This window comes from Metopolophium dirhodum, chromosome 1, assembly GCF_019925205.1.
Source record: "Metopolophium dirhodum isolate CAU chromosome 1, ASM1992520v1, whole genome shotgun sequence".
Taxonomy (NCBI): Eukaryota; Metazoa; Arthropoda; class Insecta; order Hemiptera; family Aphididae; genus Metopolophium; species Metopolophium dirhodum.
This window is the reverse complement of record NC_083560.1, coordinates 115,573,133-115,680,335: the sequence shown is the minus strand read 5'-3', so window position 1 is coordinate 115,680,335 and position 107,203 is coordinate 115,573,133. Positions and strand designations below refer to the sequence as shown.

Genomic DNA, 107,203 nt, shown 5'->3' with positions numbered 1-107,203 from the left:
TGTACAACTAATACTAATCATATTCATACATTATAATATGTTACCGACTACCGTTAAAGTATGAAGTCCGTTGATATAAAATTTAACGCACTGCATTAGTAAAAGGATTTACATAAAAATGTAATTAATATTATATCTATAAATTGTCTAGAATAACTAATTATTCCATAAAATCACCGATTTTGAATAATTTAAGTATATAAAGATATACTATATTACTATATTACTATATATACTATATCACGCGTTATTTACATTTTTCAATCATTTTATAATAATAAAAAGGTATTCAAATATGGACATTTTATAAATTAACTTAATTGTAAACAATTTATATTATATATACATTTTTGCCGACATCTATAATATTGTTTATTATAATCTATTGTATAGTATTGTAGGTACATAATATAACTGACCATTTACGGAAATTTATAAAATAACTTGTTCAACTATAAATTATAATATGGTTTATAATTACCTTAATTAAGTCAGTGTATATAAGACTGTAAAGTAGGTAGTACTTAGTAGGTACCAGGATATTAAAACGGGATGGGGGGGGGGGGGAGGGGAGGTACCTAGATATTTCATGAAATAACACTATTTCGTAATTAGTACCTTAATGCTAACATAATATGGATTGACATATGTGATGTTTTTCAATATTATGATTATTATATCTATGTATTTATTGTTCAAATTTTAAAGGACGTGTATCACTTATTATAATAATTTTCATCACAACATTTTTTTATTTTTTTTGTTTATTTTTAAGCGATGAAACCGGCAACGAAATACGTTTTTATATTTCATTGACCAGTTACGGATACAATTTTTTGAAATTTCTCAGAGTCGTTAAATACAAATCTGCAAATCAATTCATTACTATATATCGGTCCTCAAAAAACTAGTACAGTACACATTTTGTACATTCAGTATGTACAGCGAACTTTAACTCCCACTCCCCAGTAAATTTTGTATTTCGGTACTCCACGGTTAATATGGTCAAACTCCTGGAAAACTCGTCTGGTATCTCTCTAAAAAAAAAATGTATTTGTACTTTACAATACATACATATTTTATCATAAGGCTTACGCCTGAATCCAATAGGGTGTCTCAGATCACTCAAGTTAACCCCGGTTTGGACATGCGCACATTATATGTCTCAGGAACTCGGTTATCCAGGCCGTTGTGAGTGCAAAGAGGGTGAGGATGGGGTTGATTTGAGGCACATAAGCCGGGTAAAGGTTAACTAGCTTAACCCGAGTGATTTGCTCATACGGTCTCGTGCCAGAATCTGTGGACTCTATCGCACATAGTTATAACATAATTGTATACAGTGTCTACCTGACATAGGTAACATAAGTAGGTACTAGGTGAAACGGATACTCAAATCGTATCCCATTGACAATATTATTATAAATCTTGGATAAATGTTTGTCTCTATTTCGAAGTTATAGGTTTTTTACCAAAATAGACCTATATTTTGTCAATCGTACTGACTATCCTAGTCATCAGATATTCGGATGAAACTTCTCTGAACTCGTCATAAAGTTTACTCGAAAACAATTTTTCCACTTTTAGATTCTGAACGGAGCGATGAATGTATATTGATTTTACAATGATGTGTGTTTTTTTTTATTGTTTTTTTTAGTGTCTGTCATCACCGTTTGGGGTAGTAAAACTGCTTCGATTTTCTTCAACAGTATCTTGTTTGATGGGAGAGTGAATATAGTTGATGCATACGGGAGGTCAAAATTTAAAATTCTCAATAGTTTTTAAAAGTGCATGGAAAAACAAAATAAAAATTAAGGAAAAACGAGAATTTTCACGCAAAATCGGTTTTTGACAAAATTAATTTTGGTTTTTGGTGTAACTCTAAAACAAATGACCGCAGATACATGAAATATATGTTATATATATATATATAAATATATAAATATGTTCACTGAATGTTTATATTAGTATTTTCCATGCATAATACAATTTTCAAAATATTTTGACTTGTTTTGAGCGGTTTACGGACATTTTAAGTTTCCAATTTTTATTTTTTTTTTCTCTATAAATGTTAATTAAAATTTATTCGTTGGTTAAAAAAGCCACCAATACGGTCAGTCAGTCTATGCTATATCACCAAGTATTTGATGATATTATTGTGATTAAAGTAACTTATTAAGGATTAGTACAAGAAGGCAGTGGTGTATATAGAGGGGAGGCCCCCTAGGCCAGAGCCTATTATAGTGAAATTGCAGGTTCAATTAAAGCATAGCATGTATATCTACATTGTTTACAGTTTTTTACCATAATTAATTTAGCCAGTTGATTAAAACGGGTTTTTGAGGAATCAAAAAAATACATTTGGTATTTATAATTTGTTTGAATACACAAATGAAAAAAACCACACATCACTGTCGAATCAAATACATTTATCGCTCCGCTCAGAAAATATAAGAGATTCGTATTTAAGTAAATTGTATGACGAATTAAAATATATTTTCAGATTTGTTATTGAATAAAATAGGTTAGTTAATGCGATTGACAAAAAATAGATAATTTTGACGAAAAAAAAAACCAAAATATTTCATTTTCATGTAGTACCTATGTTATTAACATGTGCGTGAAAGGGATTCGATACCGTCTTTTTTTAAGGAGTTTAATACATGGAATGTTCTATGTGTTTGCGTGTGGATTGCGTACATTTTTGCGCAGTAAGTGATCATTAGTGTGTGGTGTACAAATAGCAGATCGATCCCGCACGTACACGCACATGCCAATATCGCACTACACGAATATTAATTATTTTGCTTTTTGGCAAAAAGTATCACCTTTTTCCGATCGTATTCACTAACCTATATTTATTCAATAACATTTATGATTACATATTTTAAACAAATTTGTCATGATATTTACTCGCAAACAAATTTTTACATTTCTTTACTATTTTTTTTTCGTTTTAATATTATTGCAATTTAAAACTCTTAACATTCAAAATGTAATTACCTAATACTGAAATGTTTTAAGAGTTGAATTTTAAAGAAGTAGAAAAGTTGTTTTAAATAAACTGCTTGTTGAATTCAAATATGATCTAAGAACTTTTATCAGATGATTAGGATAGTTGGTACAAATGGCATAATACACGTCTATTTTGGTATAAAACACTTATGGGATCGAATCCCCTTAATGTAATTTGTCATTTCCGCTGTATAAGTTGTAAGTTTATGGTTACTGCCGCAGTGAAGCCCTGGTTCATAGCCATGCGGGTCGCAAACCGATGACCCGGAAAACACCATATTGTCGAAGGAGGTCGTTGGATTTGTTTTATTAAAAAATATTTGAAAGGGAATTAAATAAAACAAATAAAATGGTTAATTTCGGATAACTAGGGGTGGTTTATTATTGTTTCTAGAGAAAGCCAACTGGCGTTGAACTCCAACAAAAATAAAAATTAATACAAAAAACAACGTAATAAATAACATATATATATATATATATACAGGTACATAAAATAAGCTCAAATAGGGCCGTCGATCCTGTGAACTCGATTGGACAATATTACCAAAAAAGTGTGTACACACTACACACATGTCATATATTGTACCAATGCTGGCCAAGGCGTATGAATAAACAATAACATATTGTAACCAGTGCAGCTCGTCTTGGCACTCGACAACCGTTATACAATTGAAAAAAGGGGTGCCTCGAAAACTATATTATTATATTGATAATAATTGGCACAGCATTTGACGAATGGTTGAAATTCGTCGACGTTGTTACCGAGTTTACCCACGCACATATATCAAAAACAATACCCGGGTTGTACATATTAGTGTGGGGGGACTAAATACACAAAGTATTCATAAAAACGTTTTTTTACGACAGTTAAAAAAATTAAAAATATATAAGTATATTTCATTAAAAATCCAATCCTTCTCGTCCATCGACATCATCTTTCTGGAGGAACGGGACGGGGTTTGGTATTAACACTTCAAAAAGTTTTTAACGTATCGAATAAAACTAGGCTTATGAAAAAATTATTATAAATATATTATAATTGTATCATAGAATCAACCACACATAATATTATAGTGTAATAATATTATTCTATTTTTCCATTTGTATAATATGCTCGGTGGTAGGCACAGTTGTCATTTATTATCAACCCACGTTTCGAAAACCCTGGCCTGTTCAATAAAAACGATAACATATTAGATAGATTTTAAGCAGCCAAGTCGAAATCACAGAAGCTTATACGAATCACGCACACGATAGTTATGTGCGATTAATGTTATATATATATATTATGTATGATATCCGTAAAAAAGCGGATGCACCGAGCTGTGCAGCTATAGCTATGAAACGAGAGTAAATTTAATAACCGGACGTATTCGGCATACATAATGCGTCGTATACCCACCGAAATTCTGCGTACGATAAATCCAATTAATCCGCGAATGTATTGCACTCGTTTAAATTGTTGATGATTAAGTTGATCAACCCGATCAGACCCGAACAGATTATCGGTGGCATAAAAAAATACGATAATTTGTGTACGATAAAGCGAGAACATTTACTGTCGACAAAAATTTATTTTGTCCGGTTCACCAAGGATTATGTTATAAATAAATAATACGGTGTAGTAGCGGGCTCACCTATGTACCCACAGACATACAAGCTGATTATTTTATCATGAAACACTCATTATTTAAAAAAAGTATTAATGTTTTTGAAAATATTTTTGTACATAATTTCATGTTGTCAAAAAACAACGTTTTTATTAAAAAATCATATTTTTAAATATTTTTTTTAAGTTTTTTACTGTTTTGAAAGACAACATAGAGTTTCATTTAATTTCATATTCCAAAGCAGAATATTTTTCTAAGTATTTTGATTCATAAAAATTGAATTTATGACGAGTAGTTTATGAGTAATAACTTATATTCTGCTTAAATACTTATTACTAATAAGTATTTAAATTTTAGACAAGCGGAGTAGTGGACATATATTTTGGGGGGAATTCCCGTTCCACTCCACTCCACCCATCTAATTAATGTTGTCATTCAAAAAAGTAAAAAACTTAAAAACTATAAGGATAAAAAATATTCAAAAATATAATTTTTTAATAAAAACTTTGTATTTTTAATAACTTGAAACTGTGTATAAAAATATTTCCAAAAATATTAATACTTTTTGAAATAATAATTGTTTCATGATAAAAGAATCACCCTGTATTTGGAAATTATTTTTCTATTCTAACTAATTAAATACTACCTATAGGTATGTATTATGTTATACATTTTATATAATATATAACAAAGTAAGCTATAACTTATAACTACAATGGTATAATTTATTAGAAGCAGAAAATTAATTTCAAATATTTATTCATCTATACATATTGTTATTACTAAGACAATTTTCACTAATTTTAAAATGTTGATACATTAATATTAATTATTATAATTGTCAAATCATCATAGCCATATTTATAAATAATTATCCTTAGAAAATAAAGTTAAATTAATTAAAAAACTATTCATTCAAAATTTAAAAAAAACTCATCTTCTTAAAAATATATATGAAAAAATGGTAACTCTAAAAACACTCTTTAAATGTTATAAAAAATTTTAATATTTAAAAATATGGTCTAAAAAAATTTTTCAAATCACATAGTCAGAATTAGAATAAATTAATTTTTTAATCAAAAAAGGTCGGCAAATTTGATAGATGTGTTAAATTTGAATACAAAAAACGATTCTAGGCGGATTCGGTCTGTCGACTTATAATGCAAATATATATCATATCGTTAGGTAAACCGTAATAGCACGTATTTATATTTTTGGACAAATTGAGGTTATTATATATTATTATGTATAATCTCCTTGTGCTTTCTTTTGTTCTTATACACATTAACCATAAAACCATTCCTTTCCCTCCAAAACTAAAATGAGTGATATCACGTATCGTAAAATGTGCAGTAATACATAAATAGTTTAAAGGATCTCCTAAAAAATTATGGAAATGTAGATACGCGCTATTACGGTTTACCTAACGATATATTTTTTGATATAAAAATTTATTAAAGTAATTGATTTTATTATTAATATTACGGTAAGTTGACTACCACTAATATTTTTTTGTTAAAATTGTACACATTTATATAATTTATTACTATTACCTATTAATTGTTGAGTCAATATCACGTTACCGTGGAACGGTGTGAATAGTTTATAGTATAATTAATAAGCTATAGCTTGGATATAGTGAAATTGAAATTGTTTTGTTTTATTTTGTAAATTCAAACAATTAATATTGGATAAATAATGAAATTGTTGTTAGGATCACAGGGTGGTCAGTAAATGGTAAATGATAATTATTATTATTACCAGTAGGTAAATATTTATATTTTGTTTTTGGACTTAAGGCATTTTTTATGTTTGATATAGGTATAGGTAATTATATTTACCTAATTAAATAAAAATAAAATCCTATGTTACATATTTTATAGCTGGTTTTAAACGTCTAAACACGAATGTGTTCAATCTAGTAGAATTGTAGAAAGTCGAAATTAGACCATATAGTCCAACACTTTTTAGTCCACAATCCTCATACAACCTTACTTAAAAGTTAAATAGATTCGTAGGAATTAAATGACAATACATGTAACAAACAAAAACGAATGTGGTTAGGTTATTGGTATCAACCATATTATCTATATAGGATTATAGGAATCATGTTGGGGGTGGGTAAGCGGGTTACAGTTCATTACGCCCAACGACACCATTATTTTTAGAGATCGCCTCTAGTCTGAAACTACTATAGGGTAAGATCTGGGGACTATAATTGTGCGTAATACGAGATATTGAACTTGAGAGTGCAGTACCCGTGAAATTAGAAAAACAACCTATAGCAGGTAGAAAGATTAGTTAGGTATTTGTTTTTCTTTCATTGTATAACCAATTCATAGAATTTGATTCAATTATTGTTTTAGAATCAAAAATCTGTTATTTAAACATGTACCTAGTCACAGTTTGGAGTTATATATAATTAAATATTTTTAATTTCATCCATAAAGCATTGATGGTTATCGATCGTCGACATAATAGACATGAAAAATTGAATTTGCTGATTTACTGCCTTAAACAGTCAGACTGATAGTATGTTTCGTATAAAAAGTGTGTAGTATAAAAATATAAAATTTAGCCTGTAATAAAATTCGATTAATTAAAGGTATAAACTACCATGCTTAGAAACTGCTGAAATCCTTATAAGTTATAGCTAATCAGTGGGATGATATTATCCTGCAGTGCCTCATACTTTATATAATAAAATTATCAAAAAATTAAAAAATATATATATTATTACCTGCTGTAAGTATACTTTAAATAATATATGATCACAATTTTTATGCATAGTATAATAATTTATCTACACACATTATTTACATGAATGGGTTTCTTTTTATATTTGCAGATAAAATCATTTTCCATGATCGGTCATGCGGCCAATTTTATTTTATCAATGTGTGCATCCAGAATGTTTACGCAAGTCTTGTTGTAAGCCGTTAAACTTAACGAATAAACAATTTTGGGTCGAAAAAAAAATTGCGTTACTATTATATTATACTATTTTATTTCTAGATGTAGGTCCAGCTTATTTTCTACAGGCATTGTTAAGTTGATTCATGATTGTATTGAATATAACCAATATTAGTACAGGCACCAATGCACTTACAGATTTGACAAGGAATTACAAATTTCAAACCCTATACTATAATATTATATTATCAATTTAATTTCAATATTATGTTCTATAAATATTATGATTTCTATTGATGTGTTATTTTGATTTATTATTTTTTAAGCACCTGAATTTTAAAAAGGTAAGTGGATATCGCTCTGCTGTACATTAGGTCACAAGTGAGTCACTGTAATGGATGGTGTTAAATTTGAATTTAATGATATAATATCATTGTACAACAAAAAACGATTCTGAGCGAAAACAATCAGTCAGCCTATGATATTACCAAGTATATTTAATGATATTATTGTGAATAAGTAATTTATATATAACCTATTTACGTGGAGCCTTGTTTTAAATTTTCAATTTTTAGCTATAAAAGTTAAACATTTTATAAATTTTTAACTATAAAATAATTATTAAATTTGAAATTTGAAAATTTTGTCAAAATTTGAATTTAATATGCTTATAAAAAAAAATGTGCTTATGTATTTTTAATATTTTTCAACTTCCATTGTAACAATATAGCAGGAGCCTTGAATTAATATTTTACGCTTTTTTACCCAACAAATAAAATTGTATTGATATTTATAGAAAAAAAAACTAAAAAAATTTAAAACTGACAATGTCCGTAAACAGCTCAAAAAGAGTCAAAATATTTTCAAAATTGTACGGTGTGTAGAAAATGAAAATATAAACATTCAGTAAAATTTTCATATATCTACAGTTATTCGTTTTTGAATTACAACAAAATAGCAAAATCGTTACATGAGAAATCGAGTAACGTAAGTAAAATCTGTTGATTTTGCGTAAAAATTCCCGTTTTTCCTTAATTTTTCTTTTGTTTTTCACGTCGCTTTTGAAAACTACTGGGAAATTTTTACTTTTGACCCCCCCCCCCCCCCCAAAGTACCAACTAGATTTTCTTTCTTATCAGAAAAGTTACTGTTGAAGAAAATCCAAGCACTTTTACTGTCCTAAAAGGTGATGACAGACACAAAAAAAATTTTTAAAAAAACACACATCATTGTAAAATCAATACATTCATTGCTTCGCTCAGAATGTAAAATTTTCACTGACTGCAGGGTTTTAAACAAATTCTTTTCCATTAGGTTTCAATTTAATATGTTCGCGTTCACCATGAGCTGTGGTACGCTTATTAATTTTACAAGATTTTCACGACAGTAAAGTATAACGTTTGTAATATTGCCAGTATTGTATGCCTCTTGCTTTTCACAATTTATATTTTACGTGTTCTTCCGCCGTCTTTTTTGTGATGTTGTAATTTAATTATTTTCATCACACGTCAAGAACGCACGATTGTAATGTTTTACCAGTTTTTTTTTTATAGAAAATGAGAAAGAGAATAGGTCACGCTTTGAATTGAACGCCAAATATTGTTTTCATCTATTCCAAAATAGGTAATAATAATTGTTATAATTTTAAGTTAATCTATAATGATATTCAATCAATAAATTATTGCACATTTGTGCCTAATAAAACGTCCCAATCATAATATTGTTATTTAATGCCCACGGTTTTGTCTACTTTATGTTGGCCACCTTTAGTTCATATATGATATAACTACGTCGGTTGGGGTGCGTGTAATTTAATATACAGGATGATTCACCAAGCAAGCTCACCCTATTTTTTTTTCAAAAATGAAGTTATACGAAATCTGGTTTCAAAAGAATGTTTAAATACACTTAAAGACCATATTTTCAAATTCTTGTAATTATAATACAATTTAAGGAGTGTCCTGTGGACAAACAAACAAAATATGTATAATGATTAAATCATATCTTAATACTCGTGAAAATTATACACATAATTATAATATAACCTATTGAATTTTGATATTACTTTAAAGTTTAAAGGGTTGGTAATACAACAAGTACTGGCTTACAAATTTACTGAAGTAAATAAATTCTCAGAACAAACTCAAACTAACAAATGTACCTAGATTTGTGAAACATTTTGATTTAGATGAGCAACTGCAAATTGCGGAGAAGATTTAACATTATTAGTAGTTTATATATTTCTTAAACTACTCGTGCAAATTGTCTTTAATATTTTTGAACTGCTATTATAAAGAATAGAATTTATTCAAAATTCTAATTTAAGATAACACTCGTAAAAAAAATATTCTGAAACTACGATCAAAATTTTTTTTGTGTATACTGACCTAAATAAAAAAACAGAAATTGTAAAATCAATACATTCATCACTCTTCTCAGAATCTAAAATGTTGGTGAGCATGCTTGATGGATCACCCTGTATATAGTGTCTTATATAGTCATCGGGCCCATCGATTACGTGTTAATAATATTGTCATATTGAGTCACGTGGTTTGTGCTGTTTGGCGATTGAAACAGTGATCATAGTTTTTGTGCACATCGGATACCAATAATAAGCGTTCCGACGAGAGATCAAACGCAGTAAAACCGATGGCAGTTTCATCATTTCATGAATGATTGATAATATAGAATGCAAAAATAAAAATATATTGCAAAAATAAAAAGGTTCCCGATAAAGTGTAGTTATACCATTTATTTTACAGCACTAAAAGTTACGTGTTATTATTACTATTATGCATTTGTTTAGTTATACATAGGTAATATATATATTTAGAACGGTCAACCCTGCAGTAAGTTTTAGTCGTAAATTAGTTTTAATTTTGTTGGTAATACGCTGTCCACCATATTATTATGATGTATGTTACATAACTATGATAAATTGTTATTTCGTAATTTTGCTGAGTCCTTACTCCCTACTCACCCCTTATACGATAATCTAGTCGAGCGCAGTCTTTTGTCTTTACCCGCCCGAAGTGACAAAGTGGGAATTCGTCGCAAACATAATGCAACTTTAATCTAGTTTTATTAGTGCTTAATTTTTTTGTATTCCTAGCTGAGCGATAAATATATCTATTGATTTTACAAAGTGTGTGTGTGTGTGTGTTTGTGTGTCTGTGTGTATTTTGTTTTATATGTCCGTCGAGGCGTTATCACCTAATGGAAAAGTAAACATGCTTCCATTTTAAACTAACCTATATTCTAAATTATGTAAGGGGTGTATTTGTATACACATGCCTTAAAAAAATTTAAAAATTGAATTGATTCTTTCTGAACTTGACAATGTGTCTATACCACATTCCCACAACCAATGTATCGCTTCAGTGTATTTTCCGTTTTGAGTGATAATTCAGTTGTTACAATTTAAAGCAATTTTAAGATCGATTCGGCGTAAATTAAACTTAAAAATAACAAATTACACGTACACCAAACCAATTATTTCCTTTTACAAGAAAATAACTGTGATTTTGAGATAGGTTGTACACAGGGACGGCCTGGGAGAAAAATTCAGACCAAGAAAATGTATTACCCTGGCCACATCTTACATTTCTATATCCATGCCGTAACTAGGTGGGTTGCTCTGAGGGAGCTTATTATATGTTATACCCCCCTCCCCAAACCCACAATATTGTTTATAATTATTTATTTATCTTACCTTTTAGTTTATAACCATAATATGTAAGAGGACCACAAAATAAACATTAATTGGTATGGACATCTTAGTGTGACTCTACAACCTTTTAGTTTCAAATGCCTAGATACGCCTATCTATAATATGTATATTCTCTTAAAAACATTTTTAAAGAAAAGTTCAGTTAACAATTCATTAAATGCAATACTATGCTTGAAGCTTTTATAACAGTTCATAATTTATACTCTTAAGAAGACATAATATCCACATTAATTATCGTCACCGTCTTATAAATGTACGTTCAGCAGTTCACGTTGTTACTTTAAAAATTAGAGTGAATCAACCTATTATGAAACTTAATGGTAGGAATATTATCTGTGTTCGTATGTCGGTTTTCATGCAATAATTCAGAATTAAATAAGTTTTGAGCAGTTTAAAATTGCGCTCTTTTATATACCCAAAAGTTTCTAGAAAATGAATCATCGTATAAGAAACCAACGTGTGAACAAAGATTATGTTCTTACCATTAAGTTTCACTAGACCTAGGTCCATTCACTCTAAATTTTAAACTCACAAAGCTAAACGTGAACTGTCGAGCATAAATTTGCTGTTAATTGTTACGCCCTTGTAAGACGCAGGCTCTTACCAATAATTATAGACATTTATTTTGAGCTTATAATAATTTAAAATTTGAATCAAGTTTCATTGAATATTATTGTAAAAATTGATGTATAAAGTTGGGTCGGGCTAAAAATAGTGTAATAAATATATTAAGTTATGTGTAAATAAATATTCTAGTATTTTTATTTTTTATAAACAATTGAATCTTTATTCTTGCCTACGTTCTATTTATTTTGCAAAATATAAGCAATAATAACTTATGATAACTACAACGTTATGCACTTATACATTAGTATATACAGCCTGTAACTCGTGAGTTATAATAGGTAAGTTGTAACTCGTAATAGGTACCTGCAGTTACCTATACTGATCTTGTACTCAATTTTTACACATTAAAATCCGCCAAAAAAATATTCTTTTCAGATAAAATATAAAACCCGAAAATCGTCATATCGGCATTTAAAAAGTAAAAAAATTTATAACGATGAAAAAATAATATTTACATAAGAACATTGAGTATAATAATTCGAGTGTTATTGTAATATAATAGTGCGTATAAACAATATATACTCAATGCTATAATAGGTTGGTGCCATTTTTTTTTCCAAAATTTCTGTTTAGAGATAAAAAGAAATTGCTTTGTATGTTTAATATTATAATTAATAACCTCTATTAAAAAAAAAAATATGGAAACAAACTACATTACGCGGTAGGTATATAGATTTTCAGTATAACCCTCGTCCTATTGTGCTTCTTTTTACGACCACTATACTATAATAATACACAAACCTAATACTTTACGTGCTGCGTATAGGCATATAAGTCATAAGCATAACCAATAAGCCCTGTCCTCGAATAGACCCTATAGTAAAGTACAATAAAAATACATATAATATTATACAATAATATTATAATACAGTACGCATCCTTTGCGCAGGTGAATGTTCGTCAGGCGACGGGTAACATGACAACAAACACGCGCTAGGTACGACGAGTGGCGTCTTATGCATTTATTATTTCTTTCAATCCTTTTCGTAAATAATTTCTAACAACGTTCGTTTTAGTCGTTTGTACGCGTCTGGACTTTATAGTTACGCGCCGGTGACCTGTCTGCAAACACCCGAAATGGCGGATTACGAGTCTGGTAATGATACACAACGACTATTATACACTATTTTATTTTTATTACATTATAATATTATTATGCACTACATAGGCTAATGTATCACTCACCGCACTCCCCGAAATATTATTAAACAGTATTGTTATTATTATTATTATTATTATTATTATTATTATTATTACTATTATCGTAGTTATAGTGAAGGCACTCACTATAAATAGAATAATTACTATAAGAAAAGAAACACGTGGACTCTCTTCTGCTGTATAGTAGATTCCAATTATTATACACCTCGTGAATCGCGAGTCGTCGTTGAGTATGGTCACTGTAATAATAATTAATAATTTCATTTTTCCTACCCACTCATATATTTTTATAAAACTTCTAAACAACACTAATAAAACAAACATTCAATTCGAACACACACATAAACGCAGTGTCATCACTCGCAGCTTTACTCTAAATACCTATAATGATATAATATTATAATTCTAAATTAAAAACAATCATGATAACGATATACGCTACTGCCTACGTATAATGATATTATATATTTTTTATATGAGCTATAGCTAACTAATATTTTAAGAAAGAAAGTATAATATAATAATTTACAGTTACACCAAATAATACAATGTAAAATAATCTATAAAATTAATGTAAAACATCAAAATGCTAAAAAATAATTTAATTAAATTCACTTTTTAAAGTATTTGTATTTGCATTTAAATAATTTTTTTACTGAGTATTCAAATACGTATTTTAAATACTTTTCAAATAAGAATATGTACTTGAATACTTTTTAAAAGTATCTTTTACAAGACAGACGCGTTTAAATTGTATAATACGCATCAGAGATTTCTTTAACACTATTCGATCATTTTTAGCGAACTGCCGATGGTACTCAGCAGTTTTTTTTTACTGTTTTCCAATCACAGTAGAATAGGAACGTACAAAAACATCAAAGTATAATACCAGATAACGCTAGCTGGTCATCAGTTTCCGACATAGGATTTAAAGACTTTTCAAATATTTTCAAACACGCCATGAGCCCAAAAATTGGCAAAAAAAAGTAAAATAATTCATCGTTAATTCAGAATTTATTATTTTAAAAAATGGATAAGTCAGCTTACTATTAAGTAGGTTTCGAGTGTACTACGTCATTGAACTTGTCATTATAATGCATGTGTGAAACTTGAATTGGTACAGAGTATTTCTAAAGATATTTTTAATTAATTAAGCTAAATATTCCCGTTCCATAATTTCGTAATTTGTTTTTCCCAATTAATTGAAGGTACCTGCACGTTTTATTATCATAAACAGACTTAATCCTAAAATGTTTTGTTTTTTATCTAACATTTTTGTCAAAACCAAAATATTATATTTAAAAACTCATTAATAATGTTAAAGAAAAATCATTGATAACCCTTCACAAAATATAATGTATTTGAATAAAGAATTAAAATATTAATGTGCATCCGTCGGCTCTATTGAATTGTATGATAATATTATACAAATGATGTCGGTAATTGCGGGTAACATAGTATTAAGAAAACTCATTTTATTGTCGTAGATTATCTTCCACTCTTCTATATAGGAACCTATGTTTATTTGTTTATATTTAAGTTGTGTTTTAATCGTGTTAATTATAATAGACAGTGACGAAGGTGAAGCCGGACTAGGAAATGTTACAAGAGTAATCATGAGGCCGGTTGGTCATAGCGGCAAAGCAAAAAAAGGCCACTTGTGTTTCGATGCTTCGTTTGAAACCGGTAAATAATATAATAATTTAATAACAATATTACATTTAAGCTAAATAATATGATAACAAAGTATAAGAAAACACAATTAAACAAATGCTGAAATGCTTGTTTACCTCAACGTAAGTCTACGTCAAATCCGAATAAGAAACAGTCAACCCGATTCGGCCATACGCAAAGCTGCGGTTCCTCTAAATATATTACCAACTAAAATTGTACAATTATGATTATTGTAGGTTGATATAATATTATAATTAGAGCTGGGTAGATAACACTTTTATCCGATATCCGATATTCCTATTTATATTGCCGAAAAAAAACCGATAACCGATCCGATATTTTATTTCTATTAACCAATATAAAAAAAAACTTGAAAACCAGATATATTTTTCAAAAACCGATAGGATTGACCAAAGATTGAACATTTAAAACAAGGTTACACGTAAGTAGGTTATTCTGTAACCAAAAAATGTAAAAAATATAAAAACACAATTTTTTTATTGTTATTTTTTTTCAAATTTGGACAAAATTAGATATTTAGATTTAACCAGTTATATTTATGATTGGGTGGCCTTAAGTTAGGAAAAATCACAACATGTTTTAGCATGTGATTATGTGAATATCACCAAGTGCGAAGTTGCGGTTATAAACTAAAATATAGGTACAAGCGACAGGCACATAAAAGTATAGCACATGTTTAGTTATAGTTTACATTATAAAGTAATTTTTATTACATATTATTATTTATTTATTACACATAGTTTACATTCTAAAGTCGATAAAATAGTAGTACTGTAATCTGTAGTAGACTAATATAGGTATAGCTAATAGCAATATGGGATAAAACCATTAACCGTACAACCGTATAATCTCGCCAGTCGTTGATGGAAATAGGAAATATTATTTAAAATGTAAAATAGGCAACGAAAATAAGTGTCAAAGTTGCCTTACTGAAATTCATGGCTGCCAAGTTAACTTTTTTTGAAACTCATTAAGTCATTAAGTCGTTAAGTTAATATATAAAAAACAGATAAGTGGATGTCGCTCTGCTGTACGGTAGCCGGTAGGTTTCAAGATTAAATTGATTGCAGTTTAAATTATATACATAACAATTACTTGAGAATTGAGATATATTCTAACTAACAAATTTACAATGGTAATTTTATATAAATTAATTAAAATATTTAAAAATGTATAAGCTAAATTGTGTTTACAAAAAAAAATTATATATATTATATAAAGGGCAGCTGGCCGTTAGTATATACTGAGGGTCTCTAAAATTATGATTTTACCAGGCTGTTTTTTTCTCCCGGTCCGCCACTGAACAATACGGTTTCCGGTTAAGTTGAATTATTATTATTTGTTTATTATCATATTTGTATAAAATAATATACTTTAGAAATTTCAAGTACCCACAAATAAATTTTAAATAGCACAAAACTAAAATCGTTCTTCTGCGTTTAAATATCTAATTTTATCCAAATTTTAACAAAACATAACAATAAAAAAATTGTGTTTTATATTGTTTTAGTTTTTTTGGTTATAGAGAATACCAAACCTACTTTCATGTAACTTGTTTTAAATGTTCAATCCTTAGCTATAAAATTTCAATATTTTATACATTTTTAACTACATGTACAATCATTTTCAACTTTTAAATTACATTTTGTCAAAATTCGAACTTTAAATGCTTATTAAAAAAATTGTGCCTATGTATGCATATCATGTGTGCTCATCGATTTTTGATATTTTATTGTAATTTAAAAACAAATAATTATAGACACATGCAATTTTCACCAAATGTTTATACTAGCATTTTCTACATGTGGTAAAAATGTTTAAATATTTTGACTTTTTTGAGTTATTTATGACCATGAGTAATTTTTGAATTTTGTAAATTATTGTCGATAAAAAAGTATATATGTATATATTTAATATATTTAAGACTTTTATTATTTTTTAATAAAGGTACTACTTATTATTGACGAATTATATTAAATACAAATTGTCTTAACAAATATTGATAGGTATTCAAACACTGGTTTTGAAGTGTTCAATAACTAGCATGCTGTGTTCGATCAGTAGGATTTCACTTTTTTTAATTAACTCTTATGTTTAATATTATTTATATTAGTTTAAAAATAAATAGTTGTACCTATCTTCAAATCTTAACTGTGTAAATATGATACTGAAAACCAATTTATGATTACATTTTGATCGCAAACAAATTCTTGAGGTGCTAGTTTTTCAAATTTTCCGCAATTCTATAAAATTTGAAAATTTAATTTAATATTTTAGTTTCCACCTTAATTATAACACTTTTTCACTAATCTAATACCTGATACCTATTTAGAGGGGGGGAGGCTAATAGGGTGTATTATATAGAAGAAAACTTCCTGCAGGCGCATCGAACTCAGATTTTTTATTTTATTTTAAATAATGGTATAATATAATTTATAAAAAAACGCTTAAAATTGTATTAGTTTTGAAGACATATTATAAAGTCTGAGATTAAAATAGCGAAAACGGAGTTTGAGGTAGCCTGTAGAATATTACCCTCTATAATTTAAAAAAAATATATCAAATTTGGTTGATTCTACAGACCAGGATCATTATTCCCGTAGACTGTAGACTGTACAAAATTACATTTGCACCTTAACTGTTCAATCACTGGTCAGTAAGTTCACCCCAGCTCTCCACCTGGAGGGAACAGCGATGCACAATTTGAATACCTCTGTGTCCTAACCCATTAAATGTTTAATAAGTGGTTAACACATCAACTGTGCATGAATTGTACGAACGATTTTCGAGAAACAGACATAACAGTAGATACTTTAAATATTTTTATCCATCCATTTGTGGTTTGTATGCGGAAATTATTCGATTTACTTCGTCGCGCATAAACGTCGGCCGCTTCCGCAAAATCCCTGTCGTGATTTATTTAAAGATAAATTAATTAAGTGTTATAATTTGTAATTACTATGGAGTATATTTATATATACTTGAAAAAAACCTTTTTAAATCCTTTTAAGATAAACATTTAAAAAGACATAAATATCCACTAAAACGGACACTTAAATTACAAAAATAGCCCTGGAAGAATTTGTAATGCGCATTTACAAGATAATATAATATTGCGCTGTTTTGCGATCTATGTGCCACAAACAAATAAAATATCAGAATCGAATATTAAACTTCGAGGGAACGATGTTTGGTATTACCTGTTTATGTCTTCAATAATATTTATTTTTTTTATACATTACCTATGCAAATAATTCACGATTATAATATACTAATTTATATGGTATACTGTAAAATTGTTAATTTTCTTTTACTTCTAGTCATCTAAATTGTTGAACTCTAAAATGTTTTAATTTTCATCATACATACGTCATATTGATTATTATCAGAAATAAAATAATAAGTTTATTTTTATACATTTTCGAGACGTGGGCTAATTGGCACTCTAAAGGTGTATTATTATGTAACAAGTTACAAAGATCAGCTTAGTGACTTGAAAATTTTAATTAAAGGGAGGGGGGGGGTATCATTGGAATCATTACAGTGTCCTAAATTACAATTTCGAATAAATGGCAACCCTAGAATTCTGACTTCTAAGTACAAATTTAAAATAGAAGAATATCCGTTAATATTATATCATAACATAATATTATGAAACGCAATACGCACTGTTATTCACACAGTATACTAAACGACAAAAGAAACAATAACAGAAGCAAAAATGTTATAATACATTAATTTAACTGTTTTTAACAGTAAAACGTTTTTTAATTATTATTTAAACATTTTAATATCGATTTGTTTTTGACATATTGTAATAAATATATATTTTTTGTTATTGTGTTTTAATTTTTTAATTTTTACTATTGGTACCTTCTAAAATTTGTATTGATATAATGTTTTTTTATGTCCAATTGTCCCAACGTCAAAACAACTAAGTTTAATAATTGTAGGTACTGAAAATGATGAAAATGGTGAAACGGATGTTGTTAAATATGTTCCCCGTTTGTAATGAGCACACAATTTTTTTTACTGTAAACCATAATATTGTGCACCATGTGCCCATCGTTTAATGTGAACTAATCGTAAATAAGAAATATAAATATTCAACCAATAAACAACGCGACATTAATAAATTATATGGTATCGTGTGTAATACAGGTTAGGTTAGCTAGCTGTTTAACAATACCAGCAATACCGTAATTATTTCAAGTTTAACGAACGGCATATTATTATACAAAACCGTCAAATATCTGTTAGGGGAAATATGAATTATATTACACATATGAATACACAATCGATAAAATGGTCTGAAGTCTAATTATATTCTTGCAAAATGTACAACGAGCTATTATAAGCATAGTAGGCAGGTACACCATACAGAGTGAATACAGCGAACACAAAATTTACACATCTCGTAATTTCAAAAAGTCTACTTACGCGTTTTAATATTTGTTTTGTGAACAAATAAGCAGGACAATAAAATCAAAACAATATAGTAACATTCCTATGATATACTATAAAATTGTTTACTTTCTTTTACTTAGTTTCTATTTTTCTACATATTGTTGTCTTTAGTCTACTAAAACTTACTGACTATAAGACTTAATGCTAAATTCAGTTACGTATTACATCAATGTTTGCTTAACCTAGTTAATAGTTTGATTCTATAATAATGTTTATGTATTGCAACAGGTAACAACATATACAATAATATGTACCCAGACTTCGTGTATACATTATTATATATATTATGTATATATTAATCTTTACATAAATAATGTTATGCTTGATACAACAATACATTTAATATATACATTTAATAATATATGCTACCTAATTGTTGTCTTTACTGTCTTGGCAAACGCATTATGAACAAGCAAACGAGTTATTACAATTAGCTATTGATATTCAATAACGCATATATTGTATACCATTTTAGAATAATATAAATTAAATGATTACTACACAGTAGCAACAGATTTGTTTCGTAGGTTTTCTTATTTTAGTTAATGTGTAGGAATTCTAGTAAACACATTAATTTATTCGTTTTGCACAGACAAAATCCCTACTAAAAGTTTTTTGGATATACCTATGTATAATATTGTCTCATGATTAAGTACAAGGGATACTGTAGGAATTCGGGTACAATTTTGGTGCGTTGAAATGTTGAATACTTCTCTTTGTAATACATGCCACTGGCAGGCCAAAAAGTTAATAAATAAATTATGAAATTATGAAACATGCACAATAACAACAATGCCAACTATTCCTATAGTCATCCTACATTTTTGCCTTAGTCTTTGATCGGAAAAATAGTAAATTGTTTTTAATTAAATAAATATTTTTTACTAGTCCAATCTATAGTAAAATTGTTAGTTGTTAGTATTTTTTTTTTAATCTCGTCTCACCAACTTATCTTTAGTCAGATATATAATATGTGAATACGAAATATGTTTTGTAAATGTGTTCACTATTGTACCTAATAATCGTTATTCTCTCGTAATTAACGGACGACAAGAAACAACTGTTTTAATTAAAGTATATACACTTAGGCACGATAGAGTGGGGTAACTCTTTGAGAAGCTAAGCTTACCCAAACATTTTTCATAGCACCCCAAATATATGGAAATAAGTCAGGAAAAATGCTTTCTTCAATGAGGAAAAATATTTAAATAGTATGCTGCAATTCCGCTCAAATTTGAGTTAAATTAAAAAAGTAATTTTTAATTTTAAAATTCTCATAATTTGCTTCAAAATTAAAATATAAAAAACCTAAGAACATGCCCTGGATAATATTCTTATCTTAAAGTTTGATGATAGGAAAATGTCGATTAATTTAGAATATTAGATATTAAATATGGCAGAATAAAATGGATTTTTCTTAACGTAAAATTTGCCACGTTTTGGGTTAGTACGATAGGTACAACACATGTAGGTGAAACATCCTCAATACAAATTTGGGCTTTACGATAGTTAATAAACCTCGCCTTGTTTTTTTTATACAAAGTTGATAGTCAAGAAACATACTACTATGGGTTTTTTTGCCTTTTCAAAAAGACAAATTGAAAAGGCACATATTTTTCATAAAAAAATGTTAAAAATGTTTAGACAAAACGTCTAATAGAGGTAACATGTGTGTGCGGTGTAGAATGATAACATCACCAGATGCACACTGTTGTTCTTTAACATAATATTTAATACTAAAATAATAAATAATAATTTAAGTAGTAGGTCCTCATTGTTTTTTTTTTTTTAACACATTAAATTATAAGAAAATATAAGACACAATACAAAATGTGAACCTACGAAAAATAAATATATAAAGCGTTACCATAAAGCTTACATTCAAAAAAGTAATCTTGCTACAAAGTTACAAATAACGTAGCTACTATATTACAAGTTGCAATAGTTACATGAAAGGACGCGGCACGTTTGGCCCAAAATCAACCTTTCTTGTTTCATCAAAATACCCGTTTAGACTAAAGCCATTTTAGACGTTTTAGGTAATTTAATATATAATTATTTTTTAGTAAAATTGTTGTTAAGTCATCGCAAAAGTTTTAAAAAAATGCATATTATATAATACATTATAACAGTTATAATAGAAATTATAAATTATAATTGTCTACTAAAAACTACTAAAGAAAAATAATCACACAATATTTAAAATAATATTTTATATAAAATATTTGATGATTTATTATATTGTGTAGTGATATTTTTAATAATTTTTAGTAGACAATAATAATTTTTAATTTCTATTATAACTGTAATAATGTATATTATGATTGAATAGGTGGGTATGCATATATACATATATGCATCTTTTAAAAACTTTTGGAATGACTACAAAAATGTTAGCAAAATATAATGATAATTTATATTATTTAAAAACAATGGTCAACTTAATTTTAAAAAGACTATAATGGCTTTGGTCGAAACAAGAAAGGTTGATTTTGGATGAAACTGGTCCCACCCTCATGAAAAGTAATTTTGTCACAGTAACTATTGTAATTTGAGTTATGCGCCAATTTCAAACACTGCGAGGTTGGACTATCATTGTCTTGTTGACCTGCCCATATTTTGAGAAGCTCACCGAAAATTTCTCGGTAGCTTACTGGGCTAATCCAGCCTACTCATCCGTCGTAATATTGCATTTGGATATAATATTGCCTTACGTATGTTGCAGGAAATTTGGGGAGGATTGATTTGGTGTGTGAATACGAATACGATCTGTTCATACGACCGGACACCTGCAACCCACGACATAGACTGTGGTTCAATTTCGTCGTGGAAAACACGAGACAAGATCAAGTGCGTAATCCTCAGAAGCGGTTTAACCCCCTAGATATAGAATTATATTACATTGGACAATAAATCATGGACATATTATGTTCTTCAAAGAGGCAACTTGGCTAAGAACGAGTACCTATGCTGCAGTAGACTGTTTCTCAAATGAGGCTGTTCTCAATATTTGCTGATATTTTAACAATTAATTAAAAAAATATAGAGTGTTGGAATTATACAATTTAAAAGACAGAAAATTTTTATCAAACTAAAAATGTAATTTGTTAATTAATATAGCATGTTTATACGCATGTAAATAATATGCATATTTATTATAAGCCACTTACAAAATATATTAAGTTAGTAGAGGGACGTAGGGGACATCTCCACACACATTAATAAAGTAAAAATATGAGTGCAAACCGCTACTACCCCTGAAAAATAATTGGTTCCAGTTGCGCCCATGGCTACATTCCATTGGAAATCAATTGATTTAACGTTCGTGTACGGTTTCAGAACGTTATATTCAACATCGTCAACATCAGCAATAAAAACAACCTTTTCAAAAACGGGATGACTCCCATAGTGAGGAGTACGAGCCGAAACACGTGGTATGTACCAACATGTACGACAAGCGTCCGCACTCGGAGGGTGAGCACGTTTTATCTACGATCGACTATATTGACAGAGTGATTCACCAAGCTCACCCTCATTTTTTCCTTCAATACTAAATGTATTTAAATTCTAATTTTTGTAAATGTATAATGTATAAGCACATATAAGGACCATTATTTTCAAATACTTACTCGGATTTGTATACAATTTATGGAGTGTCTTGCAGTGATACAGATTTCTTTTTTTCAAATGTGAACCGCTCTTTTTGTGGGCAACTAATAAGGATATAATTTTTTTTAATTTTCACGTGCCTACTCAAATTATAAATCTAATTTCTAATGATTGTTTTTTGAGTTATTAAGCTTTAAGTATTAATGGTGATAGTCCATGATAATAGGTTTAGGAGATATTGGAGCTATCGTGGTAATCTGATAATTATACTTATTTTAATGGGCTTTAATAGATTCATTAATACATGTAAAACTTGTTTTGAGTATAATCAGTACTAAGCCAACTACCTACTACATAATATTATAATGTTTTATATTTTATTTAAAAAATAAGCTTGTTTTGCTTCGGGATAAATTGTATAAAAAAATCTAAGTATGAATTTGAGAATACGATGCTTAACTTAATTTGAGTGTACAAAAATTTCCAAAAATTTAAATTTGAATAAATTAATTAGAAAAGTGGGGCGTGAGGTTACTCTGTGAATGATCTTGTAGATCGATCGTGCGAGTATTATTTAGTAATAATATTAGATATCAATAGTGTAATCACGGTTAAATAACGCGGCACACTGCCTCAAAATCGTAACAAAGTCGCGATGTAATGAAATAATGGATCGACGACGATGCCGCCCACGCGAATTGCGTTCAGTGCAGTAGGGCACAAAACGTCGATACATGTCATTATTTTCACTGTTTTTGTCGTTATGCATACTATATTTGTATATACTAAGATATTATGATATGCATACACCGTCACATATACAGGTCTTCGGTACAGTTGTATTTTGTTATTCACCGATGTCTATAAATATGCGCATCGGTTGATCGCAGAGGCATTTTAAAGTTTAAATTGTTATATACCTAGGTAATATCTAGTTTATTAAAATAACAATTTATTTATCTCATGTTTTAGAAAAATTACATTTTATTAGTAGCAACAAGTAAAAAAATATGGGCCCCTGCTCAGAGGCAGAACTTTTAGGGCCCTAATAATTCAAAACTTCAGGAGGTGCCCGAGTACACCCAACCAACCCCCCCCCCCCCTGAGTGCATCAATAATTGATCGTGGTAGTTGAATCGCCTTTATCTGAGAGACGAGACCATTATATAAATACCGACACCAAAACGTATCTGTACATTCAACTGATCCGGTGTTCCTAATTTAGCCTATATTTTTTTTTTATTATAAATCAATATAGAACGGATAGATAGTGATAGTGTACCTACTACCTACCAGTAACAGATCAGAGCGACATTCATCACATCGCATTCATTCACGCAATACATTTAAAAAATATTATATAACTACATAAGTATCATAATCCATCACTTGTGCATATTGTTAAGTTGCCATTTAAAGATGGTGTAATCTATAGTATATATTAAGAACATCACTTAAATTTTATATACACTTTATCTATTAAAAATGCCTAAGCATTATTTTGATTTAAATTCTTGTATTCAAAAAAAATATGGAAATATGAATGAGAGTTGTCAGCTCTAGGGAGGGGGTCATTGACCTCTTGGTCCCATTGTTGCACCCATACCATGTACGTGTTTAATAATATATAATATTATATTATACATAGGTAAACCGACACTCTGTCTAAATGTAACGATAAATTGTGTAAAGGAATCATTTGAATCAAGTTCTTTTCGTAAGGAAGGTATTATATTGTGATTTGTACATTTGGGAAAGATTCCAATTCACTATCGCCAAAGTTATTGCCATCGCACATTTTTTTTTTTACTGTGCTGCCTTATTTTAACTTTAAAGTAGATGTGTAGTGTAATTTAAAATTGCATGAATGTGAGCAAATCGAAATTTTGATTCAAATGTATTATAATGTATACATTTGTATCAGATTTGGTATTAAAAAACTATTTTTACTCGGAAATTTTTGTAGTTTTGATAAATATTTTTTTATTTATTTTTGGATAACAAAAAAAAAACCCAAATTGATTTTGTTGAAAACAGGGTTTTTGCAAAATTTCCGGTTTCTCTAATTTGTATCAACTTTTTCGAATTTGTAAACTTAAATACTTCCAAAAATGTCTGTCGCAATGTTCATATATATCCTACATTCACTTCATGAAACGAAAAAAAGTGTGATTACAGAGTGATTCACAAAGCATGCTCACCCCCCATTTTTCCTTTAATAACGAAATTATTCAAATTCTAATTTTTAGAACTTTTAATAAATTATAACATCTCCACGGGACATCCTTTCAGTAACTAAAAAAATCTCAAGAATCATTTAATATAGTCTTTAAGTATAAAATTCAAAATTACACAAGTCAGATTTTGAATTACTGCATTATTGATGAAAAAGGGAATTGGCATGCTTGGCGAATCACCCTGTATAGTGGTCTCGTACAAATATTTAGTGTTACCCAATACCGTAGCTGTATTATTGGAACGCTGTATAATATAATGCACGTACGCCGTTTGCAATATAATTTAGTTGTCTTGGATTGTAATTTTAGTTTCTAATTTAATTTATTTCCACCCTACGAGACACGATTAAATCAACAATTGTTGTATACACGTTATAATAATAATAAACGGAATAAACGTCGTGTGCGACGACCGTGGCCGGTTGTGAAGGTTGGGGAGGGGGAGGGGGTTCGACTATATCTGAAATCCCGTCCGTTTATATATAATATTATTATGATAATACCCTCAGTTTTTATTAGTTCAACGTTTTAGTCGAAAATTTATGAACATATTTATCCACGGTGGTACGATATTATTATATACCTAACATACAGGTATACGACTCGTACACGATATATTATTACATTATGTTTTGCGTACGATTTATACTGCAATTTTCCGCGTGGGCGTCGTACGTATATATATTCCAATTAGAATTTCACGTCCGTTTGTTCGATACTACGGCGCACTATTTTATAATATAATATTATAAAACTGTGTTTATCGCTTAACAGCCGTCGCAAAGCTTGCAGGTGGGATTACGGGGCGGTGATGGCGGTAAGTTCTAATCATTTTTTTAGTGACGCGCGCTGCGGTTTAACCTCGCGGGCGAATAATATGATATTATTATGCTTATTATTGTTATTATTACTAATTTGTATTATTATTATTATTATTATTATTATTATTACTATTATCATTATTATTATTATTATTATTATTATTATTATTATTATTATTATTATTATTATTATTATTATTATTATCATCATGACGTGGTACCGCCGTGCTTCGGGCTTAACCGCCATTGGCGTCACTGTTGCGTTACACGTAGATCTTTGAGTTTAACGAGCGAATGAGTCCTGTGTCAGTCGTGTAATGGCTGGGGGAACTGTAAGAGCTATGTTGTTGGGGGGAGGGGGGGGGAAGCTTCGTCCACCACGCTTCAATTATTCGCATCCCTGTGAATTATTAATTAACAAACCATATTATTATACATAGGTATAATAGGTATATGCACATATTATACTATAATATTATATAGTTTAATTATAAATTAAACTGATAATGCGGCTTCCAATTTAATATAATAATAATACTACTTACTTATACAGTCATACGAGTTGATATACAGTGTGCTGAATTAGAAGGTGCATGTTTTATACATATTATTATACAACCAAGTATCAATGTATCATAGACATTTTGGGCTTATATTTACTAATTAGTAATTGCCCATATCGTAGTCATCGTAGGTCGATAGTTTTTGTACGAATCGCCTGTATACGAGTTGCTTTCCGAGCTACCTAAAATAGCTAGCTATGGTAAAATAATATTAAATGTGTTTACGGAAAATTTAATAAAAACAAACAAATTATACATATAAGGTATTATTCAAAAACGATTGCAATTAAGGAATGAAATTATCGATAATTGCACTAGAATCTATAGTTAGTAGATCATAACGAAATTTATTTTTCATATATTAGCCAAAAATTGCATGGCAATTTTATGTTGTTATTATGCTCTTATATTGACTTTTTTAAAGTCATAAAAAGAATACAAAATGATTCAATTATACAGTTAACAGTGATTCTGACATCACACATTTGACACATGAGTTTATTGTTTGAGGTTTTGATTTTTTGATTCCAATAAACGATTGATTATCCAGTGATGACATAAGTCAGGGTAGTCCAACTTTTTGTAGTCAGCTGGCAGAAAGAAAATAAAATATTATTTAATTTAATTTTATAACAAACATCATAGTTCATAATTTATATTATTTCAGATGTCAACATCCTTTTTTCTCAACGAATACTGCAATGATTCAATAATCCGCTCACCAAACGATGCGTAATTGCTTACGCTTCTGACATCGCTCAATCACTTTGCGTTAAATTGCCTATTTCGTTGAAAATTACGTTTAAATGAAAAAAAATTCACCATTGGTCAACGTCTCTAGTCGATGCGCATCTTACAAACACATTTTTACTAATATATAACAATCGAAAACGACTACAGTGAAAATAATCCTTCTTCAAATTAATTTTCAGATATTCAATATTAAAATATAATAAACAAAAAAAAACGAAAAACCAGAAGTGAGAGATGACTGTATTTTGACTTCTAACATTATGTATACAAAGAAGTACTGTAAATTAAAAACTCTTTTTCTTTAGGGTTTTTTAACTTCAAACGTTGTATACACCAAGTTCTGTGCATACAAAAAATACATTTTATATATTTTTTATATTTTTATTAATTTTATCATTTATCACCCCTCTGTAATTGTACGCATTACTGCGCATGACCAACTGGTATTATATAATACACAAGTTGTCACATTACAGATTAGTATTAATTTATAATTATTATGTGTTAGATTTCTTAAATATTATATTTAAAATTTAGAATTTTAGTAACTATTATTCTGGTTATTAGCATTGTTTTTCAAAAGAAAATTGTTATCAATCGAACATCCTGTGGTGGTTAATCTAATGCACGATATTACTATTATTAGTCGCCACCTCAGTGACGCAGCCAGGGGAGATGTTTACACCCCCCCCCCCCCCCCCCCCATCACCCATTTAATAATCCTGGCTACTCCACTGCACCGCCGTATTGTTGTTTTGTTTCAATCACACTCATAAGCACTATACAATTATTAAATATATTATTTACTACATATTAAGCCTTATGAGGACGGCTAAAAAAAATGAATCAGGGGGGGGAGGTCGCATGTGGTCCATGGGATGAACCACCCCGACATAAGTAATCTAATATTCGAAACGCATTGTATTTATAAGCTAGCTGCAGACAACTATCTTTCAACGTGTTCATAATATAGTTATAGGTATAGTCTTATAAAGGTAGTCTTTTCGTTAAGTTATAACTGAATAATTGACTGCAGTCTTTTAGTAATATTATTATTTGTCGTAAAACATAATATTGTTATATTATATTTTTAAGTTAATGAATTAAATAATCTATAGTCGTATAACATTTATAGGTATACAGAGTTATTAAACAAATTTAAACCCCCTCCCCTCCTCCCTCTACACATACACACACACACACACTATAAAAACAACAGTGACATCATACAAATATATGGTCAAATGTTCTATAAACGTAATAAGAATGAAATAAATAATTTTCTAACCACCCCTTGTAAATAATACACGATTGCGCCCAATCTGTGGAATATATAATGTTATTAATTTAATAATTAGTTTATACAATTCTAAACTTCTAACCATTTACTATGAACGCGAGGAGTGTCTCTACTATAGGTATGGACTAGTTGCAGAATATATTATTTGAACAAATTCTAACCAAATCTACAAATTAAAAATTATGAATGTAAACGTACTTACGTTGGTACATATAATGCATACATATAGTAATATAGGCATTAGGCACGTATGAATTAACTGTCTTAAGATTTTTGTTGCTTATTTCAGGTCTCGCATACCGGTATACAGGGTGCACTACCACCGATCGTTGTACCATGACAACAAATATGTTCTCAGCATATTGTTTTCGTTCGACAAGGACGACGACAGCTATCAATTTTCGTACTCGTATCCGTATTCGTACACTCGGCAACAAAACTATTTGTCACTGATTGAAAAGAAGAAGCTGCCTTACTTCAAACGTGAACTACTTGGACAATCAATCGTAATACATTTTTAAAGTTTGATTTAAATTGTAAATATTACAATAGATATGTGGGTGGGTGTTTGTGTGTGTGTATAATCCAGTTATACATATTTTTATAAACAATAGTTGTAATCATTATTCTCCATGTCACATCACGTCTATCAGCGGAATATTATTATAAGCACGGGACTTAATCAAAATGTGGAAAATGCATTGAAAATTATATTAAAACGTGATATATTGTAATACACGTAGGTAGGTATACCTAGTTTATTAACTAAAAGCAATATTATTATGTTCAGTACTAGTTATTTGATATCGATAATGTCATTATTTTAGTCACTATGGTTGTATAATGTATAGCTAGTGCCTTAAACGCATAATTTTAAATGTAATATAATTATCCTATCTAAAAGGCAAGTTCGACTATTATATTATATGCAACTCCTCTTACACCGCTACAAATGTCAAAATTAATTTTAACCAAAAGTCGCAACATTTTTTTCAATACTTTGAAAATATATTTATTCAAAATTATACAAAATATTCCTACAAAAAAAAATATACCAAGCTTGAACTTAAACTATCTTATTTGCTGTTGGAATTATTCTTAATGATTAGTTTTTATTTGTTTATATTTGTTTTAATTTTATAGTAATAGTTGATACTTGATAGTTTCTAGTAAACTCGTATATTTATAAATTAGTTAATTTTCTAGTTGTATGTAATATGCAAATTCGAAGAACATAAAAATTTTTTTTTAAAAAAATCTTTATACTTACATTTTTTCCGACGCATTTGTTATTGTTATTATTATTATTATTACATCATACCCATGAACCATAAGAACTATAAACATTTATATATATATTTATTCTTCCATTGACTACCATTGTCAATACTAGTATTTTATAATCAATGGTCATACTTTCAAATTCAAAGCACACTAACGAAAAAACAAAGACATTGTCGACATTAAACAAATAGGAATTTGTTTTTAGAATACGTGTTCTAGAGACACTATAAACAGTTAATATAATTTAGAACGCATTTTTCAAATATCAAATTTGGCACGGTTTTAACAAAATGATCACACTGTGACGCGCTTGTATCATATTCTGCAATGCGCTATGCATGTGTACAACGGTATGAATATTTTGATGATGGTGCGCATTACAGTTATCGAACAGTAAAATAATACATTTACCGAATGAGTGGAAAATATTCATATTGCAGAATTCGATGCAAAATTACGGTATAAATAATCTATATGCACAGCCATTTCGACGGTGTTAGACGTAAAATTGCGCCGTCAACCGTAAAAAAATAATGCCACACAACACGTCAACGCGAGCGTAAAAATGTTCAATCGACCACGTATTAGGTATATGGTATTATATTATAGTGACTTTTGTATTCAATGTTCTGTACATTAGCCTTAAATGGTGTCGACAATGTATGTTTATTCCGCATTGGCGTAATCTGGGGAATGACAAAGGGGTGTCAAGAGGGACACAGTTATAGTGGTAGAAAAGTTATCGATTCCCCCCTACCCCTTGTCTTAAGCTCTAATTTATTGAATACATTACAAAATAATATTATTCTTTTAAATCTTTACGCTTGGATACTGTTTTGTGTGAGTTTTATGTCCGTCTCGCGAAAAGTTAGCGCTCAACGGCGATATGGGCTGAAGTGCCCAAATATTGACGGAATCAGGGGTTCTCCGTAATGTACGTATGTATTATTGTTATCAGCTGTTGAGTAAAGACTGTACGTAACTTTAAAAAAGTACGCCAATTATTTTTATAACCTCTAATGGAAATTTGCCACTTGTAGCGCTCACTTTTCTTAAGTCCGACTATAATTACTAATTTTCCATTGAACTATGTATACCTATTGTAAAAGCATTTGAAGGTTTGCTAATTTTAATATGGATATAGTAGGTACTAACTTATATATTTTCACTAATATTACAAGTCTACAAAACTTCATGGACTGCTTTATAACGTTTACGTCATGCGCATAAATATAGATTTTTTATTGGAAATGTATTGTATGTATTTATTTGAGGAGATGACAGGTGTCACTTCTTTCACCATTATGATGACATATTTTTAGATGTAATAGATAATAAATATTTATCACACTTCCCTCACCCTGGATAAAAAAAAAAACTGTGTGGGTCAAAGGACCCCTGGAAGAAACTATGCTTCCAAAGAGGAGACTGTACGGCATAATGTGTACTTATTTTTAACAAAATATCACCACATTTTTTATATTTTCACTCAGGAGAGGGAGAGTGGGGCATATTTGAATGAAAATTACATATTTATTTTTAAATTAATTTGAACTATAATGATCCTGTTAGATTCTCATATTATTTTAACATCATATACTGCAATTGTTTAAACTCCATATTATTAAATAATAATTGATTAAAAAGTGTTAAACACAAGAAACTTTTTATTCATTTGTGCCTCATAGTAGGAGTACTTTTGAATCCACGTGGGGCACGTTGAATGAGTCTTTATATTAAAAAAAACTAACACACATACAATTATTATAGGTACTTTGGTGATATTTTAATAAACTCAATCAGTATATTATAATAAATAAAGAATACAAATTTTTAATTTTGGCATGTGCTGCTAAATACTTATTAAATGTTTTTTTTTTTTTTTAATCTCCTAATAATTAATAAATGGCTAAAAAAATAATAAATTAAAATTAAAAAACATATTTTTATTTTACGTTATAAATATCGATAACAGATAAACATTATAACATATTGGGTACAGTATGATAAACCGTCTGTATTTTCCTTCAATCTTATTTCTCACTATAACGAGTATGAAAAAACTATTTTAAATTAACAAAATAGGAAATATAATAGTATATTTGTGACAATATTTTTAAGTCAAATGATAAAACCCAGAAATTAAAGATGCAAAATAAATAAATTAAATAAATTGTTTGACGTTATCTTACTTACATTTCATGAATATCGAAGAAGTTTGTAAAATAATTTTTATATCACGTTTTTGGTATTCTCTAGTTAGCTCTGTCTCTCTCTATTTTTTTTTCGTTCAGCCTCAGGCGCCCAGTAAGAAGCATAGCTTTAAAAAATACATCTCATTTCATATAAATATTTATGTAATATTAAATATAGTTTTTGTCAATTTCGTGACTTTGAATGGATTTAAATATTGAACTATCTCAAAAAACCTTAGATTTTCAGAGCAAGCATTTTAAATATTAGCCTACGTAATATTATTATTTTCTACTGAGCTCACCAAGTACGACAAATATAACAGAAGTGATTTGTTTACCCATAATGTTATTATGCACGTACTTTTTCATTATATAAATATTAAAAACAAACTAGCTATAGAAAATCTCTACATATATAGGTTGTCTGTATATCTTTAAACGGCTTTATTAGCATTGATAAAGATTTTGAAATATCAATAAGCTTAACCTTCTGAGTACCTATATAAACATAAGTGATATCAAAATAACTGTATAATAAATTATTAGCTATTTCAAATTATTCTTACATTAAAGTATTAAATACTTAAGAGGATGCTACCCATGGATTTATTGTCTCCGTTTTACACACGTACGACATGACAAATTTTCGTTCAATCAAAAGTGTGCAGTTAGTTTTGATATTAGTTTGATTTGGCCTATGATCAATTTTTTAGATAATAACATTATCTGTGCTTAAGCGTTGGCTTTTATTTGCTATTTTAATTTTCAAACGAGATATGAGCATTTTTAATATTTCACATACCCATATCTTGCTTGAAAATAGAAATTTTAAAAATCGCCAACGCTTAAGCACAGATAATGTTCTTACCTAAAAGTGTTATAATAGGTCAATTCGCTCTAGTATCAAAACTAACAGCACACTATTGAAACTAGTGAACGACAATTTGCTATGTCATGCGTGTGTAAGACGGATACAACAAATGTATGGGTAGCGTCCTCTTAACAAGACGTATATTGGTATAACATTAAAACTAGGAAATATTTACTTTCGATGATTTAACTTAATTAATTTGCTAGCTATAATTATCTTAATGTACCTATGTATATAATCATTTTGTAATTATTATAATAATGATGTTATTTGCAATATTGGATTTAGTGGGGTAGCTAGGGGTGCAATGCAACGGGACCTCAATGCTGAGTTGGTTTAAGGTGCCTCGTGGCGTTGATAACCTACATTTTCTAACTTTTTAAAGTGATAATTTATAAAGATTAATAAAAAATATTATAAGAAATTACCCACTCCCGATTATTTTTAACTGTTGTGTACTCAGTTTTATCTCTAAATCTGATTCAATTTAATAAGGAACACATGAGCCATGATGTACCTACCTAGTTGAAATAATTTATTTTTTAAATCAATCTTAACTTTGATCAAATACCAAAAAAAACCAATGCATTTATGTCTTATATATTAAATGACTTATAAATAATATTTTATTAAATATTAGTAGTGGCATCCTGGCCTTCTGAAACTGAGATCTGGCACTAGAAATGCCTACTTATAGGAAAATATGATCTGGCTCCGGTGCATCTAGGTTTTATCGGAGAAACCGGAACAACGGACACGCTGTGGTGGTGAACCCGATTTGCCTATCCATAACGCCGTGTTATTTATTTTACTACTAAAATGCAATCGAAAAAAACATGTTTGATATTATAAAATAATAAAATAATAGTAGTGATGGGTCAAACTGTTCGAAATTCAAACTCCATATGAAAAAAATTTGAACCGAACTATCAAGTAAAATATTTACTGTTCGAGTTAAAAATATTTGTTGAACCTGACTTTTTGGCCACAATAGTTCAAAGATTAAATATTTTTTACAATTCTTCAAAAGTTATTTTTAAAAAAAATCGAATAAGTGCAGTGGGGTGGAATCATTGTTTGCTATTTTGATTTTATCATATTTATTGTAACGAGAAAAATCCATGTTTCTGATGCTGAGTAAAAGTAAAATGATGTAGCCTATTGAATAAATTTAAACAAAATCAAATTCTTATATTTGTTAAACATACGCTTAAAAAAAAAAAAAAACAAAGTATTAGAAATTAAAATCCAACCATATTATATGTATCATATTTAATTATAATATAACTGACCCAAAATGTAAAGCTACATTTCAAATTGAACTCCTTTTTTCGTTCGTAATTAATAATAATAGTATAACACTATATACAGTTTTCAATGTTTTTTATTTTCATTCATTTTTTGTACTTTAGCAAAACAAAAGATTAGACTTAGTTACTATCACTAATCCAAAGAATATGAATCCAACCGAAAAAGTACATGTCGTTGTGATATTAGGAAGAGTGCACGGATCCGAGACGCCCAGTTCCTATGTCTGTCAAGGTAAAACGTTTACAAAATAAGCACGTAAAACTTCCAGAATAATTTAAACCATCAATTTTATGCGACAGGGATCATTGAATTTTTGATTAGCAACCATCCAGCCGTGGTACGTCTTCGAAAAAAAGTCGTCTTTCAACTAATACCGATGATGAACCCCGATGGAGTCACTTTAGGAAATTCTAGGTAGGTAATTATTTCCTGACAACTACATTTCAACGTTGTTCTAAATATGAACAGCCATGGATATTTAGATTCAATTCACCAATGGATCGGTGGATACTTGATGGATGGACGATCAATTATATCTCATATTGGTTCGTTATGTAATAATTAAACACAACAAACACAAACCATTGTATCATAGTCAGAAACCTTATGACTTAATAACACGTTGTAAGAAGGCGATAACATTATAACATAATATTAAAATATATTATACACAGTTGTAAAAGACATTTTTTTTTAAATATTTCACCGTTATCAGACGAAGAAAGCAGAGGCGAACACTATAATAATTCGAATATTGTTGTTACAGGACCAATTTGCTGGGAATCGACTTGAACAGAGCTTGGCACAAAATATCGCAATGGGTCCATCCGATATTGTACGCCGTCCACAATCACTTGTTAGAAATCGAAAAGCACGAGGTAAGCTACTTATTTACCCACAGTGGCGCGCATGGCTAAACACACTGGTATGTTTTCATCTGTGCTAAGTCAAGTTGTCTACTTGTTGGTATTGTCAACCAAAAACGCAGAGAGGCATAAGTCATAATTGAGCATGGTAATAATAAAAACCGGTAAATCACAATTGAGGATAATATACCTTTTTAGCAACACGATTAAGCATAGAATATTTGAATGTGACGTTACCACATCATGTTATTTTATTTAATACGTACCATATTTTGATTTTATTATTTTCATACCTAACTATTATTATTATTATCAAATAGATTTATGAAATGTGACTATTGTTGACTATGAAATCATGGTATTTTTTTAATTCGTACCATGTTTTGAGTTATTATAAATGGTTAAATAAATATCTTTTGTACAATATAGTTGAAAAATTAAAAAGGCAGCGTTGCAGAGTTTCTTATGTTCAATCGTGTAGGGTTTCTTTTGTATTTCTATAATATCCTTTGATACGCCGTCAAATGTTCTCAATCGTGTCGTAACCATAAATACATGTCTGCGCTGACTGTACGATATTTCGTCCGAGTTGAGTTCATACCAGTGTATTTATAGGCTTATAGCCATGAGTGGTTTAGTCATGTGGTGGGAGGTCAAAGATGACGCTTACAGCATAAACAAAAATTTTGAATATAGACCAAATAATACATCAAAAGTTCAAACCATAAAATAATTTAACATGTTGACTGATGATACAATAATAATCAATACAATTTTGAATCGTTTAAGTTCTTACTATTAAACGTTATTTCCCCGAATGGCAACAATCAAATATTAAAGTTTTTTATAAGGACAATATTTATGTATTTATTCTTCAAGAAGAAAATGCAATAGGCTCCGCTGAATAAGTTCGTATGAGGTCCCTTGAGTTTACAATTTTGAAATAATATTTTTAAAATATACTTAATACGAAGTATGAATTATTTAAAAAGTTTTTTGAAGTACAGCAATCAAAATGTGTGCATACATAATATTATATATTGTTGATTACAACAACATTTTTTTTATATACTGTAGGGCTGAGAATGGGATGTCTCTTAAGCTCAAGAAAATTTCAGTGTACCTAAAAGTTCAAAATATTCCTATTGTTATCTATACAATTTGCAAAATATATTCTTTTTTTTATAATTTATAAAAAACTTTGTAAAGAAGCGATTGAAAATAGTTTATAATACATTTTAAATTGAAATGTGTAATTGTATGACTTTAATTGGTTACAACGTTTGAAATTTCGAAGTTTACCGAAGATATCCGATTTGTTTATTAGATTATTTTTCTTTGAGACTGTCCATTGTTATGTAGCTTTGATATAAACCAATAAAATAAAAATAATATTTCCTAGAATCATAATTTTTTTTGTGTACAATATATATGTCATACGGTAGAATGCCCTAAAAATAATAAAATTGTATTTATACTCGGTATATGAACGGATTTGTTACAAAACGAGCATACTTAGCATACTAGCTTTGAAAAACATTGTGAAGTGCATTGAAATCCCTACCCTATGTCATATTAAATAAACAAAATGAAAAATTGCCCTCCCATACTACAGTTAGAATTTCTCGCTGCTCCACCGTTAAATACGTTCTCAGTATATTATGGACAAGTATGTCATAATCATGATGCCTATGTGTAGGTATATTAATGTTTATTATTACTATGCGCTTTATGATGTGGTAAATCACCATTTATAATTAAATGTAATTATGAGTATAATATTCTATACACACATAATAATATTATCGTTATGATTTATTTCAGAACATGGAACTCGATTTGGTAATCGACATGCACGCTCATTCTTCTCTTCACGGTGTGTTTACTTACGGGAACGCATACGACGACGTGTACAGGTTAGATGGGGTCTTCTCTAAATTAAATTACATGCCCCGCAGGCCATAAGCTGTTTTAAAAACTTTCATCGTGAATATAAACTTTCGTGACTGTGGGTAAACCCGTATAGTTGAAGTTTTAAATTTATACAGGGTGCATTTTTAATGAATCCCCGAGACAACAAAGTTCGTCGAGCGTTCTTTGCACTCAAAGCCAAAACCGTATACCTATATACAGAGCGAATTTCGTTTTTCGTCCATATAATGTGATACCGACCCCATGGAAGTATATAAGGCGACGTTATGTATTGTTGTGCATTATCCTTAACGCGATAATTCCACCTGAAAATCTCGTTGAGTCCAACAACCATCACACGTTTTAGATAAAATACAAGACAAACCCACACACTTTTAGTTGGTTAAAAACCTATACTTCCTTAAAGTTGTTGTGTCCAAAAACTGAAAATCTTATCATTACTTAAAAATGTATATATATTTTTTAAATAAAAAATATAAATGAAATGCTGTCAGCAGGCACGCCCGGAGGGAATGCATCACCTGAGAATTTTAATGATTTAGATTTTTCAAATAAAAAATAAAATATAAAAATTTCTTCTCTGTTAGTTTATAATATTTATGTCCATTGTTATGCCCAATATAGTAAATACATAGGTAAATTCTAAAGAATTATTCTAAGAAACTGTCGGCTGTTGCACTTTAGTAGTGGATACAGTCACGAAAGAACGGTGATACCACGCGTCTATTAATACATTTATTTTGGTCACTAATGATATTATTATTAATTTCGTTAAGGAGGATTCGATACCGTAAATTTCTGTCTTTGTCTAACACACGCGTTAAATAGGATCTCAATTGATCTTATAGACGTACCGAATGATCTAATGAAGCCATAAGAATTCTAAAAACAGATTTGAAGTTGTCATCAAATCTACTTGAGATCGATTTTTCCTTACTTTTGACTTTTTGACTATTCAAACTTCTCCAAAAATTGAAATATGACAATTATTTACTCTTTTTTAATATAACGATTTTAGGAATTTGGGAGGTAATATCAAAAATGTGGGAAAGTCGATTTCAAGTAGACTTGACGACAACTTCATTAGATCATTCGGTACGTTTGGCAAAGAACACATTAGAAATCCTACGTCACACGTGTATTAGACAAAGACAGAAAATCACCGTATCGAATACCCTTAAAGGGCCTCGCTACGGCTATTATTTAAGGGGCAACATTTAGGCAATTTTTATCAATTAAAGTCACAATAATATAAGATTTAATTTTTACAAAGTATTCCGTACGGTCCTATAGACAATTCTGCTGAGTTCAAATTTTTTCAGTTTAAAATTGAACAACGTAAACTAACTTAAATTTTATAAAAGCTTAAGGTCTTCTAAGCTAAAATTTACGGCAGTAGCGAGGCCCCTTAACTGTGGTCTGTGGTATAATATTATGGGTATTTAACTCATTATAATAATATATTGGTGTATACTGTATAAAAATAAAATATTACTGTACACTATTAAACCTAACACTATAAATTGTTTATTGTACTGTTAAACACTTGTATTCATATTTTGATTAAATTTTAAAACATTTCATGCTGAAAATTGCCCCTCACGTCTTATATTGACACTATAAAATTATTTTGCACCTAGTGAGCTACTTCTCTGCGAGCGCGCTTAGCTTTCAGCTAATAGTACTCATCACAATAATTACATTAGAGTTCTATATTAGTTTACATGTTACAATATAAATTTTAACTTGTCAACTTACTTTTAAATATAAGTTTTTTTTTTTCATTTTAGTAAATTAAGAATATTACAATTTAAAACAAATATAATGTTTCTATTAATCCTCTTGATAAACGTGTTAAAAGTGTTCAGAGTTTGGAATACATCTGATATGTAGAGTGCGTATTTTGCTATACAATAAGTTGGTGTAATATGTTCGAACTGCGGTTTTATCTATCGACCTTTTTGGAGAAGAAATCATAAGTGCCCTGTTATTTGAATGCAACCGGAAATCTTTACCAGACGTCCCGGTGGAGTACCTATGATTGTGTACTTTTTACCTTTTTGGGTAGATGCCGAAATAAAAGAGAACATGATTTTGATCTTTCAAAGAAGTATATATACGTCTGAGTACGAAATTGGAAGCAACGTTGCCAAATTGTTTGTTATATAATATTATATTACTAATATATATTTTAAACGGAAAATGGTAAATAATTGTACAATCATTTCCAATTTTATGCATTCAAAATAATATTATTTTGTCTTCAATTTGTTTGACTATTTTAATCTAATCAAGATATCACAAAAAAGTAAATAATTCAAAAAATGTATGTCAATTTCCAATTATGGATACATACTTAAGTAGTGGAGTACATTTTCAAGTATGATTTAAAGACTGAAATATAAGTGATAGGAAGTTTGTTTGATATCAACAATATAATAACAAGTAATAATAATTGATAACCTACTATTACTTATGGTAAACTATAGGTAGCTAAAGATGGGTCCCATTAACCCAATGAAACCCGAGCTGATTTCATATCAATGATAGTTCGTAAAAATCAAAATAATAAATATATAATACAATAATATTATACTAAATATAAACGATTCTAACACAAATGTTTACTTTAAAATAATACGACGAGTTTAAAATATATAACCATTGTCCATTAACGTCATAATAATATATATTATAATATTATGGCCTTTTAGAAAACCAAAGCTTTCATCATGCATGCCTATAGGTTTATCATGATTATATATTTTTGTTCTTGTAATGTTAAATTTTACGTGTATGTATCAATTAACAGCGCTGTAAAGTATTTGAGTAAAATCACACTTTTAAGTTGTTTTTCTGTCGAATAATTGTAGACTAATTTGTGTGTGATTGATGTTGCCTTTTTTTAAGCGACTACCGTCGTGATTATTCATATTACTATTTTACTCATAAACGTTACTACATTTTGCTTCATAAAATCATAACTCCACTTTAGTTTTCTTATACGGATTTGTAATGAATTTAAGTTACTAGCTCCGCTAAAAGCATTACACTGTGCGCTTGTCGTGTCTATTTTAAAGTTAGCTATTGTAATTTTGGACCCTCATACCACAAGTGATATGAACCAACTTGAAAGGGTTCAACGAAGTTTTGCTGCCTATTTATTGAAAATTATACATACCTATTATACCTCAATACCTCATTATTATGAACCAGTATCAAATAGGTTATGTTTTTAGTCCTTAGCTAATAGGCGAGTTATCTTAAGCAATAGGTCTTTCTACGCAAACTTATCGATGGCTTGATTGATGGTCGAGGGTTACTTTCTATGGTTAACTTTAAAACTCATGGTGTTCAGGTCCGTTCTCCTTATCCTTTCACTTTGCCACTTTGTACGACAAACTATTCTCGTAACCGGTCAATATCTTTTAATTTTCATTTTTCGGTTAATTCTAATGTGTTCTTTTGTTTTTTTACATCTGTCCTATTGTGTTAACTTAAATACATTTTTGAATCGTATATCTATAATATTTTGTTAAATTGTTATGTGTACTTGGGGTCGCAGTCTGTATTAAAATAAAAATAAAATAAACTACTAACATATTTTATTAGAAAGTAGGTACAATCTGCACAATATTTCTTATAGTTTGATGCATAATATTGTAATAAATAAGTTCAGCGGTTCGTTACTTAATGCACTTTGTAAAAAACAACAAACTGTACACGATTTAAATTAGCAAAGTCTATTTCCATAAGAATGGAGCAATTTTTTAATTTTTACTTTTTTTACTAGCTCGAGCCATGACTATACAGGGGCTGGATAAATATGTAATAATTTTCCTTAAAAATATAGTTTGACAGGTCGTCTCCAATCCGAATCATTTTTCGTATACGATGATGTATCACATTATTGAATTCAAATTTAACACATCCATATCAGTGACTTACTCAATTACGAGGTTCACTGGAAACCTACTATACAGCAGAGCGACTTCCACGATTTCTTAATATATTTACTATCGCAAGTATTCAAAATGTGCTGAATAAGTATAAATAATATTTTATACATATTTGTTTAGTCATATTGTTTATCATTAATTTAATCACGAGAACCGTCTTGAAATTTTTTTAACCAAAAAGAACCTGTAAGTACTGAAAAACCTCTCAAATCTCGGTTCCTAAAAAAATATATTGTTATAATGACTGCTGAGGTTTTTGTTCAGTATTTGTCCATAAGTTCCAGTTTTAATTACTTCTAACGGTTCGGTTCTATTCCTTGGAGTCCTCATAATATGTCCAATTATATTATAATAGTCTAACTTCGGAGGCTGCGTCTAGATGATAGTACAATTTCCTCAGACCGTAATGGTTTGGTTAAAAACATGGCCACCTCTAACTAAATCATAATATTATGATCATTTTAATGTCTATCCAACTCGATTTGATTATAACCCGAACTCTAATGAATCCAACAGTATTAATGTCACAAACTTTGGCACACCGATTACCCATCTTTCATTATCAACAACTAATGTATTATATGGTGTAATAAATCAAAAATATAATGTGTAATCGGTCTATAAATGATAATATTTAACTCGAATTTAAATAATTATCAACGAAAGTATCGATTTACTCAACCCTGGTCGATTATCCACACCATAGGTACACAGAAATTTATTGAAGGCGCATAAATAATATTTCATTTTTACCTACCTAACTTTTATTAGAACGCACGCACCTGTTTGTTTTAATTAGTATTAAAGTATTTGTTTTTTTTTTTTTAAATAATATATTCAAATTAAATGTATGCAATGACAAATGATAATAATATTATAATGCCTAATTAACTTTAAAGTTAAACTTTAATCTTTGTTTAATTATTCACACAAATCGATTATTCACACCTCCATTGGTCCCAATTAGTGCGAATAATTGACGCTCTGCTGTAAGTAATTATTTTTTTTGTTTTTATCTTTGGTAGTTTCGTTTATTAACGGTGTGATATATTTCTACGGTTGAAACCGCTTGGAATTTAAATAAATAATTACAAAATACCAAGAAAAAACCTCATCGAACTTTTATATTTCTTTACCTATATGATATAAAAATCTTTACATATACATTTTGATTCTGCTTCCGTCTTATTTAGTTCAATAGTTGAGTACCTATCGAGCTCTGTCCAATAAATTTAAACCATATTATTTAAATTTTGTGTGGAACAAAAAAGTGATTGGTCTTAAAATTTTTATAACGGCGAGTGCGTAGTGTGTTGTTATTTGTTACCATTATTTTTCTTGGGAAATTGGTTCATCTATTTCACACAATATAAAAATCAAATGAATGTGTAACCATTCATATTATTTATCCATCTCGTAAACAGATTATTAACTATTACATTATTATACACACATTTCAAACAGGTCGTTTCCGCACTTTTCGATTCATTTTCGAAGAATTAACTCTAAAACTTCTGTTTGAAAACGGCGAGGTAAATACTTTATATTTAGCTGGTAATACACTAATAACATAATATACATATATCTAACTTTGGTTCATTGATTTTGTTTAAATAAACTATAAATTGAATATTCAGAGAACACTATAAAGTTATATTGTTGTATTTCCCTTTAATCCATTAATGAGAAAACTTTAAAATACTATTTTTTGGACGTACGCGTTAATTGGTTTATTATTACAGATTAATAATTTAATACCTACGCGATTTTAAAACAATAAGTACGGAAAGACAGAATAATCGTTCACCTCAGCGTAACTCAGCATTAGTTCGTTATAATATTTTATTTGAAAGTTCGATTTACTATTGTGTCCATTAATGTTTTTAAATTTGTAAGTGGTATTAATTACTGTTAAGTAGTTTCTTGCAATTTCCCAAACAAAAAATGTTAGTTTTAAAAGTCAATTTCAGTTTTTGACTTGGAGGGGCTTAACATATTTAATTGAAACAGACCCATGGGTGGCTCTGCACCAGTGTCATAAATGGCGTTTATCCAAATGGGAAAGGGCCTCGAGCAGTAAATAAACATTAGTCCCCTCTGGAATTTTTTCTCACTTTAAGCCCTGGCTACTTATAGCTATTTTCCTTATCATAATTACTTCAATGTTAAGCCAGTGAAAGTTTGTATATAGGTATTTATGATTTTTGATTCAGCGTTATTTCATACGTAATACAAATATATGCGTCGGAGTGTTGATTGTATTATTACGAAATGCTTTGTTTTGTCCATTTGAAGCAATAAATGTACCTATACATAATTATTAACTAAGAGAACAATATTGTACGGCGCACGTTTTAAACACGAATACGAAAAGAATATAATGCCTATCAAACTATAAATGGCTTTGTGAATTTTTTTCAGATACGAAAAACATATTCTGTTTCCGAAATTGTTGTCCCAACACATTGAAGGTTACGAACAAACGCATTCACTTTGTAACAGAGATTTTAAAAAATGCGGAACGTCACGGAGGTAAATATTATTATATACCTATATGTAATTTAATTATTCCATTAATCAGGTTAGAACACGACGTAAGTAATTAGTCCTAGTTTGTATTTCAGATAAATTGTGGTAGTTGTTACAGTAGGTACCTTTTTAAAAAATAAATCAACTTGTCTTTACTAACTAAAACTAGTGTAACGTAATCACGTTTAATATATACATAAAAAATAAAGTAGGTTAGTATAAAACGCATGTAAATGATACAGTTTTTAAAAACCACAGACATTATAAAAAAAAGTCTCTATTATTATTGTTTTTAATATGATATTTGAGTATCATAAGCATAACAGTCGGTAAACTGTGAAAAATAAATAGAACGCTCGACTCTGTCAGCAGTACAAATTAAAACAATATAAAATATATAAAAGGCACCTTCGTTGCTTCGTCTAAAGTTTAATTGTATAATTATATAATGTATTGTGAGTGTTTTTCCGGTCGTCTGCAATATTGCCAAGACGAGAATTTGTTATTTGAGTGTAACTTGAGAGCGTTGATGCGAGGATATCGTACAACAGAACGCATCTTAATAATATTATTGTCATGGCTAAAGATTCAAATATTCAATAGCAGTAAAACTAGCCAAACGCTTACGATGCGATAAAAAATTGAGCTGAAAATGAAAATAAAAAAAAAAGGCGGGTAAGTGGATGTCGCTCTGCTGTACAGTAGGTTACAAGTGGGTCACTGTAATGGATGGTTTTAAATTTGAATTCAATGATATAATATCATTGTATAAGAAAAACGGTTCTGAGCGAAAACGGTCAGTTAGCCTATGATATTACCAAGTATATTTTATGATATTATTGTGAATAAAGTAATTTATATATAACCTATTTGTGTGGTACCTTGTTTTAAATTATAATTTAATTAACCACATATCAGGAGCCTTGCATAACATTTTCACGCTTTTCTACCCAACAAATAAAATTTTATTGATATTTATAGAAAATAACCTAAAAAAATTGAAAACTGACAATGTCCGTAAACAGCTCAAAAAGAGCCAAATTATTTTCAAAATTTTATCGTATATAGACAATGCTATAAAATAAAAACATTCAGTGAAATTTTCAAGTATCTACAGTCATACACGAGAAATCGAGTGATTATCAAATGTTGTAAAAATATGAATTTCAAACGCTCATAAAAATTTAATTTGACTTTCTTGTAGACATTTTTTTTTTTGATAAAAGCAGATAAGCTTATGGATAATCTTGTATTACATTTTCAAATCGTAGATTTAAAAAGAAAAATTTTTATGAATTCTTAACTCAAAATAATTTGCTAATTTTCATGATTTTTCCGTATTTTGTCAAGATTTGAACTTTTATAATGCTTATAAATAAAAACTGTGACTAAGAATTTTTAATATTTTTCAAATATCATTGTAAAAATATAGTAGAAGCCTTTTGTCAAAAACCGATTTTGCGTAGAAATTCCGTTTTTTCTTAATTTTTCTTTTGTTTTTCACGGTGCTTTTGAAAAGTACTGAGAATTTTTTACTTTAGACCTCCAAAGTACCAACTAGATTCACTTTCCTATCAAAAATATACTGTTGAAGAAAATCTAAGCATTTTTACTGTCCTAAAAGGTGACAAAAAGTTGACAGACACAAAAATAAAAAAAAACAATTTAAAAAAAACAAACGTCATTGTAAAATCAATACATTCATCGTTCCACTCAGAATCTAAAATGTTACCGATGAAGTCACTTTGCTGTAAAGTATATATCTAATAATTGAGTAGGTCACTGACCCCTGTAATTCATGTGATGAATTTTAATTTAACGATAAATCATTGAGCAATCTGAGCCATGACTACCTATACTAAGTCTGTAAGCATATTTATTATTATATTATTCTTCTAAGGATATTTTCTATTTATTTTTCTATTGCGAGTATAGTAACTTATTTTTCATTAAGTAATACGGTAAGGTAAACTAATTTTTGACAAAAACAAATCCCATAGGTGCCATATATAACAATTATTTTAATATTATTTTAACGTACCTATGAGTACCAATATAGGTACTATGGAACGGTGTGGTTAGATTTGGTTTGGTATGAAATATAAATAGCTTAAAATTAATCTAAATATTTTATTTTTTCATAGAAAATGTTATCACGTATAGTAAATAACAATTTAAGTAGTGGAATGTGTCAAGTTTATACGTTTAATATTTTTTGAATGATAATAAAATAACAAAAAGCTGGTAGGTAAGTGGATGTTGCTCTGATGTACAGTAGGTTACAAATTTGTCAATGTATAATGGATTGTATTAAACTTGAATTCAATAATATAATATCATCATATATGAAAAACGATTCAAAGCGGAGATGGTTTGTTAGTCTGGATATTTTATATTGGTTGTATTCATTATGGCCTGTAAGATGAATTAATATATTATAATATTGTTATTTTTTATTCGTTTCTATAGTGATAGAACAAAGCGTTAGAAATTAAAATCCCATTTTTACCGGTTTTTTGTAATTTGTCGGTGGTTTTTCCCGTGGCATTAAATAATTATTGAGAAAATCAAAAATTGACCTTTCTCGATCCAATTTACTAAAATATAAGATAGGTATTATTACTACTATATGTTGAAATCGAAGTTCTCCATCTGGTAGAAATGTTGTATACTGTTGTAACATGTCCGCTTCAGCACTCGAATTTGAATTAGAGGTATAATAATAAAGACACACAAATTTACGTATACTAAAAGTGTTTTTATTAAAAGTAACAAACGTCTTGAATAGATATATCCAAGAACGTACTCACGTCGTCTCTAGTAATCAACTTCCCTACTATCTCTATGACTTTCCTATTTAAGCTAAACGGTATCACCTTGTAAATGTGATGACCGACAATTCTAATGAAGTTCTAATCCTAGACATCACCTCTGAACCATATACACGCTTTCCGTATATCTGGTATTCTTACAAAGTCAATGAATGTCAGACAACAGTACTTATACACAATAATATATACATATATAGATATAACAGTATTAATTTATATAATAATAATAATAATGATGACGAGGATCATTACAATACAGGATAAAAAAAATTAAAATTAAATAAACACCATTGTAAAACCACTAGCTACCTCGCTCCGCTCAGATCTAAAACCGTTACAGGATAAATTTTATATTTAATTTTATTCCTTGATTATTTTTCAAGTACCTATAGGTACTGGGATTTTTTTTAACTTACAAAGTACCACATATATATGATTTGCAACCAGATACCACCCTTGACGTTTAAGAATAAGCATTTTTACTCCGAAGGGTGTGACCTGCGTGTAACTCGCTTGCGAACATTTAATTTATTTTACCTGAGACGTTTTAGTCACTTGTGCACAACAAAAACAAATATATGTATTTTTAAATGTTAACCTAGCTAAAATTAATGTTAAACGTTAATTAATGTAATTTAATGTTTACCTAGTAAATTAATTAGTGGTCTTAGATATCAGTAATAATTATCGAATATCAATACATAAATATCAAAAAATAATGTCTAGATTATATAATTTTTGACTAATACGTCCTACTTTTACAGTTTCACAGTGAACACATTTGTTAGTGACTGTGTAGTGCTGTAGTCTGTTGAATCGAATGAATCTTATGAATAATATTATAGTCTTCAAACGCTGGTTAAGTTATGGATATTAGAGAGCCTTCGAATCATGTAGTCAGACACCGATACGAGGAATACGTGTATTACAAATGTATTTGCATGACTGTGCACTAATTAATATCATGTATAATGTGACCACTATATTTGCCCATTTTCGGTACATAAAATGAGTTGTAGTATAATATCTAACTCCACCTGTACAAATATGTGCACTTGGATGTGTGTGTGTGTGTGTGTGTGTGTATGACGATATGAATATTATTAAGTCAATCTAATTATCGTACACAGGACGCTATACGTATCCGCGGACTTTAAACCGTATACGTGAGCAAAATCGTCGTCCCGCCTTTACTTAGGTAGGTCACGTCGGGACTTACGTGGAAAGTACGGGTAAATGGTAGATCATGAAGAACGCTTACTGCGGTCTACAGAAGTATATTATAACACGCATAGTTTGATAGTTACAAAAATCTCAGTCCGTAAGACTAATACATTATTGTCTTGTGAGAAGGGAACGGGCAAATTGGAGGTGGCCACCCGAGGTGCCAAAACTTTGAGAACACCGACATTTCCAAGGCTTGATTTCAGCTTCCTAAGTTTTACAGTGTTCTACTCTGTAGATCACAAGATAAATATAAAAATTAAAATAAAAATCGTTTTCAGCTTTTTTTTTTTAAATACAGAGGATACAGTGCATATTTATAGATATTATATTTAAAACAGACAATTAATACCTACACTGTCTATTATAAACGTTTATTATATAATAGGTACGTATTTTATGCTGATGTAGGTAATGGTTATAACAATAGTGAACACACACACGTATACGTCATATATGAGTGTATGACTGAATAAGGACCAATGAGATATTGAGATGGACTATATATCGATTGTATAATCATGATAAGCTATACGAGTATACAAAGACACCTTTGAGTTACAAGTGCTCGTTCACTCATTATCTTGACAGTGTTCGTGTTTAGTTAATACATTGTTAGTACAATATACATTTACGCTCCCGTTATCGCACATCTATATATTATATATATTTATATTCCAAGTTAATTAATAATTATTATACAGTCAGCTGTCCTGTTTATTTTATCATAATATGACTGTTAGGTACTACTGAAATATTATTACTAACAACTTGTGCGTTTTTCGATTCTTTGTTCGTGTCTCTGTGCCTCTGTATACGTTTCTTCTTCCCAAAATATTTTATAAATGTTAATTGCCTCAGTAATAAACTTTTTGACAGGCATAAGAGAGTAGGTATATAATAAAGGGCTGCATCATGTAATTTGCTGTCGGATGGCAAATTTCTCAACACAGCACTAGACTCTTACGCATAATAATTATTACACTGGGCTTTGCTTGAATAAAAGTAACATCGCCGCAAGCCTATCATAATTTATATTCTATGGGCTATTATTATGGCAGTACATCCTACAGTAGTTATTATTTTTATTTTTCATTTCCCAGGTAGAACCAGTGGCGTAGCCAAGGGGATGTTTTGGGTATTTAAACAACCCCCCCCCCCCCCATCGGCCATATTTATATACCTACAAAACATTATACGTACTACATGGTTTAGACTTTTATAAAATATGTTGTCATATGGTACTATTTCATAATTGATATTATAAATGAAAAATAATTATTAAATGGTGTGTATAAAGTCCCATGTTATATATTTTTTTGTTTAATCTAAGGGGCTAAGGTATATTTATTTAAACAACCAGTTGCGTTGGTAATTTTTCGCATGTTTTTTTTGGCAAACATTTTAATTTTGTCCTGAATAGATGATATCTTCAAACCTCGATGGATGACTTCATTCAAGTCGAACTGGTATGCTGCTACAATAGTAAGAAGGGCACAAGTGCACAACAGTTGTATGCCATAAGTCCAAATCATCAATCGATTTAATAATAGCTTTATATAGAAGCCGCGGTTTGTTTCCCAGGTCTAGCGTCGAATATCTTCCAACCAGCCTGTATAAGTAGCGCATTTATTATTGATTTGTAATTATTCCTGGGAGACTTGATGTTTTTAGTTTAAGTGAGAATCAAGATGTGTGATCATTTTTTGTGTATGCTATATAATAAGTAGCTATTTAAAACAAATAAAAGCCTGATCAAGATAGGCCTATCTTTGTAGAAGCAATATTTCGAATACTAATCGTTTAAAAAAAATTTAAAATATCATCGGTCATAATCTAAAACCAAGTATGTCTGTACCTAATGTGCCATTTTAAATTTCAAAGCTGCACTTAAGGAGACGTTACAGTGACAAGCGAGTTGTGTGCATTTTAAGATGTACAAACAGTTTACAATTTTAAAATACACACAACTCGCTTTAAAATTATAATTAATAAAAAGCCTATGTCATTGTCTAGATAATATAGTCTTAACTTTAAATTTTATAAGAGCTCAATTCGCTCAAGTTTTTAAACTAACGGAGATAAATGTGTACTGCTGAGCGTAAAAGTTTATATGTTTCGCACTTGTAAGACATAGACAATAAATGTCACTGTAACATCTTCTTGGTGTTAGTCAAAATGTTTTAGAAAAAAATACTAAAACAATTCAAATATGTCTTCATTTTATTGCGTGGGCATTTCTTTTGTTTGTATTCATTGTAATTCGTTTTCACATGTTCACGTACAACAATAAATTATGAACATCTTTAAGTCAACTATTTATAGCTTCATTGTATGTTTATTACTTATTAGTAATTATTATTATATAGATAGTTAGTGGATACCCTAATAAAACAAATATTTGATCAGACTAAATTAGATAAAACTAAATAAATCCAAAAATTTCAAATGATCATAAATAGCACAAAATGATACAAAATATTTGTATTAGTATGAAAATGTTATCATATCTAAAGAATACTAATATTATATATATATTTGTTGAATAATTCAAGTCCCTACAAATATGAACACAAAATTGAATTTTTCAAAAACTGATAAACGATATATTTCCATTTTGTTATTTTTTTTTTAGTTTTCCCAACCTATTATTAATTGAAATTCTGACATTTCCAGGGGTTTTAACCTACATCCCCTTTACAATTTTATACCAGAAACCATTCTCAAAATTGAGCATTTTGCTTTTTTGAAAGGTGATGACAGACCAATATAACATATTAATGAACATTGTAAAAGCAGTAGAAGTATCTAAAACTATTTTTGTTCGTATCTTTGATTAATAAAATGTTTTTTTGTGAATACAATTAACTGAAGCTTTATTTTTCTTGTTTGGGGTTAAGTTATTTTAATAATATATAAGAACAATGTGGGGTATACACAATTGACTTATCGTTTATTATTATTTATTTGTAACACCCAAAGGGGTGGAAGAGGTTTGCTGCAGAGGGGTGGAATGGAAGTATAGACTTTGTACCTATATAGTATGTGTGTCATGTGTGCATGTGTGTGTGTGTGTGTGTGTGTGTGTGTGTGTAATATAGTATATAACTTTATTATAAACATAAAACCACAACCGCGAAATGTCATCGGTTCGTCTAAACCACAATTGTCTAAACCAGTCATTCTCAAAGTGGGTGATAGCGCCCCCTAATGGGCGTTGGTGGTCTTCAGGGGGGTGGTAGGATGCCCGAAGGAATTTTGGGGGCGTTGAGTTAGGTTTAGGGGGCGATACAAAAAATTATATATATAAATATTATAATTATATTATATTAAAAAAGTCTCATTTATATATTTATTCATATATTAATACAAAATGTAATATAGTAAATCTATATTTATTAAAACAAAATCCTTTTTCAATTTATAAATTTTATATTTTGAATTCATAACTTTTTTAGCATGATTTTAATAAAAATAATTTTAATGTGAATAATTTTAATTATAAATGTTTCGTTTTAATAAAAATACTTTTAAGTATGAAAAAGTATGCGTTTAAATTGCTGTCATCCAAAAAGCTAATTTAAAATGTATGTTAGAACTCAGAAATTAGATATAGCATATTTATATATTATAAATTGTAATATCTATTTTTAAAAGACATAACAGATGCTAAGTTAATTTTTTTTTTTGGGGTGGGGGGGGGGGGGCGCTAGAAAATTTTTGATTCTCAAAGTGGGCGTTGGATGAAATAAGTTTGAGAACCTATGGTCTAAACCATCGTCGTATACATGCTTACGTGCAGAAAACGTGCGGCAGATGAACGAAATTATAGGCGAAATAATAATGCAATACGTGATGAACTTGTTGAATATTTTAGGCATAACTGCACAAGCATGCACACGGTGTATAGTTGACTTCTCTAGTTCTATGTGAAAATTGTAGGTATAAATCGTTATTTTACACGTGAATATCAAACTATGAAAAATTTTAAACTTCAGACATTGATAAAAATATTTGTTGAAATACACTCAACTTTATTTTTATCTCCAGTAATTAAAACTTATGATGAACCTTGTATCTAATAATTGTTCAAATCTTAGATATGAATATTTTATGATTTTTTAAGCCCCCAAAGTGCCAACTATAGATCTAATTTGCTACCAGCAACCACCATCAAAGTTGAAAGTCTAATTATTTTTTTTCTACTAGAAAGTGTCATCATCAGACATACACAAAAAATAACTTCATTGTAAAATCAATGCATTCATCGCTCCGCTCAGAATCTATAACATAGGTAGGCAGACAATCCATCACCGCTGATAATCAATTTTAATATCCAACGGCCAATTATTTATCACTTAATTCAAATATAATACGTCCATTACTGCAGTGGCCTACTCATAATAGGACTGTACTTGACACTCGACGCCAGAAGCTGTATAGTAATACAAGAGAGCGACTTTGCCAGATATTTGTTTTTTATCGCGTTATGATAGTTCAGAACTTAACTGAATTTATTACATTATTTACCGTTACATGGTACATTATACGGTAACAGTAAAACGTTGTGGTATCGCTATGGTATACGGCAAGGGTGGGCATTAACGAGTTAAAAAGTTAAAGTTAAGTTAAAAAGTTAATTTAATTTTAACTATTTAACTTAACTAGTTACTTTTGGCTTTTGGCTTTCCATTAACTTAACTGTTAACTTACTAAATTTCATTTTTAATTAACGTGAAATTAACGAATTAATTATTCATTTTAAGAAGTACCTAAGTTAAGTTAATTTATTTTGTTTTTAATTTTATTATATTTCGTTTTCATGCCAAAAAATATTTACCATGAATTGTTTAAAGTTAAAAATGTATGACATTCGAATCTAACTTATATGTAAATACTGTATAAAGTATAAACATTATAGTCTATAATTTAGTTTTGGGTTGGAAATATTAAGTACGCTAGCGTTGCATAAAAAAATTAACTTTTTTTTAACTTAATAAAATGTTAACAAAAAAATAAAAAAGGTGAGTAAGTGGATGTCGCTCTGCTGTACAGTAGGTTACAAGTGGGTCACTGTAATGGATGGTGTTAAATTTGAATTCAATGATATAATATCATTGTATAAGAAAAACGATTCTGAGCGAAAACGGTCAGTCAGCCTTTGATTTTACCAAGTATATTTGATGATATTATTGTGAATAAAGTAATTTATATATAACCTATTTACGTGGAGCCTTGTTTTAAATTTTCAATTCTTAGCTATAAAAAATGAACATTTTATACATTTTTAACTACAAAATAATTATTACATTTTAAATTTGATAAATTTTGTCAAAATTTGAACTTTAAATGCTTATAAACAAAAATTGTGCCTATGTATTTTTAATATTTTTCAACTGCTATTGTAACAATATATCAGGAGCCTTGCATAACATTTTGACGCTTTTCTACCCAACAAATAAAATTTTATTGATATTTATAGAAAAAAACTAAAAAAATTGAGAACTGACAATGTCCGTAAACAGCTCAAAAAGAGTCAAATTATTTTCAAAATTTTATCGTGTATAGAAAATGCTAATACCAACATTCAGTGAAATTTTCAAGTATCTACAGTCATACGTTTTTTAATTACAACAAAATGCTCATACAAATTTAATTTGACTTTCTTGTAGAAATTATTTTTTTGATTAAGGTAGATAAACTTATGGATAATCTTGTATTACATTTTCAAATCTTAGATTGAAAAAGAATAATTTTTATGAATTCTCAACTCAAAATAATTTGCTAATTTTCATGATTTTTTCGTATTTTGTCAATATTTGAACTTTAAATGCTTATAAAAAAAAATTGTGCCTATGTATTTTTAATATTTTTCAACTCCCATTGTAACAATGTAGTAGGAGCCTTGTATTAAATTTTCAAGCTTTTTTACCCAATAAATAAAATTTTATTGATATTTGTAGAAAAAAAAACTTTAAAAAAATGGAAAATGAAAATGTTTGTAAACAGCTCAAAATAAGTCAAAATATTTGGAATAATTTTATGGTGTATAGAAAATGCTAGTATAAACATTCAGTCAAAATTTCATGTACCTACGGTCATTTGTTTTAGAGTTACACTAGAACCAAAATCGATTATCTCAAAAACAGATTTTGCGTAAAAATTCCCGTTTTTCCTTAATTTTTCTTTTGTTTTTCCTGTCGTTTTTGAAAACTACTGGGAAATGTTTACGTTTGACCCCCCAATGTACCAACTAGATTCACTTTCATATCAGAAAAGTTACTGTTGAAGAAAATCCAACCACTTTTACTGTCCTAAAAGGTGATGACAGACACAAAAAAAAAACACACATCATTGTAAAATCAATACATTCATCGCTTCGCTCAGAATCTAAAATGTGTATTAACTTTTAACTTAACCGAGTTAACCTATAGTTTAACTAAATTTTAACTTATAACTTTTTGTTATTGGTGCATATTAACTTAACTTAACTGAGTTAAAAAAATGCATTAACTTGACCATTCTTGGTATACGGTATATCCGCAGTAACAGATTAATACCGAACGGCGGAAATTTTCGAAGATTTGCTGCTAAGAGAAGAGCACGAGACTATAAGTTATACCAAGTACAATAATTTAACGTTTATAAAATATTAAAATAAAATATGATTAATATAATAATATATATATTTTTGTTTTTAATTGATCTTGAGCCCGGCAGCTGAGGCCATTAGCTATTTTTTTTAGTTTTACTGTAGGTTATTAAGTCGGTAAGGGGAGGAACACGTGTGTGTTGGGTTTTGGCAGAATTTTTGATTGGGCACCCGTAGGTATCTGCCATGCCCGGGTGGGGGATGGCGGCACTTGTTCTCCGGACACCGTGACTTGCACGGAGAAAAATGCCGCCCGGTGGTCGAGAATCGAACTCGGACAGGCTGTGCCGAATCCGTCGCGTTAGACCGCTCGGCCACCTCGTCCCCCAATATATTTTTTATTTAACCGTTAGCAACAATAACACTGTAATACACGAAGCGAGCAATGACACGAGCTTGACATACGTATATCTAGTACAGACCGAATGATTATTATATTATACATTTTGTTAATTACTCGAATTAGTTATGCCTATATTATATAAATATGGTGAGACTCCATGCAATTACCGAGTGAATGAAACGCATGTGTCAGGGATATATTATGTACATTATAACAATGAAATAATATAAATACTGTACAATGCTATCGAGCCCTCTATAGCATTATGTTATTCAAATTATTCCAATGGAATTAAAACATTAATTAATATTAAACCTAATAAAAATATATATTAATATCAGTGTGGGAAATTCGAAAGATTCATATTATGCAGCTGTAATGTACATTTTCACATTATTATATTACTGGATACAATATTATTACTCAGTAACATTATTTATATTACTAGCTACGCGACGAAAATTGTTCGACTGTTGGCAATATTACTCAAACACGTATATTGATATTATATTTTCCGTGAACAGAGACGTCTCCGTGCAGTTTGACATTGTCGGTACCGAGTATTTCCTTCACTCGGTAATAATTATATTTATTAAATCTTGCAGCGTAGGTACTAGGTTATATGTAATATTCTTGTTCGGAGAATTCGATCACCACTTATCATTATTACACGGTTGAATGGACCATTCTTATTTAGTTCAATATAATGACAGAACTCAGAACTGTTCACTAGCCCCAGAGTCTATAGGTGTCACGGGCGTCCCGAGGTGGGTGGGGTATAACGGGACGATCCCCCCCCCCACCCAAGATTTTGATTCTGTTTGCCAAAACATTTTATTTTATATTCATTTTAACATAATAACCTAATAATGTATAATTTGTACATTTAAGATATTATAATATATTAATTATTAGGGCTATGAATTGTCTTTACAAAAAAATTCGTAATTCATTTTTAAACTACCTTTGCCCCGCCCCTAGAAATGTCCATGGACGACCATGATAGGTGTATTTATTTATTTAAAAGATCCCATAACATCTGATGTACCCATGTAGAGTTACAAATTATAAGTGTATTTGACTTCTATTCTAGCTATATATACTATATTAAATACATTTTGATAAATGTATTTATTATACTGTACCTAACATTTACTTTGAACCCAGGAGGCCTCAGGGCAAAAGAACATTTTGAGAAATCTTAAAAGAATTCCATGGAGGTACTTATTTTTTTTTAACAAATATAATACTCGAGGTAATACTGCAATATATGTATGTACAATTTTAAATAAATCTTTAACTGTCCAAATAATCCTTATAATACATACTTCCAATACTTTATCTAGTCATCTGCACATGACACTATGGTTATTATTTTATTTATTTCATTTATGATAATATTATCTGATATCCATAATATCGGAGGCACCAGGGTTTGCACCGGTACAGGTTTATCCGGCACTGCTCGACGTTTGTTTCCACCATAAATTTCTGAAAAATACACAAAACATTGCGTACAATATTATATTGTATTATATGCACATTTCGTGACCCTGCTGCTTTCGACGACTATATAGTAAACAATCGATTAATGTGATGACATGAACTGCAGGATGCCAACTCTAGAACTATGTGTGTCGATACCGATGAACTACATATTTTTGATATTCCGTCATTTTGGCTGGATTAAACAGAAGGAATATATTTTTGTGGTTTAAGGCGGTTTCTAATCATGGACGTAGTGATAATGAAATAAGTTGCGGATCGATCCATCGGCGAATAGATGAGATGAGACTTTCACGCGCTTGTTCACAAATTATATTACAAATCTCGATTCGCCGACTATATTGCTAGCGGTTATAGATTGGTATTCGATTTATAAGTAACTCGACAATTTTAAGTTGTATTCGAAGAACAGGAAAACCTCTCTATATTATTTTCTCCAAGCTAAAATTGGTGTTTATAGCTTATATAAAATATATTGTCGGCAATTTCCACCGATTTGCGAAAGTAATACATTTTACGCATACAATAATATAATATCAAATTATAGGCAGGTGTCAGATATTTTTTTTATTTATAATTCATTATTATGCAATCAATAATAATTGTAAGAAAAAATATTATCGCGCACAGATATTATTATAATATGATCAATAAATAATAATACAGCCAGTATTCGTGATCATGATCTTTAAATGAATCCGCATAAGAATTCGTTATCAACTTTAATAAAATAATAAAATAGTAAATCACTGGATTAAATTCATAGAATTTCAAGCTGTATTTCTTCTGAGTGTACTCGCTCATTTATCTATTAACACTTATTAGCTATTTGGTCACATAAGTTGGCTGCTGGCTGTTGCAGTACATATTATATAGGCTCGATTTGGGGATGGGTTTGAGCACACTCATAATGTATGCCGTTTGTGGTCGATTATTTCTACATTCTATAACGAAGGCGTACGAGGTAGGTACCTATAATTAATTAAAGTTTAGTACTGTTATAGAACAAATGCAGTTTTAACTCTTTGGATTCGCGTGTTATCCATACATTGACGGAAATCGAGGGGCGTTTGGGAGGCCTAAAAACGATTGAAAAAATAATATATGATACACAGTATAGGTAATTACAATACAATAATTATTATAATATATATAGATAGAATTCGCATAAATATCGAGTTGATGTTGAATCGAATTCAAATTTAATTGTTTCCAATACAGCTTTCCAATGAATTTTTTTTTAATGTTTTTGAATACTTATAATTATATGACGTAAAAAATCAACAGAATTAGTTGTTTTCATTTTAATACGTTCAAATTTTTTTTGTTTCGCCAACTTTTATGTTGTCATCCGTCGAGACATCAAATTTGTTGCTTAGCAACTATATATTACCATTGTCAAATATGCGAAATCGTGCACGAAAAAATTGAATTCAGTGTCCTCAAGTTATTATTAGACCCAGTGTGATATTAGAAAAATTGAGAAAATATTTTTTCTAACGAGTTTAAATAGTTTGTTAACACCGATCATCGACTTATTTATCAACTATTATTTACTCAATTAAAGTAGAAATAAAAATAAGAAGAACTTTTCAATCTACGGTCTAACACTAGTCGCTATAATATTTTATCATGAGTGAAAATTTGGACAAAAAGTCAATGAACAATGGGTTGGGCCGGGTGGGTGCACGAACATTTATTATAGAGTATAGACCGTATAGGAAATTAAACATAAGACGGATGTTGTAAATATTTAATTACAAATCGTATACGCATTGCCGCATTGGAGTGCACAGGGTGCTACAAAGTGTGCTTAGGCACCTCTTGATTTTGTTATTTGGGCCCTAAAAGTTAAATCCCTCAGCTAGGTGCACTGTTATTACTAAATAAAATATAATTTTTTTTCTAAAATATGTTAATAATACCCATGTGATAAATTGTTATTATTATTATTATTATTACGGTTATTATATACAAAAAAATTAAAAGAAATTAAATAAATAAAATATATACATAATAACTTGGTATTTGCTTTAAATTGAAAATAGACGAGTGAATATTGTTGATGCATTGAGGAAGTCAAAATGTAAAATTCCCAGTAATTTTCTAAAGCGCCGAGAAAAACAAAAAAAAAAAATTAAGAAAAACCGGGAATTTTTATGCAAAATCGGTTTTTGACAAAATCGGTTTTGGTTTTTGGTGTACCTAACTCTAAAACAAATGACCGTGTATATATATTACATTTTTACTGGTTGTTTATATTTGCATTTTCAATATAGCATTAAATTTTGAAAACATTTTGACTCATTTTGAGCTGTTTACGGACAATTACAATTTTATTTGTTGGGCCAAAAAGCGTGAAAATTTAATACAAGGCTCCTGATATATTGCTGAAATAGCAGTTGAAAAATATTCAAAATAAATGTGCACAATGTTTTATTTTTGAATTTTGACAAAACTTATCAATTTTAAAATTTAATAATTATTTTGTAGTTAAAAATGTATAAAATGTTCAAATTTTATAGCTAAGTATTGAAAACTTACAACAAGGTTCCACGGATGTAGGTTATTCTGTAACCAAAAAATCTCAAAAATATAAAAACTAAGTTTTTTTAATAGTTATTTTATGATCATATTTGGAGGAAATTATACATTTTAAATAACCAAGAATAACGGTTTTAGTTATTTTGATGTGATTTTATAATATTAATTCAACTGACAAACCGTCACCGCTCAAAATCGTATTTCGTATACAATGAAATTAGATCATTGAATTCAAATTTAATACCATTCATTATACAGTGACCCACTTGGAACCTACTGTACAGCAGAGTGACATCCACGTACCCACCTTTTTTGGATCCAATTTATTAGATTATGTAAATTCTCGTACACGTGACTAACTATACGGACTAATACGGTCCACATAATATTATTATACAGAATTAAAACTGCGAGCGAATCGAACTGCTTTACTTTGTATTGTGCAGGTTCATAATATATTGGATATTATTTAAGTATAATGCGACCGCGGTAAAACCAAATCCGTGTAACCCTTAAAAAAATTTCCCCGATACATTGTCTTCGTCTATTGATTTATATTTTTATTGTCCAAAAACCGAGGTTCACTTGTTTTTGTTGAAATTCATTATGTGAGTGTCGTGACTCGTGACTAATTAAATGTAGAATTATTTTCAATTTAGCCAAAAATTCCTAGAGCAATAACTAAGCAATGATACGTACCTAGGTAATTGATTATTATCGACGATAGATACAAAATGTCAATTTTCAATATATAGTAAGTTGAGAATTTAATAGGTACATATCCGAATTTTATTTTAAATTAGTATAGTTACAGCATTATTGCTTGAAATTTAAATTTTTTTCTCGAGTCACGGCATCGTGATAATAGTTTCTAAACTGTTATTATTTGGAAAATTTACTATTTTTTTTTACCTTAAATACGCTGAGATAACGATGACATACCGTATTTATGTAATATTTTATAATTTTGTATAGGTACCTATGTTATTATTTGTTGGTTATCATTGAATTTTGTTCTGATAGTTATTTCATAAAATTTATCTTCGAGGTTTTTCTTAGTAAATGACAAATAGAATTTGTATACGGCTTATATTTCTAAGAAATAATATAAATATAAAGTAATTTTTATATTCCTATAATAAGTTATTAAATCTTTTTTATTATGGTTCTATTGCATCTCTCGTCGAACAGACTATAAACATATATATGTCGTAGGCCGTATGGAAAATTAGATTTTTTGCAAAAAGACTAGGCTCTTTGCAATGGGGTAGCCCGTTTGCGAATTACTTATTATTTTTCCAAACAGCCTGCTGTTTTTAAGGCTCATTGCATACAGACTAACAGCAGTTAGTTCTTTTAAGAATTACAATCATAATAACAATAAATATTATATGGTAATTTATTACTGATTATACTTATTACATAATTTAAATTTTATTATTTTAAGGGTTATTGATAATAACACAGTACATTATAATATGTAACATGTAAACTGAATAATTATATAGGGTAGGTATTTTGAATATCTAATGGTCCACGATCTACTTTTTTAATATTGACTAAAACATAACTTTCTAGTTCCTACTCATAAACTGTATCGCAATAGCGTATTTATAAAATCATATCAATCGTATAGATTTCAAATTTTTGGTTTTTACCTACATTAGTATACTACATTACAACCGACTATTTTAAAGATTTAGATACGGGTTGACGACGTATACCTAATAGTTGATGGAATCTACAAGATAATGACTAATCAGTAGATTAGATTATACATTTTCATTGTACCTATTTTTGTCAACATACTGTAGGTAGGTACATACTACAGTACCAACTATACGTTAGTAAACCCAGTGTATTTCATCGAGTGCGTTAATACTTACGAGTGCATAATATGGAAAATGTAACAGTAGTGAACAAATTTAACAATGAAGTTACTAATTATTATAAAAATAAAACGAACGCAGTTAAACAACCATGGACAATAGCTACAATATCCGATGCTGTTTCTGAAATAGCAGCTTCTAAAATACCAGGAACCAAAAAAAATAGTAAGCAATATAGATTGATTAAAAAATATGATATTATGGAAGTAGGTGATTCAAAATATTTGGTTAGGTTAGGTTAGGTTAATGCAAAACATCGTGCAAAACAAATAGATGCGCTTGTCGCAAAAACAATGTACTGTGTAGCTCAAGATGTCACGAAAAAACTACATGTAACAATAAGTAAATACTTTATATAATATTTAATATTGTAATGTAATATTTTTTATAATATTGCGATTTAATTTAATTTAATATTTTATATATATATTTTTTTTTGTTAGTAATATAATATAGGTAATAAAACTAGTAATTCAATAGTCAATAACTGTACAAGTAATAAATTAATAAGTGTGTTATTATCAATAACCCTTAAAATAATATAATTTAAATTATGTAATAAGTATAATCAGTAATAAATTACCATATAATATTTATTGTTATTATGATTGTAATTCTTAAAAGGCCTAACTGCTGTTAGTCTGTATGCAATGAGCCTTAAAAACAGCAGGCTGTTTGGAAAAATAATAAGTAATTCGCAAACGGGCTACCCCATTGCAAAGAGACTAGTCTTTTTGCAAAAAATCTAATTTTCCATACGGCCTACGATATATATAAGGTAATATATTTTATATTAAATCAATAATAGAATACCTAGCAAATAATAACGATTTAAGAAATTAATTAAAAATACAAACATATATCATTTTACTCAAAACTAATTTATTGATTTTCGCAGCAGTTTTTCTCATCAGGACAGTATTATTATATAAGAATATTATTATAAGTACTTTATAATTTATAACTGTATACAATGTTTGGATATATAAAGCACATTAAAATAGCTGACATTTCTCGAAGTAAAATAAATTAAGTTACTAAGTTAGTGGAACTGTAATATAAAAATATTAAAAGGCACTGTTAGTATTTTTCTCTCTGGCGTAATATAGCAAAGTTTGCGTTCGGCAGAACCAACTTTGTGTTGTAACTTGTTAGAGCTTTATCTATTATTAGAGTGCATTGACCTTTTATCAAATTTAAAGTTAAGAACATTACCTAACCTGTGTTACTTACATGTGCTCTTTATGATATTTCAATTTTAAATCGAGATATGAACATTTTTAAATTGTAATATTTTACTCATGTAGTATGTACTATATTATGTACACACAGACACAACTAGCATAACAACCAAAATCCAACGTACGAAATATTCAGATAATGTTCTTAACTTAAAGCTTGATAATAGGCCAATTCGGTCTAACAATAAAGCCAACAATACAAAGTTGGTTCTGCTATGTTGGGCTTGGGTCAAAGATAGAGAACCAAAGCGTGGTGACATCCTATCCATGATGTTTTTGAAAAAGAATAATTTTCATGTTATGAAAAAAATGGCCCTTTTTTCTGTTACCAATTAAGGATTTATATATATATATATTACATACCTACAAAGTACACATATAAAACAATAAATAAAGTAATGTTGTAACAGAATATCTAAAAGGGGAAGCCCAATGAAAAAACCTTAAAAAATTAAATATGTACTGAGTACACTTTGATTTCACTAACTTTTATTCTTATTATATGACCAAATATATAATATTAAATACATCCTACACTCCAACTGAAACAAATAAAACTTTAAATAACTTCTAATTTATATATTAATTTGTTACAAACATTTTACATCTTTATGAGGTTCTTATAAATTATAATATATTATTATTATTATCGTATCTAAATTCAATCCAAAACTTTCAGTCTCCTAGGAGATTTTTGAATAAAAACAGTCAATATTTGTTTTTCTAAATTATTGTCATATTTGGCCAAAATATGCCAATCGGGTGAGGAGCCGAAAAGTCCCCTCCCCCGACCGCACCACTGCTATAAGTAAAGAAGATGTATTTATGATAAATATCGTATAATATTTATATATATATATATTACCATACATATTAATAAATCCTTATCTCGTATATTATTTTTCTTTATTCTTTATGAAATAGATAAAATTGCTGTATGAATATAAATAATAGTAAATACATAAAATACCTGTGTTTATGGATTATTTTATATTTTATATACATACTAGTTGATCCTACGCACTTCGGTGGCCATAAAAAAGACAACTCTTAAAAAAACTGTAATTGTTAAACTCTTTTTGGGTGTAACTCGCTGCAGTAATTACAACTCAGCCACCCTGGTAGGAAATCCGAAGACATCGAATCGTGAAAAATGGTGCAACAGCATATCAAGTAAGCAGTCCACCCGCTATAAGTGCAACTCGGCCACCTTGGTAAGCAATGTGCGAAAATTTGATTTGATGCATGTTTGTATAATTGTACCTGATCTGCCCCAATTAACCATTGGCCACCAATATACAAATAAAAACAATTTCTACTAATTATTTCTCCTATAACCGATAGCTACCATTTATAAGCAAAAATGTCCATCGTAAATCTCAATATCCCTGTTCGAGCACCTCCCGGGTTGGGCCTACCAAAATCCAAACCATTCAAGGACCCACAACACAACATTTCATCATAATCGGTGTAGCCGTTTAGGAGGAGTTTGAATACTTATTACTTACACACGGACAGAAGAAGTTATATAGGTATTAAGATTACATTATGTATACTAATTTGTACATTCATTTAAAAAATCTGAAAAACTAATTTCAATGACATCGATGTGGTGTAGACCGTATTATGAGTGTAATACTTATAGCTTGATATGCAATAATATTTTAATATTACGTACACCTACTATACCGTAATATACCTACTATTGTGTTATACAAAAGTGATTTGTTCTATAACAAAAAGACATTTCAAACTATACTCAAAAGAATAAGTACCTTGCTTTCCAATTTTGAATGCCGGTGACCAAACATATAAATTGTGTTCTCCACTAGTATGGTCTGTATAGGGTGACATTCGTGCAGTGTAACATTTATCATTTTCAATTAAATAATAATAACCTAATGGATTATTGGGCCTTTTGTGGAGGGCATTCGCTACACCCGACCAGCTGAAACTCTGTTTGTGTTCTGTATTTTGACGTAATGTATTATTTTATTAACTATGGTTATTTATATTGCCCGATATTATTTACTCCCTTAATCAGTTTTGGCGGTTAATCAAATTCGTCATTCGTCAATATATCAATTTTAATCAATACTCTAAATGAAAAAGAAGCAAATTTTATGGAAGTATGATATTTTATATCTATTATACAAAAAAAAATAATAATTTATATTATTCTACTTTTTCTATGTACCTATTGTACAAGGATAAGAGAAATTTTAATTTCCTTTAGAACCTAGATAACACCCTGCACCCTGCAATATATAAACACAGTATTTTGTATAGTTATTTCAAGTTCAAGGACAATTAGAAATTTAAACAAAGAAGAACGATTTTAGTTTTGTGTTATAATTTAAAAATATTATTCGTGGGCACTTGAAACGTTTAAAGTATAATATTATATACAAATAATATTAATTAAACTTACCGGCTACAGTAGGTATTAATAATAATATAAATATAATATAAAATATCCTTGGCTAACGCCTGACAAAGCCGTCTTCGCTCAGAATCGTTTTTCGTATACATCATTATTGTATCATTGACTTCAAATTAAACACCATCCATTACAGTGACCCACTTGTAACCAACTGTACGTCTGTACAGCAGAGCGACACCCACTTACCCGCTTTTTAATTTTTACATTTAAGATCGACGACATTATTTTTAACTAAAAATACATCCCTGAGTCTTCAATCTCTTTAAGGTGAAACGAGCTATTGGGTCGCATCGCATTTAAAATCTCATTAAAACCATTAACATGATATTATGCATTGTGCATTTATGCAACATGAACATAATATTAAATTATGTGGGTTTGCTCCAAAAAAGCGCAGTGCGTCGCATTAAACTATTTGAAAATCGTCAAAAATAATGTTACATCGAAGTTATAAACGTCAGCGTGACTTTTGTATGCACTGGACTATATTATATTGAATTATTATTATGTTAGATACATCAATTTCATTGTAACACATAGTGTAATTATTCTTTACACATTATCGCGGGTGGAATGTAGGTGTACCTAAAATATTGAAAATAATAAATTTTTTTGCGGTGTAGTTGTAAAATTAATACGTAATGTGCAATATGTATAACATTTTGTTATGTGATTAAAAATGATTGTAAATTATAGTGTATGAACTATAGATTTACGAACAAACTTTCAGCGTAGGTAGGTAGTAGGTACAATGTACATACTATATCTACGGTACCTATATGCATTAAATTTGTACACGTGTATATGTTATCCAAATTATTCAATTAGTTTTGTGAAAAAAAAAACTTTACAAATTTATAATACAGGAAAAATATTATATTATTATTTTTAATATCGAATCGTATTATTTAATGGTATATTGTGTGTGCAATAATAACGAAACATTTTAGGCACTACAACAGCGACAATTACTGTACAACAGATGATAATAATGTCCACAGATCGACGACTACCTGTATTATAGCACAATAATATTGTACTTCGTAAATACGTCGTACATAGACTATCATGGACTTTGTGTTGCAGGTTTTTGTGTCAATCGCTGAAGGAGAAAGTCAATTGTTATACGCTGTTCGTATCGCAGTACGGCTTCAGCGTTTCGCCGAAAACCATGATTCCGTTCACGGAAGATTCCTGTATCCTTTGTATATTTTGCTTTCGGATGTGTTCCGCGATAACAATATATAATAATAAAATCAGCGCCGTGTGCCGTTTCCGGGAAAATTCACATAATATACATACTCTGCGCACTATAATAATACCTTACCGCGTGCATTAATGCATTATACGTATCACCACGTTTATGCATTATCGTCGGGGCTGTGCTTTTAGGATTATTCTAAAACGTAGCTTTCTTAACGAAAAATTCAAATAGTACCGATGAATTCAATTTTGAACCTTTTATTTTTCCACATTTTAAGACATTGTTCAATTGTGTTAGATCTTTTTTAGCCTTTATGTGTACATTTTTCATTTTTCATTTGGTACTTTCTTCAATGATTTTTTTCAACAATTTCCATTAGGTAATTAAAACTTTTTACACGTATATTTTTTGATTTTCGTCTTGAGCATTTTAGAAAACAAATAAAAATAGTTAAAAATACAGTTTTTTCTATTTAATTCGACTTGTTAGATTTGTATACGTAATATATTTTGATTTTTAATGCATCATTTTTTTAATTTTAGTTAATTTATAGTGCACTTTGTATTGAATTTTTTGAGATTTAAAATACATATTTAAGGTTTCTACTGATTTTAAAGCAACAGCACTAACTATTGATATATCAAGTGCATCATCGTCACCCCTTTGGCACTTGGTTTTCTTTTTCTTTTCAGCCATATTAGGTAGGTAATAAAATCATTGCTAAGTTAGCGAATAAAATACAAAATTAATATTACTCTGAAAGATCTTCCAAATAATTGATCAATGTGTGATTAATGGGGAGCTATCTGTACCAATATTATAGCTGTATTAAAAATGTAAATTGTTCAAGAATGTATTATGTAAGTTTCTGCACGTGACATGTCTAGGTAGAACAACAAAACCATCTATATTATTACAAAATATGTTACGTACACGGGTGAATTGGCGAAAAAATGTCATTGCATGTTATACTCTTGCATTTCAGAGAGATTTTTTTCTATTCGTTTCTGTATTTCTCTATGGATTCCTAAAAAAAACTTTAAAAATAAAACGTATGACAACTAAATAATATTAAACAAATTAATAGAAAATGTCTAAAAATAATAATTACCTTAGCATATTTAGTAGCTTGTAATACATTGATAGGTGGATGCTTTTAGTCTAGATTATGTAACCAACATTAACACTATTAGCTGTTTCTATATAGTTATATATTATTATTTATTATACTTACTAGTTTTTTGGTAAGCATTTCTTTGTTTATTTAAATCAAAGTAACATTATGTATTTCAAAAAATAAAGACTAATGCTACACCAAACATTAACATACATATTTATTAGATTTATAAATTACTTGTACAAAATGTGTAAGTACAACCAAAATAACCAAATAAGTTTTGTGAAGAAGTAACACAAACTTTAGCTATACATTTATACAAAAACATGTTTGACCAATGATGTTGATATTTTGAATTAGGTAGGTACCTAATAACTTTATTTTTATCAACTATAAACATATGAACATATAAACATATTATAAACTACATGTATCTGATGGAACCCATACATTTGATAAAATTAGAAGGTTAAAATAAAAATAATTTTAAAATATTAACATCTCATAGTTAAAAAAACCAAATTGTATACCTATTTTTTGAGTAATTATCCTTTAAATTGAATTATATATAGATACTAATAAGTTACATAATATTACAAGATTTTTAACAGGACCTAGGTCCTACCTACTTTTATTTCGAACTAATTTAAAATAAACTGGCAATATAATATTACATCTCTGAAATTTATATTTTGAATAATGCCATATTTAAAATCAAAAAATATTATAATTTAATGTGCATAAATGTATGTTTTAATTTTAATAATTTTTTTTTATTACTTTCTATTTATTATTAATATGCAACGAACAATAGTGAAAATGCTGTAATATTATTCATAAGTATATTATAGTATTAGATAGGTATAAATTAACTTATAGTAAAGTTCTTATTGTATAATCACGCTAAAAAAATAATTGGAACTTACCAAACTACTGGAATTTAATATCTACGTATATAACGGATAGTCTCAGTAGAGTACCCATGTGAGAATGGTGAAAAGGGCTGAATAAATTACCCTCCCAGACATTTCAGAAAAATGTAAAACTGCTTTCAGTGTTCTGTGAACGTATGATACGTTTTTATGTATAATATGTGACTGTGTATTAAAATTGAATTGTAGTTTGTATGAATCATGAAGACAGTGACGCATTTAGGGAAGGACGAAAGCTGCAAATTTCCCAAGTGGCAAATTTTTAGGGCGGCAAAAAACTATAGTTTTTGCTTATGATGTGTTTCATGATATTTTTGATTTTTATTTTTAAACCTTTTTCAGTATTGGCATCGGTTTGTATTTAAAATACATACCTACAAACTTTGTATTTTAAAAAATATTGTTATAAGCATCTAATTAGTAATTAGAAATTAAAAAATTATATGATACCTAGGCATAATAACTAATAGGTATATTATATTATACTATATACTAAACAATAAGATAAAATATTTTCGTTCGGTGTTCATAATAATTAAAATACGTAGGATCTAAAAAAAAAATCGAAATTCGTTCGGCAGGGGCAGCTCCAGTGACATGGTTAAGGGGGGGGGGGGAAGTCATAATTTTCTGGAAATTTCGATGACTTTGTTTGTAATTTCGTTTTAACAGTATAAAATTATTTAGAAATACATCATGAGGGGGCCCGGACCCTTGCCACTTGACCCTGAATCCACCCCTGGGCTATGGTGCCTGGCAGTAAACCATGTAGGTAAATGCATAAAAACAGAAAATCGCCAACTTCGGATATAACTTCAAAATTAACGATTTCTGCAAATTTTTTTGCGCCACTTTTCTTAAATACATTCATGTTTCAAAAACAAAAAGAATTAAAAAAACGCGTGTGAACTAAAGTGAATTTGTTCCTTTATTTAAAATACTAGTAATGTTTTATAATTTTATATAGGTATTTATAATTTTTATTTTTTAATACTGGACATCCACCTCACCCCTTGGCGGCCAAGAAAGGGGCGGATTTTTAAGAGTGCCCCGGGACGCATAATTTCTGTATAGTTACGGCCCCTGAATGAAGGTCTCCGTAAATTGTAATTGTCTTAAAATGTAACAAATTATCAGCCCACCCCTTCAAGCAATATCGTTTCTACACAACAATACTGTATAGCAATAAGCATACAAATATTTTAATGTATAAAAACTCGGCCTTATCTAGGTAGTTAAAAAAGTTTAAAGTATATAAGTAATTTTTAACTAAGTTATACATCGCGAGTTGCTTTTCTAAAGTAGGTAACTTCTAACTTGGGTTCCGTCACTGGATGGCCCTCCCTCCTTATATTATTCATGTAAATAAAAAAAATCTGTTTTATTTGTCATCATATTTTCCTATTATGCAAGATTGTTAATTTTCTAATAAAAATAAAAAAAACTTTTAACTTAACGAGTTAAGTTACATGATATTATGTAGTTACTAATCATTTAATTAATTTTATAGTTTCGTTAAGTTAATTTTTTTCCTTGTGTAAAAAAAGGATAGAAATTTAAAATAATTGTTATATAGTGCGTAGTATTCCTATTAGATATAAAATACATTTTGTTTTGTACAAATAAATTCTTCTGTAGAAAAATAAAATATTAATCGTAAATAGGTATTATTTATAAACATTATAATGTTATACCTATGTATTGTAAATACTAAAAATGAAGTATTTATTGTAGATTCTCCAAGTGTTGAATGCACTATTTTTAGATGTCAATACTCAATAGAAATTAAAATAATAATTATAAATATATATAAATACAACCTGTCTATATAAACATAAATTATTCAACAAAATTTAAAAATTTAAAAATATTTGGTGAAAATGTCAAGGGTCTACGGTTATTAATTTTTGAGTGTCACCAAAAAATAATATCGATTTCTTCAAAAATTGGTTTTGCATAAAAATTACCACTTTTTTTGTGTTTCTTGACGCTTTCTAAAACTACTTTGAATTTTCAATTTTGTAATCCCAAGAGTACCAACTAACTAGATTGATTCAATTTGCTATCAGAAATAATGTTAATCTTGAAAATCAGAGTATTTTTACTACCCAAAATGTTGCTGACAGACAGAAAAAAAACACATCATAGTATAAAATCAATACATTCTTTCGCTCCGCTCAGAATCTAAAAATAACTTTTAACTTGGGCACATTTTTTTGTATTTACTTAACTTAACAAGTTAAAAAATATTTGTGAATTTTCCCTGCCTGGGGTAGGTTGGGGTAGGTACTGCATTAATGTATTGTAGCGGTAAATATCTTTTATGTACCTATACCTATTTATTCCATAATTCGATGAATCGCGGACATTTATCCCCTCCCCAACTGTTTTTGGTGTAGTAAGACATTTCCCCCCTATTTTTTTTATAGTTTACTATATTTTAATAATATTATATTATTATTATTTAATATAAAATTATTATTTTTTGTCTATTATCTAATATATTGTCTAAATACAGAATAAATTTATAAATATAATAAATTATAGAAGTATATTTTTGATCAACTGAACTATAGGTAGGTACTTGAAACAATAAAAATCACTATTCAAATAATAAAAAGAATTAATAAATCATATTTAAAACAAATCTAGTAAAAATACAATTTTAAATAAATATAATTGTTAGCCAAAAGACTGTCTGAATATAATATTGGTTGGGAGAATGTCCATTTACCATATTCGATGATGTCATGACGAATCATTACTGTTTTGATAGTTTTTGGTATATTTGCATAGCCTGCGCGGCGAAAAATATTATATATTTGGAGTTCGATTCGCGTGGGTTGGTCGGTGGTTGTTTGAATATGCAAATTATCTCAATAGGCCGGATTGTTGCACAGGAGTAAACCTTCTAGAAGTTGCGCATATAAACACCGCGTTCGTTTTGTAAAGTTTCGGGAATTTCAACAAATACCACCTCCGGTGAAGTGTGTGACCGATGAGAGGTGGGGGGGGGGGGGTGGTAGGTGACTGTGTATACCACCTATACGCGTTATTGAGCAGCGTACCTATACATAGTTATTCGTGTCGTGGCCATGTCAGCCAAGGACGGTGCCAAGCACTAGGTGAAGTGGGGAAGTTGGTATAAATATGTGGACATAACTCGACATTTGAACTTCAACTGTGGCATTGCTTATCATCTGTTTTAGTTTGTAATTTATAATGTCATTTATTTACGGTCCATCGAATGTCGCGATGATAAGCGATATATATAATAGGAAGGTATATTAGATGTATTTGGTATTTGGTACCTATATAATATGCATGCTTGGGTGCAATATCAATTAAATAACTGGTGGATCTTAAGCCCACTATTGTTTCAGTTACGTCTTATAATCATGGATTAAATGGTAATGAACAACATCACCTCCCCCCCCTCCCCCATTTAATAATGGCTCTGTAGTCTGTACCAGCTACTGAATACATATAATATTAATATTAGTTATTAACATAAAATAATTAACACTAATTTACCATAAATGGTATAAATTATGAAGTTGCTAATTTCAAAACTGTGGGCGCTAACGCTATAAGCACACCCAAGCCCCCCCCCCCCCCCCCAATTTCACCTATTTTATGGCACTACGCGAAATTCGACTAAAATACATATTATACAATATACATAGGTGCGGTATGTATTATTAGGTACCATACTATACCATCTACATTTTTGTCCATAATTAAATTACATACCTCTACACCGGGTGGACACCACACAATACATACCGAATAGGCATATACAGTGTCACAGGGTACGATACTCTCGATAATAGAAATTAACGTTATAAAAAAGTCGTTACGACGGAGGGTCTTGTTGGAAAATTGTTCTCTTAATAGTAATCCGAGCATCGTATCATATAATATTATGATAATTATATGGAACGCAGTAATGCAGTTGTCATGTTACTCGTATTTATAGTCGTCGCACAAGAGATCTCTAGACAATGATACGTGATTTACAAGATATTTAGATATTTATAAATGTCACTCGTACACTGCAGACTCGTGTATCGATATTATAGCCTTAGGTATAAATAAAACCGTGGTTTTCAACAAAAAATTACCGTAGACAAATTATCGATCGTAGGTGGCATGTTATACGATACATATCTTAAGCTCTATACGCGTACTGATACGTCTGAAACGTATGTAACAGTATTTATTTTATTTCAACGGGTATAATTCACAATAGAGCAGTAAGACTGTGTACAGTAACTTCTATCAATGGTAGCAATAATAAAAACAAACAGTAGAACACAGTTATTATTAACAATCAAAGAAAAACAAAATAAATTAATTAATAATGTAACAGGTGGTAGTGATAATAATAATATTATAATAATGAGAAAGTTTAGAATGTAGCAGTTATAGGTTCATTATAATTTATAAGAAATAAAGTAATGGGATATGCTTATGTTTTCTATATATTGATATATTTTTTAAGTATATAGCCATATTGGTACACTATGCAGCTTTTTACGGGCGGGGATAACATATTTTGTGGCTGACTTGATCCACATAGAATGCACATAAAAAAGTGTATTTTGCATATAACATCATATTTTAGGGTTGAGGGAATGTTACTTACATTATGAAACTAATTTCCCATGTTTGAGAATATTTTTAAAAACATAATATATAGATATAATCCCATTTTAACTATTTTTATTTTTATTCGGAATTATCAAAGTATACCTACCATTAATTATGTAATTATAAAAAACAAAAAACACCTTCTTATATTGTATGTGTTGCTCAGCCACACAGCTTCACATCCGCACAGGTATTAATGCATATTTACCCATTGTTTTATTAAACTAGTTGAGTACCTACTACTTATACAATACCATGTTCCAGACTAGATAAAAGAAATTTTAAATATTATATATATTATTATATAATGATATTGCATAGGAACATATCAGAATATTTTGACATGCGAAACAATTATTACCAGTTATTTACAAGACTTTAACCCAAAACCTACCTTGGTTCTTGCTATATTTTTTTTCTATATTTTATGAATTTCAAAATAAGCATATTTAGTGAAATATTTCAAAATTGTTTACTGGATGATTTGGAAAAATACTGCTAATGCTCCTAACATAATTTAAGGCGATCAAACATTCAAATAAATTGTTTTCTCAGATGACTTTCCTTACATACGAGTCTCGTTACAGTTTACACTATCGGCCGGTGTGTGGTGCTCGCGTGCTCCGACTACTTCAAATCGACCGGCGTGCTGACGCCGCAAGACGTGGTCGTTAAGTGCGTCAAGAAACGAGATAGGAAACGGAAAACCGTGTTGTACCGACAGCGCGAAGTTCACCCATTGTTCAAGAGGAAAATCAAAAAGAAATCGTTAGCGTTGAAACGGGTGGATATCAAAGACTCGTTTCGCAGCGCTCTAACGGCCTCACGACGCCCGTCCGACGACCCTAACAGGACTAATGCCAGCAGGCGGAACATGCGCTTCGTGGACCTGTCGAAGACCGTCGACAATCGGAGATCGTCGATTGCTGTGGACCGAGAGAACTCCGCCGCCCCACACGCATTTTCGATCATAAACGTCAATGACATCATACGAGACACGGACGCGTTGCTCAAGTTCTGATGTGCTGGCGGCTCGCGACGGTATTATATAATTAATATTTATGATCATAGACTTATAGAAATTGACGGAACATTTACCCAGAGGACTGGGAGGCGTAGTAGTACCAAACGGGGATGGCTTGAATTTATATTTATCATTATAAGAGTGTGAGCAATGGAAATACTGTCCCGAAGACGGCCACATTGGCCACATTGTTGGTCCTCGTAACAAGCTCCGCACGAGCTATACTTACACGCGTTATCATACCGTCCAATTTTCCGTCTATTTCTATAAGGTTATAATAATATGAGCATATCCTGATATAGTATTATACAACATGTCATGTAGGTACCTAAATCTACGGTGTCGGCACCGCAGGAAGGTGTTGGGACTTGGGAGGAGGGACTTATTTCAGACGTCCTTACCGAATTTTCACTGACGTGAGCATTTTCCTTTTTTTTAAGGACACTTCGAACGTTTTCTTCGTAATATCTCTGCAGGATACCTGCGGCGACGTCAGCACATGTCTGAATGGGGTGTCGACGGGGTCTCTCCCGGAGTATTTTTTTTATATAATATATATTTAGTTTTGGTTAAGTTGTAATAAGTTAAACTGTTTCTTTTTTCAATATTTTCAGTATTTTTCTGTATTACGGCTAATTAACTGTTGTATATGTTAGTTGAATAATATGTACCTAACATAATAAGTACTAATTACTTATTATACGATTTAAAAATACAAGTTTATTTTGTAAATCATTATTATACACATTATAATTATTTTATATTTTAATGTATAAGTATTTTCAGAGTTTCATAACTCGCCTCAATCACGAACGTTGAATCCACTGACTTTATTGTAATAATATAAGTGTCCATTTTGTACCACGATAACGATAACGACAGTAATTTGTAATGATTCTTCCTCCAACATCATTCTCGTGGTTTTTCTTGATTATAATATTCATAGTATACTATGTCACACACACACTTAGTGAAACCGATATTTTCATGAAGTGGACGTCTATGGAAATTTTTTTTTATTATTATTAGATATTAGGTATACATTTTTTTATAAAATAGATAGAACAATTTTATCCGAATAATGTAATGTTTGTAATTCAATCGTTGATACTTTAATATTTTACCTACATTTTTATAGTTAGCTTAAACAAAAACAAAAATTAATTGATTTCCCATGATATAATTTTTAATACTTTGTTAATTTTATAATAAACTATACAGGCAAAATTATTTGTTTTGTTTATTTTTTTATTTCCAATGACCCTTTTCATGTTAACCTTAGATTTACTTTGTGGTTTGAGTAGGTACATCAGTCATCATTTAATCGAAAAATGGTTCCAAAAAACATTCAATATTATATTATGTAAGTATAACAGTTTTAAGGAAAAGTATATTATGCAAATAAGAGTCTTGATATAAGAAGATAAAATCCCATGGAAAAGTATTAATGTTTATATTCTATAAAGAGTGATGAAAACGTAATACTAATTAACACCATTGGTAAACAACAATGATCACGTCGGTAGGACTAGAATCTAGATGGATTTTCGTGTTCTTGATAATCTTAAAAACTTACTGTTTTTCAAACAACAATATCTGTTCAATAAAAAGAAAAATAATGTTATGAAATAGAACGTTATTGTCATTATTCATCGTTTTCTTAAAATAAAATAAAAAATATGTACTGTAACAAAGATGTGATGTATTAATATATTAACACTTTTTAATTTTTATTACTTTAAACGATAATACTTTATAAATAAGCTTAAAAGGAAAACTAATTTACAATTCCAAATCTTAATGGAAACTTAAGACAAATTATAAAAATTAAAATAATATTTTATTTTAGTTTTATCGTTATTTAATTACCTAATAATGTATTTTACGTTGTATACTTAGCCTGTAGGATACAAATATACAATTTATAGAACACATAATTTCCTAGGTAGGTGTACACCATTTACATGTATAATTATAAAACAGTTTTGTTTTAGGCTATATTTTTGTCCAAAAATACATAATATTACACTTTTTCTTATATAAGCTTAACGCCCAAGCTTAACTAAAATGTTTGTTTTTCTACTTGATTCTTATACTAATCCCGTAGAATGTGGGTGGAGAAAAGTCCACGTGAGTCTGTGAACTATGAGAGGGATACGTAGGCCAAAAAATATCGGCCCTCTTGGGAATATTTTTATGTTACGTGCCTAGGCTTTCAAATAAGTAAGGGACCGCAAGACTGCAGTTACGAATATTAAAAATTCTACTTGTGATTCCTTGTGGTATAAAAAATAAAATAAAACAATAAAGGTTAGGTACTTAGCAACAGAAAGAAAGTAGTGCTTTGTCTTTGAAGTGTATATAAATCTAATCACTATCATAATACATATATAGGTACAGGCGTATTATACAGCAATAGTTATCAAAGTAGGAACCTAATTGAATTGGCTCCTAAATATAAGTACTTAATCAATACCCATAACATGTAACTTTGAATTGGCTCTAACTGATAATTTCACTTTTAATTTATTTTAAGCGTCGGCAACTATGGCCATTAGAATTTTGTAGGGGGGTTACGGTTGGTTGAGGAACACGCGAGTATGTGGGTCGAGGATTCGTTACTAAAAACCCGGGTGGTCACCCATCCGGGAACTAGCGACGCCGGCCAAAGGTAAACCAAAGAAACAAAAAAAAGAATTAATATAATGAAATAAACTATGACCAATAATTAAAAACTAATAATATTGATAAAAAAAAAGTACCGACCTAAATAAGATTATACAAATATAATATTGATAAAACAAGTAAATTAAATTGTCCCTTCACAGTTTATATTAAAGTAGGCGTAGGCTAATATCTTTATACATTAAAATTGTAAAATTATAATTCTGAATTTGATTTTCTAAAAATTGTTTTTTATCTCCGATTTCTTTTCAGTAAGTCGTATTACATTAGGACTTCATACAAGCTTCAATAATAATTGTAATGTTGGCTTGGACACTAATTATTGATAGTATATTAATTAAGACCGATATTTTTATTATTTTAAAACCAATATTTTTAACAATTAATTACACAGTGCTTTGAGTACCAGTTGTTTAATGATATTGTCTTATGATTTTGGGAGCCAATTATTCAAAAACACATTTTTTTGCTGCTAATTCAACGGTCAGTTTTGATTTTCAACAATACTGAGAGCTATTCGATTGTCCCCCAAGTTACCTACACACATAAATATATTTGACTATGTATGGCTTACGTATACATGGTTATAATTTTTTGTATGTGGAACTCGGAACGGTATTTGTAAAAGAAATAATAATATGTGATGGGGGTTTATAAAGACGAATTAAAACTGTGGTGTGGTGCTGGTGCAAACTCCATTTCGACCACGTATAAGAAATATTTGGATCACGCTCAAGGTTTATTGCATATACGAACGGGTAGCTATAATATCCCAATAGATAAAATGTTTTTGTCATCAAATTAACTAGGGCGTGTTATGATATATTATACAAATTACCTTATCGTGTATGCTTTAAAGTACATAGTATATTCATAGAAGTTACTGAAGTGAAACTAATACCTAAATCCATACATCACACTAAGCGACCTATTCCTAAGAAATACTTGCGGTCCTCAAGTATAATGTATAAAAGTCTTTAACTATATAAAGATCACTGATAGTTGGCCGACTTAATCCTAATATATATCCTTTATATTGACTAATTAAATGCAGGTAATACAAACTTTAATCTAAATGCAAATTGCAATATTAATATTTAATAAAGGTTCTGTTTATTTGAACGAGGTTTCGTCATTTATATCGGATATTAAAATAGCTATAGAATATACATTATACATAATTTAAATATAATATTATACTTATATAATGTAGGAACATAACTATTAACTTAATTTATATTTTTAACTTAACTTAACTTAACTTAGCTTTATTTAAATTAAGTTTTGTGTAAAGGATGTAGGTATAGGATCATAGTATATTCACGATGAATGAATACAATCAACGTCTTCCTTGTTTACAACCATTATTAATTATATACACTTTTCTTTAATATAAGCTTCATAAAAATCTAATAAATCACAATTCCCCGAATTTGCTATGTCTAGACAATTTGTTATATTTATCTATTTACAGATCCGTCCTTGAACACAATTAATTATAATTGTACGAGTGTGGCCTGTATAATTCAGCCCACTGACCTACAAAGAAAAAATAATTAAACTCTGACTTCGTATACTCGGTATTTTTATCGATTTCAATTTATATAATAATAAATCACAATATTTTTAGATTCTGAGCGGAGAGATGAATGAATTGATTTTACAATGGTACATGTGTATTTTTTTTATTTCTTTGTGTCCGTCATTTAAGTTTGGGACAATAAAACTGATTCGATTTTCTTCAACAGCTAGTATCTTATTTGATGGAAAAGTGAATCTAGTTGGTGCATTATGGAGGTCAAAATTTAAAATTCCCAGTCATTTTCAAAAGCACAGGTAAAAACAAAATAAAAATTAGGGAAAACAGTTATTTTTTACGTAAAATTGGTTTTCGAAAAAATTGATTTTGGTTTTTGGTGTAACTCTAAAACAAATGGTAGATACATGAAATTTTCAATGAATATTTATAATAGCATTTTCTAAACATCATAACATTTTCAAAATATTTTGACTTGTTTTTAGCTGTTTACGGACATATGCAGTTTCATATTTTTTTTTTTTTCTATAAATGCCAATAAAGTTTTATTTTTTTGGGTCAAAAAGCGTGACAATTTAACAAAAGGCTACCGATATATTGTTTCAATAGCAGTTGAAAAATATTAAAAATATACGGGCAGAATATTTTTTTATAAGCATTTATAAACATTTATTAAATTGAAAAAATGATTTTGTAGTTAAGAATGTATAAAATTATCAAATTTTATTGGTAAGGATTGAAAATTTAAAACAAAGTTCCACGTAAGTAGTTTATTTAAAAAATATATAAATATATAATATACAAAATTAGTCAATATATTTGTGTTGTATGCAATTTCCTTATATAGGCAATATAATTATTATAATATATACCTATTATAAACTTACAATGTCTCACTATTCACCCCTGTAATTTCCGCTCACCAACCAGGATACTTCTCCTGTATACTCACTATAACTTGCTGGCTACTGAATACTTTAAGACTTATATAACTATTTAAATATTTAACAGAACTTAATAATTATTCAACTTTTAAAATATTCACATAAATTAGCCCTATAAGCTTTCAGATTTTTAAGACACACAAAATCAACGGTTTTATAATATTTTAATTTAAAATGTTTTCACCGAAAAATACTTTTAATTATATAATAAATGCATATCTTAACTACGATAATTATTTAAAACAAAAATTGTTCTTCAAACACATGAGTTATTGGTGGAAACCAATGAAGCACGGGTCCAAGGCATTTAAACATATGCATTTTAACCTACCTATACAATTATAATTTAGATAGGTACTAAATTGATCTAGATAAATTCGATTAAATAGATTCGATTCAAATATTATATTCGTTATATATTAATATTTGTATATTCAAATACTGAAATTCAATATAAAAGTTTTATTCGAAGAATTTTGTCAAAGTTATCTATCGTTAACCTACGCATTAGTGCAGTGGTTCTCAACCAGTGTGCCTTGTTGTGTCTGGTATTTGTGATTATGCTGGTAAAAAAATATTGAAAACAGAATTTTATTTTATTTTGTTTTTTTAAAAATACAACAACAAAATAATATTTTGAGAACTAAATTACTTAAACAAAGGAATATTATACCATAAAGAGAAAATATTTTTAATTATTAGTGAGAAACTTGAGCTTGTCGTACACAAAAGTTCGATGCGTGGTCGAATTTAAGACAAGCACACACGCATTTCCTGACTAATAGAAAGAAGCGTCTCCCGTTTTTTGTTATTTATGTTTGTTAGTACCGAAAAGCCAACTCGCATAAGTAGGTGGTTGAAAAATGTAGCAAAACGTTGATTGCTTCTTCTGCTGTTATAGGATATTCTGTCTTTGCATACATCCAAAATCTAATTAGTGGTAATTCATTATATTTCAGTCGTAGTTTTCTATTAGCTGTTTTTCTTTCTCAAGAGATAGGTCAGTTGTTGATTCTGACGAAGTAGCGTAAGGATTGCGCATCCAATCATACTTATCAACTGAGATGTGGGTAAAATATTGTGTCATACTGTCCTCAAGAGCTGTGAAGTGATTTAAAACTAGTTTAGCGGTCATGTAACCCTGTGGTTGCCAAAGTTGTTGTTGGTTGTCAAGTGCGTGAGTGTGCCGTAAAAAATTGTGATATATAATATAGTGTGCCGTTAACCAAAAAAGGTGGAGGACCACTGGACTAGTAGCACCTACCTATGTTAAAGTATGTGGCTATCATAACCAGTAACCAGTAACCAGTTTACATGTTTTACCTATTCTAGTCTCCCATAGACATATAAAACAACTAGATAGCATCTCCAACTCGCTGTATCTCAGTCGTCCGAGCGATGAGTAACTACTATAATAATACATAAAAACGTCAACAATACTCGACTGTAGCGTAAAGCGTAAATTAAATTAAACTAATTAAATAGATTAAAGATGTTCGTCGTCCATTTTATAGTTGCTCTACGTACTAGAAGACATCAGAAGTTTAAATATTAAACAATAAAATCATCTATTAATAAAAATAAAAATTAATGTATATAAGGTACATACCTAATCGTACCTCTGTAAAAATGCAGGCGACCAGGTATAAGTGGGGGAATCATCTTAAATATCGAATTTTAATAAAATTTTAAAGAATTTGTCATAAAACCGATATCCTTTTATTATTGTTTAATTATCATATACGATATACAATAACCACATGACACCGGTAATCCTCGATCTTGGATAAAGCTGCATCACCAACTAATACCTAGCGTAAACCAGCTGCTACCTATCTTATCCAATATTTCAATAGCAGGCATCGAACGGATAAGAATCGAAAGATAGTAAGGAACTTGCTTTCGGGTGACTTTCGCTGATTACGTTTGCTTTATTACATTGCAAAACGACTACAAGTACGTAAATACACTTTAATAACATTGAAATGTAAATTAAAACTTTGCATACTTATACATCCGTTAACTACAGCTGCAGTGTTAAAGCATTTAACTTAAACGTATATGTTATAATAATAATTGTTACTAGTTCACAACGAGCGCATATTGTTGTACAATTTTAATCGCGTACCGAATTATTCAGATTTTTCTTTATTCTGCATTTCCAACGCATTTTCTTTGCCGTTGTTCGAACAACTCGTTTGTATTATTTTATCACAACGCAAATGCGCACCGAACCATGGCACGTCGAGTTTCCCGGAAACTGTAGTTCATATTGCCAGGCATTTGAATTGTTCTCGTTGCTCTGTATATAATATGATACCTACTTGCATAAAATATTATTATTATGTTGTTGGGTGTTCACTATAATTTATATTATATACATTGATCGTGGTGTGGCCGCAACTATAGAGCTTTAAGTTTTTTTCCGTGAGTGGAAGTGTTATAATAGAACTTCCACTCTCCTTATTGATGCGACAATTATTATGCATTTTCAAAAAATAAATATCACAACGTTAAATATTTCTTATCGTATAATTTAAAACCTTATTACATCGTCTCAAGATAAATGCCGACCATTTTCAAGGGTTTTAATATAGGCAATTTTCTATGTGTTTACATTCGTTACATACAACATACGTTGTCATGCGGTCATGCGGAATGTGTGTACAATAAATGATCATTGCTGAGTAAAAGAAATAGCCAAGAGTTGCTGCACATGTCAATAACACACTATTTTAAGTATTCAAAATTTAAAAACATCATTTTGAAGGGTTTAGGAGTTCAGTTTCAAAAAAATTAAAAAGTCGTTTTATTATTAGTAAACTTTATGAAGAATTCACATATGTTTTAGAATAGTTTAATTCGATGACTAGGATTGTCAGTACAATAATTATACTGTTTGCATAAAATAGGTCTATTTTTGTATAAAACCCAGGAGGAATCGATTCCCCTTAACCAATGTTCAATTTTTCGCAGGCCTCGTTGGATAAATATTTTCATATTTAATTTGAACAAGATAATCTATTAGAGTCTAATTGTAGGTATCCGATGAGTATTTTCACGTAGTTACTACTTGACCTATCATAATAATCAATTACCTTGTTATGGTTTACCAAAACCTAATAATTAACCAGCTAACATTAAATAAACCAAAATATAATAGTTAATGTTAAATTTTAATTATAATTACAATTTTTTTTATATAAAATTAAATTTGAGTGGCAATTTCACATCATCTGTAAAAAGAAGTTTAAAAGAGCTAAAAAATGTAATTCATTAATGAATAAGATAAACAACAAAGGAGCTGAATGAGAGCCTTGTAGATAGTAAATTGTTTGCTTTATTTCTATAACGTAATAAGTAATGTAATTCCATTAGGTGCCTACTTTTAAAAAGTAACTTTTTCAACACTGCTATTAAATTTGCCATTAATAAGTTTCTTCTTTTATATATTTTTTATAGAACGCTAGAATGTAAGCCAGATTCGACTAAAATAACAGTGATGTAGAGCGAACACCAGTTATTGTTAATTTATCAAATTAAATATAACTAGTCATTTTTTAACTGTATTTTATCATCATAAGGAATTATTTCAAATTAATTTAAGTTTATTCAACTGCAGTTTTTGCTATTTGATTGTTGTGAAAGTTGAAATAGTTGTTGGTACTGTAAAAATTAGTTCAACCTAATGTTACGAAGAAATATTTTATTAATTAATTTTGAAAATTGAATAGAAAATAAATACAAAAAAATGAAGCTCTCACTTGTCAATCTCCATCCCTATTTTATTCCTTGCTCTCATCTCACTACAACAAATTCACCTATCCAAATAGAAATTGTAGACAAAATCTGAGTTATTAAGATAATGTTGCACACATCTTGCACCAGCACCTCATTTATTTTCTCTGTCTAATGTACCTACACCCAACATGGTCCATCAAAAATTTACTTTAAACATTAAATAAAATAAATTTAAATAAATATTTTTACATCCCTAAATGACTAATTATAATATATGTCCGAGGGTACTTGATTTCTTGTTGGCTAATAGTAACTTTTCAACTTAACCAAGCCTTGACATGTAATCCAATTTAATTTTTTTAAATTAATTCATTTATACAGTTGTTATTTTTTGTATATAATATACACATATCTTGAAATAATATATATATTTGATATAGGTACAAGTTAAATATAAGCTCTATATTAAAATAATAACACTATCCAAGGTGAAATAAATGCGTCCCAAATTTAAATTCAAAATATGGTAAAAGTGAATATTTTATTAGCTGTGATGAAATATATATTATGTTTTATATCATTTTTAAGATGAATAAGTTTAATAATATTATACACAAAATTAAATTAAATTAACAATTAAATAAAAAAGTGGAAAAGTGGAAAAAAAATAACATGTGGATGGTGTAATTTTAGTTTTTAACATGAATTTTATTGTTGTAAAATAATATACCCTATGGTTTAAAATATATTATATTCTCATCTATAACCTCTTTATGATATTAATTCAAATACTAAATTCGTTGAATTTAACAACTTTACTATCAAAAATATTACAAGAGTTAAATCAACATTAATATTCAATGTTTGATATTTTTATGAAATTGGAAATACTGTCACTTTCAGCTTTTCAAAATATGTGGCAGTCTCGTAGGAAATTTATAGTAGGTATAATTTAATTTTGTTTTTATTTAATTTAATTTAATGTAATTTTTAAGCTTGACAATTATTGTGCACAGAATAATAGAAAAATAAATGCCTACTAACAATAAAATTATTATGTTATTCCTACATAAAAAAAAAACCGCTGATATAATAATATTATATTATAGTAAATCAGCGTTTATAGTTGAAAATATAAATTAAATTAAACCACACCAAATTTTGTTTCTTTATATTTTATGATTAATATATTAAGAAGGTCGGTTTTGAAAAGAAACAAAAATGTATGTGACATATTATAAACTATAATATAAGGTAAAAAGGGTCTAGTCTCCAGAGCTCTTTCAAACTCCGAGTACAACTACCTGTAATATCCTAAGGATAGATTTATGCTTAGTTCGTTTTATACTTATGTTCATATATAGTTCAAGTACGGAGAGGGGCATTCGAATAAAGAATATGATAAGGATCACACACATTCTCAAAGACGTGACGAGTACACTCCGATAGGAGAAGAGTTGAAAGGCATAAAAAATCCATTAAGATGGAATAGGCTGTGAAATGTTCTTATAATTCTGCAAAAATACGTGATTTCAGATCTAGGTATCAATAAGAAAAGTTTAATAAACTGCATTTAATAAAATATTAAATAATATGCAATTATATATTTTATATATAGTTATGACGTTATGACTTATAGCACAAAATGATATGCTAATAAAACGTTATACTAGGTACGTGCCGTGAATTTATAATTTTTCTTAAAAAACATTATTAAAAACCTGACAGCCATGAAACTAAACCATGTGTATTACCTATATTACCTGTTGTATTGATTTCCATTATAATTTGACAAATCAAACAACATGTAAGTTTCATTCGTTACAAGCGAATGTAATAAATCAAAAATGTATAGGTATACCCACTTGGTACAGATAAACCTACTGTAGATATTGACAATTTTTGGTATCTTATCACTATAGGCTATAAATTATAAGAAAAGGTGTATATGATATATATATCATACATAATAACTTGGAGTATCATCCATTGATGGTTTCTTGGTTTACGCTACCCAATAATACCAATAAGCAAGCTCCCGCAAATACTTGATGTACAAATTAATTTATTGACTGTATTTTAATTAATAAAAACGAAAAATGAGTGGATAAGTGGATACCACTCTGCTGTATAGTATAGTTGTCGAGTATGTCATTGTAATGGATGTGTTATATTTGAATTCAATGCTAAATAATTGCATATTAAAAACGATTCTGAGCGTTATGTCATCCAAGCATACTTGTATAAGCAATCTAATTTAATAATTTTTAAAAAAATTACCCAATAAAAATCTAAAATATGGCTATAAATAGCGTAACTTTCTTTATTTTGATATAGGTAAAAAAAATTGTTGGAAATCTTCTAATAAAATGTGTAATATTAGTTATGAAAATAAAAACTTTAATGAATTTCTAACTGAAAAATACATTGCAAATCTTTCGGAATTTTATTGAATTTTGTCAAAATACATTTAAAAAATAATCGTGCTTTATATCTTTAATATTTTTAAACTACTAGCAAACAATCTTATGAGGACCCTTGAATTAAATTTTCAAGCTACTTCACTAGGTAAGTGAAAAAGTTCTTATTAACAGTAATTTTAAAAACATGTAAAAAATTCCAATAATATCTAAAGGCTATAAATAGCTCAAAAATAGTCAACATATTTCAAAAATATAACCCTATACATAGGAAATTCTATTATAAACACATTAGGTGAAAATTTCAAGAGTCTAAGGTTATTAGATTTGAGTTACACTAAAAAAATTAAATCGATTTTTTCAAAAGTTGGTTTTGCGTTAAATTACCATTTTTCACTTTTTTTTCCCCCCTAAAGTATTCGAAAACTACTGAGCATTTTTAACTTTGACCTATTTAAAGTACCAACTATATCTACTTTTCAATTAAAAAAAAAGCAATAATGTGAAAATCTGTACATTTTTACTACCTTAATTGTAGAAAAAAAAACACAAATCATTGTAAATACAATACATTCATATTCGGTACCCTCAGAATTTAAAATACATATTAGTATATTTTAATACTTTATAGTACTAGATAGTGAGATTACGTCATCTCATAATTATAACTCACTATAGTAGTATTATAGTACCCATAGAATATGTCACTAATCACTATAATTAAATATCAAAAACTACATTAAGGTTACTTTGTTGTGATGTACCAATATTTAAAATATTTTATTATTAATGTCCATAAAAGATTACATAGGAGTTGAAATATGATGTTAAAATTCATAATTATTATAATTATCTTTTCAAAATATATAATACTTATAAAATAGATGTTCCATATTCATATATAAGGGGTTTCATCTGAGACTACAAATTTATCATCTCCACGAAGTAACTTTAATCACATGGCACAGTGGGAGGTGCCCACCTATATTAAAATATTCAATTTCAATAGACTATAATTGATGTCTGCAAGTGACATTTGGACCACGCAAACAATATAATTTGGTCACACGTGACGTGTATGCAATCTACAAAATACAAATATAGTATATAAACATAGAACCTATATTATATTCATAACTTTATTTAGTTGAAGTCGATAGTTTAACAGTGGTCAACATTTAGCTGAAGTATATGTGACTATAATTTACTTATTAAAAATATATTACTGTATAATATACTTTATAGTTTATACCTAATATACAACTTTTGAATACATTAGTTGGACAGATTAACTTATCACCACCATTCTTATTTCTTCCACAGCCTAATAATTGTCTTTCGAGTGTGTTGGTGGCGCCACCAATATTACCTATATCATATTTACTTAAATGCTGGTTTCGAAAAACATTGCATTATTTGAGTTGAAGTTAAACTGCGGTTCTACCACAACGTCACCGTCACGACATAAATTGAACCAATCCAAAATGTTAGATTTCCTCTAGTCTCTACTAGTTATTTTTTTTCTTTTTGAGCTACTTTAAATTTCCGTTTTCCTTAATTTTTTTGTTTTTCCCGACGCTTTTGAGAACTACTGAGAATATTGACCTCCCCAATGCACCAAAAAGAATCACTTTCCCATCGAATAAGATACTGAAGTTGAAAACCGAAACATTATTTCGACTACTTATCGTGTATTCAGACAAAAACACCAATTTTAAAAAACGCACATCATTGTATATAATCAATACATTCATCGCTCCGTTCAAAATCTAAAATAACATAATTGAGTCGAAAAATTTTTTTTTATTATTAAAAATATATTTAATTACAATCTATACAACATCTGAACAATAAGTAATTTTGATTTAAGATATTATTTACATAGCGAGACTGACAGATAAGGGAGGACACTCAATAATGCCACCAGAAAAATTTTTTTTTAAAAACATTTTCTTTCTCATTTTACACAGATTAGAACAGCCAGTATGCACAATATCTAAAAGAATTTAAGGTACCCCCAACAAATAATTTATAATCTAGATTATCTAACTTAGCCCAAAGTTTTATACGAGGATTGGGCCACCGGAAACTTCCCCGGAACCCAGTGGATGGCCCAATCCACCTCTTCTTAACAGTTAATACACCTATATATAGGTGCTTTTAATCTTTATTGTCAATATATTATAGCTGTTCGTATTGTGGTATCACCCGTATTAGACAATACGCGGTAAACCAACTATACGCCTTACCCTCGTATTCTCTAGTGGTCTAGTTAATGACACTCTCTAAAGTTAATTAGAATGGCACTGTTAACTCGTTGAGGTACGATGGTATGCGCTTGTCAATTCTTAGTTCGTTCCTATCTAGTTGAAATGACTCAAAGATTACATATACCTTGGCACTATTCAGTTTAATAAAACTTCATTGACACATAGTACGTGTAAATAACACCTGTTCCTATGAAAGGTAAGAACGTAAGAATGACTAAAATAATGTTTAACTCGGGTTTTCAGGTCGGAAACACTTTTATTGTATTAAAACAAACATAAATAAAACACTTAGCAAATTCAGATCGCCTAGCCCGTACTACGATCGGCGTTTCACGCGCACGTCGTACCTACGTCCTCGCCGAATCAATCAGCGACAAAGGGGGCAGTGCCTGCGCGTACGGCGGTGTTATATAGAAAATATTATTGTCGCCTCAGCACATTATTGCTTCGCTGGCCTGACCTATGTCAATAATTTACAATTTAAAATATTCCCACCTATATTACATATATATTAAATAATATAATTTTGACGACTGTCTGCAATATACGACAGTATAATAAGCATTCCTAATCACCCAGTAGTCAGAGTAGGTAGAAATAGACATTTTATAACGGCAAGGAATTGAATCACGATAATACGGTAAACGTGGACGGTTTTAGAAATGAGTTTCAATTTACTATGGTCAATGAGTAAATAGTAAATAGTAAATGAGTTTCAATTTACTATAGTACTGTAGTTATAAATATAGTGCACACGACAATACACAGATGAGTGAACTCAATTTAGTAGGTAGGCAGGTACTTATAATAATTAGTACTTACTAATTTAGCATTTATAGTACCTATCCCTACTGGCTATACTAGGTAAAGTAGGTACTAAGCTATTTATTATGATTTATGAATGAACATCAAATTCCATGTACATTAGTGTAAAATGTAATAGTGTGTTATGTATTAAATTTTGTATTATATGAGAAAAGTGTTGAAGTGTATCATATCAGTTGAGAAAAGTGGGTCGACCTCGATCAGTGCAGTATAGTAGCCTGTAGAATTAATTATATTTTTTATGTATTCAGACCAAAACCGCTGCCGCTGACAAAATATGTTCATGGTTATGACTTAATCAGCATAATATAACTTGTAAGTGTATTATAATGTATAATTATAGGTAAGTAAAGTACCTATCTGGTTGTTTTGAAATTCATTGTGAGCGTCGGAGTCATACCTATACCTATTATATTATAATTTGCCTTTATTCTGGAATAATCCAACATGATTTGTATATAGTCTACAAATTCTAACGCTTTACTAACTAAACCAATATGTAAATAATACTTATTAGAATTTTAAATAAATAAATAACTAGTTACCTCTGGATATAATCGTTATTAATTAATTTATATAAACATATTAATACTCATTATACATTAATTCGATGAATTACGATTACAGTCAATATAAAATATAAATCGATATAAAATGGTATTCAATTCGAGTTTTCTCAGTATGTAGTAGGTATTATTGTTTTCTTAGTATAGAAAGGTACCTACTACATATTATTATTGTTTTCTTAGCATAGCATATTATATTGAATGTTTATTGCTTTTATTATTATTTTCAAAAAAGGTTACCTACCTAACGATAATAGGTACTTACAAGTTACAAATGGTTTGTAAAATGTGTATTTATGGTGAGTAAATATTTAGAAAAATTATTTAATTTATATATCTCTCACACACATATTACACACACATACAAGCATGCACGCATAGATACACAACATAATATGAAATAGCCTGTAGGCACAATAGATAGGGAACAAGAAGACTTGTGGATGCTTCACCCCTCTAAAAGTCATTAAAAGTGCTCAAGTTCCTACCTTTCTCCAAATATCCTTATTTTCCAATATCCTACACAGGAATTGTTTGTCAGGAAGTCTACACGAACACAACTCACAAGTGACAACGATAAAGTACACAAATCAGTAAATGAAGCAATATTATTTCACTTGCAAATTCAAATATCATAAAACGAATAATTTAAATCTAACTCATCTGATAAACTCTTGACTCTTGTCTTGTAATGAACTTACAGTAAAAGTATTCAGATACTTTTAAATACCTAGCTAGATACCTACTCAAATACGCATTTTAAATACTTTTGAAATAAGTAGGTAGGTACTTCGATAAAATATTTTAAATACTTTTCCAATGTATTTGTATTTAAAATCAAATACTAATTTTCAAATACCTACTTTTTCTTTTTGGTTTTTATATTTTTTATTTCCAATTCAATCATTTTAAAAAAAGTGAGTACCTACCATTATGCTGTGTGTCCAGTGGGTCACTGCGATTGAGATAAATTTGAATTCAATGATATAATATAATTTTACCTGTACGAAAAACGATTTCAATTGGATCAATTTCTGTTCAGTCAGCCTATATTATAATAATATTTTTAAATTACAACAAAATAACTTAAATTGTTATTCTAAATCAAAATATCGTCCAAAATTTGTAATTAAAAAAATGTCTATAAAAAAATTGTGTTTGTATATTTTTTTAGATAGTTTTAGATATTTTGGTGACAGTATGAACTACTTATGACTTATGAGTTATGAGATAACATGTTTTAAATTTTCTATCCTTAGCTATAATAACTGAAAATATTATACTTAAAATAATTTACCCATTTTCAAGATTTTGACAAATTTTGTCAAAATTCTAACTTTAAACGCTTGTATAAAATGTTACGCTTGTCTTTTTTTCAATTATGAGGACTTGATTATTTTGACCGGACAACATTTTTTATCAACAATAGGAAAAGAAAACAATTTTACATTGATATTTTACTATGCCTTTAAATAAGTAGCTCAAAAAGCGTAAATATATTTTAAAAATTGAATGATAGTAATATAAACAATCCGATGAAAATTAGTCCGAGAAAAAGTTATTATACGGTTAGGTATTACTTATGATTACTTACTTACTTACTACTTATGATTTTATCGAAAACTGGTTTGGATAGAAATCCCCGTTTATCTTTATTTGTTTATTTGTTTTTCCCGACGCTTTTGAAAATACCTGTGCGTTTTTAAATTTGACATCCCAGAAGTATCACTATCTTCACTTTCCCATTAAAATAAATGCTAAAGTTGAAAATCAAAGGATTATTTTTACTAGAAAAAATATTTACAGTTAGAAAATAAAACAAATTATTGTAAAATCAATACATTCATTGCTCAGCTCAGAATCTAAAAAAGTGGGCTACAGCACTACTGTACCAGTAGTAGTGTGGAGTAGCTAGTAGGGTGTACCTCGCCATAGAGTTGGTGGTTGTAATGAGTAATGAATGTATTAAATTTGAATTCAGTGACAAATCGATGCATTCGAAAAATGATTCTGAGCCGGAACACAACGGAAGCCCTGCAGTACATCACTAAGTATATGTATTTCATTATATTATTATGTTTCTATTTCTATCATACATTCATACAGAATGTTTCGTAAATTTTGTTCGTTATTATATCTGGGTCTATACCTAATATATTAATATGTGCTATTCAAAATTTTGTTTTTACTCCAAGACTTCCTCAAAGTGGTGCTACATAATACCAAAATCCAGGGTTATTTTTAAGTAAAAACAACAAACTTCAAATGGCTATAATACCATTGAAACTGACGGTTCTAATTTTACTTATTATTACTCATCGTTATATCCGCTATAGCCGGATTGCCTACCTAGGTAGCTTAGTTGCATGTAAACCGATTTTCACTTGATGTGACTAATCTCCAGACATTCAACTTTGACTTACACATTTGTTTACGTAAATACAATGAAGCACCGGAGCGACGTTCGCGAACCAAATCAGTATTCTACAATCAGTACAATCCTAGGGGATTGCCTACCTAGGGAGCATATTATAATAGCACATAGATTAAATTTCACTTGTGTCGGATTTCGGTTTTATATTCATTATAATTAGGGTTCTGCATTAGAAATTTTTCAATTGAAATATTTCAAAATTGAAAATTTCACTCTTCTTGAAATTGTCCAATGAAATTATGAAAAATATTTATTTTTCTTCTAAACATGTTCGGTTATAGTTGATGAGAAATAATTTATTGATTACAAACTCAGAAATAAAGAAACATAATATTTTTGTTGATTTATTATTTCATATTTGTATATTCTATATTATATGTAGTGTTGAAAAATATTGCTGGCATTATTTTGAGAATAAAAACATTTTTTAAATGAGTTTTAAAATACTGTTTTATATGGACTGTCAGCGATCTAAAAGATAATGGTTTGAAATAAAGTTTAAGTCGATTCAAACAGTGAATGATAAAATGGTGTATTTTTAGTAATAAATTAGTGTACCTGAGAGGCTAAAGGGTCCAAGTCCACTTCTATCAAAATTGAGGTTATGGTTTTTTCATATGTGAAATTTTGGCGCGCGTCATTTTACCTATCTTTATTTTAGTTCAATGACGAATATTTACCGAGATATTGGAAAATAACAAAAATAACTAAGTCCAAATATTAATTTTTATTTATGATTAGGACTTGGATCATTTTGCAAAATTCTTGTAAGGACTTGGACCCAATTAATAACATTCTATTTTTGGACTTGGCTCTTTTTGCTAGGATTTGCTGTGACTTAGATCTAATTGATAACGTTATTATTATCATCATAATAATATAATATTTTTATTGTTTTATAAAGACAACCAAAGTTGTTACTTGTTAGTAAATTGGTATATTAATTTGAATGTTATAAAATATAATGGTGTCATACACAAGGTGTAGAATATAATATTATAAAAAGTATAATATAAAATATATACTAGATAATATGAACAGAGGGAGAAAGCTTGTAAACCTTGCAAATGGCAATTCAACACTTGCAAATTCTAACAAAAGTAAGTCCAAATAATTATAATTACATAATATTATGTATTTAAATTTTAAATTGATGTTAAAATATGTAATATAATAGGTATTATAGATATTATAATATTAGTTATATTATATTTTAGTTTATATAGTATTATAATATTGTATGTAGTTAGGTACCTAGTTAGTAGTTAATAATATTAAAAATATTATAATAATATTTTATACAATATTTAAAGTATTAGATTAGTAGGTAATTCTAAAACTTCAAAAACCAATATTATGGTGAATTATAAGTTTGTTTTGCTATTTTTAATATAAAGAAATCAATTTAAACTGTTTTATGGTTGTAGATAATCCAATACCAAATAAAAAAAAGTCATAAGTTTATCTGAAGTCAAGTCAAGGACCAACGTTGTTTTGGAGGTATTAATTTGATTGTAGTATATTATTTGCTAATATAATATTAGTTATGTTTTACATCTAGTTATATAATATATTAATATTATACTTTTAACTATATTATAATATGTCTTATAATGGAAATAATGAACCATTTCTCTCGCAAAAATATGACGTTTTTCACATATCAAAAGTTGTTTGGTTACAGGCTAAAAAAGACAATTTAGGTGTACTTTATTATAAGACAGATTTCAACGAAACAGAGCTCAAGACAACTAATTTAAACAGAAATAATAGAAAAGTGAATAGTAAATCAATAATTGATATTCCTAACAGCATCCCACAACTCACAAGTCAGATCAACATTGAAACCTTTTATTAGGCTTTTAACACCTTAAAATTTCAAAATCTCCAAACAATACTGAAATGGATATCACCTATATACCACAACTATTTTAAAAATTTAACACATGCTGAAAACACAAGAAATGGGACAAGAGAAGAAGAGGATATTATAAACTAAATTAATATGCTGAAAAAAAAATTTGTTTTAAAATATGCTTTGTTTTTATATTTACCATTAAAATGTATATGTTTTATTACAATACCAAACCAAGCTTACATTTTAATGTTTTTATTTTTTATGTTTATAAAAAAAGATTTATTTTTAAAATATGTTATGTTTTTATTTTTACTAGTATAACGATTTAATATTGGATTATAATATCAAACCAAGATGGTTAATCATTTTTATTTGTTATGTTTTAATTAATAAAGATTTGTTTTAAAATATGCTTTGTTCTTATTTTGACTTTTATAAACATTGTTTAACTAAATATTGTTTATCGGTCTAATAAGACCTTATATAGGGATAAAAGATATTTATATTTAACTGGAATACAATGTAACTTTACTTATACCTTAATAAAATTCATAAAAATCGTAAATTATTCAATTTAGTATTATACTTTTTACCTATATTAGAATTTACTACAGTCAATGATAATATAATATTTTCAAAATAATCAAAATTAACATGGAGATTAATAGAGTCCAAGTCCACAGTGTGATTTAGCAAAATGATTTAAGTCCAAAATATTTCATTTTAATCGTAAAATAAACAATTATAGGTAAGTTATAATTAAAAGAAAAAATATTCATCTTATTGAGAATATTATAGCCTATAATTTAAAACAAACCTCGTTGGTATAATCATTAAATTGAATTTACACCAGCCATTTAAGTAAAATAAAAATAGTTGTAAAATGGTTTTTTAGCTCTCCTGAAAAGTTACAATAATGAACTTGGACCCTTTAGCCTCTCAGATATTATAAAGTGCACAAAAGTCGTATATGTGTGTGTATGTGGCTGAGTGATGCGAAGGGGCTCTGGACTCTTTATTTAATACTTAGATCATATTTTGTATACCTATTGTAAAAGGTCACGAATCACAATCATTAAGAGTGGTTTCTGTATATATATTGTGAATATATTATAATATGCATTCGCAGAGCAATGGCTCTCAACAATGCGTTATGATTTAAAGTTGGTTTATGAGTTTGTAACTTAAGAGGCAATGTTAAAATTTGTTATATTATAGATTTCTTAAACAACTTATAAATTATATGTAAATATTTACATATTTTTTTTGTTTCATACAACAAACCAACTTTTAAAAAATTTAATGTTTACTTGGAAGTTGACGACTATAAACTATTAAATAAAATAAACATTTTATTTTTCATGAAATTTTAAAACCCTAATTATAATATAGGTACAAAAAATCACCGGACAGACGTCGAAGATTTGTATTCAGTTATCAATTTATACGGGTTATGAAATTATCTTTCATAGATGTTCAAATTCAGCAAAAACTTTTCCTCCCTCGAAACGAGACACTCAAAAACGTCGGGCCACCGAAATCAGTGGTAAAAACGTCCATATCACCAAATTTCATGTATTATATTATAATTATTATAATTTACGAACCTAAGTCTAATTCAAAAAAAACATTATTTTATATTTAAACTATATTGCACAGGGCTCCGAAATTTGTAGTCCTAGCCCTGTCCATTCCCATCACTCCGCATAATATCACAAACCGTTGGCTTTTAGATGCGTTCTCAAAGGTCCGAAATCATCGGCGTGGAAGAACGGAACGAACCGGCCTTGTCTCATCAGCAACCGTGCCTCATGCGCGTCACACTCCTCTTGTTTGAGATGGGCCAGTTTCGCAGATAACCGTTCGTCGTGCGCCGCGGCCGAATCGCGCCGCGATGACGATAATTCGAGATTCCGAGAATCCCCGGATGCGTACATCTTCCTCAACGCTTTCACGTCGGGTACATACACGCGGACTCGTAGTTTCCCGGGCAGGACGTCCACCGTGGCCGAACTGCCCGAACCGGTGTCTTGCTGCAGTCTTGCTGTCAGAGCTTTGATGAGCGGACCGTAATCGATGTTTACCTTGCGGAACGAACGAGACGTCAGCTGCATTGTGGTCGGGACTCGCTCGTCGTCTAAGGCGGTGACTTTGCCCGAAAATGGTCTCAGCCACGCGTACTGTTGACCAATCGCCACCGCGGGTGGACCGGTCGCCCATAGCTTTTCCACATCGACGTCATGCGCCGCGAAAACGGTAACGGTCCTGACCCGTGAACTCTCGCACACGGCCGTGTGCTGGCGACCGCGCACACCATCGGCAAACCGCTCGTATCGGTGGCTATCCAGCGTCCTGAATCCCGACATGCCTCGTCTGACGACGAAACACTCAGATGCGGACGCGGCTTCTTCGGTCGTGACCGTCGTCGCACCGGTCATTCCTAGGACCAGGTCATCGCCCAGCTGCCGCTTCCGTGGTACCGTCACCACTCGAACGGCGTTCACGCGCTTTTCGAACAGAAACTCCGAACTGTTCCATCCAAAAGTGGCGGTCAACCGCTCGTCGTCGTCCGACCGGTACACGTACACTGCGTCGATGGTGGCGTCGATCCGCACCGACCGACCGGTCAACCGTAGCCCGACCGGTCCGCCGGCTAAACCGCGGGACATCGTGCAGATACCGGTGACGTTGAACGTTCCGTCCCGGTCTTCGGTCACGGTATGGTACGCGGGATGGATGTACTCGTACGGCGGGACGACCATCGACGATCGACGGACGTTTGTCGCACCCACGATGCATGTGCCGTCTGCGAACTCTACCGTCCTAGTGGCGCCGTCCTCCGAGAACCGTTCCACGTAGTCAGCATGACGCCTGGTCCGCGGATCTTGAAGGGGGTCGTTATTTTTGTTGTTTTCACTCGTGGCGGAAGGCGAGATGGTCGACTTTTTCCGTTTCATTCTAGACGGACTCCTGCCCATCCCGCTTACGCTTTTGGTGGTCTTTCGGGCCTGGCTCTTCTTTGCCTTGATGCTGACGCTCTTTGAGTTTTCAATTTTGGCGGGACCGCTTTCGGCGCTATCGTTACTGATGGTGGAGGCCCTGGGTCTACCAGTGCTGCTCTTCGACAATTCCTGGAGTGGTGTTCGAGTAGACCGCGACGGCCGCTGGATTTTCCCATTCGACCAGTACGTGACTTTCGTTCGGTCCACGTACTCGACGACCACCCGCCCGTGGCCGTAAAACCGGCACATTTCCCCTTCCGCAGCGTTGACCTTGGCACCATCGACATCGTTCCGCCGCTTGTACAACAGCTGCAACATGCCGTAGCCTGGATCGTTTCCCGAAATCAATTCTACCGTGCACCCGCCTCCAATGCCCGCCCACGAAGTTCTGCCGATACACCTGATTACGTTATTTCTAGTCTTACCCACATAGTACTCAAGACCTGCGTCATTGTTGTAAACCCTTAGCCAATCTCCGTCATCTTTAGGGTCTTCGTCATCGCCGTCGTTTTCGTCTTCGCCTCCACGTTGATAATCGTCGTCCACCGATTTTACGTGTTTGATGATTTCGTAACATCCGGATTTATGCACTAGACTAACCGTACTGGGTTCAAATCTCCATTTTCGTTTGGAGATTCTCAAGAAATCGTCATCTTTAAAACGTATCTCTTCTATTTCTTCCGTATACGTCGAAGACATGTCTGATGCTGCAGCGGCAGTGTTCATCGCGTAGAAACATTTTGGCGTACTCTTGCCGTAATGCAGATCGAAATAGTCTTTAGCGAAAATAGGTCGTTGGGGCACGTTGAATCTGAACGAGGATTTGCGCGTCTGCAGGACTTTTTGACAATCGTAAAATCCCACCACAACTACGTCTTCGGGTTCGAAGTACGCGTGACTCATTCTCCTATAGTTTTCAGACTCTTTCTGCAACATCTGTACCATCGTCGCACAACCAGCCGGCTCGATCAATTCTGGCCGAAACTTGACGTTCATCAGTCCCAATCCCGGCAAACCAATGGGTTCACCTCTGTAAACGTCCAAGTTGCTTCGCAACCGGTTCAGAGCCAGTGCGCACAGTTGCACGTCAACGTCGTCACCGCTGGTATGGTGCTCGCATTTCCGTTTGATATGAGCGATAACGCGGTCGTGCTCGGCCTCCACGTCTGAAGGCGGCAACGGACACGAACCCCACAACGATTTTCTCCATCTGACGTTCAAACACGTTCACGGCAGAATCAAAATAGTCCGTGTGACGCAAGTCGTGTTTTTTCGCGACCAGACCGAATTTGTTTCCATACTGCACACAGGCCGGATACACCATACAGCCGTCGTCGCTATCGTCTTTCAGCGCACCGAAAAATGCGTCAACCCATCGCTCCGTCGGTGGTTGTACGGGACCGGCAATCGCGGCTTTCACCATCGCGTCCAAGATCGTAGGCAATTCAATCGCGTCTTCCGGATATCCCTTCAGGTGTTTGGTGTACGATTCATAGTAGTGCTTCACCATAGAATCGTCGTCGTTTACGGGTAAGGCATACACGGGGTTGTCGTTTCGCGTGTACTTTTCGTATTCAGCTCTCACGTTGTACACGAACAACAGTACTCTGTGCATTTCATTCATAACGTATCGCCTGGCCGATACTAGCATTTTGTCGACGTTTGGCGGTTCGTATTCGGCGTTGTATTTCGACTTGTATTGATAGACCACGACGTTTTTGAACACAGACGCCCCGTCAGCTGTGTCCAACCCGATGTGAAAATCCCGCCAAAACGTTTGGATTGCCTTATCCGCCATGGCCTGTTTGGCCCTGAACGCCCTCGAGACGAATTTGTCCCGGGTCTGAGCAATTTCTCCACAGCTCAACTCAACAATTGCATCAACTTTAATTTTAGTGGCGATGAATTCGGTCATAAATTCCAAATCGATGAAATTGGTTAAGATTATGTTCACTATGGCCGGTTGAAATGTATACGGCTCGGTGTCGAAATTCCACTTTTGACGCATTGATTCTAAATTGATAATAATCGTTTGACGCACTAGCAGTACCATCAGCTTATTGGACACCCTACTGTTATTATGCAAATACCTTTTAGCCCTATCATGTAGTGACCGATACTGTTCGTCCTGCTCGACGCAATTGTTATCCAACGATTCGAAAATTCGATTATGGTCTATAATGACCACATTACAGGCTTGGTCTTCAGTTCTATGCATACCTTCCACTGCATCTTTATAGACGTCTATGTACTTGGTACTGTTTAATGTGGTTTCCATTAAAAATATTAGTTGATAAGGACACAACAATCCTGATTCCAAGTCATCGTTCGTTTTATTACTATCATTTGTTTTAATCGCGTTCTTACGAACGCCGCGGCGGCGGGTAACAGATTGGGCTTGATCGACCATCTCGAAAATATCTCAGATACCTAATGGTATTGTAACAATATTGAATGATTGAATAAATATAAAATATTATACAAACTAACAAACTACAAAGTTACAATAACTATAGTTACTCTTATACCAGTTTTTGAAAAAATAGATTTTGTTATATTTCATTGTACCTAATTCAAAAACATAACACTGACTTGACATTTTCGCCAAATGTTTGTTATAATTTTCCATACAATGTCATAGTAACATTTTCAAAATATTCTACTTTTTTGAGCTATTTATAGACAATATGCATTTTTTACTTTTTTTTTCTATAAATGTCGTTAAAAAATTGTTATTAGTCATAAAGCTTGAACATTTAATGTGAGATTCCTCATAAGTTACTACTTGTTATTATACCTATTTAAAAATATTAAGATACATGAGCACAAATTGGTTTTTTATAGGCATTTGATGTAGAATTTGTACTGGAAATAATTATATACATATAGATAATAAATATATAATGACTATAATTTCGTCATCTTATAAGTTATAACAAGTCCAGCTCCATCTGGTTGTTCTAAAGATGTGACTATGGGAGTTAATATTAATATGAAGTGGTATAAAATTGTACTATACGAATTATACAAGGTTTTGATGTATTATTGTATTATACACATCACACGTAGTATAAAATTATTTCACACAGGTTGTAGGTATAAAAAATAAATAAATATTAGTAACTTATTATTATATTACTTAATATAAGTAATTTTAAATTAAAATTATTTGTAAATAAGATATTTTTAATAAGTGATTTTTTTTAGATTCTGAGCGAAGCGATGAATGAATTGATTTTACAATGATGTGTTTTTTTTTTTATTTTTTTTTTTTTTGTGTCTGTCATCACCTTTTAGGACAGTAAAAGTGCTTGGATTTTCTTCAACAGTAACTTTTCTGATAGGAAAGTGAATCTAGTTGGTACTTTGGGGGGTCAAAAGTAATTTCCCAGTAGTTTTCAAAAGCGACGTGAAAAACAAAAGAAAAATGAAGGAAAAACGGGAATTTTTACGCAAAATCTGTTTTCGAGAAAATCGATTTTGGTTTTTGGTGTAACTCTAAAACAAATGACCGTAGGGACATGAAATTTTGACTGAATGTTTATATTAGCATTTTCTATACACCATAAAATTTTCCAAATATTTTGACTTATTTTGAGTCGTTTGCGGACATTGTCATTTTTCATTTTTTTTAGTTTTTTTTTCTATAAATATCAATGAAATTTTATCTGTTGGGTAAAAAAGCTTGAAAATTTAATAGAAGGCTCCTAGGCTATTTTTTCAAAGGCAGATGAAAAAAATTAAAAATCCTTAGTCACAGTTTTTATTTATAAGCATTTAAAGTTCAAATTTTGACAAAATACGGAAAAATCACGAAAATTAGCAAATTATTTTGAGTTGAGAATTCATAAAAATTATTCTTTTTAAATCTAAGATTTGAAAATGTAATATAAGATTACTCATATGTTTGTCTACTTTTATCAAAAAAAAAAATGTCTACAAGAAACTTAAATTAAATTTTTATGAGCGTCTGAAATTTATATTTTTTCAACATTTGATATTCACTCGATTTCTCATGTAACAATTTTCTTATTTTATTGTAATTAAAAAAACGAATGACTGTAGATACTTGAAAATTTCACTGAATGTTTATATTAGCATTTTCTATACACCATAACATTTTGAAAATATTTTGACTCTTCTAGAGCTGTTTACGGACATTGTCAGTTTTCAATTTTTTTAGTTTTTTTTTGGGTAAAAAAGCGTGAAAATTTAATATAAGGCTCCTGATATTATATCATTCTAATAGCAGTTGAAAAATATTAAAAATATATAGGCACAATTTTTTTTTATAGGCATTTAAATAAGTTCAAATTTTGACAACATTTATCAAATTTATAATTTATTAATTATTTCACTGAAATTTCACTCTATACACCATAAAATGTTGAAAATATTTTGACTCTTTTTGAGCTGTTTACGGACATTGTCAGTTTTCAATTTTTTTAGTTTTTTTTTCTATAAATATCAATAAATTTTTATTTGTTGGGTAAAAAAGCGTGAAAATTTAATAGAAGGCTCCTGATATATCGTTCTAATAGCAGTTGAAAAATATTAAAAATACATAGGCACAATTTTTTTTATAAGCATTTAAAGTTCAAATTTTGACAAAATACGGAAAAATCACGAAAAATAGCAAATTATTTTGAGTTGAGAATTCATAAAAATTTTTCTTTTTAAATCTAAGATTTGAAAATGTAATATAAGATTACTCATAAGTTTGTCTACCTTTATCAAAAAAAAAATGTCTAGAAGAATTTCAAATTTCAAATTTATTAATTATTTTGTAGTTAAAAATGTATAAAATGTTTAACTTTTATGGCTAAGGATTGAAAATTTAAAACAAGGCTCCACGTAAATAGGTTATATATAAATTACTTTATTCACAATAATATCATCAAATATACTTGGTAAAATCATAGGCTGACTGACCGTTTTCGCTCAGAATCGTTTTTCTTATACAATGATATTATATCATTGAATTAAAATTTAACACCATCCATTACAGTGACCCACTTGTAACCTACTGTACAGCAGAGCGACATTCACTTATCCACCTTTTTTTTTAAATTAAACACACACGTTTTCAAACTTAAAAAATGTAAATGGAGGATCAAGAACATTAAGATGTGAAATATTACTACTTTTCAGGGAATGAAAAATTCTTTATTAAAATGTCCATAGGTTGTTACTGCTTCAGGAAAGTGTACTACTAAACAATGAATTGATATATAACACCAATAATGTTGGATTTACTTTCTTACTGACAAGTATTTAAGATTCTGAGTGGAGTGATGATTGTATTGATTTTACAATGATGTGTGTTTTTTTTTTATTATTTGCGTCTGTATACAAGATAAGTACCGGTAGCCAAAATAATGCTACGATTTTGAACTTCAGTATCTTGTTATCAGTAGTTTTCATAATCTATGGGTTTACACTGAATATTTACTCGATTTCTCATGTAATCTTATTTTACTGTAATTCAAAGACCAATAACTGTAGGTACATGAAAATTTAACTGGATGTTTATATTATTTTCATTTTCTATACACCAAAAAATTTCGAAAATATATTGATTTGTTTTAAGCAGTTTGCGTACATTTTCAGTTTTTAATTTTTTTTTATAAATATCAATAAAATGTAATTTGTTGGGCCAAAAAGCGTGAAAATTTAATATAAGGCTCCTGATATATTGTTAAAATAGCAGATTAAAAATATTAAAAAACATGGGCACAATTTTTTTTTTTTAAAGTTCAAATTTTGACAAAATGTATCAAATTTAAAATTTAAAAATTATTTTGTTGTCAACAATTTATGAAATGTTCAACTTTTATAGCCAAGGATTTAAAATGTATTACAAGTTTTCACTCAAATAGGTTATAATTTATAAATTACTTTATTCACAATAATATCATCAAAATAATACCATAGATAGGCTGACTGACCGTCTTCTCTAAAAATTGTTTCTTACACAATGATATTATATCATTGAATTCATATTTAACACAATCCATTAGAGTGACCCACTTGTAATTAACTGTACAGTAGAGCTGTTCTACTTGCCCACCTTTTTATATATTATATTTATGATGTATAAAATATCAAAATGGTTATATTACCATAACTAAAAGAGACAGTAAAATGATATAAGTTAACAGATATAGATTAACTTCTAGTTATAACATTGCATACAAATATACATTTATAAAATATGACTTGTAAGTTATATAGTGGTACCTAATGACTATTATTACAGTACTGATTTAATATTCCCATGAACATCACAAATTTTACCACCCTGTCATTGTAAATAGTAAGTAGTATTTACAAAGAAAGAATGAACGCCGTAGGAATTTTAATTATTAAAAAGTTGTAAGAATTGATGATTCGTCTAGATTTATTTTATAAATTATACTTATTATTATTACAAGAAATACAAATTTATTAACATCATATTATTAAGTACTCTGGACTCAGTGGACACTGGCATTAATTCATATCAAGTGTAAAATACTATTATTATATGAATAGCAAGGCGACAAATACCATTATTTCCATTCCCTGCATACCAAAACATACAGAATAACTTAACTTTTTATCCAAATATAATATAAGAAATTAAGTATTGTGAATATAAAAACATTTGTATTACACATAAAACAATTTTCTATAAGATAACAAATTAAACTAAATTACAAAATAGTACAAAAATTGTGCTTTTATGTTGTTACATCCTTTTTGGATCATTAGCTATATAGTACAAAAAATACCGAGGTAGTGTTAAATAAAAATAATAGCTGTTTGGTACCAATGAAAGACGAATAAATATGCACAAAACCAATACTTGAATAGACTTGAGTTTATACTGTTATCAACGCTCGTATCATTCTGAAAAAAAATTAATTCATACATACATAAATGGTCTTTGATAACAAAAACAATTAAGTTATTTACCCATATAAGTAATAGAAAAATGAAAACAGATAAAATGATAATTTTATCCAACCCTCGCGTTGATATTTATACAATTTGTCAGCATTCATAATACTTGTAGGATCATAAAGACCAAAACCAGACATAACTGGTCTACTTTGATATCTGTTAAAAAAAAACATAACTTTTTTAATTAGGCTATAAGTAAAAAATCAGTATTATTCAAAAAACAACATTATATATAGAAAATAATATACTTTTGATACTTTTAAAATATTATTAGGTACCTTTTAATATGATAAGCCATTAATGGTATATTAATAGCAAATGATATCCACTGGCCTCCAAACAAAAATAAAAGATTGAAGAAAAAGTGTATCAAATACTCAGGAATTACTAACTGAAATTAAAAAAATAAACGTTTTTGATTACAAATTACAATGTTATATTATATGATAGGAAAAAATTATGAAGAAAAATTTCAAATTATAAAATTGTGAAACTTTACATATTGGATATCTATTAGGCTGGGTCAACTTAAGCAAATATTATTAAATTTTTTAATAAAATTAAACAATGTTATTCCAATCGTTTTTTCCTATTTTTTTTAATTAAAAATTTATAAACTTCTTTAAAATCAAAAAAAAATAATACAGTGATAACTTGTCCTGAACAAAAATATTATTTTTATAATCCACTAAACTTCTAATTTTAAGGTATAAAGTGTAAGTTTAAGTGCAAAGTTAAATACTAACTAAAATATACCCAAGTCCAAAAGTCTAAAATATTAATTATAATTTATTCTTACATATAACTAGAATTGATTATGTAACTAATAAACTAGAAAAATTCTGCCTAAAAGTATATATAAAAGACAAAACTAAAACATAATTATTAATTATTATTTAATAACAGCGTTGTTCAGATCAGAATTTTGAATTCCTATATGTGTGTTTTATGTCATATACAAATATCAAACATTTCCTATATTATAGCATTTCCATTATTATACATAATAATAGTTAGCTAAAACTTTGTTAAAATGAAAACCAACCACTCTTCATAATCAAAAGTGTTTTTAGTTTTTGTACATTATAATTACCTTTATTTAGAAACATTAATCTAATTTTACTTACAATAGGTACGTAAATATCCATATTATGTAGATACCTACATATTAACAAAAGTATTAATACTAAATATTTAATAGAAAAATAAACATTATAATACAGTAGCATGCTACCATATTATATTGTGATTGTCCATTTGTCTATGCCTATATTTGTCTTAATATATTTAATTAAAAAAATGAGTACAAATATTAAAAGCCACGGGTCTGTGTACAATATAGTGTATTATACATATCTATTTGGAAATATTGTATGCCTGAGATAATCTTAGAGCATATTATTTATTTCTTGTATAATGCCTATATGTTTTATAAGACAAAATGTAATTAAATCGATAGAATCTTCAATTAATTAACAAAAATATTTTGAATTCAATAAAATTAAAACTGAATTATGAATTCATAATAATTTATACATCTAGCTTTGTTCATACTCACTGGATTTAGACTGTTACATTGATCTATAGGATTTTTGCTATCAGTTTTAAGTTCATCAAATGCAATAACCTAGAAAAAAATTACATTTTATGTAGGTAATTATTTTGTGTTTAATTCAATTAATTGGTTAAATAACCTATAATGACATAAAATATATATATATTTTTATACATATATAATAAAATTATATATAATCAGTTCAAAACTAATATTTAATAAGTAAATAATTTTAAACAAGGTTAATCTATTTAGAACTATGTGTTATTTTATATGGCTAAGAAAAGAAATGTTTAAAATTGGTGCAGGTTTTTTTTACCATGGAGAAATGTAACAGAAACAAACAGTGAAATAGGTACACTATTAACTACTACACAAATTTCAAAAGAAATAAAATAAACAATACTTCGTTCTAAAATAAGAGTGTTAGGTCTGGTAGATGAAAAAACGCCTTGAAACACATAAATCCATAATTACTTCTAGAACACGGCCTCTACTCACCTACTAATCATTCCACCCCCCCCCCCCCCCCCCCAACCATGTTTAACTGAACACTTTTTCTGAACAGTGTTCCTATAGAGTGAACAATGGAAAGCATAGGTATGACATAAAATATTCACAATATGATAAAACATTGTTTTGTTAATCAAAATAATAGTGTTAGACACAGATCTTCGAAAAATTATACATTTTAATAACAATATTATACTCCTTTATAATTTTTTTTTAGGAATGGCAATAATTGAGGACAGCCTGGGAAAAAATATTGTAAGATCCATTAGAAGAGGAGTAATAGAGATCTCTTTATTCACTCACAAACAATGTGTTTGATATATGCTGTGTATATTTTATTTACTATTTAGTGCTGTGGCGTGTAACATAGGGTCTGTGTGTTGCTCGGGCAACGCCTTAAATATGGGTGGGTGGGTATTGATTGATGAAAAAATGGGTCGATATAACAGTATTATGAGAGGTAGATCACCATTATTTGAGCAGCCCCAACTGATACATGCCACTGATTTAGTGCTTAGCTAATAATTCTATAATACATTACGGTACTTACATGGAATATCGAAAAAAATATTAAAAATGCATCTGATATCATGGCCACAATATAAGTGAACACCGCGAATGTAAACGACATTGTGGCAGGTAGTTTGTTGCACTCAGTTAATTTAAAACCGAAAGAAGTCCCCGAACAAATTAATCTGAAATATATTATCATAATATAATAATAGAGAATAGAGAATATTAGTATATTTGTTGACCGAAGATGATCATTACCTTTTAGACAAAGGAAAAAGAACTGTAATAGTATCGGCAGATTAAAGTATCAAACCTTCGATCGAATAGATATTTCGTTCGTTAAAATCATATCGAAATGTAGAATGTAGATACGTAATTACTGTGGTAGACACAATACACAATCCTAAATCGTACGTTATATTACAATATTGAAAGTTAAAATAATCTTGTATAATATTAATTATATATATGTGTGTAGGAACAATATTATATTATTATTAAAGATTAAACATAATATAATATAGTAATATATAGTAATATATAGTTATTGTATAATAGGGCCAGGCGCCGCGTTCGTGATTTATTCGTAAATATTCGTAATCGTTTATTGTATAATAGGATAATCGTTATACAATTATTGATAACAGCCGAGCGCTGGCGATTAGTGATAATGGCTTATTGGGCTTGGCTTGTGAAACGGGTTGCTACAACTACCTCGAGAATCATCTGCACCTACACGGTTACACTTTATATTTTATACACAAACAAAAGACGTTCAATGACCAATGTTGTACGTACTTACTACTTTTGTCTTTTACGTACTTATTCTTGTTCTACGTATACCTACTACAATGTACTATGCACGGCATCTGAATATAAATATCTAATATATACTATAATAAATAATAATAGGATTATGTGTATAAATCGTATAATAAACAATAATATACCTACCTACTATTTACTAAATTATAGATAGACTAGGTATGTATGTAGCTAGGTAGTAGGTTTAATAAAATAAAGAAAAATAATAACTTATACAAATCGTAGTATATTATAATTGGACGGTGCGCGGGTAAAAGGGAATAAGTCAATTTTTATAAATAAAAATATTTTGTTTTGTTTTGTAGGTAATTTTACGCTGAGTCGACTGGTTACACTGAAATTTGGATATCTCATTCTTAACAACATTATAAAGAAAGATAGCCAAATTGCAGTGTCAGCAGTCGAACCAACGTAAATTTACCTACAAAACAAAAAATATATTTTTATTTATACAAATTGACTTATTCCCTTTTACTCGCGCGCCGTCCAATTATTTGTTTCGTACTTTCGTTAGGTTAGGTACCTAGTATATATAGGGGGAAGGACTATCCTAGGATGAAGTGCCCCCCTGTGGCCTGTAGCGCCGCGATTCACTAACAAAAAAAAAAAAGGTACCTAGTATATATATAGTATGTTATAAGCATTAGGCATTATATACCTACTATGATTTATGAATAATACCAGGCCCGGCTCAAGGGGCAGGCGACACAGGCCCACGCCTAGGGTGGCACTTAAGCAGCACTTTAGTAAGAGGGTGGCATTTTCAAAATACAGATAATATTATATTGTTAGGGGCGGCAAAATTTGATTTTGCCTAGTTCACTATTTTCGATTGAGCCGGCCCTGAATAATACTAGTTAGTAGGTACCTTGTTAGGTACTAAATTGTACTAACTAGTATTATAGTGGCGCAATACAGGAAGACACGAACTGAAGCGTTCGCTTAATCGCTTTGTGATAAAACAATTTATTTTAGTAATTATAAATTATGAATCATAATTAAAATAATGCTGATTAGCAAGCACTTTAACAGGACCCATTTTTGTGTGTGATCTAAATATTTAGACATTGATTTTATATAATATACCTACCATTTATTGAATATTTAGTTACCTAACTATCTACCTAAGCTAATACGAATTTACTGGTAAACGGTCACTTTGTACGGTCCATTGTTCAAAATGTCTAACGCGGACACTTTGTACGGTCGGGTAAAAAGGTACATTGCAGAACGCGGACACTTTGTACTATTATATACATAAAGTATATATATTATAAATATAAGTTATATACCGAAGTTAGCAAGTAAATAATACTATATATTATATATGACAAATTTTACTAAAAATGTTATAAATACATTTTATATAATCTGGGGAATCTCATGGGTACATATACATTTCACAATCGCGATATCTACGTTAAATACTTATCATTTGCGTTTATCTTTGAAATGCATTTCACTAAGACACACTGTCACATGATAACTGTCACAACCGACATCTTCACGAGTTAGGTGTAAT

The 107,203-nt window shown here is 29.5% G+C and overlaps 2 protein-coding genes across 2 annotated transcripts; one reads left to right on the top strand and one right to left on the bottom strand.

Moving 5' to 3' along the window:
* Nucleotides 1–12,896: 12,896 nt before the first annotated feature.
* LOC132934328 (cytosolic carboxypeptidase 6-like) lies at nucleotides 12,897–74,265 on the top strand. Its single transcript, XM_061000624.1, has 13 exons — nucleotides 12,897–12,988; nucleotides 14,623–14,739; nucleotides 21,941–22,065; nucleotides 22,555–22,649; nucleotides 28,788–29,004; nucleotides 34,261–34,390; nucleotides 34,459–34,573; nucleotides 34,926–35,037; nucleotides 36,850–36,941; nucleotides 43,338–43,448; nucleotides 65,205–65,314; nucleotides 72,612–73,065; nucleotides 73,373–74,265. Exons 1-12 carry the CDS (start codon nucleotides 12,970–12,972, stop codon nucleotides 73,043–73,045), a joined length of 1,677 nt encoding a protein of 558 aa, XP_060856607.1. The 5' UTR covers nucleotides 12,897–12,969; the 3' UTR covers nucleotides 73,046–73,065; nucleotides 73,373–74,265.
* Nucleotides 74,266–102,012: 27,747 nt separating this feature from the next.
* Nucleotides 102,013–105,474, bottom strand: LOC132934519 (protein cornichon-like). Its single transcript, XM_061000834.1, has 6 exons — nucleotides 105,115–105,474; nucleotides 104,894–105,038; nucleotides 103,834–103,902; nucleotides 102,554–102,666; nucleotides 102,288–102,431; nucleotides 102,013–102,221 (listed from the first exon to the last, which is right to left on the bottom strand). Exons 2-6 carry the CDS (start codon nucleotides 104,972–104,974, stop codon nucleotides 102,194–102,196), a joined length of 435 nt encoding a protein of 144 aa, XP_060856817.1. The 5' UTR covers nucleotides 104,975–105,038; nucleotides 105,115–105,474; the 3' UTR covers nucleotides 102,013–102,193.
* Nucleotides 105,475–107,203: the final 1,729 nt, after the last annotated feature.

Coding starts and splice junctions, on each gene's coding strand:
- LOC132934519 (XM_061000834.1), bottom strand. CDS start 104,974: ATGTCGTTTACATTCGCGGTGTTCACTTATATTGTGGCCATGATATCA. Junction 103,903..104,893: donor TATTTTTTTCGATATTCCAT/GTAAGTACCGTA, acceptor ATTTTTTTCTAG/GTTATTGCATTTGATGAACT. Junction 102,222..102,287: donor TTTTTCTATTACTTATATGG/GTAAATAACTTA, acceptor ATTTTTTTTCAG/AATGATACGAGCGTTGATAA.
- LOC132934328 (XM_061000624.1), top strand. Junction 34,574..34,925: donor GTCACTTTAGGAAATTCTAG/GTAGGTAATTAT, acceptor TTGTTGTTACAG/GACCAATTTGCTGGGAATCG. Junction 43,449..65,204: donor AAATGCGGAACGTCACGGAG/GTAAATATTATT, acceptor TTTGTGTTGCAG/GTTTTTGTGTCAATCGCTGA.